The following is a 121,896-nucleotide window of genomic DNA, read 5'->3' as shown; positions in this document are numbered from 1 at the left end:
CCAGTTTTCTTCTGCCCTGGGGATTTTGTACTTGCTGTTCTCTAAGCTTGGGTGGCTTTGTCTCTAGATACTTACACAGTTTCTCCTTGTTACACTTTGAGTTTCCATTTGAGCATTATCTCCTCAGAGCTTGTCAAGACCATTCCCCAAAACATAGACCCTTGGCTGCTTTGATTCCCATCACTACATTTGGTTTTCTTTAGGGTACTTTTGCCTTCTTGAAGTTATTTTTGTTAAATTGAATGACCCTGAGGGAAGGTAAAATGGGGAAAGGGATAGGCAGCAATGGAGATGTCAGGTGTGGGGCAGGGGTACTTCTGGACAGAGACAATGTGATATGTCTTATTTTATAAAAAGATGGGCTATATAATCTAATACCATATTTTTAAAGGACCGTGGTTCTCCAAGGCTTTGAATATTCTAAGAATTTATAAAAATTACAACAAAAGGAAGGAAGAGGCATACAATTCTCTGTTAAATTATTTTAAGACTCCCACTTGTTTGCTGATTAAATGTCAACTACAAAGAGTTACCTTAGTCAAATGTTATGAAGGTGGACTGAACCTCTACTCTTCTGCTTACCAGCTATGTGATCTTAGGGCTGTTAAAACCTCTCTGTATTTCTGTATCTTCATTTGTAAAAGTGGGATAATTAAAAGTAGCCATCTATTTGTAAATTTTGGGGGGAATGAAAATATGTAGTTAATATACCTGTGCTACTGGATTGGCCTGTGGCACATAAAAAATACTTACGAATATCTTCTGTTATGCTTTAGATCTAGGAATTTCTCCTAAAAGCTCCTGTTTAGAAGGTATGATCTCCAATGCATCAAAATTAGAGGTGGGGCTTTGAGACAGTGATTAGGGCTCTGACTTTATTAGTAGATTAATCCATTTGTTGATTTAATAATTTGAATGGACTACTGAATGGTAACTGTAGGCATGTAGATGTGGCTGAGAGAGTGGGTCTTGTATTATATCCAACCCCTCCCCACTTTCCCAACCACCATGAGCACAGCAGTTTTCTCTGCTGCCTTCTTCTACCACAGCATCCTGCCTCACCTCAGGCCTGAGTGATGGAGTTGGACAACCATGGACTGACACCACTGAAATTGAGCCCAAATAAACTTTTCTTCCTTTAAGGTGTTCTCTTTAGGTATTTTTGTCACAGTAATGAAAAGCTGACAAACACATATATCTATTATTACCAGAGCATAGAAAGCAATGCTAACCCTTAGTTTCTCTTAAGAGAAGTGAGAGGTTGGAATTTCTATTTCTTCTCTGGATGAGGTGATAGGAGGGATCAAGGACTTTTGAAGCAATTTCCCAATTTTATTCACAAAGCTTCATGATGGACAGTCATTTTTGTGTTTCTTCTTCTGGAAACAATGAAAGAACCTCACCAGCAGTTGCTGAGGAGTGGTGCAAGTATGTCATGTCCACTGCTCAATTGTGCCAGGGCAGTAGTATAGGTTACAGAAAAGCAAAATAAATAAATAAAATAAAATAAAGTATCCAGGGACGGCACATGACACATATGATTTATTGGGGAAAGCTTGCAAGAATCGGTGACTGCTTCAAGAAGAGATCAGTGACAATGGGCCGATAGCACTGACATCCCTCACTGTTTTTTGCCAAGTAGCGCCTCCTCTCCTCACCGTGTTTTATCCAGTGGCAGCTGGCGGGATGAGTAACATGTCCTTTCCACACAGTGCCCACAGATCCGCCTCTATCACCTCCGAGGAAGGGGTTTTATATGGTAGACTTCAAAAGCAGTGATGTCATTAGAATGAGCTTTCTTTGTTTTCTTGCATGATCGGCATCCTGAGAAGCAACTTTCTTAATGTATGCAAGAAAATAGCTTTCCATAGATAACACTAGTTTATCCTAGTTCCCAGTGTGCAAAAAGAGAAAGCCGGTGTCCTTCAAGATAATAAGTATCTGGACGTTGTTCCCTTAACTTGGCTACGTTTTTGGGAATGAAAAGGAGGCATTCAGGAACATGGTGTTTTACTGTCCCTTTTTCTTTAGGGATGATACGAAGTAACATCTGAGGAATAATAAACAGGACTGTAGAAAATGTTCTGATTTGATTAATAGACACACATACCCCACTCCCATAGCATCTAAATGAATTCATTAAATAGATGTAGCAAAGTAAAATAATTACATCTTATTATTTTTTTTTGTTGACTTGTTTATTTTCTTTCTTTCTTCAATCAGAACAGAAAAAATTCATAAGAAGGAATCTAGACTGTTTTAGTTATTATAATATCTCTAGTACCTAGAAAAGTATTTGGCACAGAATAGGCACTCAACTGGTGTTCGCTGAATGAATAATCTTACCAAACCTTCCAGGTAGGAGTCACAAATATCCCCTGGTATAAATTTAAAAACGGAGACTAATTATCTTGTCCAAGATCACAAGTAGTCACTGCTGGAACTGGGTTCAACCAGTGCTTTTAAATATCCCATAACATCATATTACATTTCCCTTTGAAGATATCAATCCAACTGTCACTTTCATTGCACCCTAAATTCCTCCCAGATATGAATAGCTCATTACTTGACACCATCCCTAGTCTTTCACTCATCCAAATCCAGCTAGCAAATTGGTGATGGAATAATCTGTAAATACTGTTTTTTTTTCCTCATATCATTCTACTGTTTAAAAATGTCAATATTATCCTGTGGAAATGAAGAGTTCTGCCTATATCAACTCTGTGCTTCCATATTTATTCCTGTTTTGATATTATCATTCCTGGTTATTCAGCTACACTGAACAATCTCTCTCAATATACACATATCTTAATTTGCTAAAAGAGTCATTTTTTTTAATTCAAGAGAGTTGTTAAAGTCTTCTTAATCACAAAATTTAAAAAAATGAAGTCAGCAAAGTTAAGTAGGCTTTCAACAAGTAATAGTTGGAACAAAATCCACATAAGAGTTAACTTAAAAACAAAACAAAACAAAACAAAAAAAAGGAAACAGTAAGGAGGAGCCTCTGGCTCCAAGTGACTGATCTTGGGACCCGTTTCCAAGATTATAACCTGCTTTACGCAACTCTTGGAGCCAAAGAAACTTTACCAAAGGATTAAAACTTATGTAAACAAAGATCCCTTTATTTACAACTCTGCTTCTGCTTCTCTCAAGACCAAGAAGCTCCAGCTTACATATTTGCAGTGCTTTATTTGTACTGATTACACTGTAATTTTTTAAGAATTTGCTGACCTTACAAAATAGAAGCAACAGTGAGTGAAGGTACTGGTGCATGTTAAGGTAAAAGTTGTTCATTTACTTGGGTTGTTGTGGGTTGCAATCCTGTCACTTTTGCTTAGAAAAAGTAAGGTAGATTAATATATAGCTAAAAATTGAAGATTCTTTGGGTTTTCTGATTATATTGTCTATATTTTCCTGATAGCAATGGCAACTCTATTTAATCCAGAATTTACTTCATTCAATAATAACAATAATAATGTTAGTACAGAAATATAAAGATAGATACTTTTAGTTTTTAAATATGTAGTTACAATTGGTTTGGAGTATTAGAAGTGAGCCTAAATGATTCTGGATAACATTGTTGTCTTCCTTCTTTGTCACTGGCTTTAAAAGACCCCCTTTGTTTGTTCCTTACTTCTTCATTTATCTTTCAAACTCTGATCAAGTGCACTTTCTTCACACACCTGTCATTCACCTTTGAAATCCTAATGCATTAAATATCTATTCTGTATATTTATACACGCTTCATTGGAGTTTTCATTCAAAATTAAAAAATGAGAACGTAGTTATTTTTTTAAAAAACCAATAATATGAAGGCATAAAAATGTGGTGCATATCTTTTAATATTTTTTTCTATACTCCTTCAAAACACATATGAAACAAATATATGTAGTTGTACACATATGTTCTTCTCTACTTTTATTCACAGTCATAGGATCATCATTATTTACATGTTTTGTTGCTACATTCACTTAATTCTGTCCTATGGAAATCTCTTTAGATCAATATGTATACCTAAATCATCCCTGGTCAATTTGTCCTTAGAGAAAAACACCCATTTCTGCAGAATATATTTCTAAAAGGAGAATCACAGAAGCATTATCTGCTGCAATTCATGATTCCACTGTTATTTTGATAATTCAAAATTACATTTGCTTGGCAACTAATAAGATTTAACATCTTTTATAAAAATATTTTCATTCATTTGCATTTTTCCCCTTTACGAAGCCCAGTTCATACATGTTAGTCATATTTGTTGTTTTTTTTTTGCTTTTCAATTTTTAAGGCCTTTTCACATTAGAATTATAAACATTGTCTTACGTATATATTGAAAGCATTTTTTCCATGACTTTGTAAAATTCTATTTATGTTTTTTTGCCTTTATGTATCATATATTACTATACAGTAGACTCTAAACCAAGTTTATTGGTTGTACTTTCTTTTTTCTGTTTTAGTCTTTTGAAAGACTCATTGTGCCATTTTTCTAATTTTTAAAAAATATTTTTAGATTCTTTAAATTAAAGTCTTCAATCCCTTACCCTTTCTGTTTTTGAATATGGTGCCAGGAAGGAATATCACTATTTTTTTCCGTTGCTAGATGGAGATCAAGTTATGATATTAAAATCATTTATTGAATAAGCTGTACTTTTCCTACTGAACTATTATTATTTATCATATATTATATTTTCATTTATAGTGATCCCAGTTATGGACTTAGTTTTGTGTCAACAACTTGTTTGTCTGTTTGTGCTCATAACATGCTGTTTGTTTTATTTAGATTAGTGTCACAGAAATTTTAATATCTTTTATGTATGTAGTACCTAACATCTTTTTCAGTTTTTTAGGTAATTTAGTATGTTTGTAAAAATTTTACATATTGTTTTAAAAAAATTTACATATTCATTCTTTAATATAAAATTTAAAATGATATTTAATTTTAAAGGAAACACCACATTAAAGCCAATTATGATTAAAATTATACTCATTATTTATATTTATTTAAGAAAGATAAAGATTTTAGTATTTTTTTGGTATCCTAAGCATGGAAATGTAAAATTTTTTCAGAGTGTTCATCAATATAAAATTTTGTATTCTTTTTTATATAATCATTGTACTTTTTTTTCAGTTTTCCAAGATGTTTTATAGTTTGATTATTGTGAATGGGATTTTATTTTAATTTCCTTATGATACTACCTTTAGTTTTGTATATTTATTTTGTGTCATGTCATTGTGTTAAATCCTTTTCTGAACTATAATATACAAATAGTTTTGTGTTTTGAAATATGAGTAATCATCTGCATTTAGAGAAATTTTGTTTTTTAATTTATAATGCATATTTCTTTTATTTTCTTGTCCTAAAATTAGCTGAAAATACCAAAACAGTGTTACATAATAATTATATTGGCAGGCAAACCTTTATTTGCTCCTGTTTTTAATGGGACTGGATTATTTATTTCACAGGACATTTATGGTGCTTAGTAAATTCCCTGCTATGTTACCACCATCATCTTCCTCCCAAGATGGGAGTAATTTCTAGAATATTAGTAGAGGAATTGTTATTTGATGTGAACCAATAATCTCAGCCAGTAAATATCAGGAGCTTGAATGTATATCTCACTTTCAGATATTAGAAATATCTAAATATCTTAAGAAAAAAATATTGTGTTATACATGCCTCTTGCTGGGACAATTTAATGTTCCCCAGGAACAGTGTTCTAAGCACTTTTTATCCTTTGTTCAGAATTGAACTTATAGAGGTATCCAAAGCACCGTGTTCAGGTGTTCAGGGACAGCTTGCTGTAGTTGTAGATTGTCTCCCTGAAGGAAGGTCACAATTATTTGTGTTTTTACTGAGCCACTAAGACAAACTAATCAAAAAGGGAAGGAAAATTCCTGTAGACTCACTCAGAAGTGCTTCACAAGCTCCTGAGGATTGCTTCACTGAGTTTTGAAGCATTGTTTTATGCAGAAGTCTCTGCTTCTCCCTTGAAATGGACTAGCAACTGATCTGGAGAGAGGCTCCCACGTATAGAAACCCTAGATTTGTCTTTTTCTATGATCACAGAGCAACTATTGAGCTATGGCTGTGTTCTATTTATTGCTTCATAGATATGAGTTTCATTATCAGTTACTATTATTTTAAATTCAACTTTTTAATTTATAGTTATAAATTGGTTATAGTTATAGTTGGACAAAATACCTTTATTTTATTTTATTTTTTTTATGTAGTGCTGAGGATCAAACCCAGGGCCTCACAGGTGCTAGGTGAGTGCTCTACCACTGAGCCACAACCCCAGCCCCAGTTACTTTTATTTTAAAGATGTAAGCACTAAGAAATACTGTTACCATGAAGAGGCAGTAGAGGGAAGGAGTTTTATTATAGTAATGTTATTTGGTTATTTGAACTCTTCCTAGTTGTATGTCAAAAATCAAATAATAATCAAAATCAAATGAAAAATCAACAATAATCAAAAATTACTGTTGATTACAACTTGCTTTCCATTCAAGTTCATTGAAAGTCATCAAAATTCTTACAGAATTTGTTAGTCACTAGAATCATTCACTTTGTGAATTTCTAAAAAATCCCTATCAATTTTATATAGACTTATAAAAGAATTACATCATACCTATTTCTCTTTTACTTATTGACACCTCATTTTTGAGGTTACACTTAGATGACACTAGCTATAAAACACAGCATTGAACTGGACATCTTCTGTTACAGGACTTGTTTCTATAAACTGAACAAAGATGTATTATCTTTTGCTAAATTTTAATTTTTTAATTTGGCTGATCTCTAAAAGGTTTAAAAGATCTTGACAGGTGGACAGAAAAATAGCTTTTTGAAAATGTTATATGTAGATTCAATAGAAATTTCTTGTGGTTAAAAATGGTTGTGTTTCTAATTATGCATTTAATAGAATTTATGAGTCTATCATCCTCTGAATAGGAGCAATTTATTCTAAATAAAGGAAACTTGTTTTTTAAGACTGTCTTTTGGAATTTTTCTGTTCTTCACGTGTATGCATTTGGCTACTAGTGCATAGGAAAATTATGGAAAGCCTGATCTCCTGAGATTCTTCTCCTAAAGAATAAATTCTTTGATAATAGGGGAGAATGAAATGTACAATAGTGACATTTAGGATAGGTGAAAGGTAAGCCTTTCTTATATAATGTTAGAAAAGGAAATTATACAAGAGATGGTTGGAAAGAAAGACTAGCATGATGCCTAAACTGCAGATATATTTTCAGGTAGATTATTTTTACAAGAGTCTATGTGGGTGACAAAGAATAGAAAATAGATTATCTTATTCATGCCCATGTACTCATTGGGAAATTTTATGCATCCAAAATATTTCCTTACCTTGGTTTGGAGAACACTGTTCTAGACCATGAACTTGCAAAAAAGATGGGTAAAAACAAGTTTTATGAAAGTGTTCATTGTTAGCATGTCTAATAAGTTGTACTGGTAGAGAGATCCTCTGGAAATAAAAGGGAAATATCTTTGGAGAGAGATGTGTTGTGAGTCCCACTCCATCTCCATGAGGGAGAGGTAGGGGATTTTCTCCTGACCTTGAGCTTAATGAGCATGACTTTAAGTAGTTTGTTTTGAGTGCTTTATATTTGTCCTCCACAGATTGAGGGACACAGGGGACTAATGTCTGATTCATGCTTAAGAAATATAAACAAAACTAGCTGACTCCATCTGTCAGGTGAACCAAGGAGGACTATATTTTAAGAAGGAGCTATATTCAGTGAACGCTGGGTTAACCAGCAATAATTTAATATTTTCTTAGATCTCAGTGGGTCATATGGAGCAGTGATGAGACCTTAGTAAAAAGAGTGTAAAGGTATATGTTGCATAGCTAAAGTTGCAGGGAGAAATTGTATAGGACCAGTCAGGAGATGCATTATCCATGATTCTTCAGGTGACAGATGATGAATGAGGGGTGAGATCTCCAAAGAATCCACCCAAGTAGCCACAAGAGAAAGACACACACATACACACACACACACACACACAGAGAGAGAGAGAGAGAGAGAGAGAGAGAGAGAGAGAGAGAGAGAGGAGATTGATTTAAATAATCTTCCCTGGCTGAGTTAGGCAATGATGACATTTCCTGCTTCATTAAACCCTCCCCCATAAGTTGCAACTCTGGAGGAGATAGAACAGCTTTGTTCCCGTGTGGGGGAGGAACTCATGACGAAAAATGAGAAAAATCGGATGGAGAATAAAGAAACAACCTTGACCCTCGTTGCCAAGTGCAGTCTTTGGAGCTACTGTAGGGAGAGAGAAGGAGCTTTAATTTCAATAAAGTGCAAAGTAAACTAGATACATTAATCCAGAATTGAGCCTAATTTTGGAGTACTGAAAGTGACCACAGGGCTGTTTTCTCTTGAAAGTCAACATAAAGTAGTGTGGCATGTCTGAGATTCTATTTCATTTTAGAAAAAGAACTGGCCCTATAAAATGAATTTGATATGCAGTGTGGGGAGAAGAATAAGGCTATTTTCTAATATCACCACATAAATCCCATTTGTTCAAGGTGGTTGCATTTGCAATCCATTTCTAACGTAAATACTGCTTGGAGCACAAAAGTGGATTATTTCAACTTTAAAGTATTTTTAAATAACACATCTCTTTTAGAGATTATGTTTTTTCCTTCCTGCAATTCTCCCTTCACTTCAGCATCCCATTTCTGGTTTTCTAGCTTATAAGTAAATATTTTGCAGTTCCACCTAAAGGCTTTTTAATGAAGCATGGGAATAGACTTGGTTTCAGAGCCATGGGTAAGGACAGGCAAAACATTTGAGTCAAATTTGGGCTACTCTATATTTTTAAAGTAGAACTTATTGTTTATAATAATGATACTCAAAATCTTTCAAAAGTCATTTATTTATTGTAATACAGGTAATACATGGGATTATATGTCCTACATTTGAAATTAGGATAGAAAGTGGAAAATGTCTTTGGGACTTCTTATTATAGCTACTTAGAGAAAGAGCAAAGACAAGACAGAGCTCAAGTTGACAAAATTTTCAGTTACTTTGCCTCGCAGAAGGAGCTGCCAATTATTAAAACTTATAATATTCCAGATTCTCTGAGGAGCACTTGACATCATTTATCTAATTTTTAAAATTACTTGTCACCTGAATATTTAATAATTTGGAGATTTGACAAGAGATTTAGATACCTCTTGTTTGGGTCAGTTCTAGGAACCTAAGGAGATCTACCTAGATAATTCTTTTAGCAATCCCTAAAGCATTAGGGATATTTAGGTTATTTGGGCATATGTTGTGTCAATTTTTCATGCCCCTTGATATTGTACATTTCTTTACATGATTAAAAATTTCTATAAAGGGCTGGGGATTTGGCTCAAGTGGTAGTGCGCTTGCCTGGCTTGCACACGGCCCGGGCTGGATCCTCAGCACCACATACAAATAAAGATGTTATGTCTGCCGAAAACTAAAAAATAAAAGTTAAAAATTCTCAAAAAAAATTTTTTTTATAAAACTCTAATTACACATTGTTTGGTAATATGTGCACCAATATTCATTGATATTACACATAGTTCACCAATATTTTTCATCTTGCACATTATACAATTTTTTTTATAGTAACAGCCTGTGATTTCACCCACTTTTTAAAGAATATAATATGATAATCCTGTTGCATCCAATTTGCAACCGGATAAGTTTTACTTGTGTTTTAAAATGGAAAAAATAGCGTATGAAGAAATGCTATGAAAAACCCATAGAAAGACCTCATTTGGGACAAAGGAACTGAACAGGTCCTTCACAGAAGAAATAAGATTGATCAACAAATATATGAAAAAATATTCAACACCCCCAGCAATTAGAGAAATGCAAATTAAAAGTACACCAAGATTTCATCTTACTCTAGTCAGAATGGCATTTATCAAGAATATAAGTAACAATAAATGGTGAGGATGTGGGGAAAAAGGTACACCCATACATTGCTGGTGGGACTGAAAATTGGTGCAATCATTCTGGAAAGCAGTGTGGAGATTCCTCAGAAAACGTGGAATGGAACCACCATTTTACCTAGTTTTCCCACTCCTCTGTATATACCCAAAGGACCTAAAATCGGCATACTATAGTGATGTGACCACATCAATGTTTATAACAGGTCAATTTACAATAGCTAAGCTATGCAACCAACTTAGGTGCCCTTCAACAGATGAATGGATAAGAAAAGTATGGTACATATACGCAATGGAATATTACTCAGCCATACAGAAGAATGAAATTATGGCATTTGCCTATAAATGGATGGAACTGGAGACTATCATGCTAAGTGAAATAAGACAATTGGAAAAACAAACAAACAAACAAACAAAAAAACCAAGGGCCAAATGGTTTCTCTGATATGTGGATGCTAACTCTAAAAGGGGGTGGGATTTGGGAGAATAGTTCACTGGATTAGACAAAAGGGAATGAAGGGAAGCGGGGATAGGAATAGGAAATACAGTAGAATGAATTGGACATAACTTTTCTATGTTCATATATGAATACATGACTAGTGTAACTCCATATCATGTACAACCACAAAAATGGGAAATTATGTTCCATATATGTATGATAGTCAAAATACATTTTACTGTCATGCATAACTAAAAAGAACAAATAAAAATTTTTTGAAAATTAAAAAAAATTTAAATGAACTTAAAATTGAACAAAGAAACATAAATAAAATCGGGATTTTAAAGAAGAAAACAGATTCCTTCTTGTTCCATCCATTTTCTTTCTTTTATCTCCATCTGTATGTGTGTGTGTGTATAATTTCTAGTGGCACTTATGTCATTTCTGATTTATATGCTTCTATTCTTTTTACTATAAATCTTGGTATTTAAAACTCATGCTAAATGAAGCTAATTGTTATGGATAGATAATATTAACTTCACTGTGAACTACAATTTCAGAAATACATATTTTCATAAACATATCTTTGATTTTGTTATAATATCTTTTGTTATATTTATGTGAAGAATCAATTGTTGATATACAACAGGAAGAGCTCAGAGGTCAGACTGGTCTCTGAGTTTCTGTGCTCCTGGTGGGACACTGATCACTTGCTAATCTCTAAGCCAATTTGGATGCTAGCTTGTTAATAAGTCTTACTTGCATAAAATTATGGTGACATTTGTGGTTGTTTATAGAGGCTACCTTAAGTTTTAAGATGTATTTCTAGAAAGGGCTAGAAAGAAAAAAACTATTTAGGTCATAATCATACCAAACTTTTCTGAGGTGATATTTCAAATAAAAACATATGGTGAAATGTAACCATAATGATTATGACTATTTTTTAGATCAGTAAACATTACTTCCTGATACCTTCCTGTATTACAGATAGAAAAACCATTTATCTCAGATCACTGGTCACAGTGACCAAACTCATTTTTGGTGGTAGAGCAGTACATTATCCATTTGAAGCAATTCAGCTCCTAAACTCAAATCTGCTGAAAGGGCAACATGTACTAGAGATGTGTGAGATATTAAAGAGCCTCAGCACATTATGTCTTAGAACAGCCATTTTTAAGCATTTATTGGATTGTTGTATTATGGTGCTTACAATGAGAAGGCACAAGAGGGTCTTGTCCATATTTCAATGTACTCTAGAAGAAGAATCCTAGTCCTGCAGCATTTCACCAGTTGTAGCTATTGGAATCTCCCACACTCCTTGACCCATGGGTTTACTTTTTTCTTATTTGTTACTGAGAAGTATGAGAATCAAGGTGGGGCCAAATGAAAAAGTTGTTGAGTGCATACTTTCTTTCTTTCTTTCTTTTTTTAATCATTTTATTGTTTTGGTCAATGCCACAATACCCTAGAATTTCAGTTCATCATAATCAGAGCTAAAATTTACAAAGTGTTTTATTGCCAGTTTTTTTTTTACATACTTAGTGCTTTTTCCTGCATTGTTTCTTATCATTATATCTCTGTAAGTCACATATTTTTCCATATGTAAATTTGGGAATTGAAACTAAGAGAAGTTAAGAAATATATACCAAGTTTTGCCAATAGTCAGGATCCTAAAACGTTCCACCTGATTCCCAAAGCACTGTTTTTTCTCACTGTATCACTGGCCTTACTTACAGTACTTTTCAGTGTCCTGTTGAGTGTTTATTCTTCAACATCTTGACAGGAAATCCTGATTTTACTTTAATATCATGCAAGTTGAATACATTTAGATAGTCAATCTGTGTATAGACAAATACACATTATAAAGTCAAAATCAGATGAAGCTCTAAAAACTTAGGTTGGATTTCCAGGACTCGAAGGGTGTGCTTCTGTTTCCTAACCTTTTTCACTTTGCAGTGGCATTTCTTGAGGAGGGGTTCTGGAAAAAAAAAGAGGGTTCCTAAGCATTTCCCCAGAATCAGTCTGAGGAAGCCTGGGGAAGCTTCAGAGAAACAAATTTGCTTCTATTGTCTTGCTTCTTTCCCTGTATTGTACCCTCAGCTTTCTCTTCCCCAATCCCCAGGTTAACATTTTAGGATCTTCATGACCAGAATAGGAAAGGGCCTTTAAGTCCCAATCATACTTAGTCATCTGAAAAACTGATTGCAAATGTGTGGGGCCCAAAATCTGACCAGAGGGCTTGAAAGGTAAAAGACTCTTTTATGCATTTATCTTCTCCTCCTTCCCTTTGCTTTTCCTTACAGCTCACCTCTACTTTTCTTCCACCATTTTTCTTTTACCAGGTGCCTATCCCATTCCCTTAGAGCTTTGCTCTCAGCTAGATGTTAACTGACTTCAATATTAGTTGATAAAAATTTCTCCCTCAAGAGAGATTTGTCTTTTGGCTAGAGACTCTTGAAACTAAAAAGCCCTTATGATGCACCAGAATGAATTTCAAATGCTGGAGTGTTGTGGGAGTCGATTCTGGACAGGATTTCTGCTCAAGACCTGTTGCTTGATCACATTATTTATATTTATAAAACCAGTGGCACATTTTTAATAGAATGAAGTTAATTATCACAAATAAGAGCACAATTTTGTCACGGTTATAGCTGTCCTGACCAGGCTTTTACTCTTCAGGCAATCTCCTACTAATTAATCAGTATGTCAGTTCCAGAAATCCCATATCCATGTATTTATAGGATAATCAGGGAATTATGCCCATAAAGATGAATAAATAGTGTTTCTGAATCTAAGTGTTCACAATTCTGATGGATTTAGTTTTCCTTTTCGTAAAGCCTGTTCATGATTTCGACTCTAAAAGTGTTGATTAATATTTTGTTTGTTATATGTGTGGTAAGATTTCTGGCAACTTAAATTCTATCCTTTTAGAATTTTAGAATTTCCTCCTACTCTCTTAATCTACTTACAAGCCAGGTAAACTCAACTAGATGTGCTGTTTCTGTTTTGTCTGCTATTTCCTTTTAAGGATTTGTGTGCCTCTTACTGATCACAACCTTTGTTCCAAAGAACAAAAAATAATGTTTTCACAGGGAAGAGGGTGGATTTTTAGAGGCTGTATCTTGTATGGTTCTGTCAAAATTTTGTAATTCTATATGCCATTGTGCAGTCCAAGTGACTTTGCATCATTTGGTTATTGGGGCAGGGAACAAATCCTATTTAGGATGTGGGTAGATTACTGTCATTATTCTATTTCTGTATTTGTTTATTTTTGAATACTTCCTCACATTTTGTATGCACTTATGTTACCTACCTTTATCCTCCTCCCTTTGTAAATCTTCCTATTTAATAACAAAGGACCCATAGTAATACCACACCATTCCTTTGTTCATGAAGTTGTAGTTATCATGGCTAAGATTTCTATCACTGGTCGAACACCAAAAGTATGGCAGGCATTTTGCATATTTTATTTCTATTCTTTAATAAAACTCTACCATCCCTGTGTAACAAAAAGCACAAGGTGCCATACTCTATCAACCTCATTGCACTATATTAAATTACTAAGTTATACTAAAGTCCACTTATTCATTTATTTGTTCAATATTCATGGAATACATTTATTCAACCAATATGTACTGAAAACATATTATATGCAAATAATGAACTTAAGTGCTGTGGGAATTACAGAGACAACACATACATTCTTGATTTGGGGTAGTTTACAGGTCAGATGAGGAAATAACATCTGGGCATACAAAACCAAAATAGAAGGTGAAACTATGAATTTCTCTGAGGTAGTCTTCAAAATGCAACTGATAAACTAACATTATATAAAAAATAAGATAAATAGATATTTGATCAGTGACTGAGTGAATGCTTGAAGAAAAACGATATTAGAACAGTTATGCAGATAAAAGTCCATATAAATTCAGAGGAGAGCTGAACAGATCAGAATGCATTCCACAGAGAATGTAGCATTTGAGAGGAAACGGGGTATAGATCCCAGAGATGGGGAAAGGATTTTTCTTTTTAAAAAATTTTTAAATTTGTTCTTTTTAAATACACATTTCAGTAGAATATATTTTGACATATTATACATACATAGAGTATAACTTGTTCTAATTAGGATTCCGTTCTTGTGGTCGTATGTGATGTGGAGTTTCACTGGTGGTATATTCATGTATGAACATAGGAAAGTTATGTCTGATTTGTTCTACTGTCTTTCCTATTCCCATCTCCTCTCCCTTCCCTTCATTCCTCTTTGTCTAATCCAATGAACTTCTATTCTTCCCCCATCCCAATGTTGTGTGTTAGCATCTACATATCAAAGAGAACATTCAACCTTTGTTTTTTTTTTTGTTTGTTTGGTTTATTTCATTTAGCATAATAGTCTCCAGTTTCATCCATTTACCTGCAAATGCCAGCATTTCATTCTTCTTTATGGCTGAGTAATATTCCATTATGTATATGTACCACATTTTCTTCATCAATTTATCTGTTGAGGGGTGCCTAGGTTGGTTACATACCTTAGCTATTATTAATTGACCTGCTATAAACATTGATGTGGTTGCATCGCTGTAGTATTTTAAGTACATTGGGTGTCCCACAAAGGAGTGGGATAACTGTGTAAAAATGTGATTCCATTCCAAATTTTCTGAGGAATATCCATACTGTTTTCCAGAGTGGTTGAATCAATTTGCATTCCCAACAGCAATGTATGAGTATATCTTTCCCCCAACATCCTTGCCAACATTTATTGTTACTTGTATTCTTGATAATTGCTATTCTGACCAGAGTAAAACTACACTGGGAAAAGATCTTTCTTTTCTTTTCTTTTTTTGGGGGGTACTGGGTATTGAACTCAGCCCTATTTGTATTTTTTATTTTTATTTATTTTTAAGTTGTAGATGGACACAATACCTTTATTTTATGTATTTATTTTTATGTGGTGCTGAGTATCCAACCTTACACATGCCAGGTGAGCACTCTATCACTGAACCACAAACCCAGCCCCTGGGAAAGTATCTTTCAAATGAGCGAATTGTATGAGCCAGGGCATGAAGGTAATTAAATGTGAGTATGAAATTGATAGTTTAACAAACAAGGGAATCAATAGTGAGACAGATGGAAATGTAGATTGAAGACCTATGGGAGGACCTTGAGGGATTGTGTATAAGATGTGGGCTGATCCACTCAGCAGTTTCCATTGAAGTTTTCCTAGTTGTATAATAGAACAGAGGAATCAATAGAAAACAAAGTCTCAATAGCAAACTGAATGTAAAAATCCCACTTGGTTTTGAAAGGGAAAAAGTGCATTACCAGCAGTCTTTCAGTGCTGGAAATTTTAATAAGTGTGTTAGATTTTTTCTTCCTCCAACTTTCTCCAGTTGAAACTTAAAAAAAAAAAAAATAAAGCAAAGTAAAACTGTTTTCATACTGGGTAAAGTAAAGATTGTTATTCTTTGTCAGACTCTGTGGTGCATGCCTATAATCCCGGTGGCTTGGGAGGCTGAGGCAAGAGATTTGCACATTCAAAGCCAGTACCCTTCCTTCCCCCAAATGGTTGTTATTCTCAATTTAAAACAGTTTTTCACATTTTGAATAAATATTTTAGTTCCATTATTCTTTTGTCTGACCTATTTGTCCAGTTCCAAGACAAACTGATTTGGCATGGCCCCACATAGGATAAACCACAATGAACTGTGGAAGTAGAAGAAAAATGCTTTTGTTTGAACATGATGTAGAGAAATGGTCTGGACTCCAGCGTCTGGTAAACCTGGGTTTCAATCCTGGATCTATCCTTATTTACTGTGTAACATTTACTGGTAGAAACTGAGGACTAAAAATGAGCTGAATGGTCCAGCTCATTGTATGATAGGGTATTGTAAGCACTAACAATTATATATATTTATATACATATATATAAAGTTCATATAAATGGTACTTAGAAGATAGCAACTATTTTCTTCTAATTGTTATGATTTCTTGTTTTGCTAAAATATTTGTGATTTAGTTTATTCAGCTAAGAAGGAAGAAGACAAGAGTTTTACACACACACACACACACACACACACCTTATTATATCTTAGGTTGGAGGAAATGGTTAAACACAGAGACTAAGAGTATATCTCTGGTACCCACCTTTACCCAATGCTAGAACATAGCTTCCATGAGAATGAGGGATTTTGTCTATCTGGTATACTGATGCATCTCAAGCACTTAAATACTATCTGGCTCAGCAAACATGGAATAATGCATATTTGGGTTAATACGTTGACTCTACTGCATGCTAGCCATTTGACTTTGTACATATCACTTTGTCTTCTGCCTCAGATTCTTTATTATCTCTACAAATAGGGATAATACTTATTTCATAGACTTATGAGGATTAAGTTAAGGAGTACATGTGGATGAATTTAGAACAGCTTCTGGAAAATATACATAAGCATAGCATAAATATAGCTGTAAGTAGGAGAGTGATGGGTACCAATTGTACCAAGTATGAGCTGTGTTGGGACATTCAGGAATAGAATAGAGTCTCTCTCATTAAAAAATACTTTGTTCTCCCTTATCACCTTCATAAACTCTGCAGTGGATGGGTCCCCTCCGAGAAAGGTGTGGCCCAAAGCCATTCTACTGTGGCAAGATGGTCCTTGTAAGGCACACAAAGGGAACTTTACCCTGCACAAGGAAAAGGGGAAGGAACCAGAATTTATTTCAGGGAAGATTTGCAGCCAGAATCCCAGCTATTTTCATCACAGAGATGATCTCATTTAAGCTTCATAGTAACTCTCAGTAATTTATTATTTTTTTCATGCCACATCTGGGAAAACAGGAGGTTCATAGTAACTTGATTTCTACCCAGATAAGTGTATTTCTTGTTATTAGTAGATGCCCAAGGGGCTTGCATTATAAAGGCTTCCTCCATATGTATAATGAAAGACCCTCATTAAATAATTATCAGATAAGCAGAAGCATTTGTCAAATGTCCAAATATTGGTGTTGCCCCAAAACTGTATTGTGACTTTTCACTATTAAACTTATACTTTTAGATGTTTTTTTCATTATTCAACTGAAGAATGATATCCGGTCCTGCCCATCACAAAGATCTCGTGATCTAACTTGTAAATTGTAAAATGCATATTTGTATTCTTGTTATTACTTGGTCTTGTTACAGAACTTTAATGGAAAGTGTTTGGATAGTGGAGCACAGCAATCAGTATGCAGAAAATCTCTCTCAGTTCACAGAGGAAAAATATGAGTTGCTATATGAGTAACTGTCACAGCACAGTTATTTTTTTCTTTTTTCTTTTTAGAGAGAGAGAGAGAGAAGAGAGAGAATTTTTTAATATTTATTTTTCAGTTTTTCAGTGGACACAACATTTTATTTTTTTTTAACTTTTATGTGGTGCTGAAGATAGAACCCAGAGCCCCACGCATGCCAGGTGAGCGCATTACCGCTTGAGCCACATCCCAGCTCCACTGAAAAGTTATTTAGCTGTATCTGTGTAAAAATTTCATCTTAAAATTTGGGTTTTAACAAGTTTATGGAACCATTTCTCTCATGATTGACAGGAGTATTCAGTTTGTCAAAGTCATGTCTGAGCATCATGGATAAATTTCTAGTTTTTTTGTGTTTTTGTTTTTCCTGTTAGAATGCCACAGAACTATGAATCACTATACTTTTTAATATTTCATTACTCTGTTAATAAATGTTTCAAAGCAAAGACATTTCAATCAGTATGCATATTTCCAAATAACACAAGTCAAAGAACTGCATGAAAAAGAATGACTTTTGTAAACTAGGTATAGTTTCACCAAAGTGATACAAAATTAAACAGTTTCACAGTTTAAGCAATAAGCAAAGATTTAAGTTTTACGTGTGAAACTTATAAATTCAATGTATATTATAAATCAATAATAAGAATAAAGGGAAGTCTATTAAGTTATATTATCATTCTTCAAAAGAAAGGACATTTTTTTCCCTCAAATAAATTGAGAAACATGACCATTTTCTCCTGCCCCACTCCACCAGAAAGCCCATTTTTTGTGAAATTTATTTAATTATACTTTATTATAGAAATGTAAGGTTTTTATTTCAATAATTATTTATGGAATTTAAATATTTAGTTTGTAATGCTATGTTTATTTCATTGGGAGATGAGATTTATTCCATAAAGGGTTTAGTAATTCAAATCAATGTAAAAAACATAATTAATATGCTCTGAGATAATGATACATTTTATGTATATATAGAATATATAGATATATAGATTCTGTAGTTCAGCTATTATGTTTGGTTATATGGAAAACAATATCTGCCATAAAATGTTAGGTGCTAGCTTCTTCCATAATGCAGTGTATTTAGATGGAACAATTGCTTAATCCACTGTCAACTAAAACATGCTGGTGATAAATGTCTAGTCATTTTCAGAAGATAACTAAGCTGTATGCCAGTACAATATCTAGGACTGAAGACGCAAACTTCTCAAGTAACCTCCAGAATGTGTACATAGATTAAATTTCTTGATTGTACTACAGGAAAATTGTAGAATGGAGAAATAATTAAGTTCTAGTCTCTGCTTTAGGTACCTAGCAATGTTGAAGAATGGTGCATCAAATACACCAAGAATACAGCAATAGGATGACATTATATATAGCATTTTTAAATAGTAACAATGTAATACTCTCATAAATATATGAAGTAAAATGATGTGAGATAAAGCTGGAAAAGAGGACTTGAGTTAATTTTTGGAGGGATTTTAATGTCAAGCTAAACAGTCTCACAAATTGCAATAGGTAAGAATAAGCCTCTGGAAACTTTTGTGTTGAAAACTGACACAGTGAGAAATGTGTATTTGGATACTTTTCCCACTATTTGTGTAAAATATTGTAGAAAAAACTGGAGGTAAGAGAATGATTGACAGGGTATTTCATTGGTCCTGGCGTTCAGTAAAGAGGGCTAAAGTTGTTTTGATTTGAATGCATGGAACAAGAAATTAGAGCAACTGGAGATATTTCCTAGATTTCAAGGTTGAAGTATAGAGGAAGAATGGTTGTGCTATTTTTGTTTGTATGTTTGTTTGAACTGGGTTTTGATCCTAGGGGCACTTTATCACTGAACTACATTCCCAGCCTTTTGATTATTGTTTATCTTGAAACAGGATCTCACCAAGTTGTTGAGGCTAGCCTGGAATTTGTGATCCTCCTTATAACACTCATGTGACATTTTAGAAGTTTTATTCTCCCAAGTTGCTAGGATTACAGGTGTGAGCCACCATGCCTGGCTGGTTGTACTATTTTTAAATGTAATGAATAGTTGGCAGGAGAAGCAAGTATGGAAGGCAAGGTGAGAAGTTTGATTTTGGTTTTTATATTATGGGTAGGGCTATAGATTGAAACCATGAAGATTTATTTTTTAGTCATACTGTATGTTTAAACAGATGAATAGGAATACTCTCCATAAAGTTACTCACAGGGGACCCAGCTTTCTCATCAGAACTACTGCAGCAGAGGAAAGAGTAAGATTGAAAAATATATAGGCATTTTACCAATTGAATCAGACCAGAAGTGACACACATCACTCTTGTTCATATCCATTGGCCTTTAGCCCCATGTGAGTGCAAAGGGGCTGAGAATTATGATCTCTTATAGGATATTGGTGAGCAATAATAATGCCCCTTATAGATGCATTGACTGTAGGATCAATCTTTCCTTAGCTCTGAGTAGTGTGTGTATGTATGAAAGGGAGAATTAAAGGGCAAGAGGAAAATGCTTTGTCTTAACTTTATGTGAAACTCCCCATTCTTCACTGAGACATATTAACCAAAGGAACTGTGGACTCACTAGGCTTTTCTACTCTTAAATATTATACTCTGAGTATAATTTTTCTGATGATGATATATGGGCTGCAAGAGGCTCACAACATAATGTACTCTTATAACACTCATGTGACATTTTAGAAGTTTTATATGTGGTATTATCAAATTCTTTATTCTGATTCTATTGCAACATGGAACATAGAGAAACTATTTGTATTTCTAAGTGTTTAAAAATATAATTGTGTAAAAGTACTTGAAAGTGTAACTCACTGTTAATCAGGAGTCTGTGATTTCATGATGAGAAAGTTTGGAATGAATTTAGTCACCAAAATCTTACCATTGGTACCTCCAAAGACAATCAAGTTATACTCATCATTTTTACAAAGTAATTGTGGAAAATCAGGGAAATATTCATTGAGCTCCATAGCAGTAAAGTATTCTCAGTGTTGTTAGATTGTTGGCTGATTTGCAAATACCAATCTAACTAGAGAAATAATGCTAAACACTTTTAAATGTTTACTTTGATAAGAAACTGAATGAATAAATGTTAGAAACAATTTACTATTAATATCTACCATATCAATGTAATGTCATCTTCTCAAAAGTGTTTCAGTTGGAATCAAAAGTTATACAGTCACTCCTATGTTCTAATCTCTAGCACATGAGGTTGTTAGGTTGCTATGTATAAATTCTTTGTTTTTAATTACTGGAAATCATGCACTACCATATGCAGTGTCCTTGAACCTGAAAGATGACTAGGGTGTTGAAATATAACTAAATGACAACATATAAATATATATTATTCATAAGCCTAAGTATTTATTATAGATAATATTCCTTGTAGAGATGTGATAAGTAATACGATTTTATTTATACTATTATAGGAAAATCTTTATTAAAATTAAGAAATTATAACTTAGTTGAACCTTATTTAATTTGAAATGTTGAGCATGAGTCCACTTTGAAAGAAGAGCCAACAGTTGAACATCACAATAAGAATTTATATGCCCATTTATTTGTTTCAATATGCAATTCATGACATAAAATTCACTATAAATATCTTTTCCTATTTCTACACACTCGCTAGAAAAAAACAACAAAAACCTATAATTTTGTAATCTAAGGCACACTTCTTCATAAGGGAAAATTTTAACATAGAAATCAAGTTAACAAGTCAGATTCTAAGATTGAGATGCTATTTTTTAAAAACTATAAGCTAAGTGCATTTAGAAATGGCATAATTCAGTATGGTAGTAGTTTATATGAATTAATATTTCTTCCAAAGATACCTGACTCACAGTCTGGGAAAAGCAGACAGCCTGTATGAATCTGACTTACAGCAAAGCATTTCATTCATGTCCAATACTGCATTTCCCACCAAAAAAAAAGTACATCACATGCTTAAAACCCTGCTAGAAGCATCCAATTACCCCCCAAAATAAGTTGCTATACAACACATAGTTTCCAGAAGTCTCTGATCTTTTAATTGAAGACATGACTAATGGAACACAATTTGCTTTTGAAATACCCTGCATAAAATATGACTGAATGGGGCTGGAGCTGTGGCTCAGTGGTAGAGCACTTGCCTAGTATGTGTGAGGCACTGGGTTCGAATCCTGGCACCACATACAATAAACAAATAAAATAAAGGTATAAAAAATATGACTGAAGTTTGCTGAAAGCCACTTAAACAGAACAAAGGACATATACATTTAATAAAAGCTTACTCCTGATAACACACAATAAAGCCTTCATGGACACAGATTGCTTTTATACTTTAAAATAACCTTTAGTATTACCAAGGACAACAGATTGTAGAATTTTCAAAAATATTTTGACTGAGTCAGGAGCAGTACTTTTGCACTTATTTTTAAAACTGCATCTTATTTCAGAAATCTAGTGCAAAAAGGGATTGCTTAACAAGGATACCTATAACGGGCTGTTATTCTAATGCTCATAATCAAAACTTGACTACTAGCTGTTTACCATTTACCAAGTTTCAAAATACCATTTTCTCCTTTGTTCTTAAACTCAGATCTTTACAATTTTGTTTTAAAACGACTTTTAAAAACTAAAGCTGTATAGCAAGAACGTATTAGTTTTAAAGACATCATCTTTTTATTCTGGAAACTTAATTGGTAGTAAATTTAAGATAATTCTTAACAGTTTTCTTGTACTGCTAACAAACAAGGGGCACAATCATACGTTCACTCTAGAAATGAAAAAGGCACTCTTAATTATTATAGGAAATCACTAGAATGTTTATACATAAAACATTGAGAACCATTGAGGTACACTGACCTCTAAAGGCGTAAGTAATTCAATGGTTCTCTGTTTAAAACCTCAGCTGCATTCCTCTTGCCATATGTATTGGATCCCACATTGGTAGTTGAGAGAATGGCACCAAGGTTGTGGCTGGAACGAACTAAAAAATTTGCCAGGCGTTGTGTTGCACATGTGGCAGTGTTGCATTTCCGTTTGTCCATCTGGTGATTGGTAATGCTGAACAAATATGAAAGGTTAGAGGCTTAGAATTGGGATTGGATACAGCCATGTGACCCCAAATACTCATACAGATGAAAAGAAAAGGAAATATTTTCACAGAAGTAGCTCAGTGTTTTGGTTTGCAAACATCTGGATGACAGATCCTTTTGATACCTTGAAGATGCAACAGAATCAATTTTTGACTAGGAAATAATACAGCCTCTTTCACTGTAGACAATGTTTCATTTTCCAGGATAATTCTTCCTTTGGAAATTCAGAATACATTTCTGATGAATGATGATGATGATGATGATATAGTGATGATAATAATGATAATAATAATAGTCTTTCTATTATATTCTTCTAAACCTTGTTGATAAACTTATTTTCTGACATATAAAAAGTACTCAGAATGTAAAATTTATATCTAACCCAGAATATATAAAAATTGAAATATATGAAAATAAATATGTGTATATTTACACATATATATCATTTTATATTTATATAATTTTTGTATATGTATAATTTTAATTTCTCAGATCTTTCCAACAAGAAGTAAGCAATATTAGCTAATTTTTGTTAAATTCCTTGAAATAATGAATCAGGAATGTCAAGAAAAAATATCAGAATGAAATTCTGCAATATACAAGATGGATAAGTTTTAATGATATTATGCTAAAGCGAAATAAACCAGTCACAGAAAAACAAATACTGCATGATTACACATATATGAGCTATCTAAAATACTCAAATTTGACAGAATGGGAAGTTGTACTCCATGTATGAATAACATATCAAAATATATACTACTGTCATGTATAAATAAAAAGAACAAGTAAAAAGAATAAAATACTCAAATTTGAGACTTAAACAATGGGATTGTGTTTACCAGAGACTGTGGGATGGGGAAATAGAGAGTTGCTAATCAATGGACATGAAGTCTCTATTAAGAGGACTAAGCTGGGGCTGAGACTGTGGCTCAGCGGTAGAACACTTGCCTGACATGTGTGAGGCACTGGGTTTGATTCTCAGCATGGCATATAAATAAATAAAATAAAAGTCTATCCACAACTAAAAAAATATTTTTAAAAATGAATAAGCTGTAGAGCAGTGTGTCTACAGTCAAAGATAATGCATTATCCACTAAAAAATTTAAGTGTCTTTACCACAGTAAAATAAAATGGAGAATTTCAGATACTATAAAGTTAGGTGTTATAAAGGGAAATCAATTGGTCACCTGTTCAGGCACTCTTTGCATTGTGGGAGTTCTATTCTTAGCACAAATACTTGAACATTTCTATCTTCTGGTCACTTAGATTTTATGCTTTCAATGATTTTAATGAAAGGGCTATGGTAAATGTTAAAAACAAAATCCTACCTGGCCCAACCTCTTAAAAGAGCCTGCCACTTCATGATAGCACTGTGGCTTGAGGACCAAGTCTTTATACTTGAGCCTTTGGTGGTACGTTCCAGATACAGACCATACACCAGTGTGCTTTCAAAGTGGTATTTTACTTACTGACTTATTGTAGTACTGAAGATTGAACCCAGGGACTTGCACATGTTGAGCTTTATCCCAGTGTTTCAAATTGGAATTTTAAATGGATACAGAACAATAAGATTGCTTTACTCATTTGGGAATCTTTAGGAAAATTATAGAAATATTTTAGTTTTTAACTCCATAGAAACCAAAGTGTTGCTAAAAATTTATATATAAGTAATAGTTATGAGGCCAAAAGCTCAATGTTCAGATGTGAATAAATATACATATTTTGGGTTAAATACAGTGGATTTATCTCAGTGTGTTTACTTTGTGAGGGGGAATATTTCATTATCTCTCTCTGGAGATAGCTTAAGTGTAAATTTTTTAAAGTTTCATGTGAAAAAAGAATTTAAAATTTTTTTACCACCTTATTATTTTCCAAATGTAGAAAATTCTTCAGACAGAATCAGGTGAACTAAATATTTATTGACTCTAAGTGTGTGCAGACAAAGCAATTATTCAGGCAAAGGAAATCCAGGCTGGGATCTATTTTTTTGGTCTATATCTTATTCACACTATTCTAATATTTTTTTGAAGGTATAACTTTGAACAATGTGCATTTCAAAAGGATAGCTTAATGCTATAAAAAGTTATAATGCTATTTTCATACATTGGACATTAAGTTCTAAATGATTTTTTTTTCTTGAAAAACAACAGGAATTGGAATTTGGCCCTAATACCTCCAACTAATAGATGTAAAGCAGTAGGGGAAATTATCAGTCACATTAGGAAATTCAAAGGGGCTATCTATCCCAAGATGTGTTTAGCCAGTGCTTGGAGTATGAAATACGGTTCACTAAATGCTGAGCTGGGCTTTGATAATCAGTTGGAAGGTCAGTAGTAGAATTTAAAATTATTCTAGGAAAAATGTTATCTTATTTGAATTACCTAGAAGGACCACTGTTCTCCATAAAACAAATAGTAAGAACTTTCATGTTTGTTTGCTTCAGAACTGTGAATTTTTTTTCCAAATATCCTGTTCAGCATGAACAAAACTCTACCCAAAACAGTCATTTGGTTGGAAAATTATGGCTGAAATGGTTAGTAAAAGGCATTGCACCTCCACATTCAGGCATTTTTTTCTCATTGACTACTTGGGAAAACATGACTTGTCTGTGTACCTAATTATTGAAACACTAAAACTACAGACCACTTATAGGCACATACACACCAAGAAATTCTTGACCATAAGAAAATTTAAACAGCAATGGCAATAAGCTAAACTACAGCTCTTAAATTGTGTATGTTTAAAGACATTTCAGTTTCAGGTTGTTTTTTTTTTTTTTAATTAACATTTATCTGTGGGGATCTGTGAGATTCTATTGGGAGAGTCTAGTGACTATAGCTTAGCACTGGGAAATTATATTTTTGACTACCCTCTGATTATTTGCCAGATAGATACTTACAATAACATGTAAAGGGAAAGTGTGTGATCCTTTGCCTTAGTCATGAGTAAGAAGTAAAGAAATGCCAGGCGTTGTGGCACACACCTGTAATCCAAGCAACTCAGGTGGCTGAGACAGGAGGATCTCAAGTTCAAAGCCAGTCTTAGCAATTTAGTGAGCCCCTAAACAATTTAGTGAGATTCTGTCTCAAAATGAAAAAACAAAAAGGTTGAGGATATTGCTCAGTGGTTGAGTACCCCTGGGTTCAATCCCTGGTACAAAAAATAAAAGTAACCATTTTCTGGTTTGTAAAGTCAGTTTATTGCTTCTTAATCCTATCTCATACCTGTACAAATGTTGCAAAAGTCTCAAATGAGATGATTGAATTTGATGAAGCAAATTACAGTGAATAATAAATATATATTAGCTTCATTTTTAAAAGGAGTTTAAAATTTGAGATATTTCTACAAAGGTTTTCTTAGCTTTTTATGAGATTTATAGGATGCTATATATTACTCAGGATGACTAATCATTCGTCCTTTAAAAAATGACCAAATATACTGATTTCAGGAAACACATTAAAAAGCAATTTGAAGAATGCTTTATAAGTATACCTAATTCAAAGTAAAAGACTGTGAGACCAGCATGATTTAATTTGATAATAAGTAATGTTATGAATTATTCTAATTCTGAATGAAATTCACCTCATAATAAGCACATATTCATAAAGGCATATTTGTAAAGGTACTTAGGAAATGTCTGTATCTAATGAAAGAAAAGATCAAGATATTAACACAAATACTAAGTAATACTGTTAATTTTCCTGTCATCATTCAATTGTTCTGCTTATCAGAAACTTCATGTCAGTTTTAAAGTTATTTTTATCCGTGAAAAACCTTGAATTTTTATCCATGAAAAACCTTGAAAATTACAGTCAGTTCTGAGAACATCCTGTAAACTAAATAAGCCCTGAAATGACAAAGAAAATCCTTTGATGATTCCTACTATTTATTATAAGTAGGTACAGTAGAAACCTTTATACATTGCAGTGAACCACCACCCAACAGAAAACATCTCAAAGAAAATAAAGACAAGATGATAATGTTTCTAATGAGAAAAGTTCAAATATGACTAAAGCACATTCTTTTTAAAGACAGTTTGAATTCTCCTTGGTCTTGAAGAGTGTATATGTTCATTCTTACAAGACTATATGGGCAAAACTGATTTAGGCACAAACAAATCCTCATGACATTATTTATGTCAGATGCATGAATTTGGACTCCAGAATCTTTTATATAAGGAAGAAAACCTAAGTTTTAAGGGTTTTCCATTCATAACTTGTAATTACTGCTAATCTTTTCACCTGACGTAGTTTTTACACTTCCTTAAAACTACCCTTTAGATGATATAACACCTTTAAATAGTAAGCCTTCCTAGGAAATCTTGATGCACAGGCTATATAATGAAAATATTTCAAGAATTATTAATCTACCTTTATAGCAGCTTAGAAGTAATCTCAAGAAGATTAACATTTTATAATTGTTTTATTAACAAAATAGCCAGCAGTATAGAATGAATCTCCAAATAGCAAATGGCTTTTTAACTAATTCCTCTTAAGTTTAACTTCTGAAAAACTTGAATTTGCCCCCTGATTATTTATATACACTTTAATTTCCAAAAGCAAATGTAAAAGTTTGGATATTTCCAAAGCCCTTTAAGGAAAAAAAGTCTATGTAAATATACACAACATTCTACTTGATATAAAATACATGCTTTACTTAATGTCTAGTTTGTTTCAATATCAGATTAATAGAGTAGAAATGACTACCTTTTAGTTTTTCCTGCTTCGTGTTCTGGCTTTGCCCCTCTAAGTTCCAACAGCATATTTCTTGATAAAACTGGAACTATCCATTCCTGTCTGTTAGAAGTTCCAGCAGAGAGATTTATCAGTCACTGACAATATTCTTTAAAGAACACAGAATTCAAGGAACAACTGAACGGCTTTAAGTACTTCTTGTAGCATAATTTCACCAAAAATCTGATGGCACAAGGGCTGTTAGTTATATAGCAGTGTTAAATACTAATTTTCCCACACTTTACAAAAGAAACAGGATTTTAAAGTTAGTTACTAACCTTTCAATGGGGGTAGCTTTCAGATGGTTTAATGCCACAAAGAGCACAAGGATCACTACTGGTAGCTTTAGGACACACATGGCTTCTTGAATTTTCTGAAAAGAATAATCTAGCAGTGAAATCAGGAAATTTCTTACAGTTGAGATTGATGTAATTTTAAATCATAGCCTAATTTTAAAATTAAATATTTTAAAACATAATTTAAAAAAAATAATTTAAAACATAAAAATATTTTAAAACTTAATAATTCTTATTGGTAAAATCCTTTAATACTCTTCAGTTTTCCAATATTTTTAAAATGTTCATTTTCCCAATTTTCTTCTCTAAACAATCTAATAATTTATATTTTAATAATCAAATTTTAGCTTTCCTTTGAAATAAACCATATATTTAACTTCAAATCTTCTTTACTAAATAATACTTCCCAGAAATAAGAAATTCCTTACCTTTTAATGCTTCAGTGTCAGCAATATCAGAAAATACCTTTGATAGCAAGAAAGCTGCATGAAAACAAGTCCAAACTTGCATTCACTAGAGTATTTGCCCCCTACTTGCTTACCAATAATCCAGCTCTTATATACCCTTCACACCTTTCTCAGCTCTGACATCAGGCAGCTCAGAGAGACTTTGTCATCAATTTCCATCCCTACATAGAAAGTTCCTCATAGACAGCAGAAGCAGATGGGTATTATTACATTAATACATCAGTAAATATTAACACAGCAGATACAGAGTGTCTCTGTGCAGTTAATGATGTGTAATATACAGCAGAAGTTTCAATTTGTCATCTTTGTAAAATGTAAGCAGATTTTCAAGAATTACATGTATGTCATAGTAAGAACTTAAAAAAAGAAATAATTAAGAATAACAGTAAATGTGCTTTTATGCAGAGGAGAGTCAGAGACAATGAGGAGATATAACTAAATCCAGATGACCCCTGTGGCTTAATCCCATGACATTCAGAAACATATTGAATAGAAGGGTGAGGTTTATTTTGTTTAAAAAGTATATAAAAACAAAAGTCATTTACAGTGAGGTGGGGGAGATTTAAGGCATAAAACAATGATTTTATATCTACAAATTCATATGTCAATATTTAAATAGAGATGCACATATATATATACACATACATATACATAAAAACATAAATATATATACACACACACAAATATATACATATACAAATACACACACATTCTCTCTCTCTCTCTCTCTCTCTCTCTCTCTCTCGCAGTTTTCAGGGACTTTTCCCATTAGTTAGTATACAGAAATATCACAGTTATTTTGAAGGAAGATATTTTTTCCCTTTTAACTTCTTAAGAAAATTATGAATGACTTGATTCAGCAGAATACTCTCTAGTTTGCCTTTTGAAATAATTTGTTATTTTTATTTTCACCAAATGTGCTTCCCTTTTTCTTGTGTTTCTTTTTAAAATTTTTTTGATTCTTTTTAATTTTACAGGACAGTGGAATATATTTTGACATATCTAATATACATGGAGTATAACTTCCCATTTTTGTAGTTGTACATGATGTGGAGTTTACTGGTCGTGTATTCATATATGAATATAGAAAAGTTATGTCCAATTCATTCTACTGTCTACCATGTACGACAACTAAAGGAAACTCAAACTGTCATTGAAACGGTGTATGTTTGTGTTATCTAAAAATGATGGAAGTTCTCCAAGTTGAAAAAAAATAGTAAGCTTATTGATTTCATGTACTTCTTTAAAGCTTAGTAACACCATTTGAGGGTGTTAGAAGAAATTTCAAGAGAAAGAGAGTAACTTGTTTCTAATACTTGTTTTAATATTCGATGATTCTGCAATTTTAATATTTCTGTGAAGTTTACTGATATTCCAAAAGGGAAGAAAATGAAATAAAGGTTTTGGAATGTAAATCATTTCCTATAATGTATATAACAGTTATATATAGTAGTTTAGAAATGATATAGAGGCCTAGACATATTAAATATTGTCCAATGTCAGACAACCAATTAATGCTAAATCCTGAACCAATTCTCAGATTTTCTTTCTCATGGTTGAGCATTCATTTAGTCCTAGATCCCTGCCTCTAATCTACCTATTTATTTATTTTACTTTCATAGCCCTTTTTCACTCTGAGATGTTAAGAGTGCCAAATGTTATGTTAAAAAATGAATTCTCCCTCACTCCCTAGGAAGTTAATATTATAAGAAAAATTTTTACAAAGGACCTGATATTTTTACTATGTGTCAGGCATAGTTATTTAATTGATATGTGATACCTCCTTCATCTTCACACCTCTAAGGTAGGCAAAATTTGCTCCAATTTATAGCTAGTAAAACTGAAAATTAGAGAATATAATTGGTTTGCTTAAGGTTACACAGCTACTGAAGGGTCAGAGTGAAGTTCAAATTCTCATCACCTATTCCAGGATGTTTATTTCTTTGTTAAAAAGGATCTCTATTCCCATATACTGAATTGCCAATTGCTTTCTCTAAATTAGGTATCTTATTACAACACCTTGAGTGATTTGGTTATAGCCAGATGTGGCCTTATGCTGATCTTGTATAATTTTTAGGAAGATCAATGCCTATCCTAATATCAAATTGCTTCCAGTTTTTACATACTTCCTATATTAATGGAAGTGAAGTTAGTTTATGTGGTCATTTAAATCCTCTTAACCTGGCATCTCCATTTCTGGATCAGGAGCTCCTTCCTACAGAACAAATACCATCATTGCTCATCTTGTGTCTCCTAGTTAGAGTGTGAAAAGGTTTTGGCAGCTTTGTCCTCCCATGGGAGCTTCTTAAAAATGCAAAACTCAGGCCCATCTCAGACCCACTGAATCAGAATGTGCATCTTTCCTTAGTATATACACTAAGATTGAGAAAAACTGTCCTGTAATGTATTACATTGATTCAATAAATGTTTGTTGAGGACTAACTCTGTGGCAGGGATTATTATAAGTAACAAAGATATGACAGTTAATCAAGCAAATTTCTGCTCTTGTAGCTTAGAGTCTGTGGAAGAAATAGAGTAAGCAAGTGAACAGGTAGATACGCAACTAAAATGTAAGTGCTATGAAAAGAAATAATATAGTGGTGTGAGAAAGAAAATGGTGGAATTTAAGTTGAATTCTCAAAGCAAAAGAGCAATCAAAGAAAGAGTAATGGAAATTGTTCAGAACCAGCAAAGAACATGTGTAAATTCATCTGAATAAAGGCATAAATGTTTAAAGATGCTGAAGATGTAAATAGGAGCCTGAAGGGGCAGGTCACTGAAGAAGGCTGACTTAAGAACTTTGGGATCTCTAGGTGACAGTCTGAAGCTACTGAAGGGTCTAAGCAGGATTGTGAAATGTTCTGCTTTGCATCTTTAAAACATCACTCTGACTACTGTGTGGAATGGACCAGAGGATGGAAAGAGTAAAACCAGGAAATCTATTAGGAGACTACATCAAGGTTCCAAATAAGAAATGATAAAGGAAGTCTCAGAGTCCGATGATGCCAGTAAAGTTAGAGAAGTAGTAAATGCATTCAAAATATATTCAGAATCATAAAATGATTTGACAGTGGAATAAAGGGGAAACATGAGAGAAGAGCAGATTAAACTGAGTGTCAGGATATAATCCACAATATAGAATAGTGGCCTTTATCATATCAAATTTTAAATAGCAAAACATTTTTGTATATCTTTTTAAAAATATTTTACTTTCTCATCATATTTGTATATGCTCACAGTTTTAAAAAGATTGCACAGTATTACAAGACTAATAATAAATTGCAATCTTTTTCCTCACTTCTGTCTACTGTCTACTTTTCCACATGTACTCAACTTTGTCTTGTCTGTTTTTCCATATTTCAAAAATATTTTCTTCTCTGGATGTTCTTGATTTTTCAATTTAGAATGTCATAAGCTGATAACTTGTCTTAGAGGATAAAGATTCAGCACTTGACACCATTTTCACTTTTCTTACCCCCTTCTAAAATACTTTAAACATCTTGGATTATACCCATATTAGGTGTATAATTTTTTTGATTTATATTTTAAACTTTTTGTAATGCCAACTTTTGAATGTGTGTAAAATTTCAACAATTTTAACACATGGTCTATCTTGCTTCCTCTTTATTCTTTTTTTTTTTTAATTTTTTTTATTGGTTGTTCAAAACATTATAAAGCTCTTGACATATCATATTTCATACATTAGATTCAAGTTGGTTATGAACTCCCAATTTTACCCCAAATACAGATTGCAGAATCACATCGGTTACACATCCACATTTTTACATAATGCCCTATTAGTCTATCCACTTTCTTCCCACCCTAGACTGGATTACATAGAACAAATCCTAGAGATCATATAATTTTCACACTGACTTTATTTAAAACAAACTCTAGCAAACATGTAATGTTACTTGTTTATGTTATAAAAGATAAGAATACCTTATATAACATAGCTATAGAACCATTACCACATCTAAAAATAAAATTTACTGTAGTTCCTTAATATCATTAAGTAATCCATTCTGCATTTACATTTTCTATGTCTGAACATTTTTAATTGGTTTGTTGAACTCAGGATCCTAATGAGACTACCTTTGGTTGCTCTGTCTCTTCTGACCCCTTTAATATAACTCTCTGTTCTTTTTTAGTATTTACCTTTGTTATATAAATAACTACGTCATTTATTATGTAGAATTCACATATCATGATTTTGCTGGTGGCATACATGTGATATCATTTAACGTGTTTCTTTTTCACTTTTATTTCTTCTCTATTGGTAGAGGCTTGTTCTAGAGGCTTGGTCCGATTCAGATTTCATTATTTTGGTAGGGATACGTCTCATGTGATGCTGTTTATTTCCTGTTGTGTCATATCAAGGGGCACATAATAGCTGTTTGAATCTCTTTTACGATGATTAAGAATGATCCAGCAGTTCAAATGGCAGCCAAGTTGTTCATTCTGAGTTCTCCATCAGCTTTTCACCTATTGGTTTTTACAGCCATTGGTGGTGATAACCTGGAATCATTGTTGTTGGGGGTTGCAAGATAATGATAGTCTAATTATATCAGTTGTTTGACATTTATTAGCTGAAATTATTCTATAAAAGAGAACATTCTACATTAACTATTCTATGACCTTTAGGTAGGTTTAAAGACAAGGTCATTATTTTTATCTTTCCCTTTATTTACGAGCTGTCAGAATGTAATCACTAATTGGTTCCTTCACATCCTCCAAAAATAATAAGGGGATTTTTGTCTAGTCTCATGAGCCTATCTATGTATTTTAGTAACATGATTTTTGAGCTCCTTTATCTTTTTGATATTCAGATTATCCTTTGTTGGACGAGTGTGAGTCCCATCTAGTTTCCCTTTGTATCTTTCTGACAGACCTCAGTACTCTGGCAGCCGCGTTGTTTTCTGGTGGGTGTGCATGCTTTTATGTTGGCATTAGTACTGTTCACTATGGAACCAAATAGGATACTATTGATTATGTTTGCTTTCTTATTCAACCTTTTGTTTTTTTTCTAATTAATATTTGCCTCCTTTTATTGTTTAGTTTTAGATCTTCAGATTATCTCAGAGAGTGGTAAAACCACCTTTATGTAGTATTCTCTTTATTCCCAACTTTCTCCTTGTCTACTCCTTTGCAGTCTTTCTCCCACAGCCTCTGTCCTCCTTTAATCTCTGAACTGATTGTTCTCTAGATTGCAACACAGTTTTTCCTCCCCTTTTTGTCACATTGAGAAATACTCCCACCATTCTTCTGCTTTAAATATCCTATCCTCCTCTAGCTTTCTTGGTTTGGTCCCTTATTTTGATGGCACTTGTCCTGCAGTAGCTTCCTGAGAGTGGGTTTGTAAAAGATTGAGACTTTCTGTTTCTGAATATGTCCTTACTCTCTCTTTACTCTTGCTTGAAAATGGATCTAGACACATGATTCTGAACATAAGATTTAAACTCAGAATTATGAAACCATTCACTGTAGTCTAATTGATTATGTAGCTAGAGAGAAAAGACAATTTTGATTCTTTGAGTGTGACTTAAAAATGTCTCCTTGGAAGCCCTTAGGAGCCTCTCTTTATTCTTGGCACATGAAATTTCATGCTAATATGCTTTTATGTGGGTCTCTTTCATTGACCAAGCTGAAAACTCAGTGTTTCTTTTAGCATATAAACTCTGTGTCCTTTACTTCTGGGAAACATTTGAATATTTCTTAATAATTTTCTCTGCTTTCCTTACAAAATGGCTTTTCAGAATTAGATGTATTAAATTAATCTTGTATTAATTATACTTTTCTATTTTTCATCTGTAATTTTTTATCTTCTTGGAAATTTGCTAAATAATCCAAATTTTAAAATTAATTTTGATGATCCTATTTTAAAATGTCAAGAGCTCTTGCTTTCTGAATGTCTTTTTATATCATTCTGTTTTTTGTTTAATTGATACAATATCCATCCTTATTTCTAAATATATTATTTATAACCTTCATTTTGCTGTTTCTTTTAAAAACTATCTTCCCTTTGCAAGTTTTATTTTCTTTAGGTTCTCCTCCACTTTCCTTAAAAAAAATTGTTTGTTCTTTTTGTGTGTGTGTGTGTGTGTGTGTGTGTGTGTGTGTGGTGGGGATCAGAAATCAGTTATAAGAAGGGAAATATCGTAATCCAATTAGTGCAAAAATAAAATGTCATTGGTATTTTACTGACACTGGAATTGAACTTAGCAAACTAAAGTCCCATAGGGATTTTAATGGCTCAGATATCTTAGAATTTTGTCTAATTGCTACCATATATCCTTCCTAGTCTTTCCTCTCTTTGTATTTCCAGAAATTGGATCGATTTAGGGAATGTAGGTCTTGACTGAAGTACTTGGTGAGATTTAATTCTCATCTGTCAATTATGAAATAAATGCCATGATTTTATTCTCTTTTATTGCTGAGTAAAGTTCCATTGTGTATATATGCCACATTTTTTTTATCCATTCATCTACTGAAGGGCATCTAAGTTGGTTCCACAGTTTAGCTATTGTGAATTGTGCTGCTATAAGCATTGATGTGGCTGTGTCCCTATGGTATGGTGATTTTAAGTCCTTTGGGTATAGACCCAGGAGAGGGATAGCTGGGCCAAATGGTGGTTCCATTCCCAATTTTTGGTAATTTTACCAAGGGTCTTGCTATGCATAAGGTAATCTGACTGTTGCCTGTATGATGTTAGCCAATCTGCACATGTTTACTGAGCCTCTTTTACATCATATGAAAGTGCATTTTTTTTTTTTTGAAAGTGCATTTTTAACAGGAACTCTTCAGTGCCTTTAAACAAAGGAGTGCAGGAAACATTAACTCTGAAGGTGGTATTTTGGAGTTAGTTTAGTTAAAATTCCATTAGGTAGACAATTACTTAACTGTGGCCCAGTTGTAACCAAAGCATTAACAGACCACCAACAGATGTTTAATTAATTCTCCATATTATCAGGGCCAATGGTATTTTAAAAAAAAAGTATATGAGTAAAGTATATCTGTTTGCTAGTCTTCTAACCCAGAACCTGTTTGCCATTGTGTGATGAATATGAAGGTAGAAACCCTTCCACAAACTCAGAATTATGGCCTGGTGAGAAATAAAGTAAAATGTTAAGCCAGTGGTTAAGCCAGTGGTGAAAAGCTCAAGGCAAATCAACTTTTCAAGCTGTAGCCAACCTGCCTCACATTTCTTTTTTTAAGTTGTGTTAATCAAAACCTTTTCTCTAAGATAGCTAATTTGCAAGCAACACAAATGATTAGGTGAACTCAGAAGTGTTTCAGGTTTTAACATACGATAATATCACAAAAAGGGGCTCCTTTAAAAATTTCTTGATGAATTTGTCATAATACTTAGACTACTTTTGATACTGATGTCAATTGTATGCACTTCAGAGTTAAAGGCAAAATTGGCAACTATCTGCTAACTTAAGGCATAGATAACTGGTTTGAATATTTCAGAGGTAAATTTTTTAAATTGAAATTTTTACTCAGCTTTCTCTGTAGTCAAGCACTGTTAATTCAGAAAGGATATTGTTCATTCATGTTAACTGGTTTATTTACCTTATTTTGGGCTGCTGGCTGGTTTTTCATCAACTCTGATTTATTCTTCATGCATGATAGTATTGTCCACAACTAAGTTGCATGAAAGAATTCTTTGTGGTTCTACCTACTCTGAAACAGTGGCTCTCATGGGAGGCAACAGGACCACTTTCTTCTATGTATGAGTGTCACAGAGACAAAACAAGGCAGCATCTCTCTAGGACCAAACATATGAGATGCAGTTCAATCTCTACACTTTCATCATATTTTCTGTTTTCCACCTTTGTCAAAGGAAGAATCAAATCACTGAAGACTCAGGTACAGATGAAATGGACACATGGAAATTAGTTTGTATCATAACTTGTCATGTTTTCATCACTACCAAGAAAATATGATTTTCTACTGACCTGAAGAAATGGGTTACACAATTTTTTTTAGGCAAACATATATTTGTTACCATCTGACATATTTATGTTGGTTGAATGTTATTATATCCAAAATAGGAAGCAGTTAGCTAATATTGCCTTTTTGCATGTTGTTCAATCATGTTGTTTTTATATAACTTTCACAACATATATTTTTGTATATATTAAAATCATAATCAAGAAATTCAGCAACAGCTAATTTGATTTCTATATCCTGAAAAAGGTGTGATTTACACTGATCTGTAGTGTATTTTAAATTTAGGATTGGCTTATCAGTGTATAATTTTAAAGTGATAATTTAATTCAGAAAGGATATTGGGATGAGTGGAGGAACTTTGGATTGGACAAAGGGGTGAGGGAGGAGGTGAGGGGATAGGAAAGATAGTGGAATGAGACAACATCATTACCCTAGGTAAATGATTGCATGAATGATGTGACCCTACTTTGTGTACAACCAGAGAAGTGAAAAATTATGCTAATTTGTATATAATGAATCGAAGATCATTCTGGTGTCATGTGTAACTGATTTGAATGAATGAATGAGTGAATAAATAAATAAATAAAAGAATGTCTAAAAAAAGAAAAAAAAAACTACTTGTATTTCATGATGGAATAAACAAATGTTTTTCTACTCCTCTTAATGGAAGGTGACCAATCCAGGGATTCTGGCTATTAGGTTAAATTGGCCATCCTTTGGCTAAGGTATTAATAATCTCACAACAGTTTAATCTACTCAGTGAATAAGTGGCACACAATTTGGGAAGCTCTTTTGTAGAGGAGAACAGTGAGTAGAATATCATATCTTCCCTCTACATGAAAATAACCTTATTATACATGTCTACATATTTATAACAGATATGATAAAATGACAAACAATAAATTATATAAATTTAAGTAAGGGCAAATGAAGCTAGGATAGGGGGACTTCAAAGAGCACACTTTTAGCATTTGATCATCAGTATTAAGTGGAATTATAGCAGAGAAAGTAGAAAGGCATTGTAGTAAGATGGAAGTACATGGGGGAAGACTTACATCGGTGAGGTTGAAAAGTAATCAGTGAGTACAGGAATGAATATGGGGTTGATGATTAGGGCCATGTGATTTTGCAGAGTTTCTGACTGTGGGAAAATATACTCTTTTTTTGCCCACTGATAATTGATTTGGTTCTTTGGCAAGCATTGGCCAGTACAAAGCTGTCAAATATCATGTAAGTTATGACACAAAGCACAAAGGGAATTTCAATATGTTTCTACTTGTTTCACTAGTATTCCTGTAAAACAATAGGAACAGAATAGCTTGTGTTCCCAAAGTAAAACATATGGAGCAGAATTAGACCTTGCTAGAAATCTGGTTTTCAACCTGGCCAGGTAAGTACAGTCTCTTTTTGACCCACTGTCAGACAACAGAGCTGTAAAAATACTTGTTTTAAGGCCATTGAGATTACTGGGGCTGTTTGCAATATAGCATTATTGTACCAGAACCTGATAAATACAGAAATTGTTACTGTAAATATATCTTTCCTGCAATAAGAATATGAAATACATGTCAATAGTTTTGGAACCAGGTAGCATGAAACTATAATGTGAACTGGCAAAACAATGGCCCACATTTTTGGTGGTTAAACATTTGGTTAAACAGTTTGTCTGAGATAACCTAGGAAACAAACTAAGAAAATGACCTAATGAATTTGTGGCAATAGCAAGGAGGCATTTGTTTTTTGATGTTTGTTTATTTTTTAATTGAAGCATAGTATTTGTGCACAATTATGGGTTCATTGTATATTTCAATACATGTATACAATATACAATGATCAAATCAGGGTAATAAGCATTTCTGTTTTTTCAAAGATTAATCATTTTTATGTGTTGGGAATTTTGTATTTTTCTAGTCATTTTGAAATGCAGCTAGATTATTTTAACCTGTAGTTCTCTTCCTGTGCTAAAGAAGAACCAGAAATAATTCCTCCATTCTAACTGTGTTTTAAAACCTCTTATTCAACTTCTTTCTACCCTCCAACCCCGTTCTTCCCATTCTCAAATGACCACTATTCCATTCTACTCTCCTCTAAGATTAACATTAGTTTCCACAAATGAATGAGAACATGTACAATTTTCTTCCTGTGTCTAGCTTATTTGTTTTAACTTCCAGTTTCATCCGTGTCACTGCAAATGATAGGATTTCATTATTTTATGACCAATAATGTTCTATTATGTTTATATGCCACATTTTCTTAATATATCTGCTGAAGGGCATCTAGGTTGATTCTGTATTTTAGCTATTATGAATAATGCTGCAATATACATGGGTATGCAAGTGTCTTTTTGGTATACTGATTTAATTTCCTTTGGATGTATACCCCATAGCAAAATTGCTGTATCAAATGGTGGGTCTACTTTTATTTTTCTGAGGAATCTCCATACTACATTCCGTGATGAATATACTAATTTACATTCCCACCAACAGTGTTAAGAATTCCCTTTTCACAGCATTCTCACCAGCATTTGTTTGTTTGTTTTTGTTGTTTGTCTTTTTGAAGATAACCATTCTAATTGGGGTGAGATGATATCATATGGTGATTTTGATTTTTATTTCCCTGATGATTAGTGATACGGAGCATTTTTCATCTGCTTATTGGCCATTTGCACGTCTTCTGTTGAGAAGTGTTTTTCAGTTCTTTAGCTCGTTTTTTTTAATTGGATTTTTTGTTCATATTTTTGAATTCCTTATGTATTCTGGATATTAATTCCTTGTTGGATTAAGATTTTGCAAATATTCTCTCCTATTCTGTAGGTTGTGTCTTAATTCTATTGGTTGTTTGCTGTGCATAAGCTTCTTAGTTAGATATAATTCCCATTGCCTGTTTTTATTTTGTTGCTTGTGTCTTTGGGGGTCCCATCTTAAAAAAAATCACTGACTACACTAATGTCTTGAAGTGTTTCCTGCCGCAGTCCCGCTGCAGCAAAATAACCCGGGGGTGATGAGCAACTTGTGTACATTGATACAGCAGGAGTGGGAGCCCTTTATTGTAGGACAAGAGGGGTATATATACATTCCACACAGCTTATCTTAATTAACATAAACTAGATACAGCAGTCAACCAATAAGGAATTTCCACACTTAATGGCTCGCTGGCGTTACTTCACAAACCACTCCCTCTGGCAAAATGGCAGGCGCCATCTTGACTTGTTTACAGACCCTAACAGTTTCCCCTATTTTTTCTTGTAGAAATTTCATAGTTTCAGATTTAATACTTGGTATTTCATCTATTTTTAGTTGATTTTTGTGTCCAGTGAGAGGAAGCAAATCTAGTTTTATTTATCTACATATGCACATCCAATTTTACCAGCACCATTTATGCAAGATACTGATTTTTCTCCACTATATGATCTTGATGCTTTTGTCAAAAATCAATTGGCTGTATGCACATTGATTAGTTCCTGGGCTCTCTATTCTAGGAGCATATTCTCTGTTTTAGTTACTTTAGCTTTGTAGTGTTTTGAAGTCAAGTATTGTGATGCCTCCAACATTGATCCCCCACTCCTGCCTCAGGATCACTTTGGTTATGATTCTATGTGAATTTTCGGATTTTTAAAATGTTTCTGTGAAGAAAGTCACTGGTATTTTGATGGGAATTGCACTGCATTTATACACTTTGGGTGGTATAATCATTTTAACAACAATTTTTCTTCTGACCCACGAGTGGGATATCTTTCCAATTTTTCATGTCCTCTAAAATTTCTTTCATCAGTATTGTGTAATTTTTATTGTAGACCCCTTTCATTTCCTTGGTTAAATTTAGTCCTAAATATTTTATTTTTTGAAGCTTTGTGAGTGTGATTGCTTTCTTCATTTCTTTTTCAGCAAGTCCATTATTGATATATAAAAATGCTACTGTTTTTTTGTGTGTTGGTTTTATAGCCTTCTGCTTTACTGAATTTATTTATAAATTCTAACAGCTTTTTGATGGTGTATTTATTTTTTTCTATGTATAAAATAATGTCATCTGCAATCATGGATAACTTAATTTCTTCCTTTCTAATTTGGATGCCCTTTATTTCTTTCTTTCTCTTCCTAATTGCTTTTGCTAAGACTTCCAATTATAGTAAATAAGTGTGGCAAAATGTACATGCTGGTCTTGTTTCAGTCTTAAGGAAACATTTTCTGCTTTTTCCTATGCAGTATGATACTGGCTATCAGTTTGTCATATAAAGTGTCTAGTATTTTCAGGTATGGATCCTTCTGTAATTTGTTGTGAGTTTTTATCATGAAGTCATGATTAATCTTATCAAATGCTTTTTATCTATTGAAATGATCACATGGTTTTTGTCCTTCATTATGTTGATATGTTGTATTATATTTATTGTTTTGCATATGTTGAACCATCCTTGCATCCCTGGGATGAATCCCACTTGATCATGGTGCATGATCTTTTGATGTGCTGTTGAATTTGATTTGCAAGTATTTTATTTTTACATGTATGTTCATGAAGGATATGAATCTGTACTTTTTTTGTTATATTTGTCTGGTTTTGGTATAAGGGTAATGTAGGCCTCATGAAAAGTTGGCAGTTTCTTCCATTTCAGTTTTTAGAATAGTTTAAGAAGAATTGGAATTAGCTCTTTTTAAAATATTTTATAGAATTTAACAGTAAGTCCATTAAGTCTTGAACATTTTTAGATGGAAGATTCTCAATTTAGATTTCCTATTCTTAGTCCAATTTTATATGTTTTCAGGAACTTATCAATTTCTTCTAGTTTTTTTAAGCATATGTTTATAATATAATAGTTTCTTACAATCCTTTGTATTTTTGTTGTATCATTTTTATGTTTCCTTTTTCATCTCTGATTCTCTTTTTTTCTTGGTTAGTATTGTTAAAGGTTTGTCAGTTTTGGTTAGTCTTTTTAAAAATCTCTGTTTCATTTTCATTGATCTTCTGTATTTTTTTAGTTTCAATTTTATTTCTGCTTTGACCTTTATTATTTCTTTTCTTCTACTAATTTTGAGTTTTGTTTGTTCTTTTCTAAGTCTCTGAGTTGCATTGTTAAGTTGTTTATTTGAGATCTCTCTATTTTTTTAAATGTGTGTATTTATTGCTATAAACTTCCTTCTCAGTACTACTTTCAAAATATCCCACAGATTCTGGTATGTTTTGTTGTTATTTTAATTTATTTGTAAAATTTTCTGTATTTTCCTTTTATTTCTCATTGCTCGTTTAGGAGCACTTTACTCATTCCATGTATTTTTTTTATAGTCTTACATTTGATTTTCAGTTTTATTATGTTGTGGCCTGGGAAGATATATGATATGATTTCAATTTTAGAAGAGTTGCTGATACTTGATTTGTGGCCTAACATATGATCTCTCTTGGAGAATTTTCCATGTGCTGATGAGAGGAAATGTATTCTGCTATTAGATGAAGTACTCTGTTAATGTTGGTTAGGTCCATTTGCTCCACACTATGGTTCAAATTAGCTAGTTCTTTGTTGATTTTCTGTCTGAATGATTCATCCATTGAGAAAAGTGGGTATTAGACTCACCCGTTATTATTGTATTAGAGTCTATCTATCCTTCAAAACTAATACTATTTGCTTTATATATTTGGGTTGTCCTGTGTTGGATACGTATATATTTATAATTGCTATATCTGCATATATTGTGCTTTGCTGAATCTATCATTTTACCAATATTTAAAGAATATTTTTAATCCCTTTTCCATTTTTTTTTAAATTTAAAGTCTGCTTTATCTGATATGAGTATAGCTACTCCTTTTTGCTTTTGATTTCCATTTGTGGAATATCTTTTTCCAACTCTTTACTTTTAGTCTATGTGTATGTTTACCAGAAAAGTGAGCTTTTTATAGGCAGCATATAGTTGTGTCTTGTTTTTTATCCACTCAGCCAGTCTGTGTCTTTTGATTAATGAATTAATCCATTTATATTTGTAGTTATTGTGGATAGGTATGAATTTCCTTCTATCATTTTGTTAATTGTGTTCTGCTTGTGTTGTATATTATTTGTTCCTTTCTACCTCTCTTATTATTTAGTTTTGGGACTTGGTAGTTTCCTGCCATACTAAGTTTTGGTTTTCTTCTCTTTTTCTTTCACTTATTTGTTTTTCTATTGAGTTTTGTATATTTGTGTTTTCATGATGGTAGTTACCTTTTTTTTTTGTTTGTTTCTAATGTAGGCTTCCCTTAAGTATTTCTTTTAGGCTGTTCCCATGGTGATGAATTCTATGTTTCTGTTTATCTGGGAAAGACTATTTTTATTTCAGTTTTCAAGGATAATTTGGGTATAATATTCTTGGTTTCTTCATCTTTAATTGATTTCAGCAGTATCTGGGTGCCTCTATAGTCTAGATTGCAGTAGTTCATGAAGATGAAGAAATCACACAGAGACTATACATTTTTTTTCTTTTATTTTTTGGTATTGGTGACTGAGACCAGGTGTGCTTTACCACTGAGCTACATCCCAGCCCCTTTTTATCTTTTTTCATTGTGAGACAAGATCTTGCTAAGTTGCTGAGGCTGGCCTCCAACTTGCTATCCTCCTGCCTCAGCCTTTCAAGCAGTTGGGATTAGAGGCATGTGCCACTACACCCAACAAGAAAATACATTTGAAAAAGAAAATATGTTTGAGTTACCCTATAACTAAACCCAAAGCATCTATCCAACTGATATCTAAATGAAAAAAAAAATCTTTTTCCTTCAAAAGTTAGGTTTTAGGCTCCACAGAATTGAGCCCTGATGGCACTGGAACTTTTGGTGGCAGCTGCCTCAGTCTTTGTAGTGTGGATGTGGAAAATATTCTACCCAGTTCCCTAAGAGAAAGCATAGGTGATGCCAAGGGTTGTGGCACCAGCAGCCATAGTCCCTAAGCCATGAGGTGAGCCACAAAATTGGAAGAGGCCTTTTCCCCAGGTTCCATAGGATGAGCCCAGGTAGTGCTAGGGTGTATGGCACTGGTAATCATGGCCTTAAGGTTTTAACCATCCCTGAGTTTTATGAGGTGATTATATATGGTGCTGGGGCTTGTTGCACTGTTAGATGCTTTTATGGAGCTGTAGACCAGATGATACCTCCTCCAGGTCTTGGGGGACAAAGTGGTACCAGGGAAGCAGCAGCTGTGATCCAAAGTCTGTTGGCTATGGAGGAGATGTTTTCTAGGACTCCTGGGGCATGTGTGGTTAACTTTTGGGCTTGTGGCACTGGTATTCACACTCATAGAAGTATATGATATCAGGGTGATCATCCCTAGATCCCACAAGTAGTGCTGGGGCTTATAACTTTGGTATCTGCAGTCCAGGAGTTACAGAGCACTTTATACATGATTAGATAATGGCCCAAGCTCTATGAGGAGGCAAGGCATTTTCACATATAGTACATATCAGTCACAGTACAAATGAATCAATACCCTTTTCAAGGTGGAAAGGATGCTATTTACCATCAAATTACTGAATAGTTTTCTCCAATGTACTGTGCTGGGGCTCAGAGTTGGTCTCTCTTCCTGAATAATTGGGTAAATATCATGACACTAGCTGGATTAGCTTTGGTTTGTAGGAATCTTTTCTATTTCTCCTGGTCACCTCCATGACTCCTCATAATTAGTCTGTTTTATGTGCTCAATATATCAGCTCTAGGGCAATCCCACTGAGTAATACCAACTGGTTGGATCATTTTGTTTATTTTTGTTAGTGCTTCTTACATGGTAGATGCTCCCTTGTAGACATTACCATGCCATTCAAAGATATTCATGTTAATGTATGAATTCCTATAAAACCATCCACTTGTTTCAGACCTCCTCTTAAAAGTCTCTAAACAGTGCCACTTCCCGTGAACTTGCATATATTTGGACTATTTCCCTTTTCATGTAAAGTAAGATGACCATGTGTACCTTCTGAAGCTCTGGTAACTGGGAAGGTTGCCTGCCATCATTCTTTCAGACCACCACAGAGTGGGGCTGTTGAGGAACAGCAGTTTACTTTTGTCTTGTACCTTTGTATTAAACTTGCCCATCTATGAACCAAGCTCAGTCTTTTTCTGCCTCCTCTATTAGCGGATGTTAATGAACTTTGCTGATGCTATAGATGTGATCTGAGGGAGAGATGCAGATAACAACCTTGTTGGGTGACTTGGAGTCTGGCCTACCGATGCTGCTTATGTGTGCCCTCAACCCATTTGTGCCTAGTCCTGAATATATTACTTCTCCTTATGATATGTAAGGCCTACACACTCTATGACGTGGAGAGTCTGAAAGAACCTATAACATTGTGGGCATCTCTGGCCACATGGTCACTTTATGTACCCTGATCTGTGCTCCATCTATTCCATGGCCTAGTAGCTGCATACTGTATTGCCCTTACATGTCTAAGGATCTCTATTGTGATTCTTATACTGTGCCATAACCTTCATATACTGTCTTTTCCTTTCATAGATATCTCTGTGAATGTATTCTCTTTTTCCTCTCACATAAATATGAATAACTTCTGATTCTTTTTTTCACTGATAAGGGTAGAAATTAATAAAATTTACAGGTCAAGGTGGTATAACATGTATGTGAAGGCATGCTACTCTCTCCTAGAAAAGATATCACATCTAGTACAACAACTGCAAAGGGGGATAGATTGAGTTTGTAGTAATATACTATCATCTTTCAGGGTTTGTCTATTTATTTCAGGGATCAGAGTGGTGCATTAAATGGAGGGTAGTAAAGTAATACTGCATCTTTTGGTTTATAACAGTAGCATTAATCTCTGATGCTTTGTATATATATCACTATGATAGTTCTAACCGCGCAAGCTAAGGAACAAATGTGGAGTTCTACCATCTATCAAGAATGGCCATTCTAATTATTGGGAAGCAAAGAATGATCATGTGTATGTATGAACCTAGTGGACCCACTTTGAGCCACACCTAGAAAAGGACGTTTACTATATGCCCACTTGTGGCTGCGGACTAACAGGGTGCTCTAATTACTAATATGGTTTCCAGGTATCAGTTCCACTCAGAGCCTGTGTACCAGTCTTTGATATATTTGGGTATAAGATTTTCCCTACTACATATACCCTAGAATATGGCCATACAGCTAGCTTTGTGCAAGGAGTGGAGGAAATCACATATACTTGTTAAGACGTCATCTTCCCTTCCTTTAGGGGACATAGTCCTTCCTTCAGTCAGTAATTTCCAATATGAAAGATGTTTCATACTGGTAAATTAAAGGTATTGCAACATTTTATTAGGGGTAAGGTTCTCAGCCTACTGGCAATGTATCCTTGATGTTTATTGATTGTGTGGATTGAGTAATAACTTTGTTAGGGACCAATCTATCTTGCACCTAAAGGTGTCATGAACTGTTAACTATATTCATGACTTTCTGCAGTTCAGATCCTATTGGTTGCTACCCTAACTGCTATGGTTTGAATATGTTTTGTCCCTTCCAAAACCCATGTGGAAATTTAATCATCGTTATGAGATTTAAGAGATGAGTCCAGGTGACCCTTTAGAGGTGATTCTGAGGACTCTGCCCTCATGAATGGATTAATTCATTCATTTGATTAATGGGTAAATGGGTTATGTCAAGAGTGGTTCTGCTATAAAAACCAGTTTGGCTAGGTTTCTTTTGCCATCCCTATCTCTTGCCATGTGGTGCCCTGTGTTGACTTAGGACTCTGGCAGGAAGAAGAAGATTACTAGGTTTGAGCCTTTGCCCTTGGACCAAAACCATGAGCCTATTTTCTTTATAACTTACCCAGTCTATGATATTTTATTATTAGGAACAACAACAACAACAAAAAATGGACTAAGATACTAACCTTGATGTTTATTATAATAACTGTACCCATTTTACTTATATTCAAGTATTATCAAACTGGCCTCTACTGTTTTGCAGTCTTATTGCCCCCTTTGCTCTCAGAGAGCCCTGTTCTGAAGTAGCATCTCTTAATGGTATCCATGGCTGACCAAGAGCTTGGGTCATTGAGATTCTCAACAGTGGTCACCAGTAAATTCCATATTTCTTTCAGAAAAGGACTATCCTCTGGACTGAGTCTCTTATGACACAGATGGTGGGGTTCTGGCTTATGTAATATATCAGGGAAACATATATAAATATTTTTACAGTATTGGTCGGGGGAATTTCTTTTTAATGACAGAAGATTCCACAGTCTTGTCTAATTATATGATGTGTTAGAAATTTTTAGGAATGATGCACTAGAAGAACTTTTTTGCTTAGTCTGAATAAGTTTCACACCCTTATGGGTTAATTATTCAAACCCTGGTATTGCCTTTCTGAGCACTCTTGCACTCTTGTATTTCATTGACTTTCACTGGCACTCTAAATAAATAGACTGTAAATGTGGCTGTTCAGTGGCCTTGGAACCTCAAGAAGCTATTTCCCATCTGGTATCTTCCAACAGGAAACCATTGAGTATTTTCTCTTTGACAGTACTGATATAATTATCTAATTCTTTAATCTTTTTAATGAACCAACTTTTCACCTGTATTATATTACTCATCACTTTACCCTCCCTGTGATTTTAATATCACTTCCTTAATTCTTCCTTCTTTTCTGTATTCAAACTTGACTTCATAGTCCATAATTTCAGTTTTATACCTACTGGCCTCATATATAGGTACCTTTACTTCATTACCCCATTGCTGAATATATATAGCTAACCCCAAATTCTATGTAAACACAAAAATCTACTTATTTCCTTCTTTTTTACTGTCTATTGAATATTTCTATCATAAATTACATAATGATATTGATAAACATCTTTATAAATTTATGTTCTCCAATCTTGTCCAGTCTAGCAGTCAATGCTATTCACCAGTTCCTTTACTCTCTTCCATTCAACTTCTTATTTTAATCTTCATGATGACTATTTTAAATTTTTTCATTCTAATTAAGTCTGTTAGCTAACCTACTGCAATAAAACAAAACAAAGAAACCCAAAGCAAAGAAACAAAACAGTAGCAACAAAAAAGTACAAAAGGAGTTTTCATTGCTATAGTTTAGAGAACACAGGAACTGGCCAGAGGACAGAGTGCTCAGAACAGATACACATGGTCAAATCCCAAGGCAATGCCTCGCCTGTCAACCAGTACTATTGGCAAAATGCCAGGGGCCATTCCAAGTCAGCTGTGGCTCCCAGCAGTTTATATCCCATTGAATAAAAAAAAAACAAACCCATGAATCCATACTGAAATAAATGTATAAGTATTTTAAAGCTCAATCAAAATAAAAGTTACCAAAATAATACATGTCTAAAGAAGCAGATCAAATAAATAGAACTCTTTCTAAAAGCTCTTATTTTAACAAAGTTCATTTCTGGATAGGAGTGTTATATAATATGAAAAGGCCTAAAGACAGATAAGCAAGTAGGCAGAAAATGAAGATATATTCTGGCTAAAAATCATGAACTTCAGTAAAAATCATGAGATTCAGTAATTTTGGTTTTTAGTCAAAACTTTGTGTGCATGTAATTGTTTTACTAAATATTCTTCAAGCATGTGTACTACAAAATGGATGTTTTCCTATTTGCTAAATGAGAACATTACCAAGTCAATATTTAGCAAACCCTTTAGACCTATGAACTCTTCAATGACTTGTCAACCCAAAAGGATTGGATATATTCACCAAATTGATTGATTTTTTACCCATGAACTTTGTGCCATTGAGGTCATTCAAGGTAGAAAACTGTGAGTTCATGTTTTGGAGTAATTTCCAAAGGAACACAGAATTGAGTTCCCAGAGTCCAAATGAAAAATATGAGATAATATCGTTGCTAAGTCTTCTTGAATATTTTATAATCAGTGATGGAAAAGATCCTGGAATCACAATATAATCAATAGTACCTGGATATCCATCATGTCTTCTTCAGTAAACCCAGATGTATTCAAAGTTCTTAAACAAACAACAAAAAACAAAAACAAAAACAAAAAAACAAATGTTTGTATACTAACAGAAAGGGAAATAATAACAAGTATGACCTGAATGGAAATTTTCCTGATGCTTTTGAGTTTAATAATGTATCAAAACATCCCCAAACTGTGGCAGTCATGAAATAGCTGAACATGGAAACATTTGTCCTCTTTGTAAACCACAGTGGTGCCCTGGTAGCCCTTTCTATTTGATAATGGTGCTTTATCAATTGAGACATTACTGTCCTGGAGTTTAACCCATGATGATAGTGTTTTTCAATGTTTCATATACACCTACCTATGTGTCAAGAAACCCCAACATGAAGAAAGGACAGCAGTATGAAAAGCAAAATGAATTTTCCTAATAGAGTTATAGATATATACTCTGGGTATCTTATTTCAAAGTAGAATGTAACATGGCAATTATATTTGAGCCCAGTGTTTGTTTCAAAATTACACTGGAGTGCTCACTGTATAAATATCCTCAAGAGGATAGGTATCTATTCTTCTGGAATAATAACAGAGATTCATTAATTGAATATATGCAGAAGGTGTGCTAAGTGTGAAGGTTCAAGTTTTTATCACAATGGCAATCCATTACCTTACTAATCTAATTGTGGAAACCTAAGACAGAAAGCACATTTACCATTATTCTATATTTGTTGATTATATCAACAAATTCAGAGAATAGTATCTCTCCTTTTCTTTCCTGGGTCCTATATAATAATTGTTACAATCTCATGTTATAATCCATGCTTTACAAAGGTGACTATTCCAGAGAAGTTCTAGAACTTCCATGATCTTAAAAATGATATTCTACTTCCATTCCAAGAACAATTGGATTTTATTCCAGTATCAAATTCTTCATGTTTGATGATTCTTCTATACCGCCCCCCCCCAAAAAAAAAAATCTAAACCATTCAACAGGAACAAAGCCTAGTTTGTTCTCATTTTTAGTGACTCTTTTTGCACATATTTTTCAAATAAGCAAAATGTGAAATTCAGTCTCCATCACTAACTGGAATCAGGGATTAGTCACGTCAGATACTATAATCCTAACCCTCTCTGAAACCTCAGCTGGATAAACTCTATGATTTAAGATGAGAAATGGATGTTTTCAAATCCTTCAGTAACTAAAATGTAGTGATAATGAAAGAAATAATTCAGTCTTGATGATGAATGGGAGATACCTACTTATTAAGTACTGCTGACTTATATTTTAAAATCAGTCTTTGAAATTTTTTTAAAAGTTAAACTTGAAAAGCAAAACCAGAAATTCTTGCAAGAAGCATAAGTTAATTTTTTTACAGAGATTTAGATGACTTTAAGTAATAGAGATGCACATTTATAAATCACCTGCTATGTACATGTTCTTGCCTTGTCTGCTATTATGTGAAGAGATAGTAAGTGCCATATATAATCAGTTCTCAGTGCAAGAAGAAATAACCATAAACTGGGATTATTTAGTTTTGCAAATGTTCTAAGGTGCTCTGAAAGAAATATCTCAGTAGCCCAAGAAAATAGGGGCTTGATGGGATGAAAAGGTTATGTCTATAAAGCCCTGAAAATGAATTACAGTAGATGGGGTAGAGAGAGAAGATGGGAGGGGAGGGGAGGGGGGATAGTAGAGGATAGGAAAGGTAGCAGAATACAACAGTCACTAGAATGGCAATATGTAAAAACGTGGATGTGTAACCGATGTGAGTCTGCAATCTGTAAACAGGGTAAAAATGGGAGTTCATAACCCACTTGAATCAAATGTATGAAATATGATATGTCAAGAGCTTTGTAATGTTTTGAACAACCAAAAAAAATCACAAAGTAATAGAGGAAATATCATGAACCAAATAATAATGTAAATAAAAGATATCAAAAGTTAAAAAAATAAAAAAAATATAAATCCCTGAAGATAAAGGTCAATGAAGTCTCTTCCCATCCAGATTCAGTGTCTCTATGTTTCTGCAACTGGATGCCGGAGTCCTTTGTTATGCTGATGACCTGCAAATGCATTACTCTAATCTCTGCCCACTGAACACATCTACCTGAATGTGACCTATAGGTACTTCACACTCATCACCTCAGAGATTGAATTTGCTTTTTTCCCCATAGTGCTGTTCTTCCTTCTGTATTCTCTATCTCAATTACTTTTACCAACAAGATAGAAACCTAGGAATCATTATTATTTCCTTTTTCTTCTTCATTCTGTATATTACTGTTTCCAAAGATTGTTGTTAATTATAAATATTGATAAAAATTTTAAAGTTTGTTTAAAAATAGATATTCTAACTAAAATGTTTTATTTTAGATCAATATGTAAGAAATTATGAAGTTTATTTTAGTATGATATTAGGTATTATGAAGACTTTTTTTGTTTTTTGTGTCATATTATTTAATATGTGCTATACACTCATTTTAAATTAATATTATGAGAAAAAGTATGACCTGAGAGGAAATAAATTAAAAAATGACTTTATGTTGAATTAGACCTTGGAAAGTCATATATTAAAGTGTAGATTAGAGTTTATTATGTTAAATTGTTAAAATCTAAGAAAACTGATTTGATGATTTTGGAATTTTTACACTTAAATACTTTTATAATTTTATTTTATTTTTATTTTTGAGAGAAAGAGAGAGAGAGAGAGAGAGAGAGAGAGAGAGAGAGAGAGAGAGAGAGAGAAAGAGAATCTTTTTTTTTTTTTTTTTTTGTAGGTGGACACAACACAATGTCTTTATTTTTATGTGGTGTTGAGAATCTAACCTGGGTCCCGCCCATGCTAGGTCCCGAGTACGAGTGCTCTACAGCTGAGCCACAATCCCAGCCCCTTTTATAATTTTAAAAATAAACTTTTGTAATATTTAAGTTTTCTTTAAAATTGAGAAAATAAGAAATTGGTTTTATATCATTATTTGTAGACATTTCTTTGAATATAAAAAAGTCCATTTGGGAAAATCTTCCAGCTATTATTTATTTTCAAAAGTTGTTTTTGGAACCATAAAATGAGGTACTAGATAGAAATTACAAATAAAAGTATGAAATTACTGATCACATAAAAGTAATCTCAAAGGAAGCTCATAACACTATGATTCCTATTCTCCTCATTAGGTTATACTTTAACATTGGTGTTCTCTATGCTTCCTGTCTTTACCTAATGATCCACTAGAAGTAAAAATAAAACAGCATATGACCACAAATAAAAATTTATAGTTGTCTAATGACCCAAACCACTATGCTGACAAATGGTATTCAGCTGAGTGGTAGACAGAGAGGTGAGTTATACATACACTCTGATTAAATCTAGTCCCTGAACATCTCACTTGATATTTATTTATAACTCCAAATGATTCCCTTTGAAAAACTTAAACAATTAACTTATTTACCAGTCCCAAAGTAGAAATCTGAATTGATATTATTCTGACATTTAAACATATGCAGCCAGTTGGGAAGATCCAAATAGTAGGTGCCTCCTAGCTCTTAACATCCAGTGGCTTCCATCAGGAAGGTTACAGCTGCCTTAAGCAAGGGATTTACTGAATTAAGTCATTAGAGAAGGAAGAGGAGAACTGACAAGTTCCTCGTGAAAGTGAAATAATTAGAGAAACATGAAATAAAAACCCCTCAAAAGTAGTTAAGAATAGCATTAGCATAGATCAGAAGCGTGCTGTATTGTTGTTATATGTTTAAGGATTCAGTTCAAATGATGCTACTTCTTTTTCCCTTTGTATTTTTTAACTGGAAGAAATGATCCTTATAGAAAACAACACAGGAATTATTAAAGGAAAAACAAAACAAGATCAATCATAATCCCATTCAGAGAGAAACATTTTTAAGATTCTGGATCTGGTACTCCTGTGTTTGGCTTAGGTCCTCAATACACACACATACCTGTAGAGAGGAGATTAGGAATAAATAATAACAACAACAACAATAATAATATGATCATTATACTTTACTCTTTTTCTCCTTCCACCATAGAAACATTTTTATGTAACTTTTTTGTACCATTTTTTATGTACCATAAAACATTTTTATGGTATTTTTATATACCATTTTTAAGTCTGTTAAAACATTCCTATAAAGCACTTAGAGGTAACCAAGAACATGTATGTACCATCAACTTGGTTTTCTTTGAACACTTTCCTTACATACGTAACTTAAATAACAAAACCATAAATACCTTGCTGGATAAAGATTTGGTGACTATGCCTGTGTTTATATGATGCAAAAGTGATTAGTTCATCTTTTCAGGTCAGCTGAAAATCAGTTGATTTGATGACAAAAATTTCATTTTATTTGGTATTACATAGAGATCACTTGTGAAGTGGCAAGCTAGCCAAATAAATAATAGTTAAGTTTTCTGAATATTTTATTACTGAGAATAAAAAGAGTATTGACAATTTAACTTATATTATCTAATGATATGAATAGCTACTGTTTATTGAATGCTGATTGTGTGCTAATTTTATATTATACATTTAATATACCTTATTGAATTCTACTGCAAGGATTAAGGTTGTGTTGGTAATTATTATTCTGGTCTCACATGTATTCTCCCCCATTTTCTGGTCTTCTCTGTATCCCAAGAGACTGACTTCTAAAAACTAAGTTTCCCAGGCTCCCTTGACATCTGACTTCCTGTTAGGTTGTGTTATTGGGAAACGTTTGTGTGACATTGAGATTGTAGACAAGAGAAAGGCACTTGTGGCCTGTGATAGTCTTGAGTTCTCAAGGACTCAAGTTTCTGTAGCTGAGCCCTTTCTTTTTCTGATACAACCTTTGGGTGAGGAGTGACTTTCCAGTGTTATAAATCTCTGAGTTGTCCACTATTCCCAGTTTGGCTTTTTGATAATTTTGACACCTTTGTAACTAGTTTCTGATATTAAATTCCTTTATTACCCATTGTGAGCTCTATATTCCTGTCTGGACATTGAAAAGAAAGATGCTGTCTTCATTTTTATATGTTTAAGTTACTTGTACAAAATTAAAAACTAATTTTAAAAGAGGCTTTCACACTTATGCCTAATTTCAAAGCCCATTTTTAAATGATTCTGCTGCCTACAAATGACAGCCCAAATGAATAGTTTTCATTAGTCTCCTCTTTCTACTACTTAGCTCAAATTGTCTGTATTATGGCAGTAACTAGCTATTATCATCATTTAATTATCTCTCCCAATAGCTTATGAGAATTCTTAAGAGCAAGCACATGGAATTCATCTTTGTATCCCTAGCGCCTACTGCTGTGTTTGGAATGTAGTAGGGCTTAATAAATATTTGTGGAGTGAATGAATAATAATCACTATCATTGATGGAGTGACTGTTTTATTTTAGCACCACAGTAGGGAGCTGATGTGAATTTTATAACTCGATCTCCATGACAGTATTGTAAGGTAGACATAAACATTCTAAAATCACAAATAAAAGAAATAGGCTGAAGGAGTTTATAAACAACTCACTGCTAATCAGGGATTAAACTCAGGTCAACTGAATTCCAATGTCTGACATTCCGACTCTAGCTAGCTACCTCATTATATTCACTAATGTTAATGAAAAAAATACATAAATAAATGGATTAGGAAAAAGTCTAAGCATTTTATTTATTTTTGGATCTTTAGAAACATAGAAATCTTTATAAGAAAAAGTGCAGTATTTACTTGCAGAAAATTAAATGGAAATATTTTTGTATCTAAAATTTTGTGCAGATAACAAGAAGAGAAGATTTGATATCATAATCTGAAGAAATTAAACAGTTCCTGTCTCTTTCAGAGAAAAACCAGAGATGACAATAGTTAAAATGGTAAAGACAGATTTTGTTTGGGAACTATTGTAATAACAGAAGAGCAACTTTCATATAGAACTTGTTCCAATTCTGAATACAGCACAGAGCAGTGAGACTTTATAGGCAAGGAGAAGAGTGAGGGTCAGTGGATGGAAAATTACAAAAAGGAAATATAAAGGTATGGGGGGTGCAGATTCTGGTTAAATCAAACCACAGAATTCTTGCTGAAGTAAGGTCAGAGTGATCAGATGTCACCTGGGATGAAGAATTTGATCAGATTTTCAGATAATCAGGTATCAAGTGTGAGGGATTCTCTAAACTGGCTTTAAGATTCTTGCTCTAACTAGAAAATGCAAGGTTGAACAGCATGTAGAGGATTTAAAGGAGTCTGAGTACACTTAGGCCGAAGAGGGTGTTTTGTTATCACAGGGTGGGAAACTGGTTATTTCCATAATTATCTAATCATTCTCTAGAATTGCTAGGTATGGGATATGACATTAATGTTATTCACAACCATTTCTGTTACAGACAGAATTTGGGTTTTAGCTTGATTTCTCTGTTTCATGTTCTATGAATAGGTGTTTTTACTGCTTAATTGATTGCTGATGAAGAATTCTGCTTGTGTTCCAGACTTTGTTTTGCATGGTGAGATCATCTGTATGGATAATATTCTAATGCTAAGTTCAGTTTCTTACTTAGTTTTTCCTAGAGCTGTGCATTATTGGTTCCTCCTCTGAATATAGAAAATAAAATATTATCTACATTTCTGAGGCTGATAGGCAGAAGCCGTCATTTTCCTCTTTAATTTCTGATGAAAATGAACAAATAGAAGTAAAATAATTTGCTAGGCCTCATACAAAAAGTCATTGTTGATTCTACACGTACTTCCTTGGCATGCGCTTGCTTGGTTTGGTATTGGTTGAAATTGTTTCAACTGGATACCACCCAAGAGGCTTTTCTCAGAGAGCTAGAAGCTATTTGAAGATCCTGGAAATATGAGCTTTTCATAAGGTTTTTGCTGGTGTGATTCTCTTTTTTTTCCCAGAGAAAGGATCATCTCCTAAGCCTTCTTCATGTATGTACTTTGCCATGATAAAGACTTTATTTCTTTAATTCAGTAGTAAAGAATAAGATGAAATTAAATGCATGTATTTCCCCAGCTGGTTTCTAATATTATAAACTATGTCAATATAGAGCATAAATGAGCTGTATTCATTTTTAAAAAATGTATTCTCTTATTATTGAGAAATTTCATTAGGGGTTGGCAATCAAAGGGTGTCAAAAATCCCAGAGTGTTGCTGTTCATTGGGATTAGAGTCAGTCATACAAGATAGAAAAAGTTCCAGAGAGTGGCTGTTTAACAATTCATATACACATAGTCAACAATTCTGTACTGTGTCTTTAAAATTTTGTAAGAGAGCACATTTTCTGTTTTGTGTGTGTCTGTGTATGTGTGCATGTATGTTTGTGTAACTACAGTACAACAAACAAAACAAAAAACTTAAAGTTGTAACTGGCTACCAGAAGAAATTCAAGCACATTTGCTTGAGGGGGTATTACCTGTTCCATTACTTGGTTCTATTACTTGTTTCCATTTGTATGCTGAAGAGTTAGAGAAATAAAATGATTATCCACTTAATTAAACTTCAGCAAGTTGTTTTTGTTAACAGTGATGATTGATGAGGATTTGTCAGTGATACTCTGTGATCTTGGGAGCAGAAGTCACCATGTAAACAACACTGTGCTAACAAAAGGGGCCTATTCACATGGCTGGATCTTGCTCTACATGCCTTCCTGATTTAGGGTCAAAGTGCTCAATGGTGCCTGTGACATTAAGTATTGGATTTCATGAATTCTGGGTTGAATAAATGAAATAGATTTTGTTCATTTATTTTCCTCCAGGAAAACATTTAAAATGTATTCGAAAGGATGAAATGTTTTCATGATACAAGCTGGAAAATTAGAGAAAGTTTAGGGTTAATTTATTTACATTGAATTATTTCCATGTGTTTAACCTTATTACCTCTTATACCAGTCCAATTATTCACAAAACTTTTCTCAATACCATAAAAGCATTTTAAAACAAGTCTTCAAGGTATGGTGACAAAACCTGTTCTAGATGGTAAGGTAGTAACATAATTTATGAAAGGAATTACAAAATTCCCTATGTGAGGATTTTCTGGGCACCAAATCCAGCTTCTGTGCCCCCTAGCTACAATATGAAAAATAGACATTTAGAATAGTCATGGCTTTAGCCATTTAAAAAAGAGAAGACAACTTTGACATGGAAAAGGAATAAATTCTCTCATTGTTTGATAGAGTGACTAAATTGGGTTCAAATATTGTCAAGAAGGGATAGAAGGCAAAAAATCAGGGAAGAGAGATTAGATTCTAAATGCACAAGAAGAGATGGGGAAAGTTGACAGGCTTCTGATTAAACCATTTTTGGTATATGATTGAATCACATCAGTTTCTACTCTGATGAAAATTATCCCTTTCTATCAGTTTTTTTCAATACCAGTGTTGCATTACATTAAGGTAATGCAAACTTTGAAGTTTTTTTGTGATTTTGAAATTTCAGCATGGTTTCATTTTTATGACCTAGAGAATTTTTATAATTTTCATCTATAACCTATGTTTGTTTTATTTTACCATTTCCAAACCAAACAAGCTGTAATACATCATACACTGATTTTATTTCACTGTTTTATTTAAATTTTATTTTCCTAATAAAAGTATAAGTTCCTAGGGATCTGGGTCCAAGTGCCTTCCCCAAAGACTTAGACTTCTCCAACTAGTTTATGTTCTCCATAGGACATCTTTCCTGTCTTGTTCACTGCTAAGTTCCAGTGCTTTAATCTGGAGGGTATGAGAAGAGAGAGCTAAGCTTGTACATAATTGCTTAGTGGTGATTGTTTTAATGTGTATATTTGGGATTCAGCAAATTTAGAGAGGGACAGCACTTGTTAAAGTTAGTACCATTCAGAATCACTGATTAGATGAATATCATTTAAAGGATATTTAATATATTAATGCTGGGGATACTGTTAAGATATTGTACTTGTATCTTGAAAACAATTGCTAGAATAAATATTATCAAAGTAAAATATTTTCCTTTTGGTGCAAAATATTGTCCTTCTTTCTAGACACCAAATAAATAAAATCTTTGAGAAGAAGTTATTACAAACTAATAGAATTTAAGTCCTCTTCCTTTATTACATATAAAAATATATGCCTAGCTGGTGGTGATGGTGCATGCCTGTAAACCCAGCTACTCTGCAGGCTCAGGCAGCAAAATCATAAAGGCAAGGCCAACCCAGGCAGGTTAGGGAGATCTTGTCTCAAAATAAGAAATAAAAAGGGCTGAGGATGTAGCTATGTGGTAGAGTACCCCTGGATTCAATCCCTAGTCCTGAAAAACAATCTGTGCCTATATATTATGTATACATGTAGATATCTATTACATATATATCATATGTATAATGTTATTCATATGTATATCTCTCACACACACACCCTTCCATTTATTTTTCATCTCTATTATACTTTACATCTTCAATTGGAATTGTAGGTTTCTTTCTCAGATTGTAGAATTATTTGTTATTTTTACTGAGGCTATTTCTATGATTAAAATTCCTTGTCTCCCCAGGTTTCTGTGAATCAACAGTGCCCCAAAAAGCATTTCTCTTCCTGAGACGCCAGGGAGGTCTTGAAATGCAAAGAACTTGAGGAGGAAGCCTGGCCAAGTAAAGATTGTGAGCCTTTGTGTGCTTGCTGAAGCAGATTTTTGGCACTAAACAAACCAAAGTGTTTGTATTATTAAAAGCAGCACTTTTCAAGTGAGTCCAGGGAGATCACTTTGGTCTGTTTGTTTTGGCTAAAGAAGAGAAAAGCTATAATTTAACCACATAGTCATTATTTGCAAGGGGATGATAATGAATTATGCAAATAAAGAGTGATTATGGTTAAAGTAATTTTTTCAATAGAAATTTAAAACTGTATCTTCTCTAATCCCATTATTTACTAGATCTGAATCAAAAACTTCCTAGATATTTGTTTAATACAGTAGATTCCATATATGTTGTTCAAATTCAATGCTTTTTCAAAAGAATGATGATATGATTTTGTCAGTAATTTAATAGGTTTCTGTTTTCTTATAAAGATAGAACTAAGACATATCAAGATAAAACATAAATATCTTGGAATAATCAGAAGAGCAACATGGGAGAAACTGAGAAAAGGATTGAAACCCACAGAATAAAATGTCTTTCCAAAGTGAAGGTATGGATGTTTTTGGCATACATACATGTATATATACATATACATATATGTGTATATATGTATATATATATATATATATATATATACACATACATATATATATATATATGTAAAGTGTTTTTCTTAAACTTAGTCCTTGTAAAACTGCTTATATCTACATGAGATGATCTAACATTAATGTCATATTGCGTTATCTATTGATAATTTCTTGCTTTAAAGAAGCTGGTTTTGTAACCAAGAGTATGTCTAAATAAAATTACTGATATTGGCAATTTAATCAGGAATGATTTTGAGGGACTTAAATAAATAAGGACAGGATTTTAAAAACTTTGAGGCACACATTATATTTTTCCAGGAATTATTTTCTGGAATAAGACACGAATACTAATATAATGCTCACCTTTCAGGGGTTTCTCTCCCAGAGAAGTATGTGGGGTTAGTATTAGAAAATAGTTCATTGGACAGAAATGCTTTGTTAGTATGCTAAGATTACTTCACAATGACCCAGTAAAACAAATGTTTTCTTCAAGCTTTGGCATTATAACAATCATTGTCTACAAGAAAAATACTGGTTTTGTTAGTTGTTCTGATGGTTTTGACTATTTTAGAGCAAATTCTTTCTTTTAAGCTCCAAAGTGTCTTATATTCATTATATTTATTTTCAACCTGGGGATTTGAGCATTTGTCTTAATTCCACAGCTAGTGCCTGTTGAGAGTGGTTTCCTAAGAAACTGGCACTCATTTTCCTATCAAAAGCTCATTTTCCCATTACACATGTGTGGGTCAAATCTGTGTATGTACACAACAGTGGAAAGTTATGATATAGATCTAGAAAACTACTTTTGCCTGAAATGCCATGTTAACTATAAAAAATCCTCTTAAATTATTCTTCAATTCTCATGATCTTCTGTAATTGCCTAGTTAAAAATAAGAATCTAAGTCTGAATTCTCTAGGTTCCTATCTGTGTCCAGATACTATTTTCTGTATAACATTGTGTGACTTATTTAACCTCTTTGTGCTTAATTTTTCACATCTGAAAAGTATAATAACAATCATCCTATTTTGTAGGAGTTTTTTTAGATGCTAGGAAAAATTATGAATATTTCAAATATTTATTATTACTAGCATTTGTGTAGAAAAGTTGTCAGGCATATTTATAAACAATAGGTCTTAAATTTTATTTTTTATTACTTTGGAGTTTAGCAAGATTATATACTGATGTGAATGTTATGGCAAAATATTGCAACCACAAGTTTAGCAAGTAAAAATGAGAGGCAACTTCTTAATAATCCATTGGACTTCTCTACTTTTTTGAATTTTGAAATATTTTCATTAAGCAAAATTCTTTAGGAAGCATCAGAGGACTGTCTTTAACAAATTTGCTTCAAACTTTAGAACATAATTGTTAAAAGTTAGTAGGAATATATATATATATATGAACTAGCTGTGTATACAGGTTAACATTAGACTTAGAATGCCACTACTACTGGCTTATTTCACTCTGTGAATAGAATCAATTTAGTGAATTCATTTAATAGTTTTGAGGAAAGAACACTGGGATCATGATCCTTCTAGTTTTCTTTCTTAAAATGGTAAGTAGAAAAAAATATTTTCCCAAGTCAGATTTGTACTTGATTTGGTAAAACCTTGATTTTATATATGAGACCTGAATTATAAAGTCATGTGAAAGTTGTATAGTCTCAGTAATATGATCTGCAAAGGCTTATAGTGAGAAGAGAGAAGTTCCATGAATGATATTTAATATTAAAACTTAAATAGCTGGAGACATAGCTACAGTATTTTGCAGCTATATAATAGTTGCAGTTTATGCTATGCTTGATATTAAAATTTCCCAGGTCTTTTTCATAAAAATTTCTATTCAGATTTCAGTAGACTAATGGGTACAGATAACCTTTGGCTTAGGTGTATGCTGTGATCTGAATGTCTGTGATCCTTAAATTCATATGCTGAGATCCCACCCCCAAGGTGATAATGCTAAGAAGTAAGGCCTTCAGAAGATAATTAAGTCACAGGGGTGGAACCCTAATGAGTGAAATCAGGCCACTTTTAAAAGAGAACTTCAAGGGACCTCTTGTTCCTTCTACCATGTAAAGACATAATGAAAAGACAGCTGTCCTTCAATCAGTAAGTGGGTTTACCAGACATCAGACTTTCAAGTGCCTTGATCTTGGAATTCCTAGCCTCTGTATTTCTGTGAGAAATAAAGTTTTAGAGTTCATAAGCCACCCAGTTTATGGTATTTTGTTATTACACCTGAAATGGATTAAGACAATGTGTTTGACTCCATTAGATTTCGTTTTATTTTTAGTTCATACTGACTGTTTATTCAGGTTGTTTTTGATCTGTCATTAATTCAATAAACATGTCTTAGGTGCTTACACTAGCCACTTACTAGGCATAAATTACACAAAAGCAAGTAAAATGTGGCTCTTATTTCTGAATTATTCACAGTACAATGAGGGAAGAATCCAAACACATAGATAAAATGGACTGTGATAGGGGCTGTAATAGAGGTAGGCATACAATTGGAGCACTGGGAATAATATTTCTTGGGAGAACATGCATGGCAGAAAGAGTAGAAAATACAAACTAAAGTTTGAATGTGTTAGCCAAAGAGAAAACCAAGTAGATAGAGTCTATCAGGTAAGCAGAGATTTAGGTATGTGTGGGAGGAGGGAATTTGTGGAAGAAAAGAGAGATTAATGGTAACAAATAATTTGGAGACATCAAATAAGCCAATGATTGGCTATCCAATTGTCTATTGGATTTGGAACTTAGGAAGTTGTTTCTGATTTTTTAATGTAATACCTTCAGAATACGCCAGACTATATAGCAGACTGAAAGCTGAATGAAGGATAAATAATGTATGCAATGAATATATATTATTCTTCTAAACATCTACCATCAGGCATGAGGGAATATATTGTTTTCAAAAGACACAGAAGTATCTTGAATGCATTATTAAGTTACAGGGGGGAGAGAGGCAGTAAGAAGTGAGAGGAGAGGGAGCGATAATTGATGACTCATTTCAGAAATGGGAAAAATACACTTAAGAGCATGGATGAAGGGATGTTATTTTATAGGAGAAAGAATACTTATTCTAGAACTAGATGAAAATTATAAGGGATAGGGATAGAGCTAACTTTTCCATTGAAGTTGCTGATAATCATTTTCTGCTCATTGAAGAGTACGTGACTGGGTTAGAGACTGAAAAAAAGAATAAAGTTGTAAGTAATTTTGAAGGGAATGCATGAGACAGCCCACAAACTATGGGTCGGCTCAAGATTGGGTGTGTGGAGTAAGGATTTTAGGTATTTGGAAATGATGGCTAAAATAGGTTAAAATGAAGTCTGAGATGGAAATATCATCAGGAAGTAACTTTCAATATGGGCAAGGAAAAAGTCTTATGGCATGTGACTGGAAACCACCATTCAGACTGACATAAATATTCCATATTCTGTTGATTCTGATGCAGGAATTAATCTTCCTAACTGTACTAGTACCCAATATGCTTCTGTTTTCAAATCCTTGCTAAAAGATGTCTTTTTTTAATTTAATAAACCTATCAGAAATTTAGTTTTTTACATTTTAAATAAAATTGTACTAGCTCTGTTGATCACAGTGGTTCTAATTTTGAAGTTTTCCTTGATGTTATATGAAAGGCATCAACCCTCCTCCCTACCTCTCTAGGCACGGGGACACATGCCTGTAATCCCAGTAATTAGTGAGGCTGAGGCAGGAAGATGGCAGGTTTGAGGCCAGCCTGGGCAACTTGGTGAGACACTGTCTGAAAATAAGGTAGAAAAGGGCTGGAAATATAGCTCAGTGGTAGAGCACTTCCCTAGTGTGTGTGAGGCCTTGGGTTTGATCCCCAATACTGAAAAGCAAAAAGGCATCAACATCACTGCTTTTTGGAACTAATTATGTAGCAGATATGATTGATTCAGATGTAGAAATTTGTAGTATGCATGTTTATTTATCATAATAAGAACCTGTTCAATTTAAAGACATATTTACATATAGTTTGTAATGAAAATATTACTTTGTAAATTTAGTACCAGTAAGTAGAAATCTGACATCATATAATCTGCATGTTACTTTGAATAAGAGACTACAAAAGTTCCTAAATCTGACAGGAGGTTTTGCATAAACCCAGCTGTTGGAGTTATGAGTTGCTGAGAAGAACACTCATACAACACATCAGGAAAAATTAATTTATTTCTCACAGGCAGGTAGTAAAGATAAACAGAAGCCTGGGATCTGTAGTGAGTTGGTCCCTCAACACCCAGAAAACCACCCAGAGAAGATGGAGTCTCATCTCTGCATAGGCCTACCTTTTTTCCACAGCTGAGGGACCCCAAAAGTGCTTGACCTTGGGTTTATATATCACGGGCAACATTTTGTTTGCTGAGCTCAAATATTATAGAACATCCTGTGCTGGGGAAAATGAAGGCATACTTTAGATTGTCCTGGACATTTCCTATTTACTGAGATTGCAATAATTCTGCCCAGAAATTTCAAGCAAGAGAGGAGGAAGAGCTGGATTGGTCAAGGTCATCTGGGAACTTGTCCTCCTGCAGAGAGAACTTGAACAGATTTGCTACATCAACAGTGTCTTTGTTTGATTCTGTATTCCTTATTTTCATAAAATATATGTATTCATTTGTACCATAGATAGCATTGTAGTGCTTAAGATGTTTGAATCAACCACTGTGTGTTAGAATAACTAGTTGTTTCTCTGTATGTATAAGGTATGCCTATAAAATAATGAGACTATAACTACCTACAAAATTCAGTGTCGTTAGTCATTTAGTCCCACTTTGAATTTTTAGAGAGAAAACATGTCATGACAGACCAGAAGAACAGACCAGATTTTAAAGTTTCTTGCAAGCTCACGGGTTACTTAAGTTGGAGATAATCTAATAGCAGAGGACTTTTTCCCAATAGATGATGAAAATATAATTTAATAATAAAGTTTTCTTATTTGTTTCTTTCTAGATGTTTTTGTTGGCATTAACTTGTGCATATGTATCCAAAACACTATCTGGATCTTATATGAATTCCATGCTCACACAAATAGAGAGACAATTCAATATCCCGACATCTCTGGTTGGATTTATTAATGGGAGCTTTGAAATTGGTAATGAATTATTTTTGCATTACTTGTGTTTATATTTTGTTTTATCTATTAGCTGTTCTGAATTTTATTCTCTTTATTTACTGTTTTAAGCCATTTAATCTAACTGAATTACATGTTTTCTAAAACTGATTGAATAGCCTGGCTAAACTTATGATATGCTTACAAACAATCCATTTAAATATTACCTCAAATTAATACCTAAATATTGCCACATATCGCACCACTATCTTTTTTATACTAATAGTTTCTTGGCTATCTGGCATGAGTAACAGAGTATTTATATTTAAATCTATCATTTGACAGCCCTGAGTGAAACAAGGTTGTCATCTTTGAATTTAGCATGTATTGTGGGAGACCAAAGGAATTTGTTTTTCAAAGGAAAACACAAATATTTTTCTTTTCCTTTTATGCCAGGGAGGTTGACAATTCTCCTTTCTATGTTCAGAAAGAAGAAGAAACTAGTTTCCTGTCTCTCTCTGAATTTATTTTAGAAACATCCCATGGGGAAGAATGAAGTTTACTTTTAGGTTCTAATTTTTGGAGTAACTGGGAATTTGTGAGAACAAAGATGAGGGAGGAAAAGATTTCTGTAAACAATGCTACATAGAAATAGTGATGCTACTCCTTTGCAGTTTTATAATAGCTTCTACTTCTTTCAAGATAAAAATTGCCTTTTATAGATTTAACCAAAATGTGAAGAAAAACCAGGGTTGAGGAGAAGCAAAACTGAAACCTGGGATGACTGATCAGATCTTACTCTGATTCTCCTGTGTCCTGGCAATAAAGTTAGAACTACCTCAGATCTTACTCTGACTCTCCTAACTCCTGGAAATAGAGTTAGAACTAACTCCTGCATAGATTTCTGGCATAGACTCCTTGCATAGACTCAGCTCACAGGCTAGTGGAGGGCATAGGTGCAAAATAATAATTTTGAATCCAATAAATATTGTTCATAAATGCATGCACGATCCTATAGAAACAGGAAAGGGGACACAGCCTCATTTGGGAAAGACAGGCTTTTGAAAGATGAGTAAAAGTTTTCCAGGTGAAGAAATGGTATTAGGTAAATGTGAAGGGAGTTCCAATAGAAGCAGCAGCACAAGGGTGAAACAACACAGTAGCTTGTGTGGGGAGAAATCTTCAGCCCTGTATTGTTGGGTAGTCAAGCTTGAGGTGGAAATTGTTAGGATGTGAACCTGGAGAAGTAGGTAGGGTGTATAAGGGTAAGAAATGGGCAGAGACTTGTGGAATTGTTATGGAGTATATTTTTTAGTCTCGGGGTGAGGGAGAGAGTCAATAAAGATCGGAAAGGGTGTTGTTGGTCTTCTTCTGTGCTAAGCACCTCTTTGGTAATCTGTTGCCGTATGACCTCAGAATAATGTAATTTCATAAAACAAAAAACTATAGCAGTAGAAAGGAAGCCAAATATATTGAAATAGCATTATATCAAAATATAAAAATAGCTTTTTAAATAATGGTCCTGGATTTTAACACATTAAACAAGATCTAGCACTAATTTTCAACTAATTATTGGTGTTAATAATATTTGAGTATCTGCAACAACTGTAATTACATGCAAATATCTATATTTCTGTTGGTGACAAAATCATAAGAATTGTTAATGCTATTTTATTTTATTGCCTACTTTTTACCATCAATGGAAAAGCTAATAGAGATTAGTGAAAATAAAGATGCAACTTTTTTTCTCACTCAAGTTCATGTCATCTGTGATTTCTACCCATGACTAAGAATCCCTGTTTAAAGCCATGTCGGATTCACATTTTAGAAGGGCAATGCTTATGACTGTGTTGAGATAGATTTGAAGGTAGAAAACCAGATAGAGAATAGGGTCCAGGAGGCTGATGCTGAAGCCAACGGAAAAGTATCTGGGTCTGAGCCAGGATCATACTTATAGGAATGAAGAGAAGAGAGTGACTTAAAATAATCTTGGAGTTAAATTCCAGAGAACCTGATGACATATAAGAGGCAGGTAAGGGCAAGGGCTTCCCAACTTGGACAGTGGCAAGGATAGTAGTGTCAAGGCTGAGAATACAGGAAGAGGAGCAAGATAATGGTAGTGGCTGTGGAGATGATGATGAGCTTTATTTAGGTGATTTTTTCATGATGGTATCTGTGAGACCTTTGGGTAGTGATCTTTACATTGCAGTTACAAGTCTAAAGCACGGGGAAACTACCTGGGCTGGAGCTATTGAATAGTGAGTAAGTAGGAGTTTGTTAAGAGTAGAGAGTAGATGAGTCTATTCAGGGAGAGGATGTAAGATAAGTACAATGGACAGGGGTTAGAAATATGGTTCAGTGATAGAATGCTTGTCTGGCATGCAGGAATCCCTGGTTCCATCTCCAGCACTGCAAAGTGAAACAAACAAATGAGTAAGTACAATGGATAAAGAGTGGATCCTGGAATTGTACCAATGTTTAAGCCAGAGATGGGAGAAAAAGAACCCATGAAAGTGTTAAGAGAAAGAATGGTAGGAGAAAGACAAGACAGAATGGTACTATACATGCCAAGTGAGTAAAAATTTCCAGAAGAAACAATGTATTTCAATTTCATGTGAAAGGATGTGTCAACAGTGTTAAAAACATTAGAAATATTCAATTAGATAAGGATGGAGAACTGTTTCCACGGTTTCATAGTGTTGAAGTAATCAATGACATGTGCCAAGTACTTTTAATTGAATAGTAGATTTAGAAGAAAAAAGTAGGGCTGGGGATGTGGCTCAGTGGTAAAAAGTGCTTGCCTAGTACATGTGAGACCCTGAGTTCAATCTCTTAACGTGGGAAAAAAAAAGAAAAGATAAAAAAAGAAGAATAGAAGCTTAAAAGTAGTGGAGACAGCAGTGACTTCAGGAAAGAATGGGAGGTGGGGGGACATGGAATCTGCAAGTATAGATGAATGTTCTTGGAAGTTTAGAGAGAAACTAGTTAAGACATCTGTAGACTAAAGTTTAGTGAGAGTGAGAGGTTTAAAATATGTGAGGGAGATTTTAATTGTTGGTTTGAATTGCTGGAGAAAATGGATGTTGTTCTTGGACTTGAATGGTCAGATGGGCACCAATACCTCTGAAACTGAAGGAAGGCAGTAAGGCCCCAGGGTGGGAAAACCATATACCATAATATTTCATTGCCCTAAATTTCTTAACAAAGTATAAAATATTAACTACTCCTACCACTAGTGGATGTAATAGGTGACTTGAGAATGTTGAAGACCCAAAATAAATTGCTGAGGGAGAAAAACAGAAGTAAGTTACGTGACTTCACTTGAATTCCTCAATGGTTATTATTATAAGCACCTTCTCCATAGCCTTGTCCACACTTCTCTGGTCCTATGTCCTTATGGCAATGATTTTACTGACAGAGCAAGGCCATGTGAAAGATGAATTCAAACTTATGTATGGAAGGAAAGCTCTTCCTTTCTTCATTTACAAAAACATACAGATTTCAGTGAGCTTCCATAGACATTACCTTCAACAAGGATAGAATTAGTACTGGGAATTTTACAGATGTGGAGAGGCCAATGTGGTTATAGATGTGGGGCACTTTCCATGTAAAATAATGTAAACACTACTTCTGTTCTATATGTAATGCAGACTAGAGAGAAACAGAGATTGAAAGAAAAGCCTTCAAAGTATTCAACACTACTTAGAAAATTAACTCCTTGAGGAAAAGATTTTTTGAAATTTTTATAATCCTTAAACTTATCATAGAGGTTTCCTTTACACATAGTGGAATCAGGGTAAATATTGTTTATTGAATTAAAAATGCATGGTTGTCAGGAACCTACTTACATTTTGGTTCTTTCAGCTTTTATCTCCATACCTGTTTTGTGGAACAGGCATGGAAGGAGAGGCCAGAGGTCACACACAAGCTGTTATCTACTTTTGTGTCCTATTTCCCAAGGTTGGATAATCACAGAGGTTTAAAATTCCCCAAAATTATTGTTCAGTATCTTTCATTAGCTTCCTTTCCTCTGCCCTCTTTAATGGTGATGTTCCACAGAGATCTGTTTATGTATCTGTCTTAATTGTGAAACAGAATCCTCCTTTAGGACAGAAGTTTTGTCTTACTTATTTAAAGGTTTTATGCATCCTGAGTATCAATCCCAGTACTTGTGATGGCTGTTATATAGTAAATACTATTGTATAAATGACTGGGTGAAGCTGTTTAGATTTTGTTAATACCTACTGAAATAAGCATTCTCAATTTTTTTCCCCTAGGAAATCTTTTGTTGATTATATTTGTGAGTTATTTTGGAACTAAACTACATAGACCTATAATGATTGGTGTTGGATGTGTGGTTATGGGATTAGGGTGTTTCTTAATATCGCTACCTCATTTCCTCATGAACCGGTAAGTAGTCCAGTCTTTGATGATATTTTAGGTTTGTTTTTTATTTGCAAGAACTGAGGCTTGTAATTCCCCTTCTGGGAGTGATGCTTCCTAAAGAACACAATAGTGAAGTAGGAGCTGGAAGAAATGAATTCTGTCTTGTGCCCTTGGATGCCTCACTTCCACTCACACAGTTACACCTTGTCAATTCGTGAAACAGAGATTTGGGACACTTCTTTCATGAGATTGAATCCGATGAAAAAATACTTAGGACCTGCCAGAATTTGGGAATTACTCCTTTCTCAGGACTATTTAGACACTTCTGATTGCAATAAGGTTCTGTTTAATTGTAGGTCACAAAGACAGCAGTCTGAATGTTGATTTTTATTTTAATTTTTACCAAAATAATTTATGTATAAGATTGTAAAAATAAAATTATATTGAAAGAGTTGTCCCCTACCCCTGATTTTTGCTTTCCAAGGGCAACCGCTTGTAACCTTGTAACTGCCTTAGCTCTTTTAGGGGTTTGCCTCTGTATTTTGTTAGTTTTTAATACCTCATTGTACTGGATGTATTTTGAATTCCTACTATAAAATCATATGCAGTATTTACATTTGTATTATTTGAAAACACTTTTCACCACTGAATCATGTTGTTTTTTTCTGTTATATAACTTTTATTTTTCCTGAATTATAATAATTGACTTTTTCTTTTGATTAGCTTTCTTTGTATCTCTCATTAATTCCTCACCATTTGGTAGAGCAGTTGCCCTCTCAGTGCAGTCAGAGAGGTTTCAGGGGGTAATTTAGTAACTTTCTGAGAAAGTATTTAAAAATAATATTTAAAACCTTGTTCATCTGAATATATTCTTATTTTACTTCCACATTTGATTTATAGTTTGGAAACCATTCCAAAGTGTTGTTTTTATTTTTTCTTTTCAGTGTTATTATTATTGAGAATACTATGCAATTCTAATCTATGTGACCAGTTTCTTTTCTCTGGGAAATATTGAGATTTTTCTTTTAAACTCTAGAGTCAGAAATTCATAATTATTTTGGCATAAGTTCTTTTCCTCCTCTGTGCTAGGTGCTTTCAGTGGACATTTGGGGAAATTACTTGTATTTTTTCCCTTAGATAATATCTCTCTCCCCATACCCCTCTTTTTTCTCTTTCTACAACTTCTATTATTTGAATATTGGATATCCTGGATTAAACTTATGTTTTTCTCATCTTCTTTCTCTAATTTTATGGTGTATCTCCTTCTACTTTCTGGGAGATGAGTCTTCCAAACCTTTGGATGGGTTTCTAATTTATACTATCATATTTTTTTCATTTTCAAGGACTCCTTTGTTTTTTGAATATCTCTTTTTGAGGAACATTTTATTCTTTCAAGAAGGCAATATCTTTTCCCATCTAAATTTTCTTCATCTGTCTTTGTTGTCTCTGGCTCCTCCAAGTGTAGTTTTTGTTTGTCTCTGTCTTTACCACTGTAGTGTCCCTCATGTATCTTGTTCTTGGTTATTCATATTTAAGAGAGGAATAACAGCAACAATAAGCTAATTAGAAATTCCATGTTTGTCCTGATTAATGGAGGACTTTTTCATAGGGTAAGGACTGGTTGTTTTCAGATGGCTCAGAACTGGGCATCACCTGTTAATTAATTATCCTAGGCAAGGATTCTACTTTCTGTTGCTTGGGAGGTAGAAGCTTGGCTACCAGATGGTAGGAATGGTAACCTCATTTTTTAGTATGCAGTTTTTCTATTTTATTGAATACTCAGTTTTTCGCATGGCCTTCCTGTCCTCAGTATGCCTGTTTAGACTTTAGACTCAATGGACATTTTCAGTGTGCGAGGCAGGGGATGTCTTTGTAGGTCTAACTCATTTTTATGTACACTTTAAAACAAAGTGTGTAAATCATTTGAAATTTGGGTCATGCACACTTACATTTTTAGGTATCTTGCCTGAAACTTTCTAGAGATGTACAGCATGTGTTTAAGTGCTCCCCTGTAGACACTTATGACAATATTTTTCATTCTCCCACTCAGTCATGGTTGACATACCTGCTTTCCTACTTTCCACATTTCTTCAAACTCCGCCTTATTCTCAGATCTCCCAGTCTTTTTATCCTTGTTGAATTGTGCCTTTTTGTTTTTCATTTTAAAATCCTTTTATTGCTATTTGGTTGGTGTTTATGAATAAATGGACTTTGAATAAGAGACTAAATTTTAAGTATATAAATTAAATCAACAAATTATTTTATTTTATCTTCTCGGGTATTTTTGAAGGGATCAAATGTTTTCAGGCAAAGAGTTTTTACTGCTCTTTTATTTTCTATCTTATCTAAGGTAATATCAAGTAATATTCAGCTGTTATTTACATTTGTTCCACCATCTGCCAAAGGTCTTATTTCTTTGAGGTTCTTATGTCTCATGAGCTCATCAGTAAGGAAATAGAAACTTTTGTTCACAGTTCACAGCCATGTTCTATGGGCATGACTAGGCAATTGTTCTAAGGAGAAGGTATTTAAACCCTTTGTATTATATCTGGTAGCATAGAAATTAAAGACTATTGAGGGTATCCAAGCATAACACTCTAGCTCATATACAACTAAGAAGGGAAAGTTTTCTTTTGGCTTTCTCTTATCTAATATACACATTAAAAAGAACAGAATAATTTATAACAAAGAGAGACTCAGTTGGACATAATTTCCTATAATCTTGTAGTATGTAATTTACTTTCTGAGAAAGGATATTTGGATCCTGTGGTAATTTGCCTAAATTAAATGGCCACAATCTATTAACCCTTTTGTTCTTGTGAGAAGAGGAAAAAACATTACATTAAGCTGTGCTGATGATAGTTGAGATTCTCCCAAGGCCCCTCATTATGATGGGCAATTTTTTTCCTTTTTTAGGAGTTAATGAACACATTGAGTAATTATTTTTGGATTCTCAGAATTCATGGTTATGCTTCTTATGAGCAAACTTCAGAGAACCCAAAGATAGAGATTGTCCCCCTCCCCACCAAAGCCTTTATTTTCTTAATTATATGTTGAGTTTTCTATTTCAGTTTAGTTTTTGTTCCTTGTTCCATATTAATCATTTCCAGGAAATGGTCACCTAAAAACCACAGATGGTTGATGTCAGATAATCTAAAAGGTATAACATTGACATGTAGAGAATTGAAAGCTAATTGTAAGGGGAGTCTACATTTTCAATGAGCAGCCGATTTGATTCTTTTGATGATATTAATTTATGATCATTAGAGTAACAAAGATGAAAAGACATCTTTATAGGATTTGAATGTTGTGGCTGAAGTGAAGCAGGAGTTAGTAATCTGCAAAATGCCCACATTGTCCTCATTAATTCTTTAACATAAATATGTTTCCCCATATTCATACAGATATGAATATGAATCTACAGTTTCAGTTTCAAGCAACTTGTCCTCAAACAGTTTCTTGTGTATGGAAAATGGCAACCAGACTTCAAGACCAACACAAGATCCATCAGGTTGTCTACTTCATTGTATGGCATTCTGTCCAGTGAATTCATAACTGGTCTTTTGGACAAAATATTGGGTTTAGTTAAATGATTTTGGTGAATGAACAGAAGATATTTTCTCTCTTCTGGGATTCTGAGGGGATCACAAGAGGGAGAATAGGAATGTCTAATAATATAGAATATTATCCCTTATTCAATGTATCTATTAAGATTTCCCTGTCTGTTTCTTAAAATGGTTGTTTAAAAATGAGTCAAAGAGGGGTGGAAATGTAGATCAGTGGTAGAGAGCTTGCCTAGCATGCGTAAGACACTGGGTTCAATATCCAATATGTACAGCAAAAAACAAAAAACAAAAAAATGAATCAATGATAACCATCCCAGGACCACTATAGAGTTAATCCTACAAAGAAAAATTACTTTGAAGGATGAATTTATATTCATTATTTGGTCTCTACAATTAGGCAAATAGCAAATAGAGAAAAAAGTTCTAAAGCTTTGTATTATATCACTGATATTCTATAGCTAGGAAAGCAGCAAGTATATTAAAATTTGGAATTACTTTATTCCCTTTCTACTAATGGGGATTTGTTTTTCCATCTCCTTGACCTTCTTTAACAGAGACTTGACTTTACACTTTAGCACAAAACTGCAACAGCATACTGGCCTCTGCTCCTTCATATGCTAAGGGATCTAAATAATCTTCTAGTGACACTTAGTCTGGATATGACTGCTGACTTACCTCAAGCCAGAACTTCTCCTCCTCTGATGGGGACATTTTAATACTGGATTTGTGACAGTGGAAGTTGCAGTAGTCCTGATAGCTGGGAACTTACTGCCATTATGGAATCAGAGTTAAAGACTATCTGTCTCAGAAGAGCTAAGCCAAAGAAGCTACTGAGAAAAAAAGGGAAAACATCACCAGTAGCCTGAACTCACTCTGGCCTTGCAGAAGGCTTGTGCAGGCACTAGTCTGCATTACAGTGGGGGCAGCAAAGCCTCCCCTCTTTGGTGCATCTCCAGGAAAGTGCATTCATTCTTTCATCACTTAACATCTTCAGTTTTGCCCTAGAGTAAGCCTGGGATTTGTCTTTGATCTCTAGATGCAAATCATTGTGCTTATCATTGGGAAAAACAAACAAACAAACAAATCTCCAGAAATGGAGGCTATGATGTTTTGGGACTGGGAATGACTTCGAGGTAGACTTCTCAAAAAACTGCGAGATACAACTATGCTGGGGACCCTGATGTTTGTGAACAACGCCTGGCCAGTTTACAGGAGGTGAAAAGTACCTTGTCTTTCACTCTCCGGAAAACATGACCCTGCAGTGTTTCCTTAAGGCTTGACAGCTTTTTTGTCTTAGAACCAAAATTGCAAAAAGGTAGATCTAAATCTTCAGAGAGCTCTCTTTTTTTGTTTTTTCTTTTGAATTCCTTTGGACCTGGTCTTTATTATTATAATAAGAAGGTGTTGCTCCAAGGATTGGGGTGGTGTTGTTAAAAGATTTTGGTAGTTTCAGTATACAGTAGTCTTCATAGAAAATAAAGTGATTATTTCCCAGTTAAATATTTTTAGTTTTTATAAAGTTATCAGCTGTAGAAAATTCAATCTTGAATGGAACTTGGTTTTAAATAAATGTGATATTGATAAATGTGATATGAATTATGGGGAGATATATTTGTGTATGTGTGTTTTTTATCTACCCAAAGTTGTGTAGGAATGGGATAACACTCATAGCTGTTAACTGGGACCAGTAGTTACTGGTAAACTAAATTTGGGGGGATTGGGGTAAGCCTGATATTTGGTGTTTGCCAAATTCTATATGATGTAAATACTCCCATCAAACTACCCAAAAGAATTGACACTAAATATTGAATTGGGAAAAGGTATATGTAGTCTTTTCTCCCAACCCAAAAGAACAGGTTCCAGCACACCACTTATTCTTGTCCAAACCTAAGCACTCTCACAAAAAAAATGCAATAAGGGTGACCCAATGATTCATTGCTGGCCAAGTAGATAAATTATTGATAAGATGTCATGGGCATATAAGAACTACGAAATGCTTAAAGAAAACTTTGAATTAAGTATCACTAACACTTACTATCCAAGCACTAATGCAATTTTTTTGTTTGTTCATTTTAATGCAGAGTGTGTGAAGGAAGTTAAGTCATTAATGTGGGTATATGTACTGGTAGGAAATATTATACGTGGAATAGGTGAAACCCCCATCATGCCTTTGGGTATTTCCTATATAGAAGATTTTGCCAAATCTGAAAACTCTCCTTTGTATATTGGTAAGTTTAAAAATCTGCCTTAATTCCTTTTCAAGACAGAAGTTCCCTTAGGTTAAAAATTTATTGTCTACATAGAATCTTAGTGATTTCCAGAATGATGAGTAGACTCCCTTGGCATAGTTAGCCATAAGGTTTTTGAATGTGGCAATCAATTATAAACCACTTTGTAAAATCTGCCTTTTCTTTTTTTTTTTTTTAAGGTACTAGGGATTGATCTCAGGGACACTATAGCACTGAGTTACATCCCCTGTCCTTTTTAAATTTTTTTAATTTGAGAAAGAGTTTTTCTAAGTTGCCCAGGATAGCCTTGAACTTGCAATCCTCCTGCCTCACCCTCCTGAGTCATTGGGATTACACGTGTGTATAAGTTTGCCTAGCTGCAAAATCTGCTTTCTACTATTAAAAAGACTACTAATCTAGTGTCCCTCAAGTCCTCTGAATGCTCTATTTCCCTGACACTGCATTCTTTCTAAGAAGATTCTAAGCTCTAAGAAGATTCAAGATCTTTCTCACTACTTTTGCTATTTCAGTTTTTGTTCAGGTTCTCATTGCTTCATAATTTATTATAACTTCTTTGTTGGTCACTTATTTCTATATGCTCTTTTATTAATTTCTTATAAATGTTTTTGCAGTGTAATCTTTCTGAAACATTGTTTTAATCAAGTCTTCTTTACCACCTTCATGATACCTGCTGGCTTCTTGTTTATTAACTCTGATCTCTTACTTATCAATCACAACCCTGATACCCTATGTATAGTTTCCTTGATAATGTCTCTTCATCACAGTCTCCATGTCTTAGGGGATTCTTCATATTTTTTCACAAAAGCAATCTTCATAATTACCTTTTTATATTAATGTATTATCTGGTATAATAGTCAACCCAAGAGCCACTTTCTTATATTTCTCCCAATCTTCTAATATTAATTTGTTATAAATGACTTGCTTATATCCCTTAGCTATTATATCTAGTTGAAAAAATCAAAACTTTGTCTATAGGGTTATTTTCTTATTAATGTAGATTTATCTTTTTATAAACTTAATAACTTTAAGCGAGTGAGAGAAAATAAGAACAGACCTATACATAATCAAGATGGATTAAAATTTTTAAAAACTATGAATCATTACCCCAAATAACTTTTGGAACTTTTTGGAGGTTCACTAACTTTACAATAATCTCTTTCATTATTTTTCTTTTCAATCCTTTTAAATCCCTTCACATACTTCTATTGAAAGATTGCACACACATTTCTAAAATAAATTAGCAAACAGCTTGTTTTAATATGTATTTTAATATTCATAAAATACTATGGTACTGGTTTAGTTGCTTTAGCATCACTGTGACCAAAAGACCTGACAGGAACAACTTAGAGGAGGAAAAGTTCATTTTGGCTCATAGTTCTACAGGTTCAGTCTATGTTCATCCAACTCCATACATGGCTCTGGGCCCAAGGTGAGGCTGAAAATCATGACAGAAAGGCACTGCAGAGGAGAGCACCTCAGGACCTGGCAAGGAGGAAAGAGAAAGTGAGGGAGAGAGGAAGAGAAAGAGAGATGAGGAGGTGGAACACGAGCATGTGCTATGCTCACCAGGGACAAAATATAAGCCCCAAAGTTGAACTTACAGTAACCTACTCCCTCCAGCTACACCCTGTCTACGCACATTTACTTCCCAGTTATTTCATATCAGTGGATTTTCTTTCTTTTTTTTTAAAGAGAGAGAGAAAAAGAGAGAGAAAAGGGAGAGAGAGAGAGAGAATTTTTTAATATTTATTTTTCAGTTTTTGGTGGACACAACATCTTTATTTTATTTTATGTGGTACTGAGGATCGAACCCAGCGCCCCGCGCATGCCAGGCGAGCACGTTACCGCTTGAGCCACATCCCCAGCCCATCAGTGGATTCTCTGACCATTCTTGCACTATCTCACATGTGAGCTTTGGGAGCACACTTCACATCTAAACCATAACATTCCTCCTCTGCACGCACCCAAAGCTCATGTCCATCTCACAGTAAAAAATACATTTAGTTCATTTACATAATTATGTATATAAAAATACATAAGTTCATTTCCATAGTCTTAACAGTTACAGCATTACCCAAAGTCCAAGTCCAAAATCTCATTCGAGACTCTAGCAAACTCTTGATTTTGAGCCAAGATCAAAAGCAAATTGTACCAATATTCAATGGCACAGAGTAAACATTTTCATTTCACAATAGAGAAATGGAGGTATAGAAAGAAGAGATGGGACCAAAACAAATCAAAATCCAGCTGAGCAAACGAGTCCTGTAGCTCCACATCTAGCATCTTGGGAACATGAGATCATGATGTTATACCTGCAAAGGGCATGTATATTTCTTCCCTTGTGGCCTTACTGGTTGCAGTCCACATGGCCTCTCTCTTAGTTATCTCTGTAGGTTCTTGCAGCTTCCTTGACAGATATTCCATATTACTGGCATCTCTTGATCTCAGAGGGGTCTCCTTTGTAGCTTTGGCTTCCTTCTTACATCTTCCTGCATCACCCTTTCAGGGACAGCCCACAGGGACTCTGAATCGGCTACATTTTCCTGGCCTTCCTAGGAAATCTCAGTGGAAACCTCCCTGTCACCATAACTCCAGCATCTCATTCCTGCAGAACTAGGACCATGTGGTTGATGCCAAGGTCTGCCACCACCTTGAGCAGTAGCCAAACCTCTTGGGATGATGGCTTCAGCAGCCTCTGAGTGTTTGGATGACTGAGCACAGTGAAACAACTTCCTAGGCCCCACTGTGCAATCAAGATGCCTCCAGGATCTCTTTTCAAAGGAGATCTTTGAGCCTGTGATAGGCATTGTCTTGTCCATTCCTGAGATGCATTCAAGCTATTGTTTATGGATAAGGTACTTGGTGTCTCTTTAGTGGATGTAATGTCTTAACAATCACAACTTCCTTGGCCTCAGTTTTAGTCACACTTTTCTGGCCAAACTACAAGTTTTTCAAATCTTTCTACTCTGCTTTCTGCTCCTGATTATCACAGTAAACTTAGCTAAAAGCTGCAAGCAATGGCCATACTATCCCCTGAATTCTTTGCTGCCTTGAAATCTCTTCCACCAAATTAATTAGTTTATCATCTTTAAATTGATCCTTACAGGGTGTCCCAGGACATAGACAAAATGTAGATGACAATTTTGCCACATAAGTAGCCTCTAGTCCAATTTCCAATTTAGTCTTCTTTCTCCTCTGAAAGATCCCAGTCTTTACTATCCACAGTCCTATTTAGCATTTTGGTCTTTTGTGCTCCAATTAGAGTCTCCAATTAAGCTCTGCTTACAACATTCTAAATGTTTTATACTTTGCATCTCTAAATTTCTCAAAATTCCTCTCACAGACTCCATAAGGCTTCTGAACCACAAGGTTAGGTTAGTAACAGCAGTGACCTTCCTCCTTGGTATGAATTTCTGTTTTAGTTAGCTTTTCACTGCTATGATTAAAATACCTGACAAGAACAATTTAAAAAAGAAAAGTTTATTTTTGCTCATGGTTTCAGAGGTTCAGTCCACTGTTGGCTGGCTGTACAGCTCTGGGCTTAAGGTGAAGCAGAACTTCATGGCAGAAGGATATTATAGAGGGAAGCAGCTCAGGACATGGCAACCAAGAATAAGAAGAAGGAGAAAGAGGGGAAGGAGGAAGAGGGAGGAGGAGGAGGAGGAGAAAAAAAAAAGAGAGCGGGCAAGCACTGTTTACTGGGGACAAAATATAAACCTCAAAGTCATACCCCTAATGACTTACTTCCTCCAGTCATATATTTCTGCATACAGTTACCACCCAGTTAATCCACTGAAGTGAAATAACCCATCGATTAGGTCAAAGATCACATAATCTGATCATTTGACCTCTGAACATTTTGTACTCTCTCACATATGAGCTTTTGGGGAACACCTCACATCTAAACCACAATAGGTACATAATATGTAAAACTATGATAATTTATCTACATATTAAGATGAATAAGATACATGTCCACAATAAGTTTAGTAAATAAATAACTACATAATTATATCAATGTTATATGTCTGCATGTGTGTATGTACAATGAAATAATTATAAATCTAATACCTAGACATCAATAAAATAGTTCTATGTATAGCTCTGGAGTTTAGGAGAGAATATGAAAGTTAGGTATACAGCATGAGAATCATCTACATAGAGATAATAAATAAAATTAGAAGGGAAAAATGAGGTTGTCATTGGAAGCTCATTTGTATAATGAGAGATCCTAGGGTAAAATATTGGAAATTACTTAGTGGGTAGAATAAGAGGAAGAAAAATCAAAGACAAAGTAGTCATACGGGGAAAAGTAAAGCAATGGATGTACAGTTCTGTGAAGGTTCTAGGAGAAAAATGACAAGAGTTAGTCAGCAATGTCAAATGACAGAGTTAGCAGGATGAAGACCAAGATAGGACACTGGATTAGTGACAAAGAGTTATTACTTATACTGTTTAGTATAATGTGAAGAGATTTGAGCAAGTGAGGAGGAGGTGAGGAAATGGAGATAGAGTATAGGGAAAGGAAATAGAGCAGAGTGCTTTAGAGATAGTGTAACAATCATTGGGTGGGAGGATATGAAATAAGCATAGAATAGGGAATGTTAGGCAGATAAAGACCACAGATAATATAAAAGGGGTTGGTACCGGACAAGTCAGGACTACATGGGGTAGTTGAGCTTCAGCCCTGAGACTGTGGAGAAGGCAGACAAAATGCAGAGACAAAATTTGAAGTAGGCAAAAGAAGTTGAAGAAGCTCCTGCCTGGATTTTCAGTGATCAGGAAGGGATCAGCATACATTCTGAATTGCAGATAAATCAAGAGGTGGCTGCTGATGAATTTTCAATTATTAAGAAGCCAAGTGAGGATATAAGAGACTGATGAAAGTGGAAAATAAGAATGTGGAGGATAAGAAAGGAGACTGTGATAAAATCAATGAGATGTACCATAATAATGAGGGCATATTCTTCCAAGGAATTTTAAATTGAAGATTTGGAGTGATGTTTTTCTGAGGAATATGTATAAAAATTCTTTTTACATGTTATTGCTTTAGAATTTCTTTAAAAATATGGCTATGTAAAGCATCAAAAATATTTTGTTTTTTATCATGGATTTTTCAATAGGATGCCTGTGTGCCTGTGCTGTTAGAGCAAAGCTTTTACTCAGCATAAAAGAGAATTTGGAAGTATTGAGAAATTGCCTTTAAATTATGAGGCTTCTATGTTAGTCAACTTTCTGTTATTTTAACAAGTACCTGAAATAATCAGTGTTTTGGTCAGTTTTTTTTTTGTCACTGTGACCAAAAGACCTGACAAAAAAGAATTTAAGAAGCAGAACTTTATTTTAATTCACAGTTTCAGTCCACAGATGGCCCACACCATTGCTCTGGGCCAAATGTCAGGCAGAACATTATGGCTGAAAGGTATGGAAGAAGAAGGCAGCTCAGGACATGGAAATGAGGAAGCACAGAGAGCTCTGCTCACCCTCAGTAATCTACTTCTCCAACCACACCCTACCTTCCTACATTACCACCCAGTTAATCCATCAGTAGATTAATCTACTGATTAGGTGACACCTCTTATAATCAAGTCATTTGCCTCTGAAAATTCTTGCATTATCTCACACATGAGCTTTTGGGGAGCACCTCATATCTAAACCATACTATCAATTTATAAAGAGAAAAATGATTATTTTGGCTCTCGGTTTCAGAGGTTTCAGTTCATGATCAATTGGCCTTGTTGTTTTGGGGCCTGTAGTGAGGTAACACATGATGCAGAAGCATGTGTGTGAAACTACTTACTTCATGGCCAGGAAGTAAGAGAGAAAGAGGAAGGGACTAGAGTCTCATCACCCCTTTTAGAGCAGGACTCAAATGACCTGAAGATTTTCCAATAGTCCTCACATCTTAAAGGTTGCACCAACTCCTAATCATGCCAAACTTGAGACTAAGCCTCTAACCTATGAAGCTTTAGAGGACATCGCAGATTCAAACAATAGCAGCTTGTTTTTCAACATTTACAAAATCAGTGTTATTTTATATGCACACCAAGTTTATTTTTCTTATAAGCTGAATATCTCAGTCGAAAATATCTATGATAACTGGGATATACCTAAGCAAAAAAGCATTTGCCTAGCATGAGTAAGTCCCTACATTCAACAACTAGCACAACACCTCTCAAAAAAAAATTAAAAAAAAATAAAGGAAAACAATGAAAACTTCAGTCTTTTCATAGAACCAGACTCTATGTGAGTAACTATACTATAACTTTGTATTTTTTGGGTTTTTTTAGGGTTTATAGAAACAGGAGCTATCATCGGTCCTTTGATTGGACTTTTGTTAGCGTCATTCTGTGCAAACATTTATGTAGACACTGGATCTGTGAACACAGGTAATTCAATAAAATCTATTTAAACAGTGTCAGAGTATGCAAAGTATCTTATGAATGTAATTTCATGTAATTGTTGTCCTATTTGACCCTCACAAAGGTAGATTATTTCAAGTTTACATCAGCCAATCAAAGTGGAGTAAATAGTAGAGGAAGATAAAATGCTGATCTTCTGATTCAAAGTCCATTACTCTTTCTGTCATATCTCAGCCATATTTTGGTTTCAAAAGATTTAAGAATATAAGTTTTACTTTCTTGTAATCAAGGGATCACTTGTAGATAATGAAATAGACCTTTCAGTTATTTATTAAGTACCTAGTTATAAATTCTTTATGTGATACGATAGATAATCAAGGCTAATTTATTGCTTTATTATTTATGTCATAGCAGTACACATTGGCAGACAAATCTTTTTAAATTAAATTTATTTTACCTGATACATAAAACAAAAATTATACATACTAATGGGATTCCATGTGATGTTTTGATATATGTAAACAATGTATAATATCTATTTCTCTTTTCTTTAAGAGGAAAACTTTCAAAATCCTTTCTTGTAACTTTTCACAATGTATAGTACACAATCGTTACTTATAATCACCCTACTGTGCAACAGCTCACCAAGACTTCTTGCTTCTAACTTTAACTTCATATCATTGATCAACCTTAGATAAGTTTGTAAATGTCTGAATTGTATGAAAATTTTCTATCTGAATGAACCTGAGAATTATAATTTTAATAATTTTCTGTATTTTATACAAGAGATATGACATAAACTAATATAAATATATACATTTCTTTACAGATGCTCTGACCATAACTCCCACTGACACTCGTTGGGTTGGTGCATGGTGGTTTGGCTTTTTGATCTGTGCAGGAGTGAATGTCCTCACTGCCATTCCTTTTTTCTTTTTGCCCAAAACGCTTCCAAAGGAGGGACTAGAGGGTAATGCTGACATCATTAAAAGTGACAAAGAAGAAAAACAGAGAGGAGAGGTCAAGAAGGAAAAGAATGGAATCACTAAAGGCAAATATAAAAATTTTAAACACCATAATTTACCTTTTATTTTATATAGGTGTTTCTATATTTTAGCTTAGCACTATAATATATTATGCTGCTGATGTATGCTATTAAGATATTTTGTTATTACTGATCACAAGTCAATAATATCTAACTAGTCTGATTCTTCCTGTGCTAATCTTTGAAAACAAATGATATAATTTGAAAGCTGTTTTATCTCAGTCTTTATATAAAAATTGAAATCATTCTTGGAATTCCAAATAAGCAAATATATTTGGTCCTATCTGCTTTAAAACAATCTGTTCTATAGAGAACATAGGTCTAATTAAAAAATGAACAAGTAGAAATTTAAGAACAATAGTAGGAAAAAATATGCACTAATCATAATAGGTAGTATAGTTCTATAACCAAAATTTTAGCTTAACTGTGAGCTTCCTGGAGTTTAAGGCAGAAAAAGGAAACATTATAGATAATATGATTCTTTATATTTGATAAAGGGGTGAATGATAATTTTTAAAGATAAATTATTCCCTCAACAACAAAGTATAAAAGTGTAGAAAAAAAATCATCATATGATGTATGATACAAGTAACATTGAGCAACATAGTGAATTTCAGCGAATGCAAGAGCATAATTAATGTAGCATTTTTAAATATAGATCTTTAATCAAAGTTCAAGGCAAAGTTTTCAAGAAGATGTTTCGGTGGGAAACTCAGTGTAGATAATTTTAGTATGTAGTATTTGTATCCCAAATGTGGCATACATTGGAATCACTTAGGAATTTTAGAATTTACTGATGCTTGAAAGTAGTGCAGTAGTCTCAGGAAGTTTGAGTTAATTCTTAGGGAATGTAGCCTGGGCATTAGATTCTTAAAGAGTATTTATTTGGAAGATGGGTGGTGGTGATGGCGGGGGAGGGGGGGACGCTGTTTCATTATCTGTAAAATGGCAATAATAGCATTACTTTTATTATAGAGTTATTGTATACAGGTGAAAGGAATTTTGGTGCATGTTCCTATTATTATTCCTATTAGTACTAATATTTTCATTGTTGATGTTGTTATTTTACCATAATTCACAAGCTCTTATACAATTTACACATTAATTTTTATTAACAATCACAAATTCACTTGAAGCACAATTAAACACTATTTAATACTTATTGGAAGATTAGAATTAGTTTACAATCTTGAAAATTTTAAGCATCATGATTATAATAACAATTCTTCTAAAAGGGCTAATACAGACTGATAGAGAATATTAACACAGAATAGTTTTTGTGGTTTGCAAGATCAACTTTCAAAACTAGGGAAGAGCTTAGAGTAAGATAAAATATGTTAAATAGGTTTGAACTATCAAGACTCTTCTATTAGGACAGGGATGTCAACAAAAATGGGTGATTTAAAAAGCCCAAAGAGCCGAGTGGCGCACGCCTCTAATACCAGAGGCTCAGAGGGTGAGACAGGAGAATCACCAGTTCAAAGCCAGCCTCAGCAACAGTAAGGTGCTAAGTAACTCAGTGAAACCCTGTCTCCAAATAAAATACAAAAATAGGGCTGAGAATGTGGCTCAGTGGTCATGTACCCTGAGTTCAATCCCCAGACCAAAAAAAAAAAAAAAAGCCCCAAAGAGTTTTGACCACATCTCCCTCCTCTGCATGGACCTTCATGGACCTTATTCTTAAGCAGGAATTCTACAAGTGGGATTTATTTCTTTGCATTCAGCTGTGCTTCCTCCACCAATGGTTTATTTCTTCTACCAAATGGTTTATTTCTTCATACTTCATTCTCGACTCGAGTAAGTTGTAGGCAGTTAATATTAAGTAAACTAGGACAGTACAAAACAAGGAAATTGAGACAGAGAATGTGAAGATAGAAAAAATGAAAAGAAATTAGAATTTGAGCCAAAATAGCTGCAATGTGACTCAACCCATTTACCATAGACAGGCCACAAATTAAGCAGAAAAAAATTTCGGTTAAATCATTTATATTGTCCTTATTATGTACCAAATGAATCAAAATCTATGTGAACAGAGCCTGCATATGGTTTAACAAATATCTCCAGGTAGTTCTAATATACATCCCATTGTGAACTGATGAAACAACCATTGAAATTGTTGTTCTGAAGAAGCAGAAAAATTCCTGGTACTTAAACAAATTTTTATCCCATTAATTCCCATGTCTTCATTTTAAATATTCAGGGAGTGATAGTTTCTATATTTTTGTACATACTTCTTTATCAAAGTGATTTCCTTCCAGATTATGGAGAAAAAGCATCTTCCATTCTAGATGATCTCTAGAGAAGAGAGGATATTAATAGAAGAAAAAAGAAAAGGATAAAAAATATGGTGTGGAATCAGATGCTGTATTTGTCTCTTTTTAAAATTTTTTGTTTTAGTATTTATGGACCTTTATTTTATTCATTTATTTATATGTGGTGCTGAGAGTTGAACCCAGTTCCTCATACATGTGAGGCAAGTGCTCCACCACTGAGCCACAAACCCAGCCCCTATATTTGTCTCTTTAAAATTTTGCTTAAATAATGACTTAGGGAAGGTAAACTATTGTGTTCTAATTCTACCCAGTCAGGTATATCACTGATTTCCAGAAGCCACTCAGCTTATATATTTTCAGCTTACAGGTAGTAAAAAGAATGAACAGATATATGTGCATTACGAAGTATAATTGGGGAGGGAGGTTGATGTTTCAGGAAAACACCTGCCACAAAATGCAAAGCCAAGTTGATCTGACACTATTATTCTTTCATTTCAGATTTTTTACCATTCATGAAAAGTCTCTCCTGCAATCCAATTTACATGCTTTTCATACTTATAAGTGTGTTACAGTTCAATGCATTTGCTAACATGTTCTCCTTTATGCCTAAATATCTGGAACAACAATATGGAAAATCAACTTCTGATGCAATCTTTCTCATTGGTATGTTTGTTTCTCTCTGAGTTATTGGCATACTACCCCCCCCCCCCGCCCCCCATGAAATGGTGAACAATGTGACAAAGGGATTAGGAAACTCCTAAATTGAAGTCTTTTAGGATATTCCTGTCTCTGCTAAATTTTCTCTTTCCACTCTCTAGGAAAATTAAGGAAGTGTATGAAGGGGAAGAGGTCAGAAATTGTCTTTTTTCTCTCTTCTGCTCTCTTTCCACTCAGAATAGAAACTCACAATGTTTATGGAAATCTCGGGAAATGTGAACATTAGTGAATTTTCAGATAGGCAGTTCATTAATTTATAAAGGATTAGAGTTAACTCATTAGGATTCTGTGTTTTACTCTTTTGGCTTAAATTCTTGGATTCCATATTCCTCCTAATGTAGTTCCTTGGTCACCTGATGGTTTTAGATATTTCTGCATCTACATACTTTCTGCCTTTCCTGTAACTACCCTAACCCCAGTGATTCTACTTTGCCTGAATTTTTTCCTGAGATCTTTTTATTCTTCTAAAAAATGACTATCCCAGTCTATGTGTGCCTATATGCCTTGAGTTTTAACACGTTCATCCAAGAATATGATTCAGTGATGCAGATATTATACAAAGCAGCCTAGGGCTGTCTTTCCCTTTTGCTTTTTCCTTTTTTTGTATTGAAGAGGGGACAAAGAGCTGGGAAAGAAGAATGCTGGTTAGCACAGCAAAATATGAAATATAGCCACACTCAACAGTCAAAGCTTCAGCAGAATGACTTTCTAAAGTACCTTGAACTGAGTCAAATTCTTAATAATCAAAGTGGGAGTAAGTAACTGAACTGCCATATATATAAATATATATATACATATGTTATATATATACATATAAGATACTTATATATGTATATATTCCCATCCCACACACTAGAGAGTGATATAATAAATTACTGGTCAACTCGGACTTGCTACTCCTACGTATATCCTAATAAAAGAGACTTTGATCATGATACATGACTATAAGAAATTGAAAACCTATTGTGAATAATTAAATGAATGATAATAATATTTTTTTTAAATATACTTGACATTATGAGTCATTTTGAAATCTCCCTGTACATGATGTGTAACTGAGTAGGGTTAAAATCACCACTACTTCAATCTAAATACTTTCTTATGTAAAACATATTAGGCAAAAATGATAACATATTTGTTCTTTGTTGTTGTTAATTTGTAAATAACATTTTACTTGCATTTATAGGTATTTATAACTTACCTCCAGTATGCATTGGATATATTGCTGGTGGTTTAATTATGAAGAAGTTCAAGATTACCGTTAAACAAGCTGCCCACATAGGATGTTGGTTATCTGTAATTGAGTACCTTCTCTATTTTTTATGTTTTCTTGTGACTTGTGATAATTCTCCAGTTGCTGGCATAACTACCTCTTATGCAGGGTATGTTTTTTTTTTTCCTAGTAAATGCCATATTCTTTCAACAGACTGTTAGTAGCATATTTTCTCTAGTGGTTGTACAAAACCAAATCATTTTTTTAGGAGTTAATGGCAGTGATCCCATGGTCATCCTGCATCTTTCCTTTACCTATCAATTATATACCAATCCATTCAAACTCTAGGTTTATTAAAAAAGTAGTGAACATCACAGGGTGAATGAGTTTATGATTGTGTGTGTATGTGTATAATTGGTAGTCTTTGTGATATCCTAGTGGACATTAAAATGTACATAAAGGAAGCTACCTATAGGTTATATTAGGATTTGTTATCCATATGTTTTATACCCCTGTAAATATTAAAATGAAAAGTTGACTATGCAGTCTAAATAGTCTTTAGATGTTTCCATGGTGGGCTTAATTAGCATTATTGAATCCTAATTCATGGTAAATTAATATATAAATTTATGTACATCACTGATATAGTTATGTCTAAAGTATAAATAGTTTTAGATATTGTATTTTGAGGTTTATCTGGGTTTACAGAAAGATTTTTCCATAGTAATGAGAAATTTTAAAAATTCACTTCAAGTCAAAATGAAATGAAAAGCTTCCTAAAGTGTTCCTTTTAAAGTCATCAAGTATTATAGTATTAAAATAATTTCAAATATAAAATCATAATTTTTGCATATATTATCTGATTTGAATCTTGCAAGCTCTGCTTAACATAAGCATTATTATTTCCATTTTATAGATAAAGAAATGGAAGATTAGAGAAGTTCAAAAAACCTCTTCAACCATATCAGTGTAGAAATGTAGGTTTTAAAATTGGAATGAATCTTAAAGATTGTCTGCATCTCCAATTATGCTGATTCCCAGAGAGAATGTGTGGAAGGCCACACTTTGGTCTAGTCACAGGATTTGAATTCGTTCTCTAGACTCTTATATTAGTTAGTGCATGATCACAATTATAAGTACTGGGTACTAAACCAGAAGAATGCTTTTTTTTTTACTCACGTGACTTTGTTTCTGAAGTAAATGCATTATAAATGGAAATAGCAGGTTTTGATCTTCAAGTTAGCTCTCTCATTATTTTCTCCCACATGGATCAACCTCAGAGATTAGGTCATCTTCATGTTTTAGTTCTAATAATATCCGGAAAATTGCGTCCCATGGGCCTGGGGTTGTGGCTCAGTGCTAGGGCACTTTCTTAGGTGAGGTACTGGGTTTGATCATCAGCACCACATAAAAATAAATAAAATAATTTTGTCCATCTATAACTAAAAAAAAAATTAAATGCATCCCACATGCTAGGCACTTAGTGCTTGTTTATGGATTGTATTTTTCTAAAATAAATCATTGAAAAAGTGGTTTTGTGACACTGCACCTGGTTATCTTTTACACCAGAACTATAGCAGGCAAGTCACACATTGATAGAAGATTTCTTTTTCTATTTTGGTGGAGGGGAGGAAACATAATTGGGGATTAAGATAGAAAGAAGAAAAACAAATCTTGAATAGTGTTTCAGTATCCATGGTATTATTTTAAATCATTTCAGAATACAACAAGATTTATATGTGGGAAATAAAGTCCTTGATGACTGCAATAGAGCTTGCAACTGTCCAACTAAAACATGGGATCCTGTATGTGGCGACAATGATTTATCATATATGTCAGCTTGTCTAGCTGGTTGTGAGACATCCTCTGGAACTGGATTGAACATGGTAACATATCTTATTGGCTTTTTTGACAGAACTTCTTTCTATGTATTGACAATGATTTATCATATATGTCAGCTTGTCTTGCTGGTTGTGAGACATCCTTTGGAACTGGATTGAACATGGTAATACATCCTACTGGCCTTTTTGACAGAACTTCTGTGTATTGTATTAGCATTTTCTAAATTTGAACTGGACCTATATCTGCTAAAAACAAATTTAGTCTTTTCTTAAAACCAGACTTTTTTTATTTGTATAACTTAACTTACCTTCTATATGCACACTTTGTTACCTTTTCACTTCTCAGATCTATGTAACGCCTTCACAGTATCTCAGTACTCATCTGTAATTTTAAGCCAGTTTAGATTATTATTAAAATAATTTGGGTTAAAAATATCCTGGACAGAAAACAATTTATCATTGAGAAAGAAGTTGGTAATTTTGTTCTCAATTTTGTTCTCAAACTGCTGTTTTTTTTCTTCTGTTTTCTGTGTATATTTATGTATGTGCTTTTTGTGTTTTTCACATGAAAACAGTTTTTTTAAAAAACAAGATAGACAGAGTTAGGCATGTCTTCTTGCCTCAAGAATGTTCAACCTTATAAAGTTGGCTGGTGACCAAAGTAAAATACAAATTTTATTATTAATGAGGTCGGGAAACATAATAATTCAAAAAGTGATGACTTTACTCTGTTTTTAAAATAAACTATACTTTGGGAGGACACAGCTTTGTTTATGTGTAGACATTTGAACAATCAAACAGATTTTGTTTTTCTTACTTTGTATTGTGGCAGGTAAGTGTTTGTTTTTTTAAAAGTGTGCATTTAGAATAGCTGAGCTATTGCAAATTTACTTCATGTATTTACATAAAATACCATTTATTTTATTCTTCCCTTCCACTTCCCCATTATAGATCAGCATTCACATATCAGAGAAAACATTTGGCCTTTGGTGTTTTGAAATTGGCAGATTGGGCAGAGGGGAGTAGAGGGAGGGGAGGGGAAGAGGGTGGGAAGGATGGTGGAGCAAGACATACATTATTACCCTATGTACATGTATGATTGCACAAACGGTATGACTGCATCGTGTATTCCCAGAGAAATGAGAAGTTGTGTTTCATTTGTGTATAATTAGTTGAAATGCATTGTTATGTATAACAAATTAGAACAAATTTTTAAAATGTCATATTTTGAAACTATACTTCTATGCTTTGTTTTATGCTATAATCCTGAGAGAGACCATAAAGGAGATGGGAACATAGGGATAAGCATTGTCCATACTTTTTTCCCTTGGTGTGTGTGAGTAGTACAGTCTCACACATGTTAGTCAACTGCTGTACCATTGAGCTATACCCCCAGCCCCAGCAGTCTCCATCTTGATCCAACTGACTACATAAAAAAATTGAGATTTGTGTTCAAAATTCTTAAATATATTCTTAAATAGTATATATTATTTTTGACAGGTGTTCCAAAATTGTAGCTGCATTCGAACATCAGGAAATTCATCTGCAGTTCTTGGGCTTTGTGACAAAGGCCATGACTGCTCCATGATGCTCCAGTACTTTCTAATCTTGTCGACAATTAGCAGTTTTATTTATTCTTTAGCTGCCATACCTGGATATATGGTTCTCCTGAGGTACATTAATTATTTTCTTTATTTGCATTTCTTTCTGGTAATTTATTATAGTAACTTTTTCTAAGTAATTTGAGGCTTATGATATCTAAGAACTCTGTGCTCTAATATACATTTATTAAGGATTTTGCATTAAACATTGTTAAATCTTACAAAATTTTAAAGTTAATAATATGGATGTTCATCTTTTGTTTTTTTTCCCTCTCTATCCTTTGCTAATTTCCTTTCTTATTTCTCAGAATAAGTGGATCTTTCATTGTGTAGTGCAAGATGAGATACATGCCCATTATGAAATGGTTGTTTAGATAGGTAAAAAATAGATGCATAGCAGCCACCTCATTTGGTTTAGCTTACAGGACAGCAGAATTTAAAACTACTAGAAGCCCCCCCTTTTTTTTTTTACCAGGGTCCCTTGATCTTTCTAAGCTCAATTTTTCTTTAATAAAAATGGGCATAAATCGTAAATGCCCAACTCTTTTACAAGGCTACTGTGAGATACAAGTAATGGTTTCCTAAAACTAGGAAACTGCAGAGCCTTGCTCCAAACTTAGGTATATTAAACATGTGCTCTTTCAGTTATAGCATTCTTCATGCCTAATAAACAATCCTGAACACAGTTGCCCACCTGCTCCCCTTTTTCTTGTCTCATTGAAATTCAGAAGCAGAATTAAGTTAATCGTAGTTCATTACGTTTTATCATTATGAACTGGGGCAAGCTTTCTCTCTTGCTTTACTTTATTTATTTATTCATTTGTATTAAATTTCATCTCCTACTTTCACTCACCATAGGCACCCACTTAAGTATGATAGATATGTTTTTTTCAATATGCATTTTCAGTATGCATTTCACTCAGACGGTGGTGCTCTATGCCTTGGTTTGGTTCTTAAAGTACATGCATATATAAAGACACCAAGTACAGCTAGTGCATAAGAGTTGTTCTCATACCATCACTGCTTCAGTGTCCTGCCCCCCACTTTATAGCCTCCCTAACACTTGGAATTATCTAACTTTCTAATGTTGACTGTTCCAGTTGGTGTAAAATAGTGGTTCATTGATGTTTAGTGTGATTTCCTGGTGAGTGAAGTTAAGCATATCTGAACTAATTTTTAGTTATTTAGATTTCTACTTCAAGATGCTGATTCTTTTTTTTTTTTTACCCCATTTTCCTCTCTGCCTTGCTGATTTGGATGGTGACTGTGTAAATTATAATTTATAATATTATATTGATATAATGTAATAAGCAGTATGATATAATTGAAACAATGATATAATTTATATAATGATATGCCTATAATTGATGCGATGACATAATTATCTTTTAGTCTTATGTTTCTTTTAACTTTTCTCTATTTATGAAGTAAAATCCTAAAAATTGCATGTAAGCATAACAACTTTTTTGCCTTATGGTTTGGGTGTATGGTAGTGAGTGGTCACATTTAAAAAGCATTTTCAAATTCTAAATTTATAAAAATATTGCCTTATAGGTTTTATTCTAACAGGTTTAAGATAAAAGCTTTACAGTTTTATTTTTTGCTTATAGTCTTAAAATCATCTTAACTCTATTTTTATATATAGTGCAAGAGAGAAAGGTGCCCAATTCAATTTATCTTCATATAATGAAGTAATTTTACCAATATCACAATCTAAATTACAGGTTCTTTGGTAGTGGTGCCACCTTTATCATATCTTAAGTTTTCACAGCATGGGTATATTTTTCATATATTTTCTGTTTCACAGATTTGCCTATTATTAAATTAGTGTCATATTGATTTAATTGCTTTAGCATTGCAAATGTTAAAATATCATATGGTAACTTCCTTGCCCACCCATCTTGTCACCTTTATTGTGCCTAATCTCTGCCCAAATTGATTTAGCCATTTAGATCTTTATACTTACATATAAATTCTGATTGGGTTTATGAGGGTTCTGCAGATCAGGTGGAGAAAACTGGACATGAAATATTGGTGAACCTGCAATATCAATATCTTTTATGTACTTGAGTAGAATTTTAAAAGATTCTTCATAAAGGTGATATGTCATTAGGTTGCTTCCTAGATACATACACAAATATATAAACTATATACATACTTATGAATTCATATGTATATACTCTGAGAAAAAGTTTCTCTATTCACAGAGAAGCCTTCTGACACCAGACTCTGTTTTTTTTCCCCACAATCATCAATTTTCTGGCACCACCAAGGTGTCCTACAGTTCATTTCAGTTCTGACAATATCAACCTAGAGTTAGCATCAGATCCCAAGAGTTAAAGGGCTCAGTTCCCCCAGACTTCTATTATTTTTTATGAGCATGGAAAATCTGGGGCTCTCAGCCTTTTGACTGACTAGTGATAGGCTGGAGATTCCCATAAACTTTCTTCAGGTTAGAAGACTTACTATAATGGCTTATAGAACTCAGGGAAGCACTTTTATTACATTTACTGGTTTATTATGAAGGAAACTTTTCAACCCCAAGGCTACAAAAACCCCCACACACTGTTTACTAATCTCACAGAAAGAACTTGGAGGACTGAGAAGCGAAGATTCAGACAATTTATTACTTACTCCTTTGGCAGCAGCAGACTTGGAAACAATGAAGGTCTACCCCGTGTTGATAAGAATGGGGAATATATAGAATGGTAACATGCCCGCTGGGTAGACGGAGTTTTTCAGATCTTTTATTAGCATAATCTTTTACTTTACAACCAAGGTCACTCTGCTTTGATCCCTACCTAAAGATTGGAAATAAGGAAAGTGGTTGGTTTTCCTTCTCCTCTTCCTTCATTATCATATTCCTTAGAGTTTTTCTATCTTACAACCAGGAACAAGTCTTCCAGGTACCAATTAGTGTTTACCCCAACATTCCATCCCTTCAGTGCTTTGGAAGCCCCTTAATGAGACCTACTGCCTCCCATCCTCTGCAAAGCCCTCAGGACAGGGATCTGGAAGCATGTTGTTTCTATATCCTACAGCAGCAGTACAAGAAGCAAGAGCCTGTCAGCAATTATGCTAAGGTTATTAAGAGAACATAAAAGATACAGCGCCATGTCAAAGGAAAGGAAGTTAAACAGAGAATGGGTCAACTGAAAGACATCAAGGCATCATTTTTTTTTTTAGACACTAGGGTAAAGTATGGGCAATACTGTGTTCATTACCAGGTATATATCCTCAGCATTCTGTCTCCAAGACTGCACATACTCCATCTTGGGCAACCATTAGCCTAACTAGTGTCATCCTATTTTATAAAACTACCTTTTTTAAAAAATCTGAGTGTTGTCCTCAGTTATCAAGAATATGGCATGTTTAGTCTGACTGACAGTTTGGACAGTGTGGGAGGGTAAAGCTGAGACTTGAGTGTTTCCACCATCATTGCAGCTTATGGAGAAAGAATAGCTAATGGATAGAACCAGCAGGAGGCACAGCATAGCACTGTCTTGTGTGAAGTACCTTGATGTTATCCCCGTCACTATTATACATATTAAAAGAGGCAGAACTAGGGGTGGGCTATAAGGCCATCCCCATGTACACCATCCCGTCCAATTGTAAGATAGGCAAGGTCATCCACAGACCCACGTATCCATAGTGCACCCCATGGCAGGGGGAAAGCCTGTGAGTAACATAGGTTGAGGATATCTGCTGAATTCACTGTTTTTACCCAGAGTCAGGTTATCAGGAACCTATTGGGTGACAAAATGGAATACTGTCTTTTTAACTATAACCTGAATTGCTATATCCCATGAAAGCTCATTCCATACATAAGTATGCCCAGGTACTTGAGAAGTATTCAGTGTCTCTCTAATTAAAGCAAAACCCTTGGTTTAGTATAATTATGTGATGGCCATTTTGTGAGTATTTTCAGTGCAGTTATTTCAACCAAGTCCATTATATCTCATTTGTAAGTTATACTACCCAGGGAAGTCCTTGTGTTGCTGGTCACAGGGAGTTCTTAGCATTCTAATAGTCTGTTTGGAGTAATATGCAATATATGTTGCCCAGTCCAGGAAAACTTGTTGTTAACCTATGGCAAATATGACTAGTATTTAATAGGCACCAAAAATGGCAACATAGCTCCATGAGGCAGAATACAGGCCACTGTACCATAATGTGTTAGTTAAGTAACCAGCACAATAGGCTTGCCTGGGCAAGTACACCAAACCAATCTATTTGCACTTTGGGGGCATAGAAGGAAATATATCTCTGAAATACATAACTGCCATAACTGTACAAAGTGTTACTCCTGAGGGTAATACCCACTGTACTTGTGAGGGCCAAGGTTCCCATCACAATAGGCTTTACTTTAAATTTAGATATTCTCTCTCTCCACAAGGTGTCAGTAGAGTGAACCACTGGGTCCCTACTTGTATAGTCCATGACCAACTAATGCTTCCTGTCTCATATGTGATGTGTTGAGGATTTGGCAATTGTAAGTTGTTGCTCATGCCCCAGAAAAGTTTAAGAATATGTTCAGTAGATGTGTCCTTTATTTGCAATATTAATGCTGGCAGCCACAAGGTGTGTGAACATAAGAAATGACTGCAGGCCCCTGATGTCTGGGTTTTTCATTTAATGTCCTCAGTGACTCAGGCACGTGAATATTCCACCCCACGTAGAGTTATTTTTGATCTTTGTTTTAGTCAGATTTGTGGTCAAAAGACTTGACCAGAACAATTAGTGGAAGAAAAGTTTATTTCAGAGGTCTCAGTTCATAGTTGGCGGACTCCATTGCTCTAGGCCAAAGTGAGACGGAACATCATGGCAAAAGTGTATGGAGGAGAAAAGCAACTCAGACATGGTAATCAGCAAGCAGACATCTCCACTCCTGGGACAAAAATATAAACTCCAAAGTTATGCCCTCAGTGACCTGTCTCCTCTAGCCATACCCTATCTGCCAAAGTTACCACCCAGTTAATCCATTCAAGTGCATTAATGCACTAATTAGGTTAACCCAATTATTTCACCTCTAACTTTTTTGCATTATCTCTCACATGAATTTTGGAGGACACCTCATATCTAAGCCATAACAGTCTTTAACCCTTATTTCAGCAGACCATTCATTATTTCAATTAACCCAGCTCCTGTTGTATTGCACAGCAGGTGGAAAATCCATTATGTGTCCTGGATTTGAGCCCACTATTATATGTCATGGCCTGTGAAATTAGTTCCTTGGTCAATCTCAATTACCTGTGACAATGGTGGGGCTGTGGAGAGATCCTTTAGGTAACATGGTAAAAGTCCATTGTCTGTCTTCCTACCTAAAGGCAAATGGGTCTTGACTCTCAAGGGTTATATCTATGCTAGAGAAGATATTAACAAGGTCTAGTACACAATGATATATTCCCAACTGAGTACTAAACTCTTCCAGAGTTTAGTAATTTGTCAGGATTACCTTATGCAAAATCAATGTGCTTCTACCTCCCGTGTCCACCAATGCTTTTATTCTCTGAATATTTTTTGAAAATCAGTCTGTTGCCAGTTCTATACACAGCCTCCTGTCTGGAGACATGGCTCAGACCCCTGTTTCTCAACCTCCCCTCTAGTCATTCCACAACCAAGGGCTGAAAAACTCAGGGGAAACCATGGGCTTTGCTTTTATTATGTCTCCTAATAAGAGAAGTTTGTATTTACCTCCTTTTTGAGTAGGAGTCCATTCTACATTTCTCACTGTATCTCTTTCTTTTCCCTTCTTGGGGAGTAAGAGATTAAGTCTTTTGTCCTTAGGTGATTGCTTTCATGATTGTACCAGAGTAGCATTAGGTTATTTATCTATTTTACTTTCATCTACTCCTGCTACAAATAAGTCCACCTATATCTGTTTATGGGAGACTTGAAAATGCCTTTCCAGTTTGTGCTGGGTTTTAGACTCCTGTTTTCTGCTGTATTATTTCCATATCTGCTGTAATTTGCACTTCTCACTGGAGGTGCTGCCCTGCCAATGTGGACAATATTAACACCAGGGCACCCTAATTGGATGCATGGACTGAGTTGTAAACAGCACTATATCCCTCGTTTTGGCAGTAGAAGTTATGCATGTAAATAGCATATTTCATCCCCAGTTCCTGAAAATAGACCTGTAATTCTTCTATAGAGGTTGCCTCTGGGCACGGGAATATCTCCTGAATTTGGTCACATATTGTAAGCAGTGAGAAGCAGCCAAAGCTACTTTCCCCTAGCTGCACTGGAGTGAAGGCACTGTTGTAAAGTAGGGTGAGCAGTTACTGAAGCCATCTTAGATGATTCTGTAACATTCAACATTATCCCAACTGCCGCAGTGTCCCACAGGTGGAGTAGCCATGCCAGTATACTTCCTTTCATTTTCTACCCAAACTTGGACCCCAGCTCCATCAGCTCTGCTGAGATAAATGGTCTCATGGTAATTCTAAATATCTCTCTGGAGCAGTGAGCAGAATTGGATCAGTCCCTTTAGTCACTCCTCCTGAGTCTTTCATTTTGGACCATTACTGGTCTAGCTTCCATTGTAGTTTTGTCCTCGGCCTCCACCTCTGATACACAGGAGCTAATTGACACTGAATGGGTCCCACATCTGAGAGTTTTGCTAGGATTTCTATGTAAATTTTCCATGTTTAAGTACGAAGTTTTATCTTTTCACTTTCAGATTTTACTCACCTCAGACTTAAAATTTTCTTATGGCATCAACAAGCAACCCCCAAACTATACTGAACTATAGTTATGCCGCAGTCTGTCTGGGCACAAAATAACCGAGCCACCACAAAAACTTGTAGATTCCAACAGCAACTCTTTATTCCCGAACTCTCACCAACACTCTACATGCACGTTCTGGGAAAAATACACTCCCTCCACCGGGCTCTGCTACCAATTCTCTCAGAACCCCGCTAGAACTCAATGGGAACTCAAGGAGTGGGCGCCTGAGGCAGCAGGATATGCCCTAATCCCAGCAGGATCCACCCTAAACCTGGATCTGCCCTATTCCAGCAGGATCCACCCTAAACCTGGAGCCACCCTAATCCCTGAGCAGGGTCACCTTTCAACCCAAAAATGCCATGCGTCATTCCTACTTGGCTATGGCTCTCAGCATAGTTAAATGAGTATTCTTTAGTCAGTACTCTTATTTTCCAAACCTTATCAAATTTCTTCATTGAGTATAATGCTTGCTGTATACTTTTAATATGTAGTCTTCATCTAGTTTTGATAATAAAATAGGTGGTAAACTTTATCAAATAAATTTTTCTTAATCTCTGAAAATAAAATACGTGATTTTTCAATTCAGAACTTTTGCTTAGTGAGATTAAGTGAAAAATGTTGAGCTTTATTTGCTTATCTGATAAAAGCACCATTTAATCACAATATAGTTAAAAATATGATTTATTTTTTTGAATACTTTTTTGTTTGAATTTTTCTTAAAATTGTTATAGCTATAGCTTCTTGGCATTTTTACTAAAGTCAAATATACAACCTGTTCTTATCAGTTTAATTTCTGATACATTCTCTATTTGAGGTAAACAGGTTAAATGGATTTTTGGAACAGGAAGAAGGAACAGGGACTTATTCCATCCATTCTATACACTGATCTACTTGAAGGGATCAGTGCACCCTTTCAAACAATTGTCACATCTATGTTTATAAGCAAAATAGATTTATTATTTTTCATTCTTTTCCTTTCTCAGATCATTGGCCCACAAAAAGAACTGGTAAATTTTCTAGTTTTTCAATGCTAGGTTTACTTTTGTTAAATATCTGATTATTGCTTTCATCCCCCAGTTTGTCTGCATGTACAAATATGTAAAAAAATTATACTATTATGTAAAAATATAATGCACTACTTTAAAAAATCTCTGAGAAGTCTTGTGATAAAGGATATTAAAATTCTTTGTTTTAAAATTGTCTGATTGTTGAAAATTTTATAAACTCACCTGTTAAAATATTTGTACTTTGAACTAATTTTTCTGGTGGAATTTTCTTCTCTTTATTTACTTTTTATTTTCTATCACATATTTTATTTCTGCTTACACATGTTGTATGTTTATTAGTATGTGTTTATAATATTCTTTTATTATTTTTATACTCTCTGATGTCTAAAAGAAATTTCCTTTTTTTGCTGTATTTTACTTATTTGCATTTAAGTCTAGTTTCTTCAACAATATTGTCAGAGGCTCATCTAACTTTATTTTTTAAATAATCAGTTTATGATTTAGTTGATGTTTCATGGATTTCTGCTTTTTATTATTCTCCAACCCCTTTGAACTCCTTTGGTTGTTCTTTAGTCAATGATTTGAATTTAATGCTTGAATCATTTGTTTACTTTGATCATTATACTTTTATTATTACCAGTAATAAAGTTTATTCTTTATCATTTAGTCTTTTCTTTTAGGGAATTCTATTTTGTTTCTTCTTAAAATTATAGTTCTGGGTTTCCTATGGTTCATGACATGCCCATTAGGTGTTTTTCCTTCTCTTTATTTTCAATCTTACATTTCACTTCTTAAACAACTTGCTATATTGGATTTTCTAACCTGATATTGGTGAATTTAACACATTTATATTTATTATAATTATTGTGGTAGAACTCTGTTTGCACTTTTTTTTCCTTTCCTTTGTACAGATTGGATTTCTTTCTGCTGTTTTGAAAGTTATACTGTGTGTATTTGTGTGTGTGTGTGTGTGTGTGTGTGTGTATACAGGGAATTGAACCCAGGGTTCATACATGCTAATCACATGCTCTACTACAGAGCCCTGAAAGTTATACTTTTCAAACAGTTGACTGGAATATTGAGATTCTTAACAACATTTATTCTTTGCATATCAATTTTAAAACTTTTAGTTATTAATATCTACTCTCTAGTAAAACAAGTACTTTATTATGCGTTCATGATTTATTTGTTTCTATTCTTCTGCCATCTTTTGCCAAGATCATATTATGGAATTTAACACCTGGATTTTTTAATAGACATATTTATATCTGTTACCTATTATTATGGAATCCTCTAAAGTGATGGTGAAGGGATGCATCATCTACTTTAGTTTGTCATTTTAAAATAAAAATTAAAATTTCTATCAGCAGTTTTTCCATAACTTACATTATAATTTTTTTTGTTATTGCTAGACTCTAGAAATTGATATTCTTATCAAAGTCAGGAAATAATAAAATTTGGAGAACAGTTTAAACTGCTTATAATTTATGAATTCTTAGAATTCTATGTTTTTGTGAGATCACAGGGCGTATGTTAAAAACAGAAAAGAAAGAAAACTTCCTCAATAAAATTTAAATGTTTTATTTAATTTTTGTATTTATTAAAAATAAATTAGGTGACCAAGAGGATCATTCTAAGTCTGCTGGATTTTATTCTCTCTGAATAAAATTTCTAAATAAAATTATTGATGTTGTCTAAATAACTTCTCCATCGGATAGATGGTCTTTTGATCAATGACATCTCACTTTTTAAGATTGTAGAATTATTCTATCTAATATAATATCTATATCAAGAAAATACCAATGAAATGTAGTTTTTGTTAAAAATATACTCTGTGAAGAAAGCAGCATTAATATTTCTCAACTTTGAGTTAATCAGAAAAGGAAAGGGAGCACAGAGAAGTTCTTAAAGTGAACTTTTTGAGCATATAGACATGCTGATGCAGAAGTGGATGAGACATCAAAAATACCTTTGCAGTATAGTTTTCATTTACACTCCAATGTTGTCTGGCGTGTAAATTTCCACATATGGGAATTCCAGACAACAATGAAAAGCAAGGAAAATTTTTTCAGAAAATGGAGAAATGTCTGTTCAACTCTTGAAATTATGTCAAATCACTTAAAATAGTTTTGCTTTGGAATTTTTAAAATCACTTCCTTTGGAAAGTTTTTATTATTGCTTTTCTTTTTTCTTATACTTACGTAAGTTATATTTCCTTTATCTGAAATTTCCTACATCTTATTAATGCAGATAATTTGAAAAAGCTAGATATGTGCTGTTTTTGCTTTCGGCTAAAGGTTTAACCTTTCAGATCAAGAACTACTACTTTCAATATAAAGATACTTGGATAAAAATGGATTGAAATGAAATATATTCTTCTGAGAGAAAATAAGAAAGTTAGGTATGATGGCACAGACTTGCAATCCAAGCTACTCAGAAGCTTTTGAAGCAGGAGGATTTTAAGTTCAAATATAGCCTGGGCAACATGGTAAGAACCTGTCTCAATAAAAAAGGACCAGGAATGTAGCTCACTGATAGAGCACCTCTGGATTCATTTCTAGTGTCCCTGCACACACCTGACTGAGCAAAAAGTGATGGGTAAAATCCCAGGGATCAGAAATTGGACTCCTATTTGGGAAGAAGCAGAATAATCAGACCCTAAGTAACCGAGGCCTGATCATGGAAGTACATTTTTCAAATATTCAGTGTTTGTTAATAGCATGCATAATCTTTTTCAGAAACTCTGATAGGTTTAAAATCTTTACTTTTGCTTATTATGAATTTTTTTTATTAGGTGTATCAAGTCTGAAGAGAAGTCTCTTGGTGTGGGATTACATGCATTTTGCACAAGAATATTTGGTAGGATGTTATTTTTCCTAGTATGATACATACTAATAAACTGTAAATGAAATAATTCTCTCAGAATAACAGTTTAAGAATATGCCTTCTGTTTATAAGCAATTCTTAATTAGTATTGAGAATTAATTATGTAGGAAGATAGAGAATTTCTCCCTTTCATTTCTGCTATCAAAACTTAATTACACCTCTCTTCAATAATACTTGAGAATAAATAGGAAATATTTTGTTAAAATGAAATGTACACATGATTTTTTCCAAAACATTTCAGAAAATATAATTTATTTTTATTCACTGTTTTATTCTATCAATAATTTTGTTGTATTTTATTTATCATGACTTATTTTTATAATCTAGAAACTATATTATATATCTATTACTTATACAGTAATAGAACATTTCTAAAGTAAAATTTAGAGCATTTGATTTATATTTTTACACAGTATTTGTTATTCATGTAGGGGAAATTGAAATATTTGCCAAAAAATAATGTCTCTTAATTCTTAACTTGTTGATGAAGTTTTCTTTTTCTGATAATTATAGCTGGCATTCCAGCACCAATATATTTTGGAGCTTTAGTGGACTCTACCTGTTTACATTGGGGAACTTTGAAATGTGGTAAGCCAGGGGCATGCAGAATATATGATTCAACAAACTTCAGGTAAAGATAATTTATTTTTTAAGTGTACATATTTTTATTATAAATGTTAACTCATTAATTATGCAAATCAATGGGCTTCACTGTGACATTTCAATATATGCATATGTTGTGCTTTAATTTTATCTTCTTTCCCTATTAACCTCTCTTTCCCTCAACCTTCTCTAATAGTCCCCCACTTTTTTTTTAAAGTTTCCAATTATGAAACAAAATAGGCTGTACTTGATTTTGTTTCTAGCAGATTTTACTGAACATGATGACCTACATTTCCTTCTATTTTCCTACAAATGACATGATTTCATTTTCATGGCTGAATAATATTACATTGTCTATATCTCATATTTTTATCCATTCATCTGTTTATAGACACCTAGTCCAATTCTATAACTTGACTATTTAAATAGGTGAAGATAGGTATATAAGTCTTTCTTATGTATTCCCAGAAGTGGCATAACCAGATCATATAGTAGTTCTATTTTTAGTTTTTTTTAGGAACCTTGTACTGCTGCCATAGTGGTTATACTAGTTTACATTCCCACATTCCCATCAACAGTGTATAAGGATTTTTTTTTCTCCATATCAATATTAGAAGTTTTTTTTTTTTTTTCTGATAGCCATTCTGATTGGGGTGAGGTAGAATCTCAATGTAGGTTTGATGTGCATTTCCACAGTGGCTGAGAATATTGAATGTTTTTTTCAACATATTTATTTAGCCATTTGTCTTTCATTTGAGAAGTAACTGTTCGGATTATGTGTTCATTGTTTTTTCTGGTAATGAAGAATGAACCAAAGGCTGTACACATGGGAGGCAAAGCCCTCTACAGATGAACTATACCCCTGCCCTTTTGTATTTTGAGTTAGTGTCTAATTTAGGTGCCCAAGTAGGCTTTGAGTTTGAGATTTTACTGCCTCCGTGTCCTAAGAGGATGAGATCATGAACATTTGCCTTTTTTTTCTTTTTACTGTTACTTTGTCATTTTGATGTTAGTTTTTAAAGTTCATTATATATTCTGAATATTAATCTTCTCAGATGAATAGCTAGCAAAGATTTTCTTTTATTCTATATGTTGTCTCTTCACTGTTTATTCCTTTGCTATGCAGAAGCTTTTTAACATAAAATAAATATTTTATTATGTGGTTAAGAGAAAGAAGATATAAATTCTTTTAATTGAAATGTAAATAATAGAATCATTATTGTGTTTACATATTGAACAGATAATAAATTTGACTGCATTTGTCAGAGAAGGTACATTCACCTAGTTTCATTTGCCTCTTCACAAGGATAAGGATTGAGAGCTTTGAGAGCCAAGATATTTGTATCTATATTTGTGATAGAAGAAACTCAGGTTGTTAATTACATTAATCTGTTTACTTAATAAACAACTAAAACATCTACCCCTATTTGACATAATTTAACTGGGATGATGGAAGAGAATTTTTTGAAAAGAAATTTTTCTGAAAATTTCTTTATCTGTCCTATCAGAATAGAGCACAGTCCAATTTTCCAAGCTGTTCCTGGGTACACACACTAATTTAGTTACAAGTTAAGTAACTGAGTTTAGAATGAACTGAGGTAGCAGAGTGACTCATGTCATCCCCAAAATATTTATCTATAAATGAACACTCATTCTGCAAATTCATAGCCCCGGGCATCACATGGCAAATAAGTCAATACATACAAGTTTCTTCACAATCATTAACTGGACTGCATAGAAAAGGACTTGCTATCAATGATGTTCTCCAAACAGCTGACCCACTTGGCTGTTACTATGGTGATATAGAGAAAATGTATTAGGAAGAAGTGTGAATCACCTAATATGTGGTATGTATTTGGATTTTCCTATTCATCCTGGAAAATACCTTCTTTTAATTGAAAAAAAATTAAAACATTAAAGACAAAACCTATAAAGAACTACATTAAAATAGTTTTTGATCTACATTTGAAGAACAAATATGCTTTGTATCTGCTGCATCTTAAAATATTTTTAATTTAAGTGATTTCTTGGATGTGAAGAATTAAATACATTATAATACATAAAATGGTTTATTTAAGAGTACAAAATTGATAATTTGTAGCAAAACTCCAATAATATTTAAATATCCACATTTAAAAATTTTTTAAATTCTAATTTGACAGCAGAATGCATTATACTTCATATTGCACATATGGAGTACAATTTTTTAAATATCTAGTTGTATACAAAGTATATTCACACCATTTGTGTCTTCATATATGTACTTATGGTAATGATATCCATCTCATTCCATTGTCTTTTCTACTCCAGGCCAACCTCCCTTCCCCTCCCATCCCTCTCCCCAATTTAGAGTTCATCTATTCTTCCCATGTTCCTGCTCCCTATCTCACTATGAATCATCTTCCTTATATCAGAGAAAATATTTGGCATTTGGTTTTTTGGGATTGGCTAACTTCACTTAGTATTATATTCTCCAAATTCACCCATTTACCTGCAAATGCCATGATTTTATTCTCTTTTATTGCTGAGTAATATTATTGTGTGTGTATGTATATGTATGTATGTATGTATGTATATATCACATTTTTAATCCATTCATCAACTGAAGGCATCTAGGTTGGTTCCACAGTTTAGTCATTGTGAATTGTGCTGTTATAAACATTGATGTGGCTGTGTCTCTATAGTATGCTGTTTTTAAGTCCTTTGGATATAGACTGAGGAGTGGGATAACTGGGTTAAAAGGTGGTTCTATTCCCAGTTTTCCAAGGAATCTCCATACTGCTTTCCAGATTGGCTGCACCATTTTGCAGTTCTACCAGCAATGTATGAGTGCAAAACTCAACTCAGAGTGGATCGAGGACCTAGGAATTAAACCAGAGACCTTGTATCTAATAGAAGAAAAAATAGGCCCAAATCTCCATCATGTCAGATTAGGTCTCTACTTCCTTAATAAGACTCCTGTAGTACAAGAATTAAAATCAAGAATTAATAAATGAAATTGATTCAAACTAAAAAGCTTCTTCTCAGCAAAAGAAACAATCAGTGAGGTGAATAGAGAGCCCAAAGCTTAGGAGCACATTTTTACCACTTGCACATCAGATATAGCACTAATCTCTAGGGTATATAAAGAATTCAAAAATCTAAACACTAAAAACACAAATAACCCAATCAATAATGGACCAAGGAACTGAATAGACACTTCTCAGAAGGTAATATACAATCAATCAATAAATATATGAAAAAATGTTCAACATCTCTAGCAATTAGAGAATTGCAAATCAAAACTACTCTAATATTTCATCTCACTCCAGTCAGAATGGCAGCTATTAAGAATACAAACAACAATAAGTGTTGGCAAGGATGTGGGGAGAAAGGCACACTCATACAATTTCATTTTGTTGAATATGGCTTTTCAGTTTTCCCAGTACCATTTGTTGAAGAGGCTATCTTTTCTCCAATGTATGTTTTTGGTACCGTTGTCTAATATAAGATAACCATAATTATGTAGGTTTGTCTCTGTATCCTCTATTCTGTACCATTGGTCTACCAGTCTGTTTTGGTGCCAACACCATATTGTTTTTGTTACTAGTGCTCTGTTATATAGTTTAAGGTCTGGAATAGTGATGCTACCTGCTTCACTCTTCCTGCTAAGGATTGCTTTGGGTATTCTGGGTCTCTTATTTTTCCAGATGAATTTCATGACTGATTTTTCTATTTCTATGGGAAATGTCATTGGGGTTTTGATTGGAATTTCATTAAACATATATAATGCTTTTGGTAATATGGTCATTTTGACAAAAGTAATTCTGCCTATCCAAGAACAAGGGAGATTTTTCCATCTTCTAAGGTCTTCTTTAATTTCTTTCTTTAGAATTCTATAGTTTTCATTGTAAAGGTCTTCCACCTATGTTGTTAGCTTGATTCCCAAGTATTTTTTTGAGGCTATTGTAAATGGAGTAGTTTTTCTCATTTAACTTTTAGAGGATTTGTCACTAGTATACAGAAATGTCTTTGATTTATGAGTGTTGATTTTGTATCCCAATACTTAGCTGAATTCATTTACTAGTTTTAGAAGTTTTCTTGTGGAATTTTTTGGGGGTCTTTTAGGTATAGAATCATACTGTCAGCAAATAATGCTAATTTGAGTTCTTCTTTTCTGATCCATATCCCTTTAATTTCTTTTGTCTGTCTAATTGCTCTGGCCAGTGTTTCAAGAATTACATTAAATAAATCGGTGAAAGAGGGCATTCCTGTCTTGTTCCAGTTTTTAGAGGGAATGCTTTCAATTTGTCTTCATTTAGTATGCTGTTGGCCTGGGGCTTAGCATAGGTAGCTTTTACAATGTTGAGATATGCTCCAGTTATCCCTAGTGTTTTGAACATCAAGGGGTGCTCTATGTTGTCAAATGTTTTTTCTGCATCTATTGAGATGCTCATTTGGTTCTTATCTTTAAGTCTATTGACGTGATGAATTACATTTATTGATTCCCATATGTTGAGGCAATCTTGCATCCATGGGATGAACACCACTTGATTGTGGTACACTATCTTTTTGGTATGTTTTTGTATTTGATTTTCCAGAATTTTATTGAGAATTTTTGCATCTATGTTCATTAGCTATATTGGTCTGAAGTTTTCTTTCTTTGATGTGTCTTTGCCTGGTTTTAGAATCAGGGTGATATTGGCCTCAAAGAATGAGTTTGGAAGTGCTCCCCCTTTTTCTATTTTCTGAAATAAATTGAAGAGTATTGGTATTAGTTCTTTAAAGGTCTTGTAGAACTAGGCTGGGTATCCTTCCTGTCCTGGGCTTTTCTTGATTAGTACACTTTTGATGGTGTCTGCTATTTCGTCACTTCAAATTGATCTGTTTAAATTGTGTATATCATCCTGATTCAATTGGGCAAATCATATGACTATAGAAATTTGCCAATGCCTTCAATATTTACTATTTTACTGGAGTACAAGTTTTAAAAATAATTTCTAATTATCTTCTGTATTTCTGTAGTGTCTGTTGTGATATTTCCTTTTTCATCATGGACGTTAGTAATTTGAGTTGTGTCTCTCCTTCTCTTTGTTAGCATGGCTAAGGGTTTGTCAGTTTTATTTTTTCAAAGAATCAACTTTTTGTCAATTTTTCAATTATTTCTTTTCTTCCAATTTCATTGATTTCAGCTCTGATTTTAATTATTTCCTGTCTTCTACTGTTTTGGGTGTTGATTTGTTCTTCTTTTCTAGGGCTTTGAGATGGAATGTTAGGTCATTTATTTGTTGACTTTTTCTTCTTTTAAGGAATGAACTCCATGCAATGAACTTTCCTCTTAGAACTGCCTTCATAGTGTCCGAGAGATTTTGATACATTGTATCTGTGTTCTCATTAACTTCTAAGAATTTTTTAATCTTCTCCTTTGATATCTTTTGCAACCTGTTGTTCATTCAGTAGCATATAATTTAGTCTCCAGATGTTGGAGTAGCTTCTATTTTTATTTTATCATTGATTTCTAATTTCATTTCATTATGATCTGATAGAGTGCAAGATAGTATCTCTACTTCTTTGTATTTGCTAAGAGTTGCTTTGTGGCATAATATTTAATCTATTTTAGAGAAGGAGCCATGTGCTGCTGAGAAGAAAGTGTATTCACTTGTTGATGGATGAAATATTTATATATGTCTGTTAAGTTTAAGTTATTGATTGTATTATTGAGTTCTATAGTTTCTTTGTTCAGCTAATTATGTGCATCCTGAACTCCTTCTCTGTAATTTCTTCTTGGAAGATATATCCAGTGGCGAAAGAGGTATGTTAAAATGTTAAAGTCACCCATAATTATTGTGTTGTGGTCTATTTGACTCTTGAACTTGAGAAACGTTTGATGAATGTAGATGCTCCATTGTTTGGGGCATATAAATTTATTTTTGTTATGTCTTGGTGATGATGAATGGTTCCCTTAAGCAATATGAAATAACCTTCTTTATCCCTTTTGATTAACTTTGGCTTGAATTCTACTTGATATGAGGATGGAAACCCCTGTTTCCTTTTGCAGCCCATGTGAGTGATATGATTTTTCCCAACCTTTCACCTTCAGTCTGTGGATGTCTTTTCCTATGAGTCTCTTGGAAGCAGCATTTTTGTTGAGTCTTTTTTTTTTTTAAATCCAATCTGCCAGTTTATGTCTTTTGATTGGTAAGTTTAGGCCATTAACATTCAGGGTTATTATTTGAGGAATGATTTGTATTCCCAGCCATTCTTGTTTATTTTTGGTATTTAACTTGGATTCTACTTTGACTGGTTTTTCCTTTAGTGTAATACCTCCCTTTGGTGATTTTCATTGTTGTTTTTCAATTCCTCTTCATGGAATATTTTGCTGAGTATGTTCTTTTAACTTTTGTTTATCTGGAAGATCTTTATTTCATCATCAAATCTAATGCTTAATTTTGCTGGATATAAGGTTCTTAGTTGGCATTCATTGTCTTTCAGAGGTTGATTTATGTTGTTCCAGGATCTTCTAGCTTTCAGGGTCTGGGTTGAAAAACCTGCACATAATCTAATTGCTTTCCCTCTATATGTAATCTGATTCCTTTCTCTCATGGCTTTTAATATTCTCTCCTTATTCTGTATGTTAGGCATTTTTATTATAATGTGACTTAGTGTGGATCTGTTGTGACTTTGTACACTTGGTATCTTGTAAGCCTCTTGAATTTTGTTTTCCAATTCATTCTTCATATTTGGAAAATTTTCTGATATCATTTCATTAAATAGATTGCCCATTCCTTTTTTTGTAACTCTATGCCTTCCTCTGCTGGGAGCCATTAGCCAAGTAGGTATGACAATTTCCTTGCCAGCGTACCCCATGTTGCTTAGTGGAAGGACTCGTGGAAATAGGACATTTTGCAGTGACATTGCATCTAAGGTGACCTTGCTCAAGGACCAGGGCGGATCTGGGTTTAGGGCGTTCCTGGTTTAGGATAATCCGGGTTTAGGGTGGTTCCAGGTTTAAGGTTATTCCTGCTGGGAATAGGGCGTATCCTGCTGCCTGAGTTCCCCTTGAGTTCTCACGGGATTTAGACAGTATTTTTTGGGAGACAGAAGCCCAGTGGGGGTGGATTTGGGCAGAGAATGTGGATTTCCCCAGAACGTGATTGTAGACGGCTGGTGTGAGTTAGGGAATAAAGAGTTGCTGTTTGAATCTACAAGCTGTGTGGTGGCTCGTGATTTTGTGCCCAGCCAGACTGCGGCATTCCTCTATCCCAATAATTCTTAAATTTGGTCTTTTAATGCTATCCCATATTTCTTGAATGTTCTGCTTATTGTTTCTTACCATTTTCACTATGTGGTCTACATTCTTTTCAAAATTATACATTTTTTTCTTCACTGTCTGAGGTTCTGTCTTCCAAGTAGTCTAATCAGTTGGTGATGCTTTCAATTGAACTTTTAATTTAGTTTATTATTTCTTTCATTTCAAGGATTTCTTTTTTTTAGAACTTCTATCTCCCTATTGAAGTAATCTTTTGCTTCCTGTATTTGTTTATGTACCTCTTTATCAAAGTGATCTTTTGCTGCCTGAACTTGTTCTCTTATATCATCCTTTAATTTTCAGAACATTTTAAATTATGTGTATCCTGAACTCCTTCTCTGTTATTTCTTCAGCTGTGCTGGCTATGGATTCTAAGAATGTGGTTTCTTCATTTATTTGGGGCACCTTCTTTCCTTGTCTTTTCATATTGCTTGTGTGTCTTCCCTTCTAGCACTGTGGATCTGAGGCATTACTGTATTTACCCTATAGGCTTATAGTTACCCTGTAGGGTTCCAATACTTCTCCTTTGAGGTGAAGAACAATGTTAACAGATCCCAATATAAACAATGTACACCCTAAAAACAAATATTCACTATTAAGATGTTTACAGTTTGGTCATAATGTACAGAAATGGTGAATTCAATTATTATCTACAATATGTTCAGTAGGTTTGTAAAAGGTTTTACAGTTTCTGATGGTGGACAAAGAACTGGAGAGAGGAGTAGAATGATATACTGAGGAGGTAGGAGGTGAAGATATAGAGTTATTATATCTTAGGAAGTGTGAAAGAGAAATCTAAAAACCAAGATTAGAAGCAGGAGAAGAGAGAGGAAGTAATTTTGGGTAGACAAGTAAGTGGGAAGACAGTAGAGTTACATAAAACAAACACACATACATAAAGAAAAATTTTAAAAAAGTTCAAATAGTAAAAATTGGCGGAAAGAAAAAAAGAGAAAACAAGAAGAATATACAACACAACTGTAATATACTATTCAGACGTCCCAGTCCTCAAAATCCTACTTCATGCAAAATACTTGGTTTCACATATGTTGGGTATGTGAGGACGGGAGAATAGAGAGGGAGAAGGAAAAACAAGAATCTAGAAGGGAGAAATAGGGATTGTTTTGGTTGGAGGTCAGTATCTTTCCTGATTCCCTTCTATCCAATAGGTGGGGTAGGTCGGTTACCTGGTATCTCCACCCTCAGGATGGTGAAGTGCCGCGTCCGACTAACGGAGCCGAGTCCGGCGAGGGACGGCGGGGTTAAAAATACACAGGACACCAAGGTTCTTCATCCAGGAGGGAGCATGTGCGCGCGCGCTTTATTGCCAAATTTGTTCCCCTTATATATCTTTTTAACAGCTGCGGGAAATTACTCAAAAGTGAGGAGGGGAGAGTAATAACTGCGTCCTTGGGTTACCGTCACGTCACCGTCCCCTATCAGGAGGCTCGAACAGGTCAAGATGTTCCCGAGAGACACATATGTGCGAGGCAGATAAACAGGGAACCGAAAGCCCGCGTCATGGCCTTGTGAGCTGGCCACATTGACATGCATAACAAAGAACTGGGGGTTGAGTCCCCAGGGGCCAGGGCGGGCCTGCTATCAGCAGTGAAGGTAACCAGGGCGGTAAGGCTGGTCTTGGTTGGAGGGGATCTGGAAGTGGGGTGTGGCTCCTGCAGGTCTCTGATGGGAGACTGCATCTCAAGGATCTCTTTTTGGGCCTACTCATGTGATGTGAGCACCTGGTCTTATCTTCTTATCTCTCCTGAAGACCTCCCAGTTCCTGGTCTCTGTGTTAACCTCTAAACTTTACCACACTCATCCTTTCCCTTTCTACTTCCAAATGAGGACCATTCTCTCCAGGGCTCTTTAGCATGGTGCTTTGGGTGCACTGCACACCTGCCCTGCTGAGAGCTATTTTGTTTTGAGCACTCATTGTGCCTGGTTAGTGGCTATTGGGGAGAGGGGGGAGTTAGAAACTGGGTACCTGGCCAGCTACACTTCCATACTGGGAGTTGCCCCCCCCCCCAAAGATGGTGATGAAAGTGACCAAAGATTGAGGTGATTGCTTTCAGCAATGGGCTGTCGAGTTGGTGAGGGGAGCTGGGCGATGGCGTTGGATGATGAGTTGAGAGATGAGCTCTGTGCTCTGTAGTGTGCAACTTGTGGCTGTCGGTTGACTTCAGAGCCTGTGTGAAATTCTCCCTTGAGTGCAGGCAGGCCACGGAGCTTAGTATCTCCGCTGCTGCGGTGTCCCAAGATGAAGGCGACCCGGTAGATGGGAGTCCACAGGGGAGTGGCAGCCAGAGTTCCTGCGCATGGGAAGCTGCCAGGTGTCCTGCATGGGCGTCTGATTTTTGCTCGAGTGGGTGGCCGGAAATTATGTGTGAGTGCTGGTGCCGATGGTGATCCCACTCAAGTACCCGGTACTCCTACTTGGGCGAGTAGTTGGGAGACACACACTGATGCTGCAGAAGCTTTTTAATTTGATGTAATCCCATTTGTCAATACTATTATTCCTGAGCTATTAGAGCCCTATTCAGGAAATTGTTACCTGTGTCTACATCTTTAAATGTTTCCTCTATGTTTTTCTCTAGTAGTTTCAAATGTTCAGGACTTATATTAAGGTTTCTGACCCATTTTGAATTGATTTTTGTATAGAGGGATATAGTTGGAATCTTCTACATGTGGATGTCTAGTTTTCTCAGTATTATTGCTAAAGAGGCTGTCTATTCTTCAATGTGTTTTGATGCCAGTTTTGAGAACCACATAGTCATAGATGCATGGGTTTATTTATAGGTCCTCTAGTACATCCCCTTGGTGCATTGGTGTTTTTATTACTGTCTCTCTGTAGTATATTTTGAAATTTATTATTGTGATGTCACCAAGGTTGCTGTTTTTGCTCAGGATTGTTTTGGCTATTTGAAATCTTTTTTGCTTTCATTTGAATTTTAGGATTATTTTTTCTAGTTCTTCAAAGAATGACCAGCTGCACTTCCAATTTGATATTTTGATGGAGATTGCATTTAATCTGTAGATTTCTTTTACCAGTATGGCAATTTTGGAGACGTTAATTCTCCCAATCTATGAACATGGAGATCTTTTTGTCTTCTTGTGTCTTCTTCCATTTAATTCTTCAGTGTTTGATAATTTTCATTGTAGAGTTCTTTTGCTTCCTTGATTAAATTTATTCCTAGGTATTTTTTTAGGCTATTGTTCATGGGGTTGTTTTACTGATTTCTTTCTCAGTGAGTTATTTATTGCTGTATAGAAAAACTACTAATTTTTGTATGTTAATTTTGTAGCCTGCTACTTTGCTGAATTTGTTTATCAGTTTTAAGTTTTTGGTGGGATCTTTAAGTACCTTCTAAGTATAGAATCATGTAATCTATAAACAGGGGTTATTTGATCTTTTCCTTTTCTATTTATCTCTGTTATTTCTTTTTCTTGCCTGATTGCTCTGAAAAAAAATTTCAAATACTATATTGAATAGGGGTGGTGAGAGTGGATACATTGTCTCGTTTCTTATTTGGGGAGAAATGCTTTATTTTTCCCCATGCAGAGTGATGTTGGCTATGGCTTTGTAATATGGAGCCATTATGTTTAGTTGTGATCCTTTTTTACCTAGTTTGTTCAGGACTTATCATGAATGGATGTTGAATTTTCTCAAAGACTTTTTCTGCATCTGTTGAGATGATAGTGTGGTTTTTATCTTTGATTGTATTTAAATGATATATTGCATATAATGACTTATGTGTATTAAATCATCCTTGCATCTCTGGAATGAAACCAATTTTATCATAGTGTATGATCTTTTAAATAGATTGTTGAACTTGATTTCTAAGTATGTTACTGAGGATATTTAAATCTATGTTTATCAAGGATATTTGTCCCCAGTTTTCTTTTTCTGTGTGTTCTTATTAGGATGTGATAGCAGAGTAATACTGGCTTTATAGAATGAGTTGGAAGGATTCCTTTTATATCCATTTTAAAGAACAGTTTGAGGAGCACTAATGTTGGTTCTTTAAAAATCTGGCAAAATTCAGCAAGAATTCAACCAGTCTTCTGATTTTTCTTTTTTTGGGAAACATTATTATTACTAATTCAGTCTCATAGCTTGTTGTTGATATTTTTAGGTTTTTAATATCCTCTTGATTCAATTTGGTAGGTCATATGTACATAGAAATTAGTCAATTTCTGTTTTCTATTTTATTGGAATATGTTCTTTCAAAATAGTTTCTCATAATAATCTGTACTTTAGTGGTATCTGTTATAATATTCCTGTTTGTCTCTATTTTTTTTTTTTTTTATTTTGGTCTTCTGTCTCTTTTGATTACTTTGGCTAAGAGTTTGTAGAACTTGTTTGCTTATTTATTTATTTTAAAAACCATCATTTTGTTTCATTGATCCTTTGTATTGTTCTATTTTATTTAGTTTATCTCTGATTTTTACTATTTCTTTCCTTCTATTATGTTTGGTTTTGCTTTATTCTTGTTTTCTAGGACCTTAAGGTTGCATTATTAGCTTATTTATTTGAAAAAGATCTCACAGTTGTTTGTTTTTAAGTAGGCACCCATAGCTAAAAGTTTCTCTCTTGGTACTATTTTAATTGTATTCCACATATTCTGATATGTTGTGTTTCCATTTTTGTCCAAGTCTAGGAATTTCAGAATTTCCTCAGATTTCTTCCGTGGCTCATTTTTGTTTGGTTGGTTTGGTTTTTGTTTAAAAGCCTATTCTTTAATCTCCATGTCTTAGTACAGTTTCTTTTTTTTAATTGGCTGTTCAAGACATTACAATGCTCTTGACATATCATATTTTGCCGCAGTCTGGCCTGCAGCAAACTAACCCGGGGGGGGGGGGGGGACGAGGAACTTGTGAAGGTTGATACAGCTGGAGTGGGAGCTGTTTATTGTAGGACAGTAGGGGTATATATACATAATTACACACAGCTTATCTTAATTAACATAACCTAGATACAGCAGTCAACCAATAAGGAATCTCCACACTTAATGGCTCGCTGGCGTTACTTCACAAACCACTCCCTCTGGCAAAATGTCAGGTGCCATCTTGACTTGTTTACAGACCCTAACAATATTTCATACATTTGATTCAAATGGGTTATGAATTCCCATTTTTACCATGTGTACAGATTGCAGAATCACATTGGTTACACATCCATGTTTATACATACTGCCATACTAGTGTCTGTTGTATTTTGCTGCCTTTCCTATTCCCTTCCTATCCCCATCCCCTCTCCTCCCCTCCCATCTTCTTTCTCTACCCCATCTACTGTAATTTATGTCTCTTTATATTAATATGAAGCTTATCCCAATATTATCTGGAAAGTTGAAGGAAATTATTTTTGTTTTTTGTTTGTTTTTTGTATTTGTTAAGACTTGCCTTATGGTATAACATGATATAGTTTGGAAAATCTTTGCCATAGTGAGGTGAGTTTCTTGTAGAAAAACAAAATTGTTGGATCTTTGTTCTTAATCTAATCAGCCAGCCTGCATCTTTTAATTGGAGAATTAAGACCATTTACATTCAAGATTATTTTAAAAAGGTATGTACTAATTCCTGTCATTTTGTTGTTTTTCTTCTGGTTGCTTTGAATACCATATGTTCATTTCTTTCTTCTATATCCATCTTAAGAGTTTTAATGGTTTATTGAGTTAATAATGTTTATTTCCTAATTCTCATTTGTTTTTCTACTCTTCTAGAGTAGAAAATAATTATTCTAGTGAGATTTATTCTTCTCTGTGCTTTTGTGATTGTTTATCATGCTTTATATTCTGAGTACAGAATTCCTTTAAGTACATTCTGTAATACTAGTTTAGTGGTCATGAAGTTATTTAGTTAATGCTGATTTTGGAAGATCTTTATTTAGTTTTAACTATTTAAATAATTTAAATCATTATTTAAATAATAATTATATTATTATTATTATTAAAATTATTCTGAAGGATAATTTTGCTTGATGTAGTAGTCTAGGTTAGAAGTTATTTTCTTTTAGACTTGCTGTCTATCATCCCATGTCTTCTTGGCCTTTAAAGTTTCTGTTGAGAAATCTATTATTCTGATGGGTTTGCCTTCATACATGACCTGGAACTTCTCTCTTACAGCTTTCAATATTCTTTTTTTGTTTTGTATTTTGGGCAGTTTAATTATGTTTTATTGTGAAGAGGTTCTTTTCTCATCATGTCTATTTAGGTTTCTAGATGTTTCCTGTTCCCAGGCATCCATATCCATCCCAAGATTTCAGAAATTTTCTATTATTTCACTGAATAAATTGTTTATGTCTTTAGCTTTTACCTCTGCTCCTTTATCTGTACATGGGATCAGTACATTTTGGTCTCTTTTTTTTGTGGGGGCGGGGGCGGGTACTGGGGATTGCATTCAGGGACACTCAACCACTGAGCCACAACCCCAGCCCTATTTCATATTTTATTTAGAGACAGAGTCTCACTGAGTTGCTCAGTGCCTTGCTGTTGCTGAGTCTGGCTTTGAACTTGAGATCCTTCTGCCTCAGCTTCCCAAGCCACTGGGATTACAGGCATGCACCATCACATCATCTACATTTGGTCTTTTATTCATGACCCATAGGTTTTGTATGTCCTGTTCATTCTTATTGTTTTTCCTGATTATTGTCTGAATGTATAATTCATCAGGTTTATCTTCAAGTCTTAATATTTTTTTATATCACTTGATCTAGTCTGTTGTTGAGGCTTTCAGCTAAATTTTTTATTTGGCTTGTGGAGCTTTACATTTTTAAGATTTATGGGTTTTATTTTGTTTCAGAATCTCTGTCTCTTTTTAAAATTGCTCTTCATATCCTTAATTTTCTTCCTTAACTCATTAAACTGTTTATTGATATCTTCTTTAAATTCAATGATCATTTTAACATCATTTAAAAAATTCTCTGCCATTTCCTATACTTCAGTATCTTTAGAATCAATTATTCGAGAGTTATCAGATTTTGGAGAAGTCATGATGTCTCATTTTCTTGTGTTTCATTTATATCTAAGTTAATATTTGTCTATCATTGGGATTTATATATCTTCTATTTTTATGTGAAGGCCTTCTTAGAGAATAGCCTTCTGATAATTATGTGCCCTAGGTTATCAGTTTGTTGTGTACTATTGAATTTTATTACAAATGTATTTAGTAGTATAATTTTCCCATGGCTTTGCTGATTGTGATTGGTGAGATTGGATACAGTGCATACTATTCGAACTTGAAGGACCTGCTTCCTCTGTAGGTCTTGAAAGAATAGGGGTCCCCCCATAATTTAGGCTGGTGTATTGTAGATAGCATAGTATACTGGGTGCACCTTCTGTGGTAATTCTTCCTGTTTTGTCAACAATGTGGTATCCACAGTAATTGTGTCATTATTATCTGTCTGTTGCTATGGGATTGAGTTTTCAAAAGTGGGACCTCAGAACCCTTCTTTTATGAATACAGAAGGCTGAGTCATTATTCGGGGATGGGGGGCTTCTGTCTCTTCAGGCTATTTATTTATTTATCCTAATTTAAAGCATTCGTTAAGGTTTGAATGAGACTAGGTCATGGTTGGAGTTTCTCTCAACTATGCTCTGAGAGTATCTCAGAGACAAAGCCCCCACCCACATGCTTGGGGTGCCATGCTTGAGTCAGAGCTCCACTCACAAAGAAGAAAAAAAAAACAATAATAATACCCACAATATAAAGACAAACCAAATATCAAAATACAGTAAAATTAAATTGAAAACAACTGCAACACCATAGTAATAGAAAAGAACGGGACAAATATACTACAGAATAAACTGAAAAGTTAAAAAAAAAAAAAGCAAAATTCAAAAAGAAGGAAAATGAGAGAGTAGACGAGAAAGAGAAAATCCTATTTAATATAATAAAAATAAGATTAAAAGGTCATGAAAAACAGCAAAATAATATAATATAGAATAGACAGAGGGGAAAATATGAGTCGAAAATTCTTCCTAGCAGAGATGTGTGTTTGGATTTGAGAACTTATTTCCTGACATGTGCATTCTTTCTCCAGAGGCCCTTATCCTGCATGCCTGGTGATGTGGTTGATTCCTGAGCCACAGAAAACCTTTCTTATTAGCTGAGCTTTTTGGCATTATGTGGGCCATGCCAGATGGCTATATATTTAGTCCCATGGATTACAATCTTTGCTCCTAGCAGCATGGAAAATGTCCAAGGCTGGTGCACATCCAGGATGCTTCAGAGTGTGGGGGGAATAGTCAAACCAGCAAGTTCTGCACTGGAGATGGAGCCACAGAAACTGAGTAGTTTGCCACCATTAGTCTCAGCACTCTCAGACCTCATTCCTTCATGACACTACTTATGACCTGATAAAGGTCATCTAAAAAAATACCCCAAGAGTATATATCATGATTAATGATGATTCTATGAAAGTATTCTTATTAAATACTAGAATAAAACTGCTATTACTTTGAGTATTACATTTAAGTTGGAGGTTTTATTAAACGTGAAAAATAATAATGAAAATAACAAATGGTAGATATGAAGAAAATAAATTTGGAGTTTCTGCATAGAAAATTAAAAAACATAAACACTGGAATTAATGTTGGAAAAATTGCTTATATGATTGACATGCAAAACAATTTCTATTTTTAGGGTAATAAAATATCTATAATTATAAACAAAATTAGTTTGAGCTAATCACATTGTCTATGTAAGATTTAATGTTAATTAATATTTTTTTAAATAGACACATCTACCTTGGATTGCCAGCAGCACTAAGAGGATTAAGTTTTATTCCTGCCTTTTTGATCCTGATTCTTTTGAGAAAACGTCATCTACCTGGTGAAAATGACCCTTCAGGAACTGAGCTTGCAGTGACGAAGATTACAGAGAAAGAAAAAGAGTGCAAAGATGTTCAACAAAATTCCAAGGTTTTGAATGATGAAGAAATGAAAACTAAACTATAATGTCCTATTCTATCAGCCTTCCCAGAGGTGGAAAACACAGTATAAAACTTAATTGTTTAAAAATCATTAGAGGTACTGCAGGTAACTTTTCTTATCTTTAAGAACTTGCTCATGGTGAAAGTGTTCACTATATGTCTGAAGGATCAGAACAGCACTTGAGATGTTTTAGAGGAGACATTTATGACAACCACTAAACAGGATTTTAAAGCCAGCTTTACTTTTTATGTTAAAGCAACAATTTCTCTTTTAACTCATTCAAAGAAAGGGTCTGTTTTCTACATCTCCTTTTCCAAATAGTTCTAAAATTTTTCTATTCTAAAAATCTATTTAATGCTATCAAATTTGTATATTGGGGTTATTCAGAGACTGAGATTTTCATCCTTTCATGTGAACTTGAAATATTTTATTCATATTGATTACTTTCATGTGAAGTAAGCCTACAACTTTTTAGTATATTTAGTAATTGTTCTTTGATATTTCTATTCATTCCAGATATGAATTTTCAAAGTAGATTGCTCATTACTATGTCATCTTTTGTTATCAATTCTCTCCTTTATTACTCATGTCATATATTTGCTAATTTTGTTCAAAATACTGACAAACATAATCAGGTTATTAAAAGTTATGTAGTGAATATGGTTGGAATTTTTCAGCAATTTAAATCCAACAACTCAAGTCTTTTTAAAAATAAGTATCTGAATGAAAGGATAGAAGGACATTATGAGAAAAATAGCTCTTACAGACCACTTGTAGTACCAGATATTGTCAAAGGACTATTTTCCCAGGTTCAGGAGGCTTTTGTAGATCAATGTTTGTTATTGATTGGATCCTAAGTTAGAACACAAACATTAATTTCCAAAACTTATTTGGGAGAATGATACTTTTGAAAAGTAGCTTCTTTTATGAAACTGAAGTCAATAAAATTCAACATATCCATGAAAAACTAAACCTGTTCATGTTATTTTTAATTTATGAGTAAAAATAATTAAAAGATTTTAGAGGTACATGAAAACTTTTTAATAATATAGGGCTCTGGTTCAAAACAGTAAATGAACATATTCATCTACTCCTCATTCTTCCTCCATTTTAAATGAAAGTCAAAATCCCTAAAGGTAGAGAGATTATAGGAAAGAAGGGTGGGAGAAGTGGGTGTCAATACACTATGATAATTTGTGTTGAATATAAAGGAAATGAGAGTATCCATAAGGAATAGAGTGGAAGAAGGTATAGGAATTTTAAATGCAATTAGAAGGAACTGGAACTTAGGTAGGAGATTCTGAGTTGGTAACTGGACAGTGTGTTATTATAAGAAATATATAGGTGCCTGTTACTATAACAAATATCTAGGATAAACCAACTTAAAAGGTTGGAAAATTTGATTCACAGAATCAGGAGTTTCAATCCATGGTCAACTGATGCTATTGTTATGGGCCTTTGGCAAGGGAACACCTCAGGAACCATGTTGAAAAGAAGCTACTTACCTTGTGTTATCTAGGAAACAAAGAGACAGGAAGGATTTAGGGTCCTAATAGCTCCTCCAAGGGCACAACTCCAATGACCTAACTTCCTCCCACTAGGCTCCACCTCTTGAAGGTTCTGCCACTTAATATTATCAAACTCAGGACCAAGTTTTTAACACATGGGTCTTTGGGGGACACTCCGTATCCAAACTACAGCAGAAAACAAGCCTCTTAATTGAAGGGCTTTCTACAGAATTTTGTAGACCAATATGACTTCTTAAATGAGTGTGTCCTTTAAAAAGAAAGAAACTGAGATGACAAAGACTGGGTAGAACAGGTTAAAAGTTAAATTTTAAGCTTGTGATTTTTTTCAGACTTCACACACCTGATGTATTAAAAGTATCTGAGATTCAAGACAGAAATAGTGTTGAAATATGAGAGAGGATCTAAAATCTATGGATAAGAGGTGTATAATTTTGGAGTTTGTATGACTACAGAAGTGAAGTGTACTATTACAGGTTTATGACATGAAATCTGGAATGGCTTTTTTTTTGTATGTGGGAAAAATAGTCTGGAAGCTGAAATGAAGAACAAGGACTTTTACCTGGATAGTTGTGAGAAAAAGTAAATAGCGCCTGCATGAGAAGGTTTTGAGGGGAGCAAATTTTTCTTAGATGTGCACTGGTGAAGAGAATGTTCATTCAGGAGTTTGAGTACATACAGGACTGTGAGGTCCTGAGGACACAGTGTAAAAAGTGAGTGAGTACTTAGAATTCTGGGGTTTCTTAGATGACTTATATGAACAGGAACAAAGAATAAAAATGAGATTAGTTCTGATGAATTCAAGGCAGATAGTGTTGATGACAATGTGAGGGTCAAAATTAGGAGGAGTGGCACCTAGGTCCCCTCATGACCCTTCATCATGGAGGCAAACTAAAGAAAAAGAAATTTATTGGGAACACCTTAATCCCTATTGAGAGGTTTGACATGATCAAAGAAAGCTAAGTCTTACTCTGCTCACAGTTTACCTATTTGAATTTCTTCACTGGAGCATTATAGCTCAGAGAGACATGAATCTAGACCTAGTGCTTTGGGTTCACTCCTAACCCCTCATGGGGGAGATAATATTTCATGGGGGAGATAGCACAGGGTCCTCCCTTGACACTCGTTTGACATTTCTCCCTTGATGGGAGCAAGCAGACCAGAGAGAGTGGGTGTTGGAGTGCGTGGGGATCTCTCACGACCTTTGTTGTGGCATCTCTGAGGCCTCAGAAGTTCTTGTCCTGAAAACTGGCATTATCCCATAAGAACAGAGATTATGTCACAGAAGATATATTTGTAGGAAAGCTACAAGAGAACAGGCCATGAGAAGTCTAGGGCTATAATTTTCTTATCTAATATTGTAGAGAAATCTAAAGTTAAATAGTATTAGAAGTAGTACTTTATCTATCTATCATCTTTCTATTATCTATTGGTACTAAGGACTGAATTTAGGGGTGCTTTATCACTGGGCTACATCCCTAGCCCTTTTCATTTTTTTTTTTTATTTTGGGGCAGTGTCTCACTAAATTGCTGAGGCTAACCTTGAACTGGCAATCCTCCTGCTTAGCCTCCCATGTCTCTGGGATTATAGGTATGTTCGACTGTGCCTGATTAATGTATGTTATATAATTCTAAACGTAATCAATATTTACAGGATCTTAAAAAATTAACTTTGAAAATCAAAAGTTGGGGAAAGAAATACAAAAAGAAGAAGGAATAACCATTCCTCATAGTTATAACATAGATTTAAATGTTTCTTGACAAATTAAAATTTAATGGGTACATATGTTAACATTATGAAGCTCACTAGCAGAGGAATTAAAAACAAGACTACTTAAAAGAGATGTCTCTGGGGCATTAGACTCATTATGAGGAGGGTCAAAGAATAAGGCATTTGTCTTTCAATTTTAGTTTCCTATATGTTCTTTGAGGTTTTGAAATAATATTTCATAAAAAGTACACATAGTTAAAACAATAATAATAAAATGAAACTCGGTCTCCAAATTATTAGATTTTGAGGATCTCCAATGAGTGTTTATGGAACAATTACTTTCTCATTTCAATACATGGATATATAGAGAATGTGTGTTTTAATGGTGTATACCTGAGGAAGGTAGTAACCAAGTTATAGGCAATAAAGTTCAAGTACAATTCAAGTTGGTGTCATTTCATTAGAGTCAATAAATATACAATGAAAACAGTTACAAACAAAAGTACTAGGTAATTTCATACACTATGGATATGTGGTGATTTCCTGCTTTTGCATAAGCTACCAATGCAAGTGTTGATGGGAGATGATGGAGAGAAAGAAAAAACTCCAATTCTTATTGAGGGAATAACAGAACCAAATACTACAATGTTTTCTTTGCTGGTGACTGTAGTTGTAGTGGGTATAGTTTAAGCCAATGAGATATTGGCAGAGGTCTGCAAGTTGTTCTGATCTAAGAAGACTAAGCTTTCTGAGGAGACATTTTGCCCTTTTTCCTTCTTCCTTCCTGAACTGTGGATGTTAACCATTTAGAAGCAGCAGCCGTTTTGCACACCGGAGGCAATAAGTACAGGTATGAAAGAACAACATGAAGGATGGGGTAGCAGGAAGACAGCTGGAGGCTGGACACCCAGTGCAGGGCTAAACACCACTTTAGGTTTATAAAATTTGAAGCGAGAACTTATATAAGAAAAAAAATCAAAATTATGAATACATAATGGGGTTAAAAAGTAAATATTAACTTAGAATGAGAAAAAATATAACAAATTCCATGTGATATGTTTCAGGACACAATCATGACCAAACAAAATAAAACAAAACAAACAAAAAAAACCAAACCTACACCAAACTTAGTTAAATAGGCTCTATTAGAAGCTTTGCTGTTGATGTAGGGAGTGAGAAGACAGTATCTGCTATACCATTTCCAATCTACCTTATACTGTATGTCCTAGCCAGGAACCAAGAGGAAAAAGGATTAAAATTAGTGAGGATAAAAAAATAAAAAGTAAAATATCAGTGGCATTACAGTTTGAGTATGTAAAAAATCCAAAAGTTGCTACAGATAAACTATCACAATTAGTAAGTTAATTTTAACAAGTTAACTAGCTACAAAGGCGTACAAAATCAAGTGTATTTTTGTCACATATCAATACTTAGAAAATAATACCAGTAAATCATACTATTTATGTAGCATAAAACACACACAGGTTCCTCCTTCCAGCGTACAGAGCGGAGGGTGGCGAGGCTCATGTAGCCGCTGGCGTGAGTGGGGCGCTCTGGCTACTGCATCTACTTCGACCCAACTAGAGCGAACCCAACTTCAAGAACAGGCATCCGGACCGAAGAAGCAGAAGCTTGCCAAGGAGAGAGCTGGGTTTTCCAAGATACCGACCTTAAAGATGCTGAAGCTGTTCAGAAGTCCTTCCTTGAAGAAATACAACTCGGCAAAGAGCTGCTAGCCCAGGGTGAATATGAGAAAGGTGTGGACCATCTGACATACGCAGCTGCTGTTCGTGGACAGCCACAGCAGTGGCTGCAAGTGTTAACAGCAAACTCTTTCACCACCAAGTGTTCCAGATGCTTCTGACTAAGCTCCCAACAATTAGAGAATTGTGAGTGCTCAGAGCTTGGCTGAAGATGATGTAGAATGAGAAACGAATGTCAACATAATAAAAAAAAAATGTTAAAAATTCTTAACTTGGAAGATGAGCAGCTCTGGGGGAATAAGGGTAAATGTGTTTGTTATAGACTGCCCTACACTGAAGTCTACCAAAGTTGTTGTTTGCTTTGTGGAGATCCATTCATTTGTTTTATTTATTTTTCCTAGTGAAAATTGTATTTTGATAGAGCTTTTCATTTTATAAATACACTATAAGTTACTAAAATATCACAGATTGCATGTATTCCTAAGACATGCAGTTAAAGTGTATGCATGACAGAGGCTTCTTGGGCTAAAAGCAGCCAATTCTCAGTTTTAAAAGTTAGGCAAAAAAGTGTGAAGAGTGTACATTTTTAAAGCTAGTACATTTTACTATAAATCAGCAAATTGGATAGAAACTTTATTGTTTGAGAAAATGGAGCATTAAATCTTTGAGAGTTCATTTCATCTCTGAAACGTGAGGTATGCTACTGTGCTGTGTTAACTTTACCTCCTGCCTCTGTATCAGTTCTAAAATCTTTTATTTAAATTAGTGGGCTTCTGTCTTCTGGGTATTATATCCTTATTTTAAGTATATGGGGTTGCAGATGGCACCAGGAGTTAGATCTGTGTGCACCTGATGTCACCACATGAGCTTTGCCAGTTTGTGTCTGCTCACTTTCCTCATTTATAGAAAGAGAGAACTGGTCTGCAGATCCCTTAAGTGTCCCTTT

The 121,896-nt window shown here is 34.1% G+C and overlaps 2 protein-coding genes and 3 pseudogenes across 5 annotated transcripts; 4 read left to right on the top strand and 1 right to left on the bottom strand.

Annotated features, from left to right (window-relative positions):
- Positions 1 to 3,056: 3,056 nt before the first annotated feature.
- Positions 3,057 to 116,982, top strand: Slco1a2 (solute carrier organic anion transporter family member 1A2). Of its 3 annotated transcripts, none has more exons than XM_046436001.2 (16): positions 3,057 to 3,279; positions 57,560 to 57,749; positions 58,073 to 58,191; positions 63,212 to 63,353; positions 67,589 to 67,721; positions 71,102 to 71,208; positions 73,345 to 73,491; positions 79,803 to 79,901; positions 80,704 to 80,925; positions 83,691 to 83,855; positions 85,096 to 85,291; positions 86,843 to 87,008; positions 88,464 to 88,636; positions 99,095 to 99,159; positions 99,700 to 99,817; positions 115,815 to 116,982. In XM_046436001.2, the coding sequence occupies exons 3-16, from the start codon at positions 58,132 to 58,134 to the stop codon at positions 116,032 to 116,034; spliced, it is 2,013 nt and encodes a 670-aa protein (XP_046291957.1). In that variant the 5' UTR covers positions 3,057 to 3,279; positions 57,560 to 57,749; positions 58,073 to 58,131; the 3' UTR covers positions 116,035 to 116,982. The 3 variants fall into 3 exon arrangements, with proteins under 3 accessions (XP_046291957.1, XP_046291958.1, XP_046291956.1); XM_046436002.2 differs by lacking the exon at positions 3,057 to 3,279 and adding an exon at positions 54,833 to 54,985 and having other exon boundaries at positions 58,077 to 58,191; XM_046436000.2 differs by lacking the exon at positions 3,057 to 3,279 and adding an exon at positions 54,833 to 54,985.
- On the bottom strand, positions 21,198 to 28,332 carry Iapp (islet amyloid polypeptide). 2 transcript variants are annotated; one of them, XR_006850018.2, is made up of 4 exons: positions 28,199 to 28,219; positions 27,753 to 27,847; positions 27,448 to 27,537; positions 22,595 to 22,706 (listed from the first exon to the last, which is right to left on the bottom strand). XR_006850018.2 is itself a non-coding variant. In XM_046436003.1 (3 exons), the coding sequence occupies exons 2-3, from the start codon at positions 27,830 to 27,832 to the stop codon at positions 22,508 to 22,510; spliced, it is 279 nt and encodes a 92-aa protein (XP_046291959.1). In that variant the 5' UTR covers positions 27,833 to 27,847; positions 28,199 to 28,332; the 3' UTR covers positions 21,198 to 22,507. The 2 variants fall into 2 exon arrangements, 1 of the variants encoding a protein (XP_046291959.1); XM_046436003.1 differs by lacking the exon at positions 27,448 to 27,537 and having other exon boundaries at positions 21,198 to 22,706; positions 28,199 to 28,332.
- LOC124087139 (carboxypeptidase M-like) lies at positions 45,801 to 49,123 on the top strand (annotated as a pseudogene).
- On the top strand, positions 96,027 to 96,207 carry LOC124087475 (U2 spliceosomal RNA; annotated as a pseudogene).
- Positions 116,983 to 119,823: 2,841 nt separating the features above from the next.
- On the top strand, positions 119,824 to 121,715 carry LOC124087138 (mitochondrial import receptor subunit TOM20 homolog; annotated as a pseudogene).
- Positions 121,716 to 121,896: the final 181 nt, after the last annotated feature.

Source organism: Marmota monax, unplaced genomic scaffold (genome assembly GCF_021218885.2).
Source record: "Marmota monax isolate L192 unplaced genomic scaffold, Marmota_monax_Labrador192_F-V1.1 WCK01_AAM20220418_F8-fsc00012, whole genome shotgun sequence".
Lineage (NCBI taxonomy): Eukaryota > Metazoa > Chordata > Mammalia > Rodentia > Sciuridae > Marmota > Marmota monax.
The sequence above is the reverse complement of the archived record's forward strand: the minus strand, read 5'-3'. Positions and strand labels throughout refer to the sequence as shown.

Excerpts from the sequence above, each read along its gene's own strand:
- Iapp (XM_046436003.1), bottom strand. The coding sequence starts at position 27,832 with ATGTGTGTCCTAAAGCTACCAGTAGTGATCCTTGTGCTCTTTGTGGCA. Across the intron at positions 22,707-27,752 it reads AAAGCTACCCCCATTGAAAG|CATTACCAATCACCAGATGG; the intron begins GTTAGTAACTAA and ends ATATTTGTTCAG.
- Slco1a2 (XM_046436001.2), top strand. The coding sequence starts at position 58,132 with ATGGGAGAAACTGAGAAAAGGATTGAAACCCACAGAATAAAATGTCTT. Across the intron at positions 71,209-73,344 it reads ACCAACACAAGATCCATCAG|AGTGTGTGAAGGAAGTTAAG; the intron begins GTTGTCTACTTC and ends ATTTTAATGCAG. Across the intron at positions 83,856-85,095 it reads TGATGCAATCTTTCTCATTG|GTATTTATAACTTACCTCCA; the intron begins GTATGTTTGTTT and ends TTGCATTTATAG.